This window comes from Anguilla anguilla, chromosome 8 (assembly GCF_013347855.1).
Source record: "Anguilla anguilla isolate fAngAng1 chromosome 8, fAngAng1.pri, whole genome shotgun sequence".
Taxonomy (NCBI): Eukaryota; Metazoa; Chordata; class Actinopteri; order Anguilliformes; family Anguillidae; genus Anguilla; species Anguilla anguilla.
In genome coordinates this window covers 30,265,699-30,409,877 of record NC_049208.1, presented here as the reverse complement: position 1 = coordinate 30,409,877, position 144,179 = coordinate 30,265,699, and the positions used below count along the sequence as shown (strand labels likewise).

The following is a 144,179-nucleotide window of genomic DNA, read 5'->3' as shown; positions in this document are numbered from 1 at the left end:
TTACTCAATTTTACTGCCATTTTTCAATTCCACGAAAAGACCAGGAAGACTATGGACTCATTTATGGTGCATGGTTCGCATCTGGAGGGCACACTTCGCTGCTCGGCTAGCAGTAACTTCGAAGGAAAGCAAACGGTGGCTGTACCACTACTAATTTACATTTTCACGCAAGTCCGAGTTTTCGTTTTATTCTTGTCATTTTGCGATTAGCCTATATGGAATTGACGACGAGAAAGTAATAAAACAGCAAATTGTTTACAAAGTGTGCATGTTTTCTGCTGTTAATGAATGTGTTTGAGAGGATATATGAAAATCAATAAATACAAAAGTAACCATATATAGTCATTGTTGGTAACCCGTTGTATATAAGTGGAATAAACCCCTTCGGGCTGTCCCGGTTATTAGAAAATAATGTAGGCTACTTCGGTGGTAGTATGGCGTTACAGAAGAAATCATATGACAGATGGACCGACGACAACGTCAGTGGGCTAATTTGCCTAATCTTCGCGGTACTTTAGACCCCGGTGGAAACGCAGACAACCATTGGCTGAAGGAACCTTTTAGTTCCTGGTAAAGTAGTTCCTGGGACTGAAAGTTCCGGGTAATTTTGGTGGAAACGCGGCTATTGCCTCAGTGCTTTCAGGTGAAGATGATGTCACGTTGCTTGAAGGCACAGCCATTCACTGTATTCACATTTGTGTTGGATCATTACTGAATAAAGCAGTGATGTCATACAATCTGTAATACAATCAGTGCCGTGTCAATTGTTGTTTGTCTTCGGCTGCGTTTGTATGTAATTATGTCCGTGATTGCATTCTTATTGAGGTGATCCTTCACAGCTAAAAGACGGTAAGATAAACTTTTCCTCAATCACTCAATTTGTAACCAGACTTATCAGCAGCAGGGATAAGGATACAGCCACGCTGGAGCAGACCTCCTCTTATATCGCCTCTCTGGTAGCTCTGGAGAACTGAGGTTAGGACAGAAACCACTGCAAACAGGACCAAGCACACACAACCCCATTCAGCCCACACATAGCAGGAACTTAGCACTCATGTGGAGAGAGTGGGGATGACAGGAAGCCTCGGTGTTTTACGGGTGTACATGATGCCCAGCCCCAGCAAAGCCACTGACACAAAATGGCGACCACACAACAGAACTGTGCAGAAGTGTCTATTCTCCATTCACTTGTTAACAAAATGTCATGTACAGTATGTATGCATGTATGTATGTATGTCTGTGTGTGTGTGTGCGTGCGTGCGTGCGCACACTACAATTGGTATTTGCCAATTCATGCGAACGGGACATTTGTTCCACCATATTCTTGTGGTGACACTGTATATCGCACCTCCAGCCCTGTACCAGACCATGGCACTGAAATGTTACGGTCTTCACTACTGTTAAAATGGCCGCTTGCCCTCCTGTGAGCTGAACATCAGACTCCTGCCTCCAGTGTGGAAGCGAATTCCAGGAATTCCAACTTTAAAGGCCGGCCTTCTTAAAGAGTGGTTCGGCAGGCTGGGCCGTAGTGATTAGGGGCCAATAAGACATTGCTTAGTGAGGGGAAGGACACCGGAAATAATAAAAGCCCATTAAAGTCTACAATGAAGCAGGACCCGGTGTAGGATTTGCAAACTAATTCTCTGGCTGCATTGCAATTTCACCCGCCGTTTCTGGACTAAATGTCATTGTAATAGAGGAAATGAATTCTCCAGGGTTTGATTGCTTTTTTTTTTTTTTTTTTTTTTGAGGGAGAAAATGTCAAGTGAGAGTGTTGGGGGAGATTGCCTGAGAGATGATGGGGCTAAGGGGCCCGGGGAGGTCAGAGCGAGAAATCGCGTAATGACGTATTGACCGGTCGAGCCACGCTATATTTACATCGCGTTCGCCAGATGAATTCCATATTATGGCTCCTCTCCCCACAAGGCAGTTGCCCGCCAATATTAATCACACCTCCTTGCACTTGAGCACTGAGCAATTAAGGCCCCATTTTGAGAGTGGTTGCTGGGGGAAAAAAAGAAAAAAAGTATTACTTCTGTTGCTCAAGATTAATGCAGTTTCACCTGCAACTGCATGGTGATTTCGCCTGTTTATGAGATACAGTCATGAAGGTTTGTAGGTGTTTTGCTCGCCCACAGCTCTTTATTGCTTAATTGAGGTCATTACTGGGACAGGAATCACTGTGTATAAATCAAAACCGAAAGCCAACTTTTATAAACCCCATGCCTCCAGGTGTCACATTGTCCTTCCTTGCTCTAAAGCAATACTGAATTCAGGTCTAATATATGTCACTAATATTCGTCATAGGGTTCCAGTGTTCATTGTTCAAAAAATTGTTGTACTTTCAAACAATAATATCACCTGCATTTACTGTTGTGTCCATCATTGCCACATTTTCTTTCAACGTGTCCTTCACAAACTCGCTTTTGTTCAATGCTTCAAACTTTGCGTCCTTCCTTTTTTCATTTTTTTCTTCCCTTTCTTATTTTTGGCCAGACTCTGGCTTCCATTCAACCCAAATTCTATGCCCTTTGCAAAGTATCTTCTTCTGTTCTTATGTAACATGATTTGTAATGTTCAGAAGCCACAGTGACTCATTTGATGGCATCAGGTTAATGGGCTTTCGTGCTTTTTCCCCATTCTTTTTGTGACTCAGGCTTTTCTTTGTCCTCTGAGGGATTAAATCGAATCTGAAAGGAATGAATGTAGAGGGCAACTGTTTTTTGCTTTTGGTGGAAGATACCATAACAGTCCAGAATAAAACTGCACATTCTTTAGTTTAAAGTATCTGAGGCCTGACCACATGTTTGTAGCTGTAGTGATAGTCTGCAAATACTTCAGGAATGGAGAAAACTCCAAGCCATTCCGACTGCTTTGGGAGCACAAGTTCAACGTTCCTTTGCAGCACATGTAGAGAAGAATTGCAGGGGTTCGAAGAGTTGGACAGACATGGTGAGTAAAGGCTTGGGGACTGTCAGGAGTGTCTGCTCTCTTTAGAAAATAGTCCATTCATCCCCATAATAAATCCAAATTTAATAACTTTAATAGCCAATTGTTTTAATAATTTTGTGAGACGTGCTCACAAGCACTGTAATGTTACAGCATTAAACAGAATTACATTAAGGAACCTGCCATTGATATTTTTTGTGAAAAAAAAAAAAAACAAGTCCAGAAAACCTTTTTCACTTTAAAGGTAGTTTTGCTGCCATTATTATCTGGGTCATCGCTGCTTCAGTTTAACTAGCAGGTTTCTTTCCCCCAGCGAGACTGCAAAGGCACTGATTATTGAGAAATGTACAATAAGAATTTGGACAACAATTTTTGTACTTCAACACATTCTAAATGAAGCAATGAATACAACATTAAAGTGAAGACTGTCAGCTTTAATTTAAGGGTATTTACATCCATATCAGCAGATTCATGTAGAAATTAGAGCCATTTTTATATATAGTTCCCCATTTAAGAGGACCAAAAGTAATATGTAAAAGGTCATACTTAGAACTTTCTTGAAAATCCTTTGCATGCTGTGTATGTTCCCTGGCGATGATCTGCCAGGCCAGTACTGCCCACATTTTCAGTTTCTGTTTGTTTCCGGGGTTTTTTGCCTTCAGTGTTGTCTTCAGCTTGTGAAATGCACGTTCAGTTGGATTCAGATCAGCGATTGACTTGGCCAGTCAAGAACTTTACACTCTTTGGCCATTCTTAAGGCTTGCCAGTGGTTTGCATCTTACAGCAAACCTTATGAAGTTGTGCTGGTGTATTCTTCTCTTTGCTGTTGTCTTTGACACATCTATGCCCACATCCTGGAGAGTGTTCTTGATCTGATCAACAACCTGAAAACAGGTATTTCTTTACAAGTGAAAGTATTCTTCTGTCATCCACTACAGTGGCCTATCATGGTCTACCAGGTTGTTTGCTATTGCTGAGCTCACCAGTGCATTCTTGCTTCTTAATACGTCAAACAGTTGTTTTGGCACACCCGGTGTTTGTCTCTGATCAATTTATTCCGATTTTTCCGCCTCATGGTGGCCTGCTTTACTGGCAGTGACACTTCTTTGGTCCCCATGTTGAGAGACATCAACAGACTCCAAATGCAAATGCCACAGCTAGAATCAACTCTAAATCTTTGTTATCTTTCTTGTGCATGAACTAATGATAAAACAACATACAGCTGGCTAGGAAACAGCTGATCAACCAATTGTCCAATTACATTTGGTCCCCTAAAATGGGGGTACTAGTTATAAAAAGGATTGTCATTCCTACACGAATCACCTGATTTGGATGTAAATACCCTCAAATTATAGCTGTATTCATTGTTTCATTTCAAATCCAATGAACTGGAGTACAGAGCCAAAACGACAATAAATGTGTCACTGCCCAAATATTTACAGATTGCACTGCATGTTAATTTAATCAGCATCTGAGAAATCACTGTTTAACGGAGGGCAAAAGGCCATAAGTGGAGTATATGCAACCTTGTGGTGGCACACCGTCATCGATAAAACCCGGTAAAACCCGCTGTCACCGCTGCCGAGGCCAAATTTTAAAGTGCTTTGATAATTGGCCGTTATCGCAGCCGCTTAATCCGGCTACACGGCAAGGAGCGCTATCAGATCGCCTGACCGGCCAGCCTGGAATACGCGTGAAGAAGAAGAAGAAGAAAAAAAGCGCTTCAGCGAGCTCTTTAGCTTCCGCCCACAGAGCGGCTCCCAGAGCCCCGCTCCTTGCAGGACGCCCACTCCTTAATTGCCGTTCTCCGCCGCGAAACCCCCGGGGGCCGAGAGGGAGCGGTTTCTTCGCTCGTCTTTCACCGCCGCGCTATCTCCGTCTGCGCCAGGACGCTACACAGGGACAAATTACGCTCGGCTTCACTTGGCAGGGCACTGAACACACAACCCTGCTCTATCCTTAGAAACCAAGGGGCCATGCTTAAGTTGAAACAAGTTATATGAAAGTACATGTTGATTTTTTTTTTTTTTTTTTTCCCCATTTCATGATTTTTTTTTCCTCAGTTTTCTCTATAGTTCTTGCTCTGTGGTGCATTTTGTTTCAGAGGGACTATTTTAAATCACTTACGTTATATCAGCTTGCATAATTTTATCTAACAGCACCCTTTCAACTTTTATCTGCCATGAGTAACAAGTGCAAGTACTGTACATTGGAATTCTTACTCCTGTTCTTCCGACCAAATACAGGTATAAAGATCACAACATTGGAATGAAAATCACAATGTAATTCCTGTAACACTAAATGCTTAACAACATATTACTATGCATGCAAATTCCTGAGGCTCAGACTATCAGGGTAATATTTGCAGACACATTGATTCATGTCGAGTAACGGCAGAGGGGTAATGAGAGGAGAAGGACATGAATGAAACGAACAGTTCCGCTCCATTGAAGACAGGCTACACCGCGCTTGACTCACCCTACCCTCCGATGACTCGAGGTGAGTCACGGCTCACTCTCAGTAACTTTATCTCGAGTGAAACTCCCCTCCCCCGTCAGCTCCCCGCCCACACATTCCTGTCCCTCACCGAAGGCCTTGGGCACCTGTGGACTGTAATCTCTCCTTCTGACATGTGTGCTCCTGGTTGCAGTTGTCTGTTGGTTCAAATGACTGTGTTTGTCACTCTAAACCCTGTGTGTGAGTCACATGTGTTTCATACAGGCTTGGTAGCGGGAGCCAGGTCCATGTGTACAGGGGCTCAGGTGACAGTCACACTTGTGTTCCATTGAGATAGCATTGGTTGCAAGACCGTACAAATGCAGTTTGGTGTGGAATGCCCATCCACATACTCAGACAGCCACCGCCGTCTTTTCATTCAAGCATCGACTAGTGTTTATTTTGAATGGTGGTTTACAGAAGTGTGCCCCTTATCACACCCCCAAAGGAAAACACTGTTAACAGTGCATGGACATGGAGTCAGCAGAGTGTGATAAAGAGACAATGTTAAGTTGCAAAGAATCCTGGATCAGTAAACCTTAGGTTCTCCACAATACAGTGTAATCATCTTCAGTATTGTTGGCAAGCCGATGTCATGGGGAGCAAGTTGGTGTCTTTGGGGATGGGGTGCTGACTGAAGATCTTAATACCAATGGCCAGACAGGTACAAAGGTTAAGCTGGTGTGCCATGCTTACACTGCAAGCAGGATCATTGATGTTCAGTTTTGTTATGATTGTGTCTTCATTTGATGACTTGGGGCTTCGCTTGGATTTTTGAGTATATAAGGGGAAAAGTGTAATGGTTCGGGGAGACTCGTCAACATGATCTCCTGAGCATCATACACTCTCATAAATAAAGGTACACAAGGGTACTAATTCTGTACAAGTACAAAACGAAAGGTGCAATTGCTTGTCACTGTGGCAGTACCCCTTGAAGGTACAGAACTGTACCTTTACCAGAAAAAAGGTACCATTCAGTACCTAGAAAGGTACAATTGCTTGTCACTAGTACCTTTAGAGGTACAGTTTTGTACTTGTATGGAATTTGTACCCTTGTGTACCTTTATTTCTGAGTGTGTATGCGTGCAGCAATCGGAATACACACACATTTTTGCACCATTGTATATTACCATTATTGAATACACTGTACAATAAACTATATTCATATTGGCCAGGCATTCCTCTTTGACGCTGCACACCTAGCAGTTTAAGGTCCTATACACACACAACTGCAACCTGTAGTCATTCGCCTATACGCTAGTGTCGTAGCAAGATACACAAATGTATCTATGCAGGCTACACGAGCCAAAGGCAGCCCGTATAGAGCCACACTATTGGTGGAAAGCAGTCTCCTCCTTCTATGTGTAACTGTTGGCACAGAGGAAAGGTTAAAACTCTATTTTGTAGTCAGATAATCAAGATGACATTAAATTAATCATGTACTTCCACTGTTTGGTGCATATGAGAGGTTTCTCACAATTTCTTTAGTCATTTCACCAGTGGACTGCACCAATTACACAGCTTAAGCAGACATCAGATATATTTAAAGCAGTCATGAGGAGGCGGAGCCATGCTGACTTTGAGCCCTCCCTCTTTAGGCAATGTGTTGTTCAACCCCCCCATGGGTCACTCCACACTGGGACAGTCCAGATTTTATTCTGGACCATAAGGTGCATTACTACAAGGACAAGCCCCAGAGGTACACCACTGTCTCGCAAACAAATGTGTTAAAAATGAGCTCCTTTGTCAAATCACACACTTAAGCCAATAAATGATCAGTGCAGGTACATCCATAAATGAGCCTGTTTTAAGTTTCGCTCACCGTGTACTCAACTGATATTCAAATAATCAAGCATTTCATTCTGAATGGTTTTCTACCGCAGTTTCAATAGTTACTCAAATCGGGAACAGGTTCTGCCCTCTGAATTCATGCCAGTTATAATTTCTTCATCAGGGTGCTACAGAACATTCTATTTGACCTGATAAGAAATTTTAGGTTTGAGAATAACTGTGCCACCCATGCCAGAGGGGTGTAATTCTAGTAGAATGGGTGTGTGATTGGCTGCATAGACAAAAAGCTGCCTGAGTCTCACAGGTTATGAACTTGTGTCAGAACCACAGAGAGGTTTGAAACTGATCAGCCAGGCAGTGGAGTCCCCTCACTCTGAAGGAGGGGTTGTGAGGCCTTGAGACTTCAGCCCACGTGACCATCACCATCACCTTGAATATTCAAGCGCACCTCCTCTGGCATTTTCACAGCTCAACAGGGCTGTCTGAAATGATCACATTCAACATGTTATTTGTGATTGGCTTAGACGCTTCCCTTATCTATGGTGACTAACATAGCATTTTCAAAGGTCATCCTTCTTTCACATTAACTATGGCCACTGAAGGAATTCAGGTTGCATACATTACCTTAGCCGGGTTTCAGACCAACGCACAACATGGTTACTACTCTAGCTTCTTAACCTCTAGGCCGCAGTGCAGCCAATAAATGTTCGTTGTGCAGTGCAGAAATACTAGACAAAGAGTGCAGGAAAAGAAAAGTGGAAGAAAAGAGAACTGGCCCCCTAATTTTCGTCTTTGAAAGCACTTGCAGAAATTCTTCTGTTCAGGCAACTGGAAGACAGTGTCATCTTAAAAGATAATTAGCAACTAGCTACCCAGAGTTAGAAAACACAGGGAATCGTTGGGGAAAAAAAAAAAACACAGCAGGAATCTAGCAAAGCCAATCACTGACTTGCCAGAGTTATAATCTCCCCCCCCCAGTCGCCTCCCAGTCGACACAGCAGTACAACTGCAAGTGAGAAGAGCTCAAGGACAGAAAACAAATTTGTCCTGGATACTTGCTCACACTTGCAGACACACACAATCGCACACGCACACACATCTGTGTAATAATTTAAGCATGGTTGTCATGGTAACCCAAGCTCGCTTTACAGATACCATGTGCAAACCCGTACAACTTGTTTTTCTTCATAAAACCAAACCCAGTGTTCCCAGAGGCTATTGGAGTGTGTGTGTGTGTGTGTGTGTGTGTGTGTGTGTGTGCGCGTATGTGTGTCCGTGTGAGTGTGTGTGTGTGTGTGTGTGACTGTTACGGAAATTAAGTTATGCTGAAAAAATGGAGGGAGAAACATTTCTTCACAATTTAGGAACACAATGTGTGCATGTGCATGTTTGCTTATGCCTCACATGTATGCATTCATCAGTCACAATGTACTCTTCTAAGAAAAAAAGAAAAGTTGCAGCTGCATGGGTGTGCATGATCCAATGCCTGTGAGTGTTCTGGCACATCCTGTTTGAGAGGTAAAAGGAGCAAGAGCTTCTGCACACCGGACTGGACCTTTAAATGACAGACACTACAGAGTCAAACACCAGGAGGAGAAATACGCTGTTCGTGAGATGAATCCTGCATATGTTCCCCAACCAATGGAACCTTTTCTATAATTACAACTTCCTTCACACAGGGACATATATCTAAGACTATTTAAAATGACTTTTGATATGTTCCAGAATAGACACATGCAATAATGCCAGATAAGTAAAAGTTAGATTGTTATGCAAAATAAATCCTTAGGTTGGTTATTTGCTTAGCTGTTATACATACGTACTGAACTGTACATATGTGCACACTCATCCCATTTTAATGATGCTCATTTAGTTCCTAAATTGTGAGGAAATGTTTCTACCCTGATTTTTTCAGCATAACTTAATTTCTGTATACCTGGAGACATACCCAGTTTCTCTGGGAAGTACTTTCTGTACTTTTTCATCACTTCTCCCCAGTCAGCGAAATATTTTAAAAGTCTGATAAAAATGTGCTACAGTCGCCTGGAACAGGAATAGAAAAATGTGACTTAATTAATTTCCCAATAAACTGAAATCCAGCTGGAATATCAAATACAGCAGTGGCATGAACCCACAACCCCCATGCTACGGACCTTTCTGAAAAGCACGTCCTCTGTTTGTGGCTCAGGAATATAGGACAGGGATGGCAGCGGGTCGCATGGGAAAGAACACTGGGCACACCACCGCGAGAAATACGAAATCCCTCCCTAAACTCTGATTGCTCTGGGAATGTTTTGCATAAAATTGCCAGTGAATGAAACTTAAATTAATTGCTGGGAGACCAAAGCGATCCCAGAGCTCTGGTGAAGAATGTTTGAAATAATTTAGCAACAAGAAAGTAATCATTACACCCTGGGATTAAATATTTAAACATGTAATAACTTGGGCAGCAGCATCAACAAAATAAAAAAATTAAACAGAAAGCGTTGCTCTACTCTAATCATACAAGACCATCGTGTTTTTTTCGCAGGCTCTGTCGACGCACTCTGCCAGAGAGAGACTGACAGGCTTGTGGGCTGGGTTCAGGACGACGGGTTTCATTTGCATTCTCGCCGGTGCGTTACGCAACGTTTCTCCGCTCTGAGCCCTCAGAGCAGGGGGGCCATTTCCATAATTGATTAAATATGATAATAATGCGATTCGCAGAGCAGGCCCGGGTCACATGTCAGCCTGCCGGCCGAGGCAACGCCAGCGACGGCCCTCGGGGAGCACTGTGACATCACGCTGAAGAGCCAACCTGGTTTGCCGCGAGAGCAGAGTTCTGTTGGGAGGATTAATGGCCCCGAGCAGATGCAGAACAGCATGAGAATTATCGCGGGGGGTTCAGGAGCAGTTCATCTTCCTGTCTGGATGTCACATCAGGCAGAATGAGCCTGATTTCCTTCAGCTCTCCAGCCACACCTCAGCTCTTAAAGGTGGAAAACAAGCTGCTCTGGAAACAGTGAGAGCAGCTGTGCACTGCTGTGTCCCCGCAATAAATGTTTCCACAGGAGCTAAAGAAACTTGGACATCTGCACTAAAAAGTGCTGAAATGAATCTGTTTAAACATGCAGAGTCATAGTGGACTGGGATCATCTCACAATGGACTGCCAGAAAAAAGTGGTTTTTGGCAGGGCGCAAACCACTCACCTAATCAACATCCCAGAAACACTAACAGGGGAGCGCAGTGAATAGTTGCTGACAGTCCGCTCACTTGGTATTCTAGAACATGCCTGAAGCTGAGAGGATTGCATTCCCTGTACTGAATGGCAGCACAAAACATCCAAAATAATCGAAAAAGAAAATTACAAAAATAAATAAAAAATGAAGGCATGACCAAGACAGAAACCGATCTCACGATAAAGAACAATTGACCTTTGAGATGGTCAATGGGTGGATGCCCCTCTCTGTCACCGTCCTGCCCTCTGTTGCTCCAGACATATGTTCCATGTGTCGCTGGCCTCCTGCCACATGCTATGGAGAAGCTCTCTTTCCCATATCCAATCAACCAGCGCTGTATCTCCCAGCCAAAGGCTGGAATGACGACTGGCCCGCAGCCACACGCTGTGACCCAGGAGTCAGCCTTGCAGGCAGTTGACTGCATGCATAATGCTCAGACGCTCACACTGCATATCGCACATACTCAACATGCCAGAGGGAAATGGAGTCGGAGCGAGAGGTTGAGGATAAGTTTAGGCCGGCTCTCTCTGATGAGGCCAGGCCATGCGAGAGGGCCGCTCCTGCGCTCTAAAGCACCCTAAACCCTTTAATCACCTCTGTGACTCCGGCTGGTATTAACTCTATTCATTTGAAATAAAACGCATGCAGTGAGATTGCAGCTCTGTAATCACTAAATGAAATTAGACGTGAAAACTGTAGCTGGGGTCTCTTTTGACAGAAGTAAATAAAGAGATGAGATTTAAAGCCTTTTTGAACAATGCATGGTTTATTTCATACATTTTGCTATAGTTAATTATGATTTACCCATAAACACAATGCTGCCTCTCTGGACTTTTTAAGCTAAACCGATAACCACTAAATATGATATCCACACGTCAAGTTCATATCTTTACTGCCTAACGTCAACTACATTCATAGGGGTCTTAGATACTTACATACACAGTAAGCCCCATGACCATGTGGAGCCACAGGAATTTGGGGAGCCCGTGCAAGTAAAAAAACAAATGTATTTTCATCAAAGATTAAGATACATTCATATTCATTACGTACATTCATAATGTGCACTGTTGCATTCTTTGACCAACATAACATATGAGTTTATCATCAAGCGGTTAAGGGTTGCCCATAGATTTCTTCGGAACGTGTCTAATGTCCGGTAAAAAGCAACATGAAATCTGAAGGGGTAAACTGTGCTTTGAAATCACTGAAAAACCCGGTATGTATGTTGCATTACCATTACTATGGTAATTGCTATATCCATGATAAAGAAAGATTAAACTGAAGACAACAAAGCTGCAGTATACCGTGGTGTGTGTTATCAATTAAACTGAATGATGCAAGCCAACTGACTAGCAAAGTTAAACATGATATTCCATCCATAATATTCAGACAAGCATTTGTCCTCACCTAAGGATGCCCTCATGAATTCTCCCTCATTGATCAGATGGGCGATATTTGTACATTATAAGCTCCCGACACACACCACATCAACAAAATGCTTCAACTGCCACATGTCCACTCAAGAAGCACTTTTTTTTCCCAGAGGGGCCTAAATTCACAAAGTCCACACATGTAATTGGTGTATAATACCATCACTGCAAACCTACACTTCTTGACACACTCAAGTGAAGTGAAATATCTATGTCTAGTTCTTCCCTCCAGTTTTTCTCAGAGTTGAAATAACATTTCATTTATTTAACAAGCAAGTTTCAGTATGGCCTGAAGATATGAGGGGATGGGTTTGAGGGATTGCCTGACGCAACATACATTGAAAAATATTTTGTATTGAGGTCTGTCCAAGAGCCACAATGCAAATAGTCATGTAGATAATAGGCGTGTAACGATACAACTTGATGATGATGCAATAAGATAGTGATACTCTGAACAGCTATATGACACAATATGATTTCTTAATTTTTTTTTAAGATGATATGATTAATAACAATTAAAGTTATTTGTGAATATTTGTGTTATTTGCAATGTGAATATGAGATTTGAGAAATCCTCCCAACTCACTGACACTCAAGAGATCATTGAAATAACAGTATAACCTTCAAAATTAACAAGTGTGTTTATTAACTGAAGTGCCTCAATCTGCCTAAATAAAAGTTTGAAATGTAAATGAACAATTCATTGTGAAACGAATCAAATCATGTCACATCTATGCAGTTATATCATGACGTTTGCATTGCCGTGCATCGATGCATCGGTGCACATTGATATTTCAGAATATCCCTAGTAGCTCATGAACACAAACAAATGGTTTAGCACTGTTTAAATGTCCTTCAAAACAGCCACACCCCAAATATTACAGTGTTTTATCCCATATTAAGTAAACAGTGAAACATTGATGGTTTTGGGTCCACAATAACAGCTTTGTTTTTCTTTTAGTTTTCCTGCAAAAGATTTACCAGAACAAGTCATGCCTAGACTCAGCAGCTGCATGAGAGAGCACTGCAAGACATTAAGGCTGTCGAGCTAATTAGCCAGAACTGTAATTTAACACATACAAAGCACAGGTTAAACTCAATAAACATGGAACTGATTTAAATAAGATGCAGTGATAAAGCAGGATTAACCAGCTGGGTTATATAAGAGTACACTATTTCGGTTTTGGGCAGAAGCCATATTTCTTTTCCAGTCTTCCATTTGTAGTAGGACTCAATATAAAAACCAGAGCCTGACAACGGCTGACAATCAGTGTGAGTGATAGGAGAGGGTTGGGGAAAAGTAAGACCTCCAAACAGTGTAATTTACTTCTCGGCAGCGTGCCGCAGCGAGGGAATTCGGGGCAGAATGAAAGCAGGCGAAGCCATGCAGTTGTCCGGTCTCTTTCAAGCCGAGGTGGAACACACTGCGCCCCGTGGCATCCCTTCCGGTGAGAGACAGTGTGATGGCACACCAACCTTGCTCCGGAGCTACCACGGCTCCAGAGAGGCATTCGGCGCAGGGAACTGCTCTCAGATATTACCAATTAACGCTGGGGAGCAGTTTAGAAGCGGTGTGTGTGTGTGCGTGTGTGTGTGTGCTGTGCTAGTGTTTGTGTCTGCGCGTGCATAGGTGGGGGCGCGCGCTTGTGCGTGTGAGCGTTTTGTGTCGGTGTAAGTGTGTATGTATGGATATGTGCCTGTGTAGGCACGTGCATGTGTGTGTGCGCCGTGTGTGTGTGTGTGTGCATGAATGTGCGTTATTCATGTATGTCTCATTCATCTCTCTGCTCCAGGAATTCCCCCCTTCTCCTCTTCCCTTTCGGCAAAATCCAGAATGTATCCAACCTCATATGATCAAAAATATGTATTTCTCCCCCTAGGAATACCTTTAAGGAACATATTAAATAGGAGGGAAACATAGCTATTCCCAACCCGCCTGTTCTTTCTTTTCAGTCTGGGATAAGTAGGAGTGCAAGAGCATGGTATTGAAGAGATTGGGAATGTATCGTTTGGTGTAACACTTAAAAATATTGTTGGCACTATTCTTGTAGACAGCTTTCCATGGAAGAGTAGAGCACAACATTATTCCTCTGTAGAGCTGCCTGCCTCAGGTTTTTAAGATTATGAGATTATTTGAAAAAAGCAGTCAAGAATAAATTATAAATTGTTGAGACAAAATTTAGTAGAAGCGTTTCTAGGTGTTGCTGCTGGTTGCATTGACTGAATGCATTTGCAGAAAAAGTAAACAATTTAAGCGTAGTTTTTGAACTGAAAAACAATTCCGGTGCTGCACTTAGCTAGCTGGCTGTTGCCTAGAAACCCATGTCGCAGCTCAAAGGGGAAATCAATGTTTACTCTCCCAATGAATCCAAAGTACATGAAGTCCCATCTTCATCTTGCAGTGTCAATCAAATGTAATTGACGGATAATGCTGGTCTCCTCTCGCTCCTTGGAACTGAAGAATACCAATGGCACAGAAATGGCTCCCAGCTAAATGACCGTAATTTTCTACCTCTTTAGATTTGAATGGTCTAGTCACAAATAAATAATGATAATAGACAAAGTAAAACTAACTTAATAAGCATGTAGAATCCATTGCTCAGATCCAGCCATGCCACTGGATCCCAAAACCTTGGGATCGGTCATTAGTATCTTTGATACTGATCTTTGAGACATTCAGGCTATTGAAGGCCACACATCTGCAGTCTCATACAGTATTTTCTTGTACCTGAGATCTGTGTAGCTCCCAATATGGACATGGCTAAACACTGTGCATCATTAATCTTGTTTTCCAGTAGCAACATTTCATTCGCTACTCATTACAAAATGTCTCCTCACCTCTGTGAGGACTCACTTCTGTTTAGAGACTTCTCAGCTCCGCTAACTTTGCTAACAGTTTATTCACCTCCATCTTAATTAAATAACTTCCTTCCTTCCTCATCTCTCTTCTTTAACTAACCCTCACCTCATACCCGTCTTCCTTTACTAAGCCTCTCCGCACACTTCTGTCTTTTTTATTTATTTTTTTACAAACTGTCTCCTCTGAGACCTGAGATCCCTCCCTTCTGTCTCGTTGTCTCATTCTCATCCTCGTTTCTGCAGCAGACAGCCGAGATCAGTCACAGGGGAAGGCGGGGCTCCGACCCCCGTTCACTATTGAGTCTGTTTGGGAGGACTGACAGGCGTGACCGCGTGACCATCGGGTGGGTCGGCAGGTGGTCTGACCTTCTGTGAGCCCGGCGAAGCCAGCTCAATCCGTCAGCCCTGTCTCCCGTCCTCCCCGTCAATACCAAAGTCATCTGTGGCCCAGCCCGCCGCAGCCATGCCCGCTGGGTAAATCAACTCTAAAAGCGGCTGGCTTGTTTGTTTGTTTTTCTTTTTAATTGCTTGTTGGACTCACTGTCAATCGCGCACACATCAATCTCACCGGACCCTTCACATAACCACTGTGTCAAATTAAGAAATATATAATGCGTTTCTTGGATTTCTGTTTTGAAAGGGCATTGCTAGCTGAACTTGTGGAGTGGAAAGTAACATTCAGCACACGCATACAAAGACACACATATATCCATTAATAACACCGCAGGTCGCTTCAGCCTTTAAATCTCAGTTGTCGGACTAACTGGCTCATGTGTACCTCGCCTGCCCCCTATTGGCAGTTGATTTTAAAAATAACGACAACAATGAATTTTTTGGTGGAATTAGTGGTGGGTCTAAGAGTGTTTTCACACTTGGATCGTTTCAGCCTCTCAAGTGGGCTCAGACTGATGACTCTGCATTTTTTTGTCTGTAAGTGAACACCCCAAACAAACTCAGATCCCTCTCAGGTGGTGGTCACAGCACGGTGCATTTGTGTGTCTTTTCAAGGTCCACTTAATTTGTGCATTGTGAGCACAAATCGGCCCCAGTTCGCTTTCCGTTTTGCTGAACACTTTAATACCTGGAGACTTGCCATACATTGATTCTACGCAGCTGCAGTGACTTCTGAGCGTGCCCAGCTAAAATGAAATTGCAGAACGGTGGTGTTCGGGGGACTGTATGGTCAAAAGAAAGTGCTCTACTTCCATGTAGCACAAAATCTAGCACAACCATATGACAAACACATCTGCAGAGTCAATCCTGATGAAAATTACCCATAATCAGGGGTTGACATAATACATACTTGTGTAGTACACATGTATGCATTAACAGAAAAAAGATTTTAAGTGCACAGCAATTTTACATCATAATGGTTCAAATAGCAACCTACTTTTAGGTATGCACACCATTAGGACATCAAATTTCCATGCATTTTTTTTTTTTTTGCCACAAATGCATGCTTGTGTACCACTTATGTCAACCCCTGCCCACATTTGAATGTTACAGCAGTGGGGTCTGAGATCTAAAGGAGCTGTAGTGTGACCAACAAGTGGTCTGAGATCTCATCAATGCTTAAGTCAACCAAGAAAGAGTTGAGTCCTCTTTCAAGGACATTTCATTTGCAGCTGGTTCACTTTTTGGTTCACATTAAAAGAACTGAGTTTGGTTCGTTTTAAAAGAAATGCAGCTTCATCATCGCCTGTGCAACCTTTATGGTGGGATTATCTTGGTTTCTTCAACAGCATGAACCAATATTTAGTGGCATTCGAACAGTAAAACTAATACTGTATGCATTTACTTGTGTATATCAGCATTGGCATTGACATTTAATGGAATATGTTTTCTCAAAAAGCTGCACATGCCAAAACGTCTCACTTAAAACCTATTCCATTGCAGTAGGGGACTCAAATTTACCAGGCTCATGTCCCAGTTTTCACCGTAATAACAAAAAATACCCATTCATAAAATTAAAATGATTTATACCACACTGTATACAAGATCTTGGTAAAGATATACATGTAAACATATCATTGTTCGAGCTAGGTTTAGCTGTCTAACGCCAGAAAACATTTTACAGGGCCTCTTTCCCGACATAACTTGAATTGAACAATCAGGATGATATCAAGACAGGGTTCGGCTACAATTTGAATAACAATTAATTTCACCAATACAAAATTATGGACTACAAATTTGTTTTTGAACAGGGCTACTCTTTTGCATAATTCCCAAGTATTCCGCTTTTGCACAATAATGCATATCCTTGTGTGCTTTTGCCAGACCAATGTGTTATTTAGCAAGGCCTCCAGCCTTTTATTTTGTACCAAAGAAGTAAAGCTACTGCCAACTTTGCACTCCAAATAATGGCATGTGAAATAAGAGATTGAAGTGTAACACTATTCACTTGCTAGTGAACATGCTAATGACAAACCTACACCTAGGATGCTACTTATACGAACAATTGATAAAATATGAGAACACATTTTTATCACATTTCAGAATTTTAGCTAGGTTACTGGCAAAACATTGAAAATTCTTGTGTAATAATTCTCACCTGAAGATCATCATATCTTAAAATAATCAAATATAAACCTTATAGCTACCTCCACTCCCAGCAGATTGCTCTGCTGTTTCTGTCAGGCTATCGGAAATAGGCATTGAACTGTATAAGAACTAGAAGGGAAACGTGGTCATGTGGTTCCATTCAGTCCTATTCAATTCGATATTTCCGCATGTGGCACCACCGATGGTTGGCACAGCCCCGAAATAGAATTATATGACGAGGCCGCCATGTATTTCCTATGAGAGTTGTAGAAATTCAGCGAACTCACTCCTGTACAAATTAGATGACAAATATTATATGACCAAATATCACTATTCCGGGTGCGTTGACTAGGCGGACAGATCTCTAAATGGTCGAGAACAAAAACGATTAAATTTGAAACAGGGTCTTGAGAAAACCACAGCTTCATCACATGACGGGGCCTATCTTCACTTTCTTCTCTTTCAGAACTGTGGGACTGTAGAGCTCTATCTGTGGCTCTGGGTAGGCCAAGTATAGCTAAATAGAGTGATAACTACTTGTTAGCTAACAGTTATGAAATTTGCTACCTTAGCTGGCTAGCAACTGTTGCCTAGGTGTTTTTACCCTGAGCTTAATCATAAAAGTTTCAAATGCTTTGAAGTGATTAATATTTCTGAAGAGAGAACATCTCAAGTTACGTGTAGTCACTGTTTACTGAGGGAGACAGCATCTATAACCTGTTGACTATAAGGTAGTTTGCAAATAGCCTAGTCTGACTAGCTCTATGGCTAATGATAGCTAACGGTTATAAAGGGTATTTCTATGATATCTTGTACATAACATTATTATGGTAAGTGTTGTTTGACTATAACATATGACAATGAAAAGTATATAACTGAGCTATTTAATTTTGTGAGTAGCCTACAGCAAGTTTGTTTGCTAAATCGGTTACACCATTGCTCAAACAGCACTTCTTCCAACTAAATAGTTAGTGTAAAAAGCTAAACTGTTTCAGTAAACAATAATTAGCATATTTTCCAAACGTATGCTTTTTAACATTTTAATTTAGCATGTGTATTTATACTTAACATTGACATGTATATATAACATTCAAATTGAATACATTATTTTTCAATCCTGCTTTGATGCTGAACATTACTCTTGGCAAAGCAATTACAATGTTTTAGACATATTGTTCACTAAATGTTTTGGAAAAAGTGACATTTGAAAATTTAAGTGAATTATTTAACACTTGGCAATGCTAAACGTGCAAAAATTACATTACATTATTACATTACAGGCATTTAGCAGACGCTCTTATCCAGAGCGACTTACACAACTTTTTTTACATAGCATTTTTACATTGTATCCATTTATACAGCTGGATGTATACTGAAGCAATTTCGGTTAAGTACCTTGCTCAAGGGTACAACAGCAGTGTCCTACCCGGGAATCGAACCTACGACCTTTTGGTTACAAGTCTAGTTCCTTACCCACTGTGCTACACTCTGTCCTATGGAACAGAATCACAGATTTTACAAATGGCACCCCATATGTGCTTTAGTCAGACTTGCTAAAATGTATGTGAAAGCCTTATCGGTTTAGACTGACACAATCAATAATTGGAAAGAAGAGAGATTGTTTTGCTATTGTGTTTTTCTAAAGAAAGTTAAATCAAGTTGGGGCATATTTTGGTAATCATGAACTTCAAGGAAATCTTTCGCAAAAACAGTCACAGTTTCATGAGAAATAGTTAATCAGTTTCTCAAATGGAAATAAATAGTGTATATCTTTTGGTAGTTCTTTTTTTCAGTACTTTACAGTGGACAGTGCACCTTGTAGTAAGCAATACTGAACAAATATACCTGTTAGAATTCTACAAATTTTGGTTACTACAAATTGGAGCATTAATGTGTGGCATTTAACAGGAAGTGCTTCATTTTAAGGTTGCTGAAAATGTGACAGTAAAATTTAAAGTAATTTTAAAGTAATTCTAACTTTCAAATGTCCAGTCTTTCTAATTAACTATGATCATGTGTGTCAGACAATCCTACCAGATGGCATGATGGCAAATGATTCTGTAACAATAGCAGTAGAATGGGATGGGGCATTGAACCCTATTAGTGAAACATCTTTCATCTTAGGGTTAAAACCAGTTGGAATCTAGAATGATCAGCACCAGTCATTTGAATGCCTGGGAAGAGAGCACACTTTATTGTTATTTGAGACAAAATGTAGTTGAGAATGCATTTTTCGTTGTTGATACAGAAAGTCAACAGGTTGTAGTTTTTAATTTAAAAATAAGTGTGCTGCTGCACTTAGCTAGCTGACAGTTGCCTAGAAACCCATGTCACTGCTCAGAGGGGAAATCAATGTTTACTCTCCCAATGAATCCTAAGTACATAAGGTCCCATCTTCATCTTGCCGTGTCAATCAAATGTAATGGACTGATAATTCTGGTCTCCTCTCTCTCCTTGGAACTAAAGGATACCAAAAGTGGCCCCCAGCTAAATGACAGTAATTTTCTACCTTTTTTGATTTGAATAGTTTACTCATGAATAAATAATGGAAATAGACAAAGTCAAACCTAGCCTAATAAGTATAGCGTGTTGAACCCATTTCCCAGATCTAGCCATGCCACTGAATCCCAAAACCTTGGGATCGGTCATTAGTATCTTTGATGAGACGTTGGGGCTATTGAAGGCCACACATATACAGTCTCATACAGTATTCTCTTGTACCTGAGCACTGTGTAGCTCCCAATATGGACATGACTAAACACTGTGCATCATTTATCTTGTTTTCCAGTAGCAACATTTCACTCGCAATTCATTACAAAATGTCTCCTCACATTTACATTACATTTATTTGGCAGTCACTTTTATCCAAAGCGACATACAATAAGTGCACTTCACCACTGTGAAGAGACTCCTCACCTCTGTTAACTAACAGTTTTTCCACCTTCGTCTCATTTAAATAACTTTCTCCTCATCTCTCTTCTTTTACTTACTCTCTTCTCACACCTCAGTCTTCTTTTACAAACGGTCTCCTCTGAGAGCTGAGATCCCTCCCTTCTGTCTCGTTGTCTCATTCTCATCCTCGTTTCTGCAGCAGACAGCCGAGATCAGTCACAGGGGAAGGCGGGGCTCCGACCCCCGTTCACTATTGAGTCTGTTTGGGAGGACTGACAGGCGTGACCGCGTGACCATCGGGTGGGTCGGCAGGTGGTCTGACCTTCTGTGAGCCCGGCGAAGCCAGCTCAATCCGTCAGCCCTGTCTCCCGTCCTCCCCGTCAATACCAAAGTCATCTGTGGCCCAGCCCGCCGCAGCCATGCCCGCTGGGTAAATCAACTCTAAAAGCGGCTGGCTTGTTTGTTTGTTTTTCTTTTTAATTGCTTGTTGGACCAACTCACAAGAACATGGGTAAATTTCACCAGATCCTTCATATAACCATTGTGTCAAATTAACAAATATATACCATGTTTCACTTTTGGAAGGACAGAGTTAGCTGGACTTTGAGTGGTGTTGCGACCTGGTCGTAACAGTGGAAACTAACAATGAGCATAAATACACGCAAACAAACACATACAAGGACACACAAAACAACACAGCCGGTCACTTCAGCTTTTAAATCTCGTGCGTCAAACTGGCTGCTTCATTTGTACCTCTGCTGCCCCCTATTGGTAGCTGGTTTTAAAAATAATATCAACAATGAATTTTTTGAGGGTAATCAGTGGTGAGTCTAAAATGTAGATGTTCTGAACCCACAGTGCTATCATGAGTTTCAACATGAGCCATCCCTATATATGAAAGACAAAATAGAGTGACCTGTGGACTACAGTTCAAATATTTAAATTCTTACACACAACATAATAATCCATTCAGACACCATGATATTTGCTGGAAGTATCTGGTTAAGTACCTTTGAAGAGAACAATTGCAGTACCCCATCCAAGATTTAAACCTGTACGCTTCTGAATGCATGTCTAGTTCTGTGACTACTGTTCCACGCAACAGCAAAGTCAGTAAACTGAAGAAAACAGTTTTCATTCAGGGTTCACTCTATTCCATGTGTCTCTACTGACATCTGCTGGCAAGCATGACATATTGGCAGCAGTATAATATTATAGATGTCTGGTTTTTTGTTTTTTTGAAGTCTGTGTATGTTAGTTGACTGATTACTAGACACAGACACACACAGAATATTTAATTTGCACCAATTAAATAATCACAATAATGTCATGTAGCTCAACACTATTCCTGTAGTCCCTTTATTTATATATATAAATATCTCCCAAAATATTTATTGCACTCTCCCGCCATTAGTTGGAGACAATGAGATTTGTTCCTTTCTTTCAGCTCTAAGTAAGTTAAACTGGGAACTTGCCATTTGTTGAAGCTGCAGCTACTCCCTCCCATTTAACCATTTTCACCATTGGGCCCTGTTGTCTATTAGCCATTAGCCAATGGCAGCATTGATCTGCTTGAGTGGGGCATGCTTTACTCTCTGAGCCCCTCCCATCAGTGTGACCGAAGCAACAACAGTTCAGTTCCTGAACTTAAAGCGGTGGGGACCGAATCCGTGAAGGAACTGGACATTCTAATTCCTTGAGTCCGGGTCTCAAACCGGAACGAGTTTAAGACTAGTTGTTGCGACTCTACGTGTCTTCTTCCTGTACTAATGCCTTCGTACTTTTACCAGCAGTCTAACGATAGGGGTTATATGCACAACACTGCAGTTAATTTAGCTTTAAACACTATTTTGAGTGACTGGCCGCCCTTGTGTTCTCCTGCCGTCCAGGTACTGTCGTCCAAAGACTATGTTCACGTTCACAATCTCTGGGGTTTAGTTTCTGTACAAATGCTGCCACCAATTTATCCTCTCTTTTATTTTGTTCTTTTCATCTCTCCTTTCTTCTACCTGCTTCTCGGCCGTCATTCTTTTTCTCTGAGACCTCTTTTTTGCTGAACCCCAAAAACTCCATCTCTTTCTCTGATCTATCTTGCCCTTCTTATCCGATTCTGTTCCATCCTCTTTCACACTTCCTCCGTCGCTCTCCTTTCTTTTGTTTGTCTTTACCTTGCTTTTCCTCCCTGCCACTCATCCCTTCCCCATCTTCTTTCTGCTCCTCCCCATCGCCTTTCCCCTCATCCCTCATTCTTTCTTGCTCCTCTTCAGCCTTGTTGGTCTTTTTTTTCGGCCACCTCTTTTTGCTGACTTCCAAATGGTCCATGTCTTTCGCTGACCTTTCACTTTATCCTTCTCAGTTGCAGTTCTATCCCCTGCGCTTTTTCGTTCCTCCCCTCCTTTCTCTTTCTCGCCAATTTCCGCTCCTTTCTGTTCATCCCGCTTATTCTCTGGGTCTTGCTAACACTGGGTCTCTCTTCTGCCCGAGCTCTTTCCAGCACACATGACTTTGATCTTTCTCATTTCAGTCAGGATTGCCTTATGCTGTTCATAAAGAACTTTCTCCAGTCCATCCATCCTCCTCTTTTCCATCATTTCCATTCTCAACAGGACCTGCTCAACCATTTTATGAGTGAACGGAGTGAACGGTCAGATCTGTGTACCAAATACGACAACAGATGACGTTTTGCATTCAAGCCTGGCCTATCTCCGACGTACCAAAACAATCACGCCAATTGAGTTTCTTCCCATCGGTTGCAGGCTGTCTCCGATAGGCTACCGATGTTAACTTGGGAAATTGTGAGTGCAATTTCTAAATCAGGTTTTTAAATTGTGCGGGAAGGGATGACTGATCACAACAGACACCCCTACCGGTGGCATAAGCCGTCCAAATGTGGTAATTTTGACGTAATTAAAAGGGGAGCATTATTGGAGAAAGAGTTTTAGATCTCTGTGCTATCTAAAAACCCAGAACGAGGCGTTAATTACCTCGTATTCAGCAAGTAGCAATATATTTAAACCCTGAAAAACATAGCTTTAACGCCTAGCTAATATTTAGCTATAGCTGATGGGAACCACCGGGCACCAGCAACAACTCAAGCAGGACAGTATCAGTTCTGCCTAGTACACAGCCAACCACTGGCAAAATACTGTATTATACTGACAACTGAAAACCATGTTAGCTGATCAAATACCATTTCTAACAGTTTACTGTATAGTTTGTTAGGCTTCTGTAGCTACTGAGGGTAGGCAGGTCACCGGATGACATAATGATGTCATGAACAATAGTTTGCAGATAGGCACTTTCCAAACAGGCAGACCACAGTATATAAAGGCATGGTGGGATGCTGCTATTTTCAGTGGGCAAGATTGGAAGTATCACTCCTTGATTGCAGTGTTGCCAAAAAAATCTCACCAGAAGTCGCTATTGGCTGTCTGAAATGTCGCTAGATTGCATGATGACGTCTAGTGGCATCACTAGGGTTGGTGTCACCCAGTGTTTGGGGGGGGGGGGGGTGCTATCGGGTTAGCGGAGGCGGGGGCGGGGGGGCGGGGGTGGGGTGGTGCTACGGTAGCAGGGTAGCCGTCCCGCTACCACATTGTCACAAATCGGTGAAAGGTGGTTTTTGCTGTTGCTCGATAACGATAATGGAGGTTGCCAAAGTTGCGAGATGTCGCCAAAATTGTCACTAGTCGCTAGAAAAGATTTTTAGTCGCAAGGGAAGACAAAAAGTCGCTAAACCGACCAACAAAGTCGCTAAATTGGCAACGCTGCGTGATTGGCCACTCATGCTTAGGATACTGGGAATGCACAAGATTGTGCAGGTGCCAAATCTACGGTTGGTGACGAAATATGTACTCCCTGTAGTAGCTGTGCTATAGAATTAGTTAGATTACAGCATTGAGGATAGAACGCAAAATCATTATGATTCCCAAATCATCCTAGACATTTTGATGTATGAAATGATTCCTTATTCTCAAAATAACTTGCTATAATATGTAGTGTGGATGATAGTTCTTCAAGGTTGCAGGTTTATGACTTTATTTATTTGTGCTGAGAAGCCCAAACATCGTTACTTCAGCTGGCACGTGCTAGGAGAGAAATCCTAGCCCCCCGAGGCAGACTGGGAGCCATTAAGCTTTGGGTCCTCACAACTCGACTTGGTTAAAGTGTTGTGAGTGGAGAGTTTGCTTGCTGCTTTTGGATGCCTATTGCAGCGTAATTTTGAAGTGTGGGATTCACTTGTATTCCCTTCTCTAAATCTGCAGCAAACAGGAATAAAAGGTACAATTCAGCTGGGTAGAGTCTGTGGTCCAGAGAGGGACTGGTCAATCTTTGTGTAAATTTGTTATTGCTCCCAAAACATTTTATGAATTGTGCAAAATAAAAATGAAAAACTATTTGCTGTTCTTTCTTATAGCATTTTTAAAAATTCCGTACCAATAAAAAGAAAAACCTTTTCTGTGTCAAGACTCCTGTCTCTTATTGCACAGAACTTACATTTGGCATAATCGGCTACTATTGGTACACGTCAATGAGTGGTATTTGAGAACAATAGAATGTAGGAGATGGTTTTCATGTTTTTCGTTTTAGTAACTCTTGTAAAGGGGATGGAACAGCAGTAGATGTATAGGACACCTTGAGGACAAGCCCTGCTTGCTGCTTCCCTGTTACCGCTGTACTCACAGCAGTCATGTCCCAAGAACAGGAACTGTAAAAATTGAGAGGCGAACTGCAGCAGCGTCGATTGGAAAACCATAGACATATAGCCTAGAATGAACCGGTGTAGGCAATGCAGCTTGCAGGGATGGTAGCAGCCAGTGTTGGTAGGTGGTCTATATCCCTCACGAGTGAAAGGGCTACAATTTATCTGGTAAAGCAAAACCTGGTTCTTTGCGTATTGAGGACTGGTTGGAGGAGGTAAACAGCAAATGTTCGATATGGACAAAGCGTTGTCTGTATGTATGTATGTATGATAATTGGGGGGGATGCCCAATCAGAAATTAAATTTAGGGCAAATGAAGTGCGGGAAAACCATAGAAAAGAAATTACTGATGTACTGACTGAATAATATTCTTCTTCCCTTTCCTATGTCATTTTACAACAGCAATTCTTTGACAGAAAGACAGTGAGTCATTACAAGTAGTTTCATTGAGACTCGTATTTTGTCATTAATGGACAAAGCACAAACGTTCAAACTTACTGCAGTGTCTGACTGATGAGATGTTACGGGATCATTTTTGTGAAGGGGTACTTGGACCGTATGCTTGAGAGAGAGCTAAAAAGGCTGGTTCGTCAAACCCCCCCTCCCTGTCACTCCTTGACCTGCGGAAGGAGGCCATTTGCTGGGTTGTGGAGGGACAGGTATGCATGCTCCACACTTCAGTCTCATGAAACGCAAGCCATTGTATCTTGTGAGGGGGCTACTGCTAAAATATCTGAGATATCAGAACTCAAGGATATGGTAATGAAGCAGCAGGCACAATTGGACATGATTGTCAGAACTCTAGGGACACAAATTGGGCACACTAGTGGATTTCAGAGGCATAGGCAAGCTAACAGGTACAGGCATTCTCCAGATGGGCAGCCCATTTGTTTCTGGTGTAACCAGCTGGGACATACAGCTCACTATATTAAAACAAATAGCCAAGTTAGCAAGGCTACATCAGACACTGATACTGGGCCCACACAAAGTCAGGAGCAGATCGCACTACAAAAAAAACTAGAACCCCCCCAGCACACAGAGCCACATGTTGGAGGAGGGAGCATTAGGATCTAAGGTAGATGTACCAGAACATTCTGCAGTATTTAATCAGCTGGTTGGTTCATTTAGAATGGTGATTGCACTTTTGCAGGCACGACTTCATAACTGGGTGTACATGGAAAAATAATGCACACATCCTGGCCAATTAGAATTGTGTATTCAGCCAAGCCATTACATATTTGCTTAGTGGGCGTGCAACATTTGTAAACTGAGAATAAAATTATTTGCATCATATCTCGCACTGACTGTGTTTATTGACACAATAGGCTAAGCATTATGTATTATGATTGAAAAGTGTGGACACTGATGTGCCTTGTTATTCATGCATGCATTTTCTGTACAAAGAGTGGTGCCACCTGGCCAAGTGCGCTCTATAAATAGATTCTTCCCAATGCTAGGAATCGATTTGGAATCGAGCACATCGTGCAATCACTCCATCTGTGAAATAATTGAAAACCACCATCCCGACTCCCTTCCAAGTACAAGCTAACCTAACCCCACTGCGGTTTTAATTGTCTGACATATGGTGGCTACAGGATGGTAGAGCAGAGGCAATTGAGCAACCACAAAAGTGGCAAAAAAAAAAAAAAATCATAGGACAGATGTACTTTTGCAGAGAAAATAATAAGCTCTGATATTTTATGCCATTCCAGATCATCTCGCAATGTTTTCACTTTGCCCATGTCAATAATACACAGAATGTATTATTTATATTAATCAAATAGTCAATGCCTTATTGGATTTTTATGACACTATGTCAGGAGGACAAATGAATAAGCATTTTTTGGAAATAGTCCCAATTTTATGGTTTGATATGTTTTTGCACGTAGTGTACACAGAACAATCTTTATTTATTTTAGAGAAATGTGTCTGAAGACATGAACTTGAACCATGGCTGTTGATTTCAGCCCATGTAAACTAGGGATACATAATACTATTGAGGTTGGCGGTATCAGCCGATAATTGCTTAAAACAAACATATTGGTATAAATCAATAAACTAAGATTATTGTGATATGATGGCACAACATACGTACGTGTGCCAAGGAGGCACCCCTAATATGCACCTTTACTAATTTTACATTTGTACATCTGAGACCACCTTACTAAGTAGCACATTGTACATGCCTGAATGAGTAGCTATGATGAAAGTAATGCATTGACCATTAACTGCAGTCTACTTCCATCAGGTGTCATTACTGACACTTAAGTGTGTGTTTCAGAATATACAATGATATAGCATCAGTGCACACTCTCAAGCTCATAGTCAGTATTCATCAACAGAATTTTTTTAAATTGAGTGATTACACTGGAAGATATACAGAAGGGTGACAAATTAAAGGATAAACCAACATAAAGTGTCTTAATAAGGTATTGGGCTGCCAGAACAGCTTCTGTGTGCCTTGGCATAGATTATACAAGTCTCTGGAACTCTACTGGAGGAATGGAACACCATTCTTCCAAAAGATATTTCCTCATTTGATGCTGGTGGTGGAGAGTGCTGTCTAACACGTCAGTACAAAATATTCCATAGGTGTTCAATTAGGTTGAGATCTGGTGACTGCGAAGGCCATAGTGACTAACAACATTTTCATACTCATCAAACCATTCAGTGACCACTCGTGCCCTGTGGATTGGGGGCATTGTCATCCTGGATGAGTCTACTCCTATTAGGATAGAAATTTTTCATCATAGGATAAAGGTAATCACACATAATAACTTTGTATTGATTTGCAGTGACCCTTCCCTCTAGGGGGACAAGTAGACCTCAACCATGCCAGGAAAATGCCCCCCACAGAGTCATCGGACCCCCTCACCGTAGGGGTCAAGCGTTCAGGCCTGTACCATTCTCTTGGTGTACGCCACACATGCACTTGCCCACTTGTCGAGAATATAGTGAAGGATGACTCATCCGACCATATAACTTTTTTCCACATCTCTGTACACCAGTGCCAATGGTTTTTGCACCACTGAACTCTCAAACATGCATTTGTTTTGTAATGAGGGGTTTATGCACTGCAACCATACTACAATATCCCTTTCTGTGTAGTTGTCGACGGACTGTTCTTGCTGACAGTCTGATCACGTTCTGCATTGACATTGTCAGTCACTTGCGGAAGAGTTGCTCTTCTGTTTTTCCTTACATAGTGCACTAATGCACGGTCATTGTCATCCAATGTACGCGTTCGACCACAAATTCCGACCCTATTCACTGATGTATTTCCCATAGATCTAAATTCAGATGTCACTTTAGTCACTGTTCCTACTGAAACACATTAAGCAATCTTTGTAACTGAAGCTCCTGCCATCCGTGCCCCAATAATGAACACTCTTTCAAAACCACTTAGATCTTTTCCTCTTGCCATCTTGATCCAAAATCGAGGTCAACCGAGCCTGCTCAGCATTTTTATTTATGCCATAGAGCATGAAAGGATGTTGAATTGGGTAATTGTATCATGTAGTACACATATATTGAAGCATCTGAATTAGTTATGTTTTAATCAAGCATCTAGATCTTGTAGCCTAACACAGCTTTTACATAAAAGCCTTGTGTGACTGTGAAACAAAGTTATGCATTGAACAGAGTGCCTAAAGCACTACACAGAACTGGTCACTTGGTAGAGGGTGCTCCTTAACACTACTCTATCTGAATGTGCATGTGTACTGTATGTGCTACAGGGGATGAGTCATTTGAGGTAAGAAAATTGCAACTCTTGCATTATTTGAGAAAGGGGGGTGAAGCACAACAGCAGAATGCTTTATGTATTTTGTATTTTGAGTTATGTGAATATTATTTTGACATTAGCACCACTGTTTTGGGCTATGAATAATTTAATGCTGTCTTTTTTTTACAGTTCACTTCAACAAAGGACAGATCCTAATAACTGATGTTATGTAGCCAGCTTACCTGTACATCACCAAAAAAAGAGTGAAAAGAAAAGAAGAACATGAAAGGATGCGTTTTTTTCAGATAACACAGCATCATATATACAGATACCATTTGTCCAGAATTTAATTCGTGACTACACCAAAAAAAAAAAAGCTTAAAAATCAGCAGCATAAAGACAAGACGTCCCGCTTTGAATTTCAGATTTCTTTTTGTCAAAAGTGTTCATACAAGCATCTTAGCCACTTTGCACAAAGAAAAGGCAAAAAAATGTACATAGAATTACGGTTGTGTGCCGATTTTCTTTCTTGAAGCGCAGTGCACATCATGCAGGCAATGCAGTACGCGTATGAGCGCATGCTTGAATTCTTGTATGTTTGTGCAGGTGCAGCTTTGCTGACCGCAGAAATTCCGGGGGTATGTTGGAAACATGAAAACGTAATTTCTACAAGCAATTAACTGCAGTAAATCGGTCGTCCTAAATTGTATCCGATATATTTCTCTTGCTCTCATTTAGCTAACAATTGCGTGACCAAACATGCACCAGGAACAACTGACAGCGTTTCCTGCCCGATAGCCCTTCCCCCAGCCGGTCCCACGCCCTTTCTGTCTCGCTGTTGCCGTATGCGTTTTGGGAGACAAAATAACTATCCCAGTCATTATTTTAAAGGGGTTTATTTTTTATTTTTAAAGGAAAAACGATGTCTCACACTATTGGAACGCCAGCCACTTCGCCGACATCTGACGGGAGCATTATGAATTTTGCTTTTACTCAATCTCTACAAGGGATGCTGAGGATTGCTCAAGTGGTGAGTGTGCCTTTTTCGTCGGGCATAGGTACGGTACTGCGCTCACTAAGGGCATGCAACGGACACTGGCATCGGCATTCGCAACGTTAATAGGTTTTCCGTATTTCTTCTTGGTAGGCAGTGTTTGCGCATAGTGTAGGCTATCCTGCAGACTCCTACTGATGTTTTCGTTTTGGGTTACTGTCCCATTCTCGTTTGCGACATTGGTGAAATGGGAGCTGCTAAGTTTATTCATATTAAAATTAATGTAAAAAATAAATAAAACGCCTGCATAGCTTTAGCTAACCTATAATATCGCCAATACGGTATGCTACTTTGGGATTTATTCCGTGGGTTAGAATATATTGCTAATAGCAGAATTGATTTTCAGGATATAATAAGGCCATCATGTTTTACTCCTTTTGGCTTATCCCGCAATGTGACATGTCGGTGTCATCCTGCAGCCATGCTGCTTTAATAGGTTGCGTAGCAGACGTGTTCCGCATCAGTTTGTTCCTGAAAAAACATGGCACCAATGAACATTAATTTCTTAATAAATGTTGACTATAGCTGTAGACTATAGTTTACAAATGTAAGCTATAAGGCACTTAGATTATAATGAATGTCAGCAATAAGCCATCCTCAATACGGATATCTAAAGGGCACATTCATGATAGCAAGTAACCAAATCATATACCAAATTATACGCCGCGCTTTTGCCTTCATTTTAAAGTGTGTAACTACAGTATAGTCCACGGCTGAGTAAAATGGTTTTCTACACACTCACTCACACACATCTCTGCATTTTATGTGCACTTATGAGCTCAGTCCATTATATTTAAGTTATGCCAAGCTGTAGTGGCAAGAGGATGGTTTTCAGGGCCCTGCCCATGAGTATGAGAGATCTGCTTACACCCACCAGACTATCCCCTGAGATACTGTGGAAAGAGGATACAAGGGAGGAGCAGCTGGCTGCATGCATGTTGTGGTGCTGCTTTTTCAAAAGATTAATAAGCCACAGACTCAGTGGCTCAATGGAGGGTTCAATAGCTAGGTTTTCAACAAACATCACTTGATGCTGAAGACCTTCCTCTTGAATCATGCCATAGAAACCACTCCTAACCAACAAAAAAATACAATTGGTCTGATTTAACCAATCTCACCTGCTCTAGATGTAGGGGAGTTGATGTTGTTGATGTGGGTCCACTCTAGCTGCCTGTAGGGAGCAAGGCTTTACTTAAAGGTTAACTGCATGGGTCAATCTCAGATGCTTTTTATGAGTTATTGTGAGATCTGTAAATATTTAAAGTCAGGATTTAAACAGACCCTTCATCCCAAGTTCTTGATTGAGAAATAAGAGTACATTTTACAGGTATCTGGGTACAATATTCTCACATTCAGGGCTTCTACAGGTTATGTGCTACTTGCCCAGTAAATTAATCTTGTTATTAATGCATGTAATTAATGTATGTTAATATGAAAATTATCATCTCAAAGCAAGAATACACTTAAAAAAGCTCTCACCTGTGGTCTTGCTGAAGCAAAATGTTACTACAAAGATAGAAGATTTGAGATTTGAGTTTGGTCCCTCAAAATGAGGTTCCCCAAACATTAGTACTTCCAGTTAAGTATTCCCTTCCTTTTATTTTCTTGTCATTTCTTTCCAAACCACTGAGACATTTCCCACATGATGTCAGAATAAACATGGTTTTAACTGCATTTACTAAATCTGAATTTATTTTGTGCTGTTTCATCTTCTGAATTAACTCTACACTCTCCCATAGTCCTATAGTTTGACCTAATTCCAAAATGCTGTTTTTTGTGGTGTGTGGGGTTTTGCCTCATTCCTCGATGCTGCATATTCAGCCTCAGTCTCCTTCCTTTTATCCTCTCTGAGTCACTTATATTTAGGCTCTTCCTCGCTTCTGTGTAAGACTATACTGCCAACACTCTTGTCCTTTCCTGTTTACTTTGTATAGAGAGTTTGTTCTCTTCTTCTCTCTCCAACCTTTCCTACAAACAGTTACCTCTGTATGGCCCTGGTTCAGGTTTAGGATGATAATGTACACTGTAAAATGTTCAGTGTTAAATAAACTCTGATAGTGTTCATCTCATCAACACTGGATTTATACAGAGCATTAAAAACTGTACTCTGCAGGGCTCCAGGGTGGCCATCCAAGGTGAGAGCAAGGGTCAGGATGCACTCTCATGGTCAGAGTCAGCTATTAATAACCAGGAGACATCAAATGTTGGGAGGGAACAAGAAACTTCTTGTTTGGATTCATTCACCAAGTGGGCAACCCTAGTACAGCGGTAGTAATACAGTGCCCTCCATAATGTTTAGGGCAAAGACATTTTTTTCTTGATTTGGCTGTGTAATCTACTATTTTGATTTAAAAATCAAACATTTCATGTGGTTAAACAGCAGATTCTCAGCCTAGAATCAAGACTAGATACTGAAAACTGTTTTATTCCTAAACTAAGGAAGCAATTGAACACACCTGATTAATAAGAAACACACGTGAAGTCATTTGTCCCAGACATTATGGTGCCCTGAAATGGGGGGGGGGGGGTTATTTATAAAAAGTGCTGTAATTTCTACATGGTGAAACCAAAATGTATTTAAAATATCCTTTAATAAAAGCTGAGAATCTATAGTTTAACCACACATTAATTGTTTGTTTAAAAATCTAAAAATTGTGGAGTGAAAAGCAAAATCTGTCTTTGTCCCAAACATTATGGAGAGCACTGTAGCTCAACCTGCTTGCACTATACTGCCTGGAAATTCTCCTCTGCAGATGGTGCTTCTGATCGCCTTCTTGCTTGTGTGCTGTGCTCCGGACTGGCCTGAGCATTACGCCTTCCGTTTCTTCGAGGTGGTCACCCTATGGTTCTTCTTCGTCTTGCTCATCTTCCTCCTCATGCACATCTTCAGACTTCATGGCAAAGTGCCCTACATTAACTGGGTGTTAACGGTAGGTGGTTCTGACTCAAGTTAGACTGAAATGATTTGTTGTTATTTGTGAATTTCAAACTCTTTCTGCAACGTATTCACATAGCTGTGTTGTCTATACTGAAACATCTTGCGACATTGTCTTGCCCAGAATGCCAACCCATAGTCCAGAGCTTTGACCTCTACATCTCACACTGCTTTAGGAAATAATGTGGTGTTTTGTTGTTCATTTTTGGCTATACTTGTATTGTATAACCCAATAAATAAAAGACCAAAATCTTTTCTTTCTTTATAGATAAAATTACTGTCAGTGTCACAGTATGGATTTGTAAGCATGCATTTGATGAAAAAGTAGGAATTGAGACTTGTGAGGTTGTGATTTCCTGTGCACTGTATCAGGAGTTCCTGCACTATGCTGTGGGGGCACTCCTCATCTTCATTGCTTCCATAGTGGCAGCCGCAAGCAGTTGGGGGCTCATGTCACTTGTCTTGGGATCAGTGAGTAGTCTGTTTTTTTTGCCCTTCTGTTAAAACGGATATAACATGTAGATTTTTAAACTTAAGGAAACATCTCTCTGTTAATCTTTCTTATGGAACAAATTCTGTAGTTACCAGCCACTGTTTTTCGCAATAAGTTCAGTTTGGTTTGAGTTTGGTTGTAGCCGTCCCCTTTAAATTCCAATTTTTAACAGGCATAGTATGATCATTACATGTTCAGCGTATGGCTGTTTTCATAAATTGAAAAGCTTTTTTTTGTGCAACTGGTATCACAGCAAGGTATTACATTAATGTTTCAAGTGATTTGGCATTAGTCATAGCTTCTTAAAAATATTAATTTGTTCAGTGTAAACACATAGCTCATAACTTTTCTTACACTAATATGGTAGCATTGTAACATTATATTCTAAAAAGGAGGTCAGAGAGATGCAGGAGAGGGAAATGTATGCAGAATTTTACCATTCAGCCTGACTTTCATCTAATGATAGGTATTTACTGACTTTTGTGATGGTAATGACCAATAACATTTGTCATTTTGTTTGCTAGTTTTCGGAAGGTGTTGTCATTATTTGAGTGGGACCATGGTAATTTTATTGTGGAAATGTGAGCTGAACATTGAATACAAGCCTCACAACCCTTGATTTATTTTACAGATTTTCGGGTTTATAGGCGCGATTCTGATGGCCATAAGCATACGGAAGTTACACAAGGTCATTACTGGTTCCAAGCAATCAAGTGAGTCCTTTCACGATGTGTTTCATCTGCTCATCAACAGTCATGTTGTCAGGCAACTTTGTGTTCCTGTGAGATAAATGACCAGTTAACATTAGTGTAAAACAATTCAGTAATCCAGTGGGAATAGAAATTGATAATCGTTTTTCATTAGAGCCAGATGGGAATCTGTTTTCTGTATAATACACAGTAACTTACTCTGCATTTCATTTGAGTATTTGAGTGATTTCATATTTAATTGTTTTACATATTGAAAAGGACATGTTAATTTACATATGCATATGTGATATACACATATTTATTTGCAAATAGTTTTTGTCATTTCAAAACTTTAGTTTACCATTCTTCAGAATGGATTGTGGCAGTGTGGTGCAAATTTTGGCGGAATGCCTTATATATAAACAACGTGAGACAGGTTAACACAATAATTTAATATCTCATGTTAAAACTAAACTGACAAGATTACAATAACAATAGCATACAATAAAATAGCAATTGCATTTTGAATGTGTCTCACAAATAGAACTGTCTGATACTAAATGTGGACCAAAAACATATTTTTTCCTTGAATTTACACTATATGATGGAGAAACCCCAGGCTTGACCAACTTTCTACATCAATTTGTAAATTCACAATAAGTAAATGAAAGAACAGGTGGAACTGTTTGCTTGAAAACAAAAACTAACTAGTTTCTGTTCTCTTTTAGGTTCAGCAGTTTAGAAGTGAGGCAGTAGATTTATTTTCTCCAAAGATCATCACTCTGTCTTCAAATTTCAGACTGAACTGCTTCACTTCAAGTGCCTCATCAAACACGTGGATCCACATTAACCGGGAACAATGCAATACCAAACCTGCCCACCAAGCACAGCCCACTGGTTATCGTGGGTAGTTTTGCTCATGGCAAAACTAACATCAGGCAAAATCAGTAGCTGTTATATGGCCTCAAAGCAATGTCAAAAATATTCAGATTCATAAATCAGTGTCTGTACGCTTGTAAAAATGTTTTGTACTTGTTAAAATTGTTTATACTTCTGAGGCTGTATTTGTGTTTGTAACATTCAGTCCACTCTCATGAAATACAAATTATGTCTCCAAACTTCCGTTTGTACCTGTAGCAACTACAGATTGAAATTTGCAACATTCCAAACCTGGGGACTGTTTTCAACGGAACCTCTTTTATAAAACTTGATTTACAGTGCTTTTTTGCACATGGTCTTGAACCACCTAACTGATTGCCAGCCGAGTAAAGGATATAACTAACCAATCAGAAATCAAAGATCTAACCAGCGGGTTCTTACTTCATCGGATTTCAATCGCCATAGCTATCCACCAACAGCAAAATAGGAAATAGCTATGCACAATGGCAAATGGAAATGGACCATGGACATTGCACCATCAAAGCTTTCATTTCAACAGTATATTTTCCAAATGTTACTATCAAGATTTGTGGTTCTACTGTACTTGAAACTAGCTAATTTATATATTTTTAAGAGTGCAAAACATTTTACAAGTGTATGGAGGATTATACACCAGTATGAATATTTCTGGCTGGTTTTGAAGCCATATTCTTGCTTGGTTTGGAATTTTATTCCTGATTTTTTGGTGGGCTAATGTTTGATTTGGTTGCACTGTTGTATAAAAAAGTATTTAAAAAACAAATAATATAAATAAAACAGAATTATCACAATATTAGATGTATCTGTCAGTGTGACACATTGTTCACACAAGTTATTTAGAAAGAAATATTCACTTACAATTTGGAATGTATTACTGCGGTGCTCTCTGTCCTATTCTAAAGTGAATTCAAAGCCTATGGTTTTTCAGACAAGCAATGGTACAATATATATTTGCTGCACGATACAGTATCACATCGCTTATAAAAATTGGTGCCTTTCACTTTGTTTTAAAATGCATTTATATGAGCTTGGATTGCTATCATCTCATCAAAGTGATTTTATTTTTTATCCAGTAGTGTGCCTTTGCTGTCTGAAGTAAAAGGAGTTCACTCTTAACACATTGTGAGACTATTTTATTCATATGTGAATTGGTTCAAACCTCTACAGAGGTTTACACTCTAAGTGGGTAAACTGCAGTGTACTATCAGTCATATTTCCATAGGAGATTGTTTTTTTAAGGATACCAACAAGTAATTATTTGCCCAAAGATTAGAATTCCAGTGTGCTCCTAGTGCAACTAGTGTGGACCAGTGACCAGTGGACTGGCCTTGGACTGCTTGACTACATGGGTTATCAAGACCGTAGGTTACCACTGATTACCAGCGATTATCCGATGTGAAGAGGCATGCAATTTTGTGGTTAGTGTAGTATTTTGGATGTTTGTAGCATCACAAGGTTTTCTTGACATAGATGACAAGAAGCAGAGAAAAACAAAAGGCAATGCTAGCCCCCGGTGAAATGTCTAGTAATTGCATCAGTGGAATGAGAGCTCTAGGGTTGATTTGGAAGATGGAGGCTGCTGAAAAATGTTTGATATTTACAGTGATGGATTCCACACTGTACTATAAGGTGGGAGGAGAAAGAGAGATGGATTGAAAAAATGTTTTTATTTATGGCACTTAAGTCATATGAAATCTTCCACTGCTATAATTCATTATAGGATTGCTTGGCCAGAACCAGACTTAGGCTCTACTGGATGTACAGCATTAACTGTGGAGAATGCAGATACATTCCAGAATGGATTCAAAAGCATTTCAACTGAGAAAATCTTCAGCATAGAAACTCAGCACTTGCAGTGCAGTTAAAACGTAGCTCCTGAATTCACCACGGAATTGCTTTACACCCAGTGTTCGAATTACGGCAGGGATTGGGGGGGTCTGACCCTGATCAGGAAGTGGGTGTGAACTGCGACTTTTATTAGTTTAAACCAGGGCACTAACTGATAGAGCAACTGGGAATTTCTTAAATCAGAGTAATTTCTTAAATTTATTAAAAGAAGCACAATTTTGTAAAGCAAAAATATACAGTACTGTGCAAAAGTCATAGGCCACCCATTATTTTATTTGTGACAAAGCTGGCCACTACTTTGTCATACAGAATAATTTAAAACCATCTGCTATATGGAGTATAACAAAAAGACATTTTAAAAAATACAACAGGGAATCTGCATGTTTTCCATAGAAACCACCTCAACCCTATTTCTTACAAAATGGCCTCCCTCCTGCTCCTCACACACCTGCTTTAAGAACAAATTGTAATCACCAGTAGGTGTGAAACAAGCCTTAATCAGTCACACATTTAGACCTTAGATGGTCAAAACATTTTTGTTCACAGTTAACAGTTTTGTTAATTGTTATATTAATTAAATATTAAATAATTATGGGACCCGCAGCATGTCTACTGACGGCCCGCTCCCGCCCGCAGTAGGCTAAATATGATAGTAAGTTTTGTCGGATCCGCCAGAATCGCACCCCAATGCAGACCTCTAGTGGAGACTTTTCTGTTAAATACATTTCCGATTATTGTCTGACACTGAAAAAAGGCTAGGCATACTGTACATGAGTGAAGTGGTAAAAAGGTGTAATTTGAGCTTTGTAATATGCTTTTAAATATATATTTGAGGGCATGTGTATATTTATCAACAGTGATGCTTTTACAAACAGATTCCTAAGGTATTAAGCAACAGACTAAAGCTCACTGTCAATTAAGCCCACAAGTTTTGTGTCTGTGCTGCTCTCCCTCCATCAACCAAGTGATGACAAGCTAGTGAGGCTATATTTGTAAAGGGAGCAGGGGACAAGGAAGCAGAAGACACCTCATTTCTCCTCTGAAGAAAGCAAGTGTTATGTTTTCAACAACCAGACGTATTTGAGGGAATCTTCCCAGAATGCAGCATGGCATGACAACCTCAACCATAGCTGCTGCCCGGGCAGGACAAAATGTTCTGATCTCACCAGAACTGGTACAGTACCTAATAAAATTAGGGTATACTCCAGCCGCAAAACCTGAACATATTCAGCAGGTCTGCATGGGATTAGACTCTTCATGAGCAGAGTATGCAACACAAGAGGACTGTTTAGAGCAGCATGCAGGATGACTGTGCAAATAACACTACAAAATAACCATTGACCTTGGAAAAAATAGCAATGTACAATACATCCTCTAGAAACCTTGCAAGAGTGGGCTCAGACTATATAAGGTAGAGTACAGATATGTTCCGGCATAAGCACATATATCCTGTGTGTTGTAGACCCGTTTTTTCTATAGAACTTGAGATCAGCTGTCTGAGTCACCACAAACTGGTACAGGAAATCTGCTGGCCTAAACAAACAAACCATAAGACAGCACTTTATTGCCTCAGGAAAACTAGTTTACTGATGATAAAATCCCTCCTTTTCTGGATGTGGTTGCTAGTCTTTTTGCACTTCTTGGTACCACAACAGCTTTAGCACTGAGCAAACAGTGTGGCTGTGTTTTCTTTTGACTAAGTCTTAATTTAAAAAAAGTTTTTTTGCATAGTTATACAACAGTAAGTTTCTCTTACCGATGAAAGGTACAGCCCACAAACTGTTAGTATTACAATTAAATACAATTTATGAGTCTTAGAGATGCCAATTATGAACTGGGAAGGTAAAAAAAAAGGTAAAAATGTAAGTGTACTGTTGTTGACAGCAGTTCAAATTAGAGCATTTAAATCCACCAGGAAAGGATTTGATCCACGTTTAAGTTTACCCCATGTTTATTTGTGTACCTTGTTCTAAATAAACAAGTAGAAAAACACTTTCACAATATTCACTGGTATTCAAATCACATTCAATATTTCACAGAATAAATAAAATTATATACATGAATGACAGAATTTAAAGGAATAACCGAATAAACTTTAGCATTTTTAAGTCAATAATATTAACCAACACACTGAACGCTGAAACGGGAGACCGGAACGTGCGTATTCCAACAAATAATAACTTATTCATTCAATATCAAAGCGAATAAACAACCAAATGCTAAATAACATGTAAATAAAATGTCAATATTCAATTTAAATAATTCAAGCCTTATTTTATGTTTAACAGAACTATAAGTTTTCAATCAGTCATTCTCAAATCAAAGATTCAGCCAACACGCAATAGTAAATTAAATGGCCTTTGCCGCCGTATCAGTTTGTCTTACAACTTTAAAAAAGCAAGTAAGTTCTAGCATTGTTATCGCAAACCAATAACAAGGACTATAAATCACATGAAATACACATGTGAAATAACTAAGTTGTGGTAGTTCATTTATAAATTCGAAAGGGTTGACATAGGCTAAAGGAAATTAAATGCCACAAAGAAAGTAAACGCTGCTAGCCTGAACACAATAGCCTACCTTTGATAACATGAATGCATTTATCAATTCCCGCACCTGTAAATAACAAAACGTATCCTCTTCAAGAAACAAATGAACTTGTACTTACATTCAAAGAAGCAAGGCAAACAAATAGGAGCGTGTATGTAACAACCTGTGCCTACACAATGATTAATAGGAGTGCCATTTTTAATTCCGACCCATGTGCACCTATTTCCCGGCCTCCGCTTTGGTGTTCCGTTGCTGTCCAAGATCCCGGAAAAGTGCGCTCCCAGAGGTGAAAGGACGGTGAACTTGCATGTAGTTACATTTACATATCTTACGCAAATATTTCTAGACCGGTTGATAAGCACGCAGTCAATTGTGGTTTCAACTCACAGAAATAATATCTTGTATGCTACCTTCAAACTAATTCAAGCATTCTTGACTTGTGTATTTTGTAGTTCTCAAAAACAGAACTACAATAATGGCAGCAGGCTGTCACTGTGTTTGTGGCTTCCCTAATGACCCACATTATTATGACAAGATACTAGAAAAGCAATAACAAAATTATGTAATTTTATACAACTAAAAAAGACAAATAACTATGGTATTAAAAATTCATATTTGTCAGATTCTGGCTGGAACCACACATTTCACAGGAGAGCATGTGCTTGGTTGGACGCTCTGAAATTGGCTAAGGTAGTGGCAGTGATGACACTAGCCTAGAATTACAATCATACATTACACATTGTGAGAATACCTGGGGCTAAAAGTTTAGCTACAGTCCACTCTGTAAGGAACTCATTGTAGGCACCCTTATTTCTGAGAAGGTGGTCAGGCTTACAGTAAGATTTGTGGCTTTCAACACTGCAATCAAGCTTCTCATTCTCTGAGGCAGTGCTGTGGACAGTGTTCTACAGATCCTGGCTCCTCTTGCCACTGTATCCATCACAATTGCAACCCTGGAAAACAACATCTATTCTTCCATATGAAACAGTAAGACACAAGTATACATTCAATAATGATAACTCCAATACTGAAAACATTTATATTTATACTAATTAGTTTATCAGGAGCATATTACACTCGGTTGAATGGTGACAGAACATTCTGCGAAGTGATGTCAAGAGTTTATGTTCAGCTACCAGAAAATGAAACCCAGGCAGAAATGACAGCACAAGTTTGACTCTGGGGAACTGTGGCTGCCTTGCACTCACTCAGACTTACGAGGTCTGCGTGCGCATCCCGTTCTAGAGGAAACGAGCGGGACAAGCTGCGCGTGCTCAAACGGAATCTTTTAGTTTTAGTTTATTTATTTGACGATTCACTTTCAAAGGACAATTACACGGTTGCAAACACCAATGTACATGCACAATTAAAAGAGCATCAAGGATAACACAAAAAAGTCACAAGAGTTATTCCCATTGTGGTCCTTGCTGTAGCTAGATGTCATGGAGGTGTGTGTGCGTGCGTGTACGAGATGGTGGAGTACGGCATTAGCGGCATATAAAAGCACAAAGACATCAATATACAGTGAACATTTACATTGGGCATTAACAGGCCTTGTTTTGACAAAAGGTTAAAATACACACTTCCTATTATACAAAAAAAAAAACTACTTTACAGGGGTACATTATCTAAAAGCCAGTGTTTCAGTTTAGCCTTAAACATGACTGGGTTTGTAGTCTGTTTGATGATATTAGGAACCTTATTCCAATCCTAGGCACTCGAGTATCTGAAAGAACTTTTACCCATCTGGCTACTAATCCTTACCAGCGTCAGATTTTCTACACTAGACCTGGTGTTCTGCCTGTGAGCCCCTCTGACCTGCGGGAAGAAGTTTAATAAGTAATTTGGGGCTACACCACTTACGATTTTGTAAACCTTTTGTTTTAACTGTGTCGCTCTGGACTCCACAGGGAGCCAGTTTAGCTGCATGAACTGGTTCCTCCCTATGTGTTCTCGTGGACCGAGACCTAAGACCACTCTAATCAGTTTATTTTGGGAGACCTGAAGTTTTATCTTCCATAGCTTGGGCAGATTACAACCAAATGTCTGACTGCAGGATCTGTACAAATGGCGTAGTACCTCTGGATTATGCCTGAAACTTCCCCAAAGGTATCTGCCTTGAAGAACAGTGCATGACATGCAAGTGTAAAGCCAATGTAAAGCAAACCCTTCTTAATTCTGCAAATATGTGAGCAGATTGTTAACTTTTTTAAGATTGTTAAAGGGTGTTTGTAAAACTTATCTTTGGACTTTGGGATTAGCAAGCCTTTTTGGTGCATGACCATTACCTACCAGCCAACAGTATGATGAGACTGAGCGTGATGGGAGCCAAAAGAGTAGGTAAATTTTAAATCATGTTAATACCTGGACAGATGTAAGGTATTACCTCAGGTCATAAAATACACAGGCACATGACTCGGATAATCAGCACCAATCTTCACCAGTTTTTCTCCTGTATCTCATTGTTTTTCCAATTGCCAATTTAGACAAACTGGAGCTACTGCAATGTGTTCAAATCTGTTTTACAAGGCTAACAAGGACATGAATTAAGGGGACCCAGACTGGTCAGTTTCACAAAACAGGAAATAAAAATGCAGAACAAACTGAAGTCCAAATAAATACAAGTTTATTGAATGATTACAGACCTGATCCATTGAAACATCACTACAATATTTGAGATAATAGACCAATCATTTTCAAGTTTAATGATGACTGTACATTCTGACGAGGCTGAGCCCTGCCCCCCTCCTGCTGTTGCTGAGCAACCGCTAATTGACTATGAATAATGCTATATATTGTTTTACTTCAGTGCAACTACAGGTGATAAGACCCCTGAAACAAACTGACCTCAGAATGGAAACTAATACTTATGTGGTCACTTGTAGTGCATCGTTCAATATGTCTCCAAGTAGTACAGTGCCCCAGATGAGAACTGAGCTTAAATTAGCTGCAGACACATTTCAATAGATACACTGTTAAATGCTCATTAAAAGGCACCTAGATTTGTTCCATGAAAACAAGCCAGGGAAAGCTTTTTTGTTGGACACTGGACAGGACAAGTACCAACAACTCTACTTTAAAAGACCCATGTCAACAAGCAGTGTTCCTTTTCATCCAAATTAATGCATTCCCTGATGTTCTGTTTTTTGTTTTCTTTTTCTCCGCAAAATGCATTAATGTTCCAATAAGATTCACAATAAATGTTGATAGCAAAGTTAACCAAATATAATTTTTCAGTGAACAACCCTGGGTGCCCTTTTTACACTTTCCAGTGAGTAACTTTTTAAATTCAGAATTACCTTCTTAATTACATAGTAGTTGGTGAGTCATATACTTTCAGGCTTGTCTGCAGTCAAATTAGAGGGAAAAGTTCAATTTGAGCAGTAGGTCATGTGTACTCTACAACTTGGCTGTAGACAAATATAACTGGTTCAATGCAAACCCAACATGTTAATAGGATATTATTTCATTATTTCTTTCAGAAAAATGTAAAACTGCTCATCAATAAATTGCCCATATTACAGATTCCCTTTATAAGATTTTTTTTTTTTTGCAAGTTATGTCGTACTCCTTTGGTTAATATAACATGCATTTCCAAGTGAAGCCAATTTAAGCAACAACACAACACTGGCCTGCTGGGGGGTTCAGACAAACCTCCACCTTAAACTGGCTGCTGCCCATCACTCCAGCCTGAGATCATCTGAGAACCACAGAGGCCATTGACAAAAGCGTGTCTTACTGATGCCTAAACACCACCTTCATTCTGACAAAAACAAATGACTGCGTCTACAGGACTCTGTGGCCGCATTCAGCGGGGACTTGAGGTCACAGGCCTTCCGTATGCCCTTCAGTGTGAGCTAGCACTCCTGCTAGCTCTCCTGCTAGCACTCATCGCTCTCATTTCTTTCCAGGTTTTCCTTTCCGCACAGAACATTAAAAAGAGAGGCCAGCGAGCGGGAGAGGTCCTGCTGGCCCGTCAACATAAAGTCTGAATTTACTGTTCTGCTCTGCAACGGGCTAGTGCACTTGCAGAAAAAGAAGACAAAGATGAAGTACAATATGAAGGATAAGGGAGAGGCAGACTTGGGTGGGACGATGCAGAGTTTGGGGGTGGGGGTGGAGGAGGGGTTGTTCTTTTCCCGCCCGGTCTTCAGGACTCGTCGTTTTCGGCAGGCGGTGACGAGGACGTTGGGGACGACGTGTCCATTTCGGATTTGCTGGAGATGCGGTCTAGCTCGGCCTGCACGTCCGTCAAGCCCAGCTTCGAACCTTGGGGAAGGGGAATGAGGAGCATGCTTTAGGACAGAGCACATAGCCATAAAATGGCACCATAGAGAAGCTTGAGTTTACAAGGTGGCATCTAAATCTGGAATTAAATTAGGATTGAGAGAGACTCCATTTCATAAGAGAATGTGTATGCAAGGCTCTGGAAATGACTGAGCTCACTTAGGTAATTGCACCATGTAGAATTCATGCAGCCTAAACACTATTTATCACTGTACCAAAAACTGAATTCAGGTCAACACGGAAGAATACATACTGGACTGAAACAAAAAGCACTGCATCATGGTGTCTTTGCGTGAGGTTGAGTCTGAGCATGGTGTCTTTGCGTGAGGTTGAGTCTGAGCTTGGTGTCTTTGCGTGAGGTTGAGTCTGAGCATGGTGTCTTTGCGTGAGGTTGAGTCTGAGCATGGTGTCTTTGCGTGAGGTGGAGTCTGAGCATGGTGTCTTTGCGTGAGGTTGAGTCTGAGCATGGTGTCTTTGCGTGAGGTTGAGTCTGAGCATGGTGTCTTTGCGTGAGGTTGAGTCTGAGCATGGTGTCTTTGCGTGAGGTTGAGTCTGAGCATGGTGTCTTTGCGTGAGGTTGAGTCTGAGCATGGTGTCTTTGCGTGAGGTTGAGTCTGAGCATGGTGTCTTTGCGTGAGGTTGAGTCTGAGCATGACTGCACATTGGCACATTCACACACAGACACAGCACTGCCGACACACAAATGGTTTCAGAAGGGAGGGGACCGAACGGGAGCATTCGGCTACATTCAGCATTCGGGGTTCTGGACGACTAACCACACAAGAGACAAGATAAGAGGGTACACTGAACAGAAAGATGGATAATGGAGGACAAATGAAGATTTAAAGATGGAGGAAAAATCCAAAGGAACTTAGAAAATGCAAGATGCAGTGGATCAAGTGGCACATGATCAAACTGGCATTCAGAAATGGAAAAATGAGAAGGGGGGGGGGCTGAAATGATGCAGGGATAGAAATTAAGGGCCCATAGCTGGGGCCGCCCATTTGAAAAACGCTAAAGAAAGAAAACGTGACATCAACACAGACCTTAGCGGGGCCAGCATCCTGTAACTGACACACAGGAGGTGGAGAGTAACATTAACACCTAATGAGAGTCATCTGGGAAGATTAATGCATGTGAAATGGTGCTTAGTAATGCTGGACTCTGGACATTAGGGATGCAGGTAAGATGATAGACGGACATTGCTATTCTGCCTTTGACTAAAGCTAGTTATCTCAATAGCGGCTCATAAAATCCAACATACATAACACAATGTGCAAAAATGTCACAGATTGAAGCAAAATGAAGGTGTCAACTAAACATGCAAGTATCGTATTGTGTTAAATCCTAAATGGCTTTAACACTGCTTGTGTAGCTTAGTAGCTGATAGTTCTATCTAAGTGTTTTTACATTTAAATATACATTTGATTAGCCACACCATTCTTGCTATTTCCATCTCTGGATTCAAGAGTTCTGATACAATGTCGCTGATACGACATGGAGAAGACACTTTGTAAGGAAATTTAAGCAAGACGCTAGCAAAAAAAATAAATTATTCATAAGAATAATGCACCTGGTGAATGTCAAAATCAATGTGAACCCCTCCATACTGGAACAGTAGAGACAGTAAAGTAAAAAATGTTTTGTGTTTGAGGGACTCATTTTCATCATGACAACATATTCTTTCAATGTCCTTCGACGATTATGGACAGAAAAAAGAAAGCTGACAGTTAACAATAAATCATCATATGACAGAGAAGGTAGATTTAGGAAAGCATGCTATGAGCTAGCCATGTGCTAGCAGCCTGATAAACATTGTAAATTACTCAATAGGTTATGGTTATTCTGTTAAATGCTTCAGTAACAACATATTTCGGACTGGTTTCCCACTGCGTGTTGTACCTGACTTCCTGACGGTCCCAGGCGTGTTCCCTCCTCCCCCTGATGGACTACCGCCTGGCCCTGGAGACCCCGCTTTCTTGGTCAGCAGGCTGTTGAAGAAGTTGGCCAGGACCCCCTCACTTGTCTGTCCACCTGTCAGCCACCAGGGGGAGACAAAACTATCAGAAAGGTACCGTAAAGTCCAAAAACGCAGGCTTGGTTTAAAATTGAATGAGGAAGAGAGAGTAAAGGAGAAAAAGCGGCTTGCAAGAAAAAAGCCAGAGGAATAGAAGGCCGCAATCCCAGAAGTGCTTCACTGAGCTCCTGTTCTTTCCCCTGTTTGGAATGTACAGATGCAGGCACAGAAGGAAGAGCAGGAGAGGGACTGGGAATCATAAATCCATAAATGCACGCTCATATACACACCTTTCATACTGGGATCAATCTTCTTGGTACCTGATTGCATGGGCATGACGTTAGCCACGTTCGATGCTGCAGAGCGATTCGTCGTTCTAGGGGATCCACCAGGGGCTCTGCTGGCGGTGTCCTGCTCGGAATGGGAAAGGGCGTGGTCAAAGGGGGTTAAAAAACAAACACATGCCCAACGGCATGTAACAGACACTCATAAATATGTGCATATCTAATGTATCTAAATAAGAATTATTTTGTAACATTGTGTACCTCTGCATTCATTATGTACATTATGTACACTTTCACAAAGGTATGACTATAAAACAGTTGAACTGTGTCTGTTTGACAAAGGAAGAATGAAGGCAATTCATACTAACCACTGGCCGTCCTGCAGAGGCGGGAGGCTGTTTTGCTAACAAGGACTGAAAGCAGAGCAGAAACAGCGCCATTTCAGTGGAAGGACACTACATCAATATTAAGAGGCACGGGACTTCACTAATCAAAATAACCAAAAATAATCATAGTAATGACCAGCTTGAGGTTAAAGCACTGGCTCTAAACATTACCCTCGGCTTGCCAAAAAGTCAAATGACATTCAAAGCATGTTTGACACAATTAACCATACTTTTGAGTTTCTTCAATAAACAGACATTTGCTTGTGCCATTTTTATAGAGCATACAATATCAAAACCCAAAATAATCATAAATAGTCTCAATTACCTGGAGCTTTGATAGAAACACTTGGTCATCTTCTGCATTTATTTCCTTTTCATGTACAAACTGCAATAAATATAATACATAAAACGGGCTGAGAAGACTGCCAGATGCGTTACTGACATTGACATAATTCAAAATAACAATATTAGAAATGCCCATTTTGAGTATGACATGATATATTGTTCTTTTGGCATTTAAAATGCATTACATGTTGCTGTTGTGTTGGACATCAGAAAAAAAGCCAGATAGTGGACATTTTTGGATATTTAGTGTTTTCATAAAAATTCCCAATCAATGTACCAGAGTATCTGACTTCCCTAAGCACAAAACATTTTAATGGCTAAAAATAACCATTGACGAAAAAAGGGAGGAAATCCAGTATTTCTAGAATTTGGTCGGTTCTTGATTACCATGCTTTATCGGGAATAACCACACATTGATTAGACTGGCCTTCCCAACTTTCCTTCTCCCTCATCTCTAAAGCCGGACTGCAGGGAGATTCAGTAAACCTCGATTCACAGGGAGCCTTTTCACTTCAAATCAGACTAAGGGACACCAGCTGGCTTTCCACCCTCTCTATCGGGGACAGTGAATTTATGGCACAGACCAGACCAGTGGAAATGGAGTAGCGAAGGGTAAATAACACAGGATGTGAGCGGAGAGAGTAAAGATCAGGATGGGGGCCAAGGGAAATATTCCAGCACATCTCAAATGAGCGCACACATTACCTTCCTGACAGATGGCTTTACTATCACATCTTCGAACGCGTCCTCCGCTTTTATTGTCTGAAAGTTTTCGTGCAGGATCGCAATTTTTTTTTCGTTGTCCCACCCTGCAGGACTGAAAGGAAGAAAGCATGACCATACCACCGCCAGGGAAGCATGACCATACCGCCGCCAGGAAAGCATGACCATACCACCGCCAGGAAAGCATGACCATACCACCGCCAGGGAAGCATGACCATACCACCGCCAGGAAAGCATGACCATACCACCGCCAGGAAAGCATGACCATACCACCGCCAGGAAAGCATTACACAAATGTATAGAAGCACCACTGTGAAAACCATCCATAGACTGTTTTTTTTTTTTTTTTTTAATATATATTTTTTTAATTAAACCTACAATTCGACCTGAAAACCAAAAATGTATAAAACCTGGGTACTTACATGAAAACTGCATCTTTCTCCACAATTTGAGCAGGCAAGTTGAAAGGAAACCCGTATAACCTATGGACGAGATATTTATACAATAAATCTAAATTTTTACTCTCCTTTACTGAAGTGTAAAGTAGTGTTGCCCCATCTGCACAGCCACAGTCAAGTAAAATATAGTTAGTCTTATTTGCACGGAAAAAAACAACTTAACAGTTCACGCTAACAACCTCCAAAAATTCCCACAGCTGCAGCTACATTGGCTTAGTTACACGATAACTCCCAGGCCAAGTCACGCACTTCTGACAGCTGTGGCACACACCTGTGCCCTGTTCAGTAGGCAAAGCACTACAGAGCTCAAATTCAAATTCATTTGAATGAATGTCCTGTTCCATCAGTCAGGCGAACGCAGTTGTATTCACTAACATCAGTTTCATCAATCTCAATACACAGACAGCCAGCTTTTTTTCAAAACCCATAAATACACATGGCGGGTTTTCTTATGATATATTATGTTTGTAGTTTAGCAAAAGTCTGTGAAGTTAGTCTTTAAAATACTGTATATTAATGCAGTATTCTTCCTATGTTTTCAATTTCAAATTTTTGCTAACAGTTAATAAAAATGCAAATAACCAGTGAAGATATGATCAAAGTTTTAGGTTATTTCCGTGGCACTCAGTGAAGCACAGAATTCTGATTTCATGTTGAGCAACACTTAGAGTATGCAGACTCCACAACCTGATTATGACCTTCAGTACTTTCACTACTCGGTACATTCATTTCTTGGGAAACCTCCAGACTAATAGTGAGTGTTGTCGTGCTTCCAAATGCCATGGAAGTGCACCATGGCACTCCTGGACTAACGGCCATTCTGGCTCTGAGCCCAGCATTCCACCATTCATTTTTAAAGGATACACTTCAGGCAGAAGCGGCGGATGTGAGACTGGATGAAGTCGAAGTGCTCGTCTCTGTAGTCGTGCTCCTTCTCCAGCCCGCTAATCGCATCGCACTGTAGAGAGGGTGATAAAGAGCAACCTGCAACACGCATTCACACAGCAGGTAGAAAGAGGAATAATGCTTAACTTTGTCCAAAATGCTCAAACAGCAAAGCATCTAACAGGCCATGCTTAAAAAGCTATATGCCATTCAAACATACTAGCAATAAAATATACAATGGACAATCCCAGCGAGTTCTCTCTAGGCTGCGGAAAGGAACGACATTACCAACTATTTAAAGACATGAGGAAGAGAGCCTTTGTCTTTTGAAGGGGGGGGGGGGGTGCTGGGTCACAGCCCAAGTGATCGCTCTTGGTCCCCACCTTTGTGCACACGACCACCATCGGCACGCCCAGGTTGTGCGTGAGGGTGTTGTCCCCCAGGGGGAGCACAACGCTCTCCTCGCCCCCGTCTGCCATGTTAGGGTTTCTCCGCTGGGGGGAGACATTGAGGTTGCTCCCTGGTTCTGTGTACTCCTGGAACTGCCTCACCACTGTAACAGCACACAAGGAGTTGGGGGTGATGGTTTATGGAAGCTGGAGTGATTACACCGAATAAAGCTTTGTTTAGGATTGACAAATATAAAGTAACCTCACTAAGATGCAGAAAAAGCACAGGACGATGTCCCACACACCTGACTATGGTATTACACATTTCCCCCTTACTGCTGCTTGCTGTGAGAATTCATATATTTTGAGCTGCGTGGAGAGCTAGCAATTCCCCATTTACAACAGCACACCTCAAAGCTGATTTTTTATTTTGATTTTTTAATAGTGTCTCTTCTGAGAGAAAAGTCCCCCTTTCACACACGTTTTTGTTCCATTTCCCTCAGATCCTCTGGGGGGACCCTCAGCTTGTCGATGTACTCTCGGATGACGCTGGCCCACTTCTGCAGGGAGTCCAGGGCGAACCAGGGCCTGGACATGTCAACCACCAGCAGAGCGATGGTATCAGCCAGGTTCTCCAAGGAAACGGCAAACTTCTGCAGGCCCTTGTGAAAGAGGTCACCGTCCAATATCCAGGCATTACACATGGCGTGGTCTGAGGAAAACGACAAGATACGTACAAATAAACAAGACAACAGTTGTGTACAAATACCTCCTTGCACTTCAAATTGACAACAAATAAAAATCAAGGATGCTAAAAAATAAACTGAAGGAAAAGGGAAATTACTGTTTTAAAAAGCTGTTTCCATGGGAAATAAATTATCTTATAAGATTAAAAAATAACAATAAAATGTGGACAAACAAGGAGCAGGTTGGTCACGAGCGCACCAAAATGCATCTTTTTTTATTTTTTTATTTTTTTAAAGGATTTGGATTTTCCATCACAAACTCTAATGCTCACACTTGTACATATTACACAATAAAATGTGTATTGTCTGAAGAACACAGTACATTACTGATGCATATATATTACGTTCCTCCCCATTGTGGAACACAATGTAAGGACTGGCCTGTAAGCAGCATCAATAATAGAATGCGCATGCTTACCATCAATGTCATCATCGTGAACATTAAAATAAAGGTACTCCAGCCCCCTCCCTTTCATGTAATCTTCTATGCCCTGGAGTTTAGCAACCAAAGTGGTTTTGCCTGCCCCATCTTCACCTGAAAACGTGAAAGGGGAGAGTGGGAATATATTTTGTGTAAGCCCACCTTTAAAACAGTGTTAACAACAAACCAGTAAAGGCAAAAACGTCAGAGTGGTACAATATAGCATTTGTCAAAATCACTGAATTTACACTGAAGATAGTTTATTCTTGGACAGTATATATTCTAGAAGGAAGAGTGCCCCCTGTTGGCCTACCAAAAGCACTTCTAGCGGCAGACTGATTTTCCCAGATCTCCCAACCAAACCCAGCCCCACTTTAGCCTCGGGCATGAGAACAACGATATGGTATGGTTGCAGGCTAACAGCGTTTACAACATTGCACGCAATAAAGGATGTACTGCAATACACCTACATATTTTGCAAGCTATGCACTATATAGAAATAAATAGTATTTCAATTTTCTTTTCTGATAGTCTTGGTTGCCATCGGCTACATTTTAAGTCAAAAAATATTTGGAAACATTTTACAATCAATATTGTTAAAAATCTCAATTTAGCATACTAGCTAAATAGCTACGTACAGAGACACAAAACTACAAGGCCGAACGTCCCTGTTAACATTACCTTAGCTCTATTGTACATTTGTAGCTACTCAATTGGTTTTGCAGTAGATTGTGCAGGGACCAGTGTAGCCTACTGCAGTGGGACATCTACATCCTACACTGATTAACATCTAATTGGGGATTATCTAGCTAGCACGCTGCTTGAAAGATCTGTCTCAAGTGTCTGTGATCCAGTCTGAAAAAGAACATGGGAACACCCTATCAGTGCAAACCATGCAATGATTCACCAAGCAGCTTATCAAGACGCACCGCATAAAGCGCGTTTTATTTCCGAGCAGACAAAGGAATGATTTACAGCTATAGTTCTCCATATTAGCAGCAGACACCATGGCAAACGTACGTTTGTTGTATTACACATAAGACAATGCATTAGCTAGATGGCTAACAACAGCCGACTGTGGCTAGTCAAATAGTCAAATGCTCTGGGCCAGCCTAGTAATACATTACGCCTACTTTAGTGGAGAAAAATAGCACACTCACCCAAAACAAGGACATTTTTTCCAGATGGTAGCTTTGATCGAGAATGTGTTGATACCTCACTCAAAATTGATGACCTGTGCGTGAAATAATAATAGCAATAAATCCTGACATAATCACGGTCATTTATACAACGTGATTTGATGTCACCATTCATGGGATGGATCAGCCCTTCGTTAAATTGTCATAAGCTTGCAAGCTAGCTAGCTAAAAGACACACACGTTTAATAGTAGGACGCGCATTCCTTTAAGCGTAGCTATGGCTTTTCTTTGCGTGCAAAATACTTGCTCACCATAAATTCTGTCCATCATCTTCCTCCCCGTTTTGTATTTCCAGATTGCTGTTATTTACATTAGAGTTGGTGGATGTTGATGCACCTCTCCCTATAGCGGCCATCTTCACAGGCTAGTGACACCCGCCAAGATTCCCGGATGTGAAGCGCAGACCGAGTACGTTAGACAGGGGTGGAGTAGCTGTATGTCAACATTTGTTTGTTAATTGCAGCTGGGTAGAGCGAGGTGTGACTCAACAAAAACAAACCAGACAGTTATTTTACCCACATATGATTAACCATGCTGAGGTTAATCTTCTCATTAAAGAGCGAATCCTCTGTTTTTAAAAGTTGGCTTCGAATATTGTAAAATAAATGTAAGCCAATCTGTGACATGTCAGTCTGACGGCTTGACGGCGGAGATTTAAGCGTATTCTTTGTTGAAGTGGATGCTGTGAATTTTTATGATTCGTAGTATCTCGTTCCGGATGCATGTGCACGTAGCCTACGGTCAATGCTTATTACAATTAAATAGACTGTAATTATATAATAAAGTATATCTACTTTTTATTTCACTTCAAGTGTTCCTTTATTTTAGGCTATACTCTACAAAATGATTGCATACACTCACAATGTTTAAGCATGATAAACTGATCAATATCAAAATAAGAAACGACCTTGGAAACGACCATTAAAGGCGAAACACAACCATTCTGATAGTTTATGTTGTAGTTTACGTTATGTAGTACAGTTGTGATTAAATTAAAATTTTGCAATGAAAGTCGCTTATTGTTTCTACAGCTGTTTCTGAGATGTACCCACTGCAATTAAACAAACTATCCACACGAGGGCACTGGTGTTATATGTAAGCCATTGGACAATATTTCCTCTTCGATATGAAGAGCATTAAAAACTCCAGTGAGCCGGTGAGACGTTCCCCTTTCCTATCTTTCATTGAGAGGAGAGGTTGGCGAGAGGAGTTTGTGGCAAACTCACTTCCAGACGGCTAGTTCTATATTACTGATACAAGCGCTGTGGATTGAGGATGGGTTCAGTCCCACTGCATGGAGTGTTCTCTCTTTAAAAACGAGTTTGCTCAAATCACATTTATAAATTAAGCCAATTTCTTTGCACTACTGCTTGGGAATATTTTTATGTTCACAGAAGGTGAGTTGATTTTGATGCATACATCACTCGCTGTGTAGAGTCGCTTTCAATTTTTTGGCATTGATGGATTGTCTTCATGACCTGTATTTCTGTGTGTTTTGTGGAATGTTTTAATCCGTTAATTTTTCTGAGATACAATTAAGTAGCGTCCTTATCAGCTGGGATTTTGTTTAGTGCATAACTAATTTTCCTTCTAAAAGTTTTAACCATTTTAGGAGGAGCAAGGAAAATAATTCTGGCATTATAACGCAGGGTTATCATGGAGTTAGTTGTTAATGCATAGCACATTGTAATTGTAGGGTTATGGGGTCAAAGACTTTTAGATGCGTGGCGTCATTTGATGAATCACAGAGTCAACGGAAATAATATATGTGTTGCCTAATGCTTATAGTATTACATTAATTCCTTCACGGTATGTTTCCTTCCGAGTGTGTGTGTGTGTGTGTGTGTGTGTGCGTGCGTGCGCGTTTTACATTTGGCACACGAAAATAAGCCTTGAATATCTTTTTAAAATCTTGACAGTGGTAGTTCTTATCTTAAACCATATTGCCTGCTTAAGCTCTAAAGTTAATCTTTCTTATGTATGTATGTGGGTTCTGTTCTATATTATACACCGATGACAAGATGACAGATCACATTATTGTCGATGACCGAGTGTAACTTCATATTCAGCCATTGTAACAGTGGTAAGTTGTGTGGGGAGAGTGAGGGATAGGGACAGAGGAAATTTGCAGGGCTTTGGGGAGACATGAAAGCTTTGAGATTAGAAGGGGACAAACCACCTCCAGTTCTGAACCAATACTTTCTTTTAAAAACAATACATCCAGGCAACACTTGGACTGACAGCTATAAAATATTTTTTAATTGAAATCCCAGATGACTGTTTCCAGCAGCACAGTGGTCCTGTATTCAGGCTACTGTACTGTAATACTGTGCACTGCTACCCCTTCAAAGCCTATATGGGGTCAGCGGGAAAACAGTTTCCTTTCATTGAATGGTAAAGGACAATCAAACATATGCACAAGCAATGTAACGTAATGTTTGATTATGAGGAAGTATTTTACCAGTAAGTCATTACAAGATATTCAGAGGTGTTAATGTTTACATTAAAATTGTTCACGCAATTCTTACTGCATTAACTTACATCCTCATCTGCTGTGCCACCTCTGGTGGTTTAAGTATGCTCATGTGATGCAAATTATATGAGTAAATTAAAAGTTTTCCACCCTTCGCTTTGTGCGACTGGAGCAGCCAATAAAATCAGAGTTAATGGGTAATGAACTCTCTATCCCATCATAATTGTATTTACCCACAATGCATAAACACATAATGTAATAACAGATTAGATAATGTGATAACGGATATGCCTTTTCAGCTTATTGTGTGATAATTGGTTTGAAGGTGCACCTGTTCTGGCCAGCTGCTATTTTTCATACATTTAAATCACAACATCTTGGCATTGCTGTTCACTCTAACCCTTCTCTCTCATCCCAGTATGCATGAAGTCTTACTGATCTTTCTGACCGATGCTGTATTCACTCAAGCATGTTCTTCAGATTTATATAGCACTGTGCCTGACACTCCTCAGGTTATGTTTTTAGAAAAACCTAAGGGAATAGATATTGTTTTAAGTATACACAGTTATTGGTTATTTATGAGGTCAACACTGCACAGTAAAATGTTCAGTGTTTCACCATGCCTCACAGAGTTTATATGAGTCCACTAAGTGCAGAGTGGACCCAAATAAACTCTGCTGGAGTTGAATTAGCACTGGACTTTTTACTGTGCAGTCTGGCAGGGATTGCATGGTTTCAGGCTAGATATACAATTTGTTCATGGCGCTCAATATACGTGCAGAGTCCTTTAGCCTGTGCTCCAGAGACGCTGAAGGTCTAGATTAATGGTGCAGCGAAACAGCACCATGTGCAGTGTGACAACTGTTGGCCTGTTGCTGGCCGGTGTGCCTCTCAGCCACTGTCACTCATTCTAAATGATCTCACAGACACAAAGTTGAGGGGTCAAGGATGCCCGGCAAACATTTATGTTGCTTTCATAGAGTACTGGGGGATGCAGCGCTGAATTTGTGGCCTCCCTGTGACAGGATTATTATTTTTTTTTTAATCAATGAGTGACGGGTATTGTGACTGTTTGGGGTGTAGTGTTTGTCAAGACATCGGGCTTGCCGTCTGGCACGCTGGGTGTCTTGCAGGTTCTCTGAGTCCTGCGCTTGAGAAAGTCAATGTTTGAGGGCCAGGTGCCAAAGGCTGTAGGGTGACTCCAGCGGAGGTCTGAGCTCTGCCTGGTAACTGCAGCCAGGGGAGGGCCTCTCGATTACGGTGGGGCCGGGGGATGTGGGGCCACTTGCAGTCAGATGGTAGGGGAAGGATTGAGCTTCCGTCGAAAGTTCTGTCCTTGTCTGAGAATGTACAGAAAGTCTCGCTCCTTTTCACATCATGCATAAAATGAAAATACAAAAAAAAAACTAAAATACTAAAGCATGCTAAAACGTTCTAAAAAAAAAAAACTTACTACTACTAAAACTTTGAAGAATGATGTGATGTGGTCTGTTTATTCAAGGTTTAACATTGAGAGAAGCAGCCTGCGCTGTGGTGACTCTTCCTCACGTTTGGCCCTGAGATGCACTGTGCACGAGCGAGTCTGCATTCATCTTCATTTTTGCAGCCCGGTTCAAAAATAGCTGTGCTCGTGTGAGAGCACTGCAGAGAGAAAACAGAACCTGAGACAATGCTCTGTCACACCTTCAGCAGATGGCGTGATGACCTCAGCCTGATGAAAATTGCACTTTTTTTGACGGGGAAAAAAAAAATACAGAATTACAGAAAGTCAAAGCACAGGACTGGCTCATGACTCTGTGCTGCAAGCCCCTCTTTTCCACACTCCTCATGAAGTGCTGTAAGGTCTCATCCTTCTGTTTTAGCAGATAGAAGCAGTGTGCAGTGAGGGTGGGAATATGTGTGTGATTTTTTTCCCCACCCAGAGCAGCAGAGCTGGGCATTCCATACCTTTTCAGACCTTTGTTTAGTTGCCATCAGGCTTGAACATCTTGGTCACGGGAAGTAATTCATTGGACAAAATCATTTTGGGTGACCAAAAATCGCTACAAAACCAGGTTTCTCCTTGTATTCCTCAGGCAAACATTTCTCTCTGCAGACAGATTAGTTTCATTCAGCTATCAAATATAAGTGAGCTTCGAGCCATGTCATGACACCGAAATGGAACACTTGCGGTATTATTTTGTCATCTCGGACTGCTGAATGAAATATTCTCAGCTATACTTGCCTTCCTTAATCTAGAAGCCTTATACACACAAAGAAGTCCCATACCCACTCAAAACAATTACATTTTGAGTGAGAGAGGGGGGGGGGGGGGGGGTGGGGGGGGGAGGGAGAGAGAGAGAGAGAGAGAAAGAGAGAGAGAGAGAATGAGCAGCTCTTACATGTTTAAAGATGGATGTTTAAGACTTGTCCTTGAACAAATAAAGTGTGAATAATTCCCTGTGTTTGAGAACTATTAGAGATCGGTAAATTTCCCTTGTGGATATCCTCTGGCTTTGTTTATATTAAAAAAATTTGAAACCAGTTAGAATAATTAATGGAGGAAGACATAAATTCCCTAGTTACAAATACAACTTGCAGAAGTATACCATTGTTTATGAAGATTGATAGGGTACCCAGATAAGATGAATTGAAGGGAATCATTTTCTTAGTTTACTTGAATAATGTTTTGCATTGGAGCTGAGAGCAATTAAGTAACATTCATTTAAATTAATCTTTTATTTTTCTGAGAGATTTTAGAAGGAATACTAAATAATAATAAAAAAAATACAATAAATTATAACTTTTTTAAAATCTTGTAACATTTAGATGCTTTTGGTCTTTGACAAAATTATTGGAGTTTGACAGGTATAAAGTATCTCTACTTTGTAAAGTTGTATTATCAAAGTATATTTTAGATTATTATGTCCTTCTACTTACCAATAGGGTGCTTTGATCCAAATGCAATCACATGGTACATTTATCAGAAATCACAGGACATGCTGGACTTAACAGGCTGAAAGGGAGAACTGCCATTGTTCGCAAAATGAAACAGCTGTAGATGTAAAAAATAAAATGGATGGCATAGCTCTATTTTGAGAGAGTACAGCTGTGTTACCTGTTATATGTTCGTATATCATCCAGGACTGGTCACAGAGTTAACAGCGTGTGACAAGCCAGGAAAGCGTGAAGGATATGAGAGGACACCACAAGGCGTATACTATGTACTTATTTACTGTAACAGGAAACGTAGGCCTCTATTTCATTAAATCCACAATACTTTTTTTGATAATTTTTTATTTTATGGAATTAGTCTGGTACATACATTACGGATAATAAATGCACAATGAAACCCTTTCTTCACACAAATGTTCTTACGCCTGTCCTCAAAATCATACTAGGTATCACTCAATCTCCTATATTGCGGTTTTCCCTGAAATTTCTCAAATTCACAAATTACCAACAGAATAGTGTTGGTGTTTTGTGAGACGTTACAACTCTGCAGTTCGTTCCATAGCAGGACAGGTTGATAGGCCCGCTACTGAATCATTTTTGCCTGTCACCGTGGTCAATGCACCTTTTGCCTTTTTTTATCTCTGTAACTTGATTTAAGACATAGTGCGGTGACCTCCTGCCTTCAGGTTCCGCGGACGTCATCCATTATTCACTACCGCCTGATGCGGCGGCCTGCTCTCTCTGACCCACTCGAATCAACCCCAAGCGGCGTATTGCGCAGCCTGCTCTCTGAGGGGAGAGGCGGGCTCGGCTCGGCTCGCTGAAAATGCTGAAATAACCGGACTGCGAGCGGGCGCAACTATGCGCGTATCGATTCAGCATTTAGCGTTCGTGTATTTGAGCCTCCGCGGCTCGTTTAATTGCTCGTAATTTCAGAAGCCGATGAGTGTGCAGATCGCAGAGCTCTGTAACCTGCTGTACAGAACTGGGGCGCACTTGGCTTTTAGCGACGCGGGCACGCTTTGCATCTGTCCGTGTATCAAGATGGAGTTAAGGCATGAAATTGCTTGCAAACCATTCGAAATGCCAGGAGCAACATAGACGTATGCCCTTTTCTTCTATGGCTGAGATGATACAATTTGTTTGCCATTTTTGACAAGCAAACTTAGTCCAGTGTACACCTGACAGAGTGGGCAAGCTTTGTTTTGGTTCTATAATTGCAGTCTCTTTGACGATGCAATCATGTGGTTGTTTTGTGTGGTGGAACCGAGAGGCCAGATTGACAGATGAAAAGATCAAGAACATTTTGACATTTCTATTTTCTAAAGTTACGCTTTATTTATTCCACTTCTATTATGTCTCCTGACCTATCCCACACCCCATTCAGACACATCTGTATTATGCTACCGATCATGGCTCGGTGTGGATCAGAAGTATCTCTGAAAACAGCCAGCAACATCTGACTGTTTGAGCTGTCTGAGGAAACCTGTCTCTCGTCAGCAACATCCGCCCCCCCTGCTGTTGGCTCTGCTTGGTCTTTCCTGGAAATGTCAGCCAATCAGAGATTGGCTCCAAGCAGGTTATCTCACACCCAGCTGGGTGACAAATATGTCTGAAGAAAATTGTGGAAAACACCATTTACACCCATCCAACATTTTGTTTTGCCCTCATCAAATCTGGTATTTAACACCCTGCCCAGAAAAATAGGAGTTTTCTGTTAAAATTCTGTCCTCTGATCTTCTACGATGTTTGACTTTGTCTTTTATGTTTTCCTCCAGCACAAGCATCTCATAGAAAATGAGCAACATTTACGAGTCAGCGGCCAATACCCTGGGCCTTTTCAACAGCCCCTGCCTGACCAAAGTGGAGTTGCGTGTCGCCTGCAAGGGGATATCGGACCGGGATGCCCTGTCCAAGCCCGACCCCTGCGTCATCCTCAAAATGCAGTCTCACGGCCAATGGTTCGAGGTGCGTGCTCTCATTGGTTCCCCTAATCTCCCCAGGAGATCGTAGCCTCTGTTTACACTGTTTACAGGTGCCTTCTGACGGTTGAGTTGAGTGGATGGTACCCTTTTCATCGACCGTAGTTTTCGATAAACGTGTAAAATGGTTTGTTTTCCATTCAAATAGTTCATCAAAGTCTTGTTTAGTTGAGTGACATGTTGTTGGGAATGGTTTGTTTTCGAAGTCGTTGTGCAAGCAGTGTGTGTGGGTGGGTGGCCGCTAAGCAAAGGTGAAGTGCCTTCTACAGTAATGGCTATTTCATGGGAAAGTGGGCACTAAATCACACGCCAGGTGAGTACTGAAATGCTGTGAAGGTTGGATTCCTCAGCATCTGAGATCAGCTAGTGGGAAAGTAGTTTGTGGGAAGAGCAGTGAGCTTATGGTGTGGCCAGTTGGTTGTTTCTTTTGAAAAAAAAAAAACATTATTTGATTTTTAAACCTGAATAAACATGCTAATGAAGGTCAGCCAATAAATTTGTGTTTTTGTTCCCTTTACATATTAAAAATCTTAATATTTTCTTTTTTACGCATCACACATGAATCATTTCATGTGAGTGGTGTTTGTTCTACTGAAAGGTAAACCCTTTCGAATGACCCAACCAATCTGCTTTGTTTCAAATTAATTCATGCACCTTAAATTTTTAATTGATATATTGTCACACAATGTCACAATTTACCATACAATGTTCTAAACTCAGAATTGAATGTGACGTTCATTCATTTCATAGAATTGTACAGCTTCCTCAATAATTTCATTTTTTGCAAAACTGAAACTAATCTAGAAGTTGTTTCATAGAAATAAATGTAACATTATGATAATTAAATGGATCCAGCAGCTCCTTTGACATTCTTTGTTAATTTTCTGGCTACTGAAGCACTGCTGCTTATCTCTACTTAAAATTTCAGTCAGATGTCTGGCTAACATTTAAAGGCATTTCAAGTAGTTTTTTTATTTATTGTGAGAACTTCTGAAATTCAAATTTGGAGAAGGTGCTCAACAAAAAGGGGTCTGATAAATTTATCATTTTGATGACTGAATGTGTCTAAAAGTCCAGCAAGTCAAAGGTCAGGAAAAGGAAGTAGTAGAGGCGAATAAGAGTAAAGGCAGGTGTTTCTGAGTGATATACCAGCTGCTATCAGGCATTAAACGGGCCTATAGGCCCATTCTGAAGAGGTTCTGCCTGGGATAATCGCGGGTTCTCACAAAGGTTAATGTATTCCATTGAGCCTTTATCGCTGGGAGAGGTCTTCATCGGTGGCGGGTGGGCAGACGGGTGGCAGGCGGGGCACGGAGAAGGAACGGAACTAATGAGCTGTCATCCCTGCATTTCGGAGACTGGACCGGGGTCACTGGGCCTGGTGCACCACAGAGCGTAAGCCTCATTGTCTCTGCCCCACTCTCCTCAAAGCCCCCTAATGTGTGTCCCTCTGGGTGCCTGACGCACTGGCGCGGGCTCTGATGTGCCACAAGTTACAATAGCAAGGTAGACTCATACAGGAGAGGGTTAGCATTTAAACATTCCAGATGGGGGGCACATAGTGGAAGATTCCTCTTTTGTATTGGAATATTCTTTTTCTCAAACAGTTTTTTCAGTTCAATACATTTTATTTGTATAGTGCTTTTTACAGGTTCACTGTCACAAAGATGCTTTACAGAAAAACAGGAAACAGGAAGATTTGGAAAGCCTGATTCTGAATCCCCAAAAACCAGATAGTTAAGTAAAAAAAAAAAAAACTCCCCTGTGGGACAAAATCTTTGGGGGATGCTGGCTGTAGAAGGGTAGAAGGGGATCACGTCTTGCACAGGCCATCCTGGTCAATAGTTAAAGACAGACTAAATGGTAATAGGGGAGTAATGGGGAATTTTTCAGAGCACATAATCATAGTGGTTGTGCACATTAGAGTTTGAGGTATTAAACTATCTGATAGAATAGACCACAAAAATAAGCTGGAAAGTGTACGTGAATATGTAGGCCAGGAATGCGAGGCCTGTAGTCAGGGTCATGGCATAGGCTTGAACCAGGACGGGGTCAGAACTGGGCTTGTGGGTCAGGGAAAGGGCCAGAAGCCCCAGGGAAGAAAGCAGGGATATAGATGGGCTAGGGACTGGATAGCTGCAGTGTTATGTACTGCACATGCAGAGGTCTGAGTATAACATGGAAGAGGCCCAGGGGGCTATTCAACGGGAGCATGTCTACGAGAAGAAAAGGCAGGTTTCAGTTAGAGGTGAACAGGTTTCTTGAAGCTGAGTGTCGCTGGAATTCCAGATCTCAGTACTGTGAGTTGGCGGTTTCTGTCTCTTCTGTCTCATGGCCAGCGTGACACTAATTCATGTTAACAATGGGAAGCAGCTGCGGGCGCACATGATGGCCATTGAGAGTTAGTTGCCATCTTGCTAATGTCATTTTGAGCCATCTCAGCTGTCTGTCACAGCATTGAGACTGAAGGGCCCTAAGCTTTGATGATAGTATTGTCTGGTAGTTCTTTTGCTTCTGTTCCACGTTTAAAAGTTTCTAAAACCAGACCGTGTATTCACTTAATTTATCGCTGCTGCCTGAAAGGCAGCATATCTCCCAGAGAGGCTGGTTTGCTGCTTCCTTAGGAAAGTCATTATTTAGGCTTTCGTAAAGTTGAAGTGTTTGGGAATCTGTGATTGGGATGACCTTTCCAGTGGTCATATATGGGCTCTCCGTCATGCTCATTGATGGTTGACAAAATTATTGAGTGGGCACTGAAACACCTAATTGAAAGAATTGAGGTCATGATTGAAGACCATGATTAGCTGAGGAGCTGATTCAGATGTTTTGCCTGGCTCAAACAAATGCTTGCTCCCCCACCTGCCCTTTTTCAATAAGTGCCCCCGCCCTTCCGGTATAGACAAGACTCTACAATTAAAAAGAGAAAGATCGTATTCCAAGTGACCTGGCTAAATGCTGGTTCACTAAATTACTTCATGTTGCATTTGATTAATCCAACATAGGTTCTTTATTTGCATATGATTAATACTGTGGCAAAATATTGCAAATAGGGCCAACCAGAACGCTGTACTCTTGGTATGCTTATTTCAGGTAGTCATTGGGTTACTGATGTGTAGGGAATGATACTACTAATTTGTTTACGTGGTTTTTATTATTATTATTATTATTATTATTATTATTATTATCTATTTATTTATTTTTTGTAATGCTACTTTGAACCTTTAAAATATGTATTTTATATGTGTAGGTCTCAATATCAGTGGCTCAACCAAAATCTGCCATTCAATGATTATGTCAAATCGTCAACATGAAACTTGGTCAACATTTCCTACAATGACAGCTTTCTCATTGAAACATTAATCTTACTATTTCATAAGTATTTCATAATGCTATACAATAATTATGCTGGTCTATGTAGTTCCTAAATCAAATGAAAGCTGTTTAGCTGAGTATTCTGGACATCACATAAACAAGGAGAAATGATAAACTGTACAATGAATTTTGACATTCAACCAGCTTTACTGGATTCTACACAAAGTGCAGTATCCAGGAGTTAGGCCAAATAATTAAAAAGTATCAGAATGATTTTGGACGAAGATGAGGAGATGCCACTCAGATAACTGGAACGATACTGATATTTCAGCAGTTCCTACCACTTCCCCAGAGAAGTGGCCTGAGGCATTTCACCCCTGTTGGAGACATTACTATGCTAATTAGTCTGGAAGCTTTCTGTTCTTGCTTTGCCTTGCTAATAAGGACGTGCCGAAATATGAAGTATTCTCTAATGAAATGAATTAAACAATTAAACTGGCCAAAGCACTTCTGACATCTATAAAATGTCAAACATTAGGACCCTATATAACAGAGTCTCTTTTTCATTTCCTCATGTCACAATGTCTGACTTAACAGGAACACCAAGTCCCACACACACACACACACATACAACCAAATTTATCGAGATAGATTTGACCTACAAAGAATAATATGCTTTAAAATAACTAAGTTTGCATATAGAACCATTTACGCCCAGACGTTGCTGTAGCAAGATTGTTGTAACTGCAGGGTGATTTAGAGGAGAATTTAGAGAGTAGCAGATGGTTTTTATATAATACGGAGAGTATTATTTACCACTGCTCAGGAAAGAAGGGCATGGTTTTTTAGATTTTGCCTGCTTCAGCATACACTGCATGTCTACAATTTTATACCAGATAATGTTTCAGAGACTAAGGCACTGAGGTAGCAAGTGATTATTTTTAGATAATTTGTGAATACTTCACTTTAGAGCTATCGTGTAATAGGACTATATAATCACAGCTTGAGAGTTTTTATTCATTTGGAAATGAACACAAGACAAACTGGTTGATTAGCCATGTCAGGCTAACATAAAATCATTGGCTCTTTCTAGACAAATTCTTAAATGCTTGATTGAACCAATAATTCCCTCTGTTTAATTTTGCAATGACCACTGAACTGGAGTATATCTAACGTGCCACAATGTTCTATGGAACCAGTCTTATACCGACTTATAAACTTATATACTTCTCTCTAGGGTTTTTCGACACACTTGTTCCTGGTTATGGTTATACACTTTGTTGTACGTCGCTCTGGATAAGAGCGTCTGCCAAATGTCTGTAATGTAATGTAATAAAAATGTCTGCTTTTGGCATGTCTTTGCCCGAATTCTGACTTGCTCTCCCGTACTCTTCCAAAGCAGCACATAGACAGGAACTAAGAGGTGTGGGACCTGTCACTGAGGGCATCTGCCTCTGGGTCTCACAGGTAGCTTAGCATGCAGTGGAATCATGCTTTACTGTCCTGGCAAAAACCATATTGTTCTTTGGACACAGAGTTTGGAATACACACAAAATCTTATAACAATACAGAATAAAAGAAAAACTTCACTTGTGTTTTGACCAAGAAATTCACGGGCCATATAAAGCTGTTCCATTCCATCCTAATTCTGAATTAGTAGACTCATTTTTGGCAGAAAGGCATGTGAACTCTTCTGTGTATGTTCTCTGCTGCACAATGCTGTCTGACTCACTTTACCAGCTGTAGTGTTCAGCACTGAGACAAACTAGGCTTAGCTCCACACTGGAAGGGCAGAGATCCCCTTTTGATTGCATCGGCATCCGTGAAAAGCTTTGCGGCTTTCTGTGACCATTCCTTGCGCGGACGTAATGAGAAAGGCGAGCCGTCGCCTGGAAATTTAAGCCACTTGAATCGAAATAAACGCTTACCTACAAAAGACAGATTAGAACGCGGAGGCCGAACTTTAGCAGGCCACTTCATGGATCATTGCCCCGGTGGAGCTTCCTTTGTCCTGTAATTTTTGGCTAATAGTCGGAAGATCACACACCTCCCTTCGCTGATGTTGAACCCTTCGATTGTTTTTGTCATCATCTAAGCAGGGAGATGGTTCAGGACGAGGTCCCCTCAAGTAATTGTTATCAGTCACTTCAGGACACACACACACACACACACACACACACGCACACATTTTATGATGACACTGTCTCAGGGAATTCAGTATGATGAAGGGCTTTGTAATATGAAAAAGGCCATAGTTTGATAATGTCTCTAGTTCACTGTGATGGCATGGATCTAAAGAGGTGTAGTGTATTTTTCTTTTTCCAATCCACTGCAGCCCTTTGAAATTGCAAGATTCGAGTGCATACCCTTTCCAAGGGGTGAGGGTCAGCTTATTTGGTTTAATAAGGAAACGCTTGAATGCATTACATTTTAGATTACAGTAATTAAAAACACTTTCATCTCCCCTGCACAAATGTGATGCTGTAGACTTAGCTTTATAAGGTAGCCAGGTGTAAATTATTGGTCTATATATACAACCATTTATGCTCATAACAACTCTGAGGATGTTTTTTTTGCTCATAAAAGTTGTTTAACTGTATTGAGAGTTATGGATATAAAATCTCTCAGTTATGGGTATGAACATGGTTTAAAATTGATGTTAAAACAATTTTGCTTATGGAAACATTGCATTTGTTCACTATGAGGCTTCAACCCCTTGTAATATTGGGCTAGGAGTTCCCAAACATTTTCTTCTCAGGGCTCCCTAGAACTATCACCATGCAATAGAGGACCATAACCTCAACAAAACAGGAACACCTTCATTCAACACACATTACAGGATGCAATGCAGTGTATATATTGCACATTAATTAATGGATAAATTATACATGTATATACAAGTACATAAATACGCTAGCTGGATTTAACTGGCACCTGACAGTTTGAGCTGATGCAGGACCCTGGGGAATCTCTGTAGTGAACGTTCATCTTGACTGTGATTTTGCTTGGGGGGGAATTGCCTTCGTTAGAGAGGGAATTTACCCTCCCTTTTTTGCTCACCCTCCAGGTTGACAGGACGGAGGTGATCCGCAGCAGTATAAACCCTGTCTTCTCCAAAGTGTTTACTGTGGACTTCTACTTTGAGGAAGTTCAGCGGCTACGCTACGAGCTGCATGACATCAGCAGCAACCATAACGGGCTGAAGGAGGCTGACTTCCTTGGGGCCATGGAGTGCACACTTGGCCAGGTGCTCTTTATAGCTGGGAGCTAGTTCATTTTGTCACTGTGTTCTGGTACTCTCCAGTTTGTGGCAGTACCAATACTTTTAAATAAGGTTTAACCACTGTGGGTTTAATGTCATATAAATTGCTTTAACAGCCTTTGAAATTAAGTTAAGTTATCTGTATAGTACATTTAAATAAATCAATTTAGATTTCTACCGCTTGCAAATGCACAAATTTGGTAATGGACCTGGTGTTGTAATGTGTTAGTTCAGTGCCATAGGAATATAAGATTACACTTTCAGGTCAAATTAATGGAAAATATAGTTGTGTAAGTATGCTGCATAACACTCGGTATATGTTTTGTTGGATTTGCTATTCTCTCTCTCTCTCTCTCTCTCTCTCTCTCTCTCTCTCTCTCTCTCTCTCTCTCTCTCTCTCTCTCTCTCTCTCTCTCTCTCTCTCTCTCTCTCTCTCTCTCTCTCTCTCTCTCTCTCTCTACCTCTCTCTACCTCTCTCTACCTCTCTCTACCTCTCTCTTTTCTCTCTCAAACAGATTGTTTCCCAGAGAAAACTTTCAAAAGCTTTACTCAAACAGGGGAACACTGCTGGAAAATCATCCATCACGGTAAGAGCCTATCAGTACAGGGATTTGGGTTTTAGAAGTGTTTGAATAACTATTTAGGCTTTATCCATTATGATGAATATGTGAATTCCCATTCAGTGCTGGAAAGGTGTGTCATCTCATTTAAAATGGGCACTGAAGTAGGACACCTAGCAAGGGATTACTTTATTTAAAATGATGCAATTTACTATGAGCCTCTAGTATCTGATTTGTGCATACAATATATTATTAACTATGTTGCCACTCAGGTTACAGCAGAAGAGCTTTCTGGAAATGATGACTATGTGGAGCTCTCCTTCAGTGCAAGGAAATTGGATGACAAGGTGAGACAATGCACAGTGCAGTAATGTTTTAAAAGTAACTTTTAACAGTCCTAGGCTGGGCAAAAGCTTGAGAACTTTAAAGACTTTTTTTCCCCATTCTGCATTTATTAATGGACATTGCATTAGCTATGCCCTGAAAACAATGTGTACCCAAGCATGTGAGAGCTTTGTAATAAGCATGTGGCAAAATTAGGGGGATTGACCGAAGTGGGAGATGACCGCTGCTGGGAGATGCTGTTGGTTTGAGTTGGAAAGATTTCCCATCTAATCCTTATCCTTCATTAGTAAGGTTGCACTGTGACACCCTGCTGGGATAATTAGCCAGCCATTAATTAAGAGACGAGATGCTGATTAAAACAGGGATCGATGAGACGGCTGAGCGAGCTGGCGAGATCACGTGGGAACGCCAGGTATCGTGAAACAAGGACAAGCGGGTTTTCCCGGAGAGCCGTGTGTGAGGGAGGGAGAAAGGAGTGCTCTCATTAACGAGGTTTCCTAACAAAGCTTCAGGAAGGGTCCTAGGGCCCTTCTGCCAGTTCCAGGAAGCGTGCAAATGTTCAGCAGGATGGACAGGAAAGATGCATCATCGTCAGGTGCCTGCTGAAATACTGATACAGTGCACTCATTGGCCAGCAGATGATTCAATCAGATCTGTCCACACTATACAGCCACTCCTCTATTCATGAAAGGATTATGCTGTTTAGAATAAAAAAAGAGACGAATTTAAAGGCATGCCATGCATGATCTTTACCTTGAAAATATTATATAATAGCCATGCTAAGGCATATCTACGATGCATTGGCAATCTCTGTCTTTACGTACTTTCACCAAATTTGTGCATCTTTGCCTGTGTTTGTTATTCCAAAATGTGTTTGGGACGTTTCTGGGTGTGGCGTACTTTCTATGTTGGGAGGGGTGGGTGTGGCTACAGAGCCTGTGGTTTGGGATCAGATATCAGTGGAGTGTTTGTTGCTAGCTGGCTAGCTGCTGCAATGGCGGAAGAAGCCAAGATGCAACGAAGCGAAGACTAGCCTACAGTGCTCAAGAATTACAGTTAGCCTTATAATTGCTTTTCCTCGGTGGCACCAGCTGAAGTTTGCCATGGGGATGAAAAGCGAACCTGTGAATAACGGTACCTCCAGCTATCCCGCTGGCTATGTTGAGTCAAGAATGCTGACCGATGTTTATTCCCTCTGCAGGACTTCTTCAGCAAATCAGATCCATTTTTGGAAATATTCAGAATGAACAACGACGGTACCGGTTCGCTCGTTCACCGAACTGAGGTGAGAAAGCGGCTGGGACGTTGGAAGTGAGGAGTGTGCTTCCTCCACAATTATCCTGCATGCACTGCAACTCTCTACAGCAGTAGCCTGCTGTGACATTTAAAGAAATCTGCCTGAATTAGCTGAAGAAATTATAAACACAGTTGTCTTTTTGTTGTAGTAACACTTCTAAAGTAAGTGTTGCTTTGCTGCATCTTTTATTTATTTCAGTGGTTGTGAGAATCATGCAGCTGTCTAAGAAATAAAATAATGCAAGGTTTTACTTTGCGCTTTAGCTTTAGTATGTTGGTTGTGTTGGCATACACAGAAATACACATGCACACAGAAACTTGGAAGGTTCGAAAAGTAAAAGCCCTTCCCAGTATTTTGTTCTAATCACCTGGATTTGCTCATTATTCTGCCAGGAGGTAGAAATAATTAGTACAATCAGCTGGATAGACTTTTACTTTCTGACCCCTGGACTTTCCACCTCTGTTTATCAGTACACTCACATACTACCAAATTTACAGAAACTGCTCCAGTATTTTATTGTGCTTGCATTTGATATTTGTGTCCCTCATGCAATTAGTCATGAGCTCTAACACTTTTCCCCCTGTAATTTACAGACTGTTATGAACAATCTTAATCCGGTCTGGAAAACGTTCAAAGTCTCATTGAACACTTTGTGCAGTGGAGATCATGACCGTGAACTAAAGGTAGGAACAGCTTTGTCATAACATTTCCTGGAACACATTTCTAATTCAACCGATGGCTTTTTTTCAAAATGTCATGTGGAACTGTCAGTTGTACCATGTCACTCACACCCGCACAAAGTGCACTGCAGTCCTCTCATTCACTTGTCTCTAAGACAGTTACTATTTTCCATGTTAGAAGTGCACTGAAGGAGAGCTAGCGAGGGGTGTCACTTCAAACGGCGTACAGGAGAACTGGCACTGATGAAAACTGTTAACACGTGGGTCCCTATTAAGTAGGAAGGTGGTGATCATGCTGTGGGTATTACACAGCCAACCAAAGAAACCGATGATGTCTGAATTATAGGGCTTAGCCCATGTAGGCACAAAGCCTGTATAGGAAACATGAACACGCGAGTGACCCCAGAAGGAAAAGCTAGTGGCACACACCCAGCAGTCAGGGAAAGTGTATGCTGTAAGTACGTTGCCTTGATCCACATGACATCATCATGTGGTGTAATCATTGTGAAACCGGTCTTCTAACCAGACACTTGCATTGGTGGTCCGCAGCCATTGTTTTGCTCTAGCTCTCTGAAAGGACAATGCATGCATACTGAATAGAAACTACACAACCTTTGCTCTAGTACATATGACAACAGCATTGCATAAGTAGTACATTAATAATAAATGAAGCAGATCTATGTTGTAGTCACCGACTATTCTCAATATTGAATATTATCAATGGGGGTTAATGGGCAAATTCTGAGCTGTTTTTGGTTTATCTCTATGCCATACTTTATGCTGCAGAGGAAGAAATGAAATACATTTTATCTGTGATACTATGAAGAAACCTTGGCTTAGAATCAGTTGGCCTAGTGATGTGTCTTTTGCATTGAGGTGTAATTTTTACTGGGTACTTCACCGCACAAATTATTTAAGTCCCCTGGCTGCTTTATGGCGCCATGGCGATTTCAGTCATGTGATGTAGTAAAAGCCTTTCAGAATCTAGCTCAACATGCTTGGGTATAATTTTTGCTGGGAGCATTGTACATTTTGTTTTGTGAGCTACTCCTAGTTCCCAAATATGGATGTAGTTGTTGTACCATTGATTACCTGATGAACACAGGTATATAAGTCCATTTGTTCGCTGTGACGTGTCTTTACATTAAATTTATATTTTTGTAGCAGATGTCCTAATCCATTATCAATGCATACGGCTGGGTTAACAGTGAAGCAACCCAGGCTAAATACCTTCCTTATGGGTGCAACAGCAGTGACACACTTTGGGTTTGAAATGGAAATCTAGCATTTAAAGTTAGAAGTTCGGAAAGTTAGAAGTTCAGATCTTTTTTTTAATTTGAAGTCATCGTCTGCACTGGTACAATGCTGGTGGATATTACATCCAGTTGACATTCAGCTATAAAGAACAAACAATCAGAACTGATGGAAACGATTTCTGCGTATAAAATATACTTTGTTCAGTGCACAGGGCATGCAAAGGCGATTTCGCTGAAGATAAGGCTAATGATAATGTGAAGCTGAAGCGAAACGTTACATAATGCCGAACACCTGACTGTGTGATCTGACCTGACATGTTTCAGCGCGGGCTGACGGGTATCTCAAACGCAGTGTAATTACCCTGGATCAGCTGCACCACCATGCAATTTAATCCTGACAGGCGGAGAGCAGGAGAGATGACTGGAACTAAAAGAAATCAATGACTTTGGAATAGATGCCGAAGTATATTAAAAAAAGAAACAGTTTGGCCCCTTTTGGTAGAAATGCACCATTATAACCTCGTATAATTTGATTTCAAAACACACTTTGCAGCTAGTATTGGTGACATTTATCAATTTTCCCTCATTTCCAGGCCAAGCATTGGCACATTGATAGTCTGACATTTTTCCTGTTCTTGTCTGTGTGTGTGTGTGTGTGTGCATGGCAGTTGATGGCTAATATATCATAGCTCACTAAATACGAGCGCAATTAGCTTAAATCATCCAGGCATTTTACCCAATTCATCAAATCAGACCTTTTTGTATTTGCCTCACATTGCCTCTGTAGATGCAGTGCAGCGGCTCGTTTGCAGTCTGCTCATTTGCAAATTCATCTTCAGCTTTGTAATGCACAAAACATCTACCGTGCTGGGGAAAAACTATGAAGAGATCGGCTGTTTACCTGTAGAATGTGGTTAACCTGCTACTTCTACCCTTTGTCTCATTGACGCCAGCAGAATTCCAGCTGTAAAATCAGAAATGTGGGACATACAGTATTACTAGAATAATGGACATTTGTGCAGATAATGGAAATTTGAACACTAATTTTATTTGTGTAATATAGAGCTTGGTGTAAAAAAAAGTGTACAGGATGTTTTTTTTTTTTTTACAGAGTGAGAGTTCATGGAGAGATTTGGTAACAGTTTTGTCATTGAAAAGAAAGCTCCTAGCTCTTAGTTCTGTGTAAAATCCTATTACATCATGTATCACATCAGAGCTGCCTGAAAAATGAGGCTCTGACTGACATGGCACTCTATTGCATTTCAGAAAACTGATGTGTGCTATCATCTAAACAAATAAATGAAGTGAAAGGATTTTTAAATTTCAAATCTAATAATTATGTGGATAAAAATACTTTATTTAATTTATATTTCTTGTCTCTGTGTTTGAAGTACCTGGAATCAATGTGCTTAGAGATTAGATGATGCTGAAATAGAGTACGCTGAAGCTATGGATTCAGCTGTTCATAATTTTACACCATCTGAATGGCAGCTTAATGCACTATACCACCGCAGCCGTTTGACTGGTGGGGACGCTTCAGTTTGCGTGACTGCTCGCCTGCCCTTTGGAGGTACGTTCAGCGTGCACCCAAAACAAACACAGCGATTTACTTTTCGGGTTAAACTGAGGGGCGTCTGCCGCTTCGCAGTTCATTTGTGAAGCACCGGGGGGCGCCGCTCGAGTGTGGCAGGCCTGGATGAGCCGGCCTCTTGATCTGCTGCCTCTCATCTTCAGAGAGCTCGTTCCCAATTCCCCCGCCGCACCCCTCTCTTCATCAGCGAGGTCGAATCTGTCCTCGTCCGCGGAGAGGACGGACAGGCCAGGAGGCGGGATTAGACGCCGGTTTCCTCGTGCGCCCCTGTGTTTGGCTGATGAAGCCAATCAGCCGATCGCTGCTCAGTGCCTCAGGGGGCCAACCTGCAGAAATTAACCTCAACCTTTTTTTAACCTATTCAGTGCCAGAACAGTGCTGGTCTTGATCTCTTTAGTCTGACCAGTGAAAGTGGTTGACTTTATTTATACTAGCCTTTGGGAAGTTATCAGATGGAATGCCCAGGCTCTTATCAGCTTTGTGGACTGATACTAAAGTAACTGAAGGCAGCCGTGATACTGGTGATATTCCTGAGAATCATCGTTTGTTCCCTTGCCATGACCTACATTTATAAAGCACCATTTCATAGCCCTGTGGGGGATCTTCTGGCTGCAGCTAAAAGAGTGACAAAGGCAGAATTGAATATGGCAGCATTACTTGATGGTATGGTGATATTATAACAGACCAACATCTTGGAATATGCTGCATCCTGTTAATCCAAGAACTTGCTGTCACAAGGAGTGAGAAGAGGAGAGATCCAGAAGGAAATAAAAAATAATATGTTGGCAACACTGAATCGCTTGAAGATTGCCTGCAGTCACAAAAGTGCTATGGGTTAACTGTATGTGTGAAAAGAATTGCTCAGTTATTAAAAATATTCAGCAGACCATTCCTAATTCGTGCATTTAAGCAAACTAGTCAAAGCTGACCCTTCTTACTGTCTAAAGGGAAGATATATTAGTGGAAAACAATTAAATATTAGCTCTTGAGAGTGAAGGTGAATGTTTAATAATTGTATTTATTAAGCATTTGGGCTTAAGCTTTGGAGCCATTCTTCTCTGTTCACGGTGCTTTTTGCCTGGGAATCTCTGATTCTGTCACTGAATATACTGCTGAGAGGACACACAGTGTTTTAATCACCTGCTTTCAATTATGAAGGGTCATGCCTTTCAGTAAGACTGTGGGAGGAAGCGCAGCCGCAGCCAGCTGCTACCAGAACTCTTGTGCCGTTAACTGCTTGATTAATGCGCTATAAATATATAATCTGATTGATATGCAGATGGCCCTGTGATTGTGAGGAAACGGCGATGGCAAATACAGTGCACCCTGAAGTAGTTGGTAGCTGGTCAACACGGTTGATTGTATTCGGCGAAATCATGGTTCTGCAGCGGGTCTACATTCAGGCCAATTGTGTGCATCCTTAAGCCTCTGCAGAGAAGTGCTGTGTGCTGCTCGGCTTCCTCTCATTAATACCGTGGTGCATATTAATGCGCCATAATTCAACACAGACTCTAACATATTAAAATAACAATAATAGTCCATTTGCATTATTCATTATTTATAGAAGAAAAAAAAACTTGGGCGCATTTAAATATATGAAACATTAAAGGAATATTTTTACACTGTGCTGTAAAAAGGATTGTTAAGTTTGTTTCAGTAAACATTTTGTTGATGTTAAACAATGTCAGTTTCATAAGCATAGTAAATAAATATCAATAAGAAGCACCAAAGAAAGTAAAAGCAAAGGAATTCAGGAGTTCAGTAGTAATTTCTGTTTGTTCTGATTACATTTCAGTTATATATTATTGAAAAATATGTAATAGAATATTTGTAATAGAATATCTAACATGAAGGGCCATTCATAAACATCCATTCCTCTTCCTAATTACCATGAACATAAGGCATTAACTAATGCACAGTGGCAAGAGCAAATGGATCGCTTGGGTCAGCTACAACACTGCCCTGTGGAACTGTGGGAAATGAGGCCAAAAAAAGCTGCTGGCTCAGTTCAGCGCAGTGCTTCCTAGTTCTAGCTCTCTTTGTTGTCCATGGGGATGACTCTACTCTTGTGATGCCTTAAAACAATCAGCCTTGCTATTTCAAGAAATGAACAGCATTGAATTTGAATAAGAATCACTTGGTGGATGTCATTCACTCTAAATCACCGCATTGATTGATTCATCTAGCCTTAATTTCCCTTTGTTTAAAGTTTCTTTGTCCTTACCCTCTGCTAGTCATTAGTTCACTGCCCTCCAAAGTAATGATATCTTTTAATTAACCTTAGTTTATCTAATGAAGCTGTTGATTGAACCAATAAACTGCAGGAACTACAATGAGACCTTATAGATGAGATGATCTTTATTCAGTAATTTAAACAGGTCTCAGACGTTTGGAATTGGCAGGGGTGCCTCTTCATTGACAGCTTTTCTGCCCGAAAGAGCACGATGAGAATTGCTGAAGCACATACTATGTGCTCCTCCGATGCACCACGGGCCTCGCAATGTTGCAGGAGAGCCAGCGCTGGTTGGAGAAAAAGTGAGAACGTTTAGCTCCAGTAATTGTGTAGCTCCTATTCCGGTCTGCTGCCCAGCTGTTGGGAAGAACAAATGCAGAGGCAACCAGAGAAACACTGGCTGGTTTTCCCTGACGGAATGACACCAATTATTAAACAATTGTGGAATTCAGATTTTAGTTGGCTATTAACATAGACAGGCTTGAATCTACGACTGCAGGGTTCTGTCTGTCCACGTGACAATTACCTTTAACATATGAGCCACTTGGGGGTCAACATAATTACCTTTATTATGTTTCCATAAAAGAGAGACAGCTGTGGCACTGATGCCATCTCACTCAAATGTAATATCTCTCTTCCATTGGCCATCTGGCTGTTCAGCCCCCCTGGCAGTGGTCCTGGTAGTACATAATGTGTCTCTTGAACTCCCTTTATCTGTGTATCATTTCCAGTGCGGCTTGAGTGGGCCTTCCCCCAGTCAGATACTGGTGATTCTGCTCACTACCCACATGCAGTGACCTACCTGGCCCTGTTGCTGAAACTGTGAAACCGATGACCTCTGACCCTTATCTCCTATCCACCAATGAAAGAATGTTTGACATGACAGAAGAATAAACATGGCAGAACATGCATGGTTTTTAAGGGATAGTTCACACTGAAATTTTTTTATTTTATCAAAAAAATATTTCTTTTAGTGTGTGTTTTTTATACACTTCTCTTTCCCCAGAATGTGAACTATCCCTTTAAGGAAACCTAAGGAGAAATGCTGCGCAAAATCACACTTTGATTGACAGAGGACACTGAGGGCGATTTGCGGAATATTATCTTGTCTGGATCATTGACAGTAACCACATAAAGGAGCAAGTTAAGCAAAAACATCCAATCGTAAGGTCAAGTACTGCTTTGAAGCTGTACCAATGCCTGGGGGTTAGGACAGGAAATTAGAGTTATGACTGAAATTAATGCATACAATCTAAACTCATCAAGGTCATTTCTTAAGCACATCAGATAAATGCACTGTGATGCTTTGGCTTGAATTGAAAGCAAGAGGTGAGGTTTGTGAAGCTGACGACGCAGAAGGCAGTGTGCTTGGAGCTGTGGCATCCATCACTTTCCTCGTTACAGGATCTGCAAATCCACTCTTTTGCTCTGAAAGCCATCTGCTTTTCCATGTACGATTTAAATTCAGATTTAACCTCTATTAAATTATTCACTATTTCAAATTACTTTGCGTTTTGGAATACATTTAATTCCACAGACATTATCACAGTACAATGTGACAACTCTGGTATGCTGGTTATGTAAAATGTGCAATATATGACTTAATTATTGGCATATATGCAATGAATAAATTGTATATTTGCGCGGTTGCTAAAAAGAATATACACATTATATACATTCCGCAAAACTGGACAGCTTATTTCATATTTTAGCCTAGTTATGTGTGTAGGTTATAAATGACCTGAATAGGTGACCTATTCAGGTGACCTGAATAAAGCATTACATGTGTTGTGTCTAGCCAGACCTAAGCAACACAGATAGACACACACACACACAGAAATACCAGTTAATTTGTATTATGTCATCTATATTACATCACCTGAAAATTCACCCTTAGCATCTCCCTATTATTTTTCAATATTTCATCTAATTTTAATTCTCCTCCCTCCGCCATCTCCCTTAATGAATGATTCATAATTGAGGGATTTTTTTTGGATGGTGTCTCTCTAATATATTTGCTGTGGAGGTGTAAGAAAACAGGACCATTAGCACACAGCGTTCTTTTCACTTCCTGTGTCATTGTGAAGTCAGACTTTGGATGCTGCGCTCAGTTCCAAGATGTGCCATTGGGAGGTGTAGTCCTGACCTGGCTTGCTACATTCATGCCACAAACTCCCTCTGAAATTAATCCCCTATGTGCGCCATTGTGACATAACAGCTATTCATTTAATGCCTTTTTATTACCTTTATTTCATTTAAAAAGGTCGGATTTCTGATCTTCATGCATCACTGTAATCGAGTCTGTGACATGAGTGCTCTGTTTATTCTCCACAAATGATTTTGGACTTAACCCGTGAGGCCCAGTGGTGTATGACAACATCCTAACTATCTTCAAGTTTTTTGTGTGTTTGCTTGTTTGTTTTTCGTATTTGTTCATGTTATTATCAATAAGTAATACCTGCTGAGCGGTCAGTGGTCTTTCTTCTGCTTATCCTTCCTGATCTAGTGCACTGTGTGGGATTGGGACTCCAATGGGAAGCATGACTTCATCGGAGAATTTCAGACAACGTTTAAGGACATGAAAGGAGCACTGGACGGGAGACAGGTAATGTGTGAGAGCAGTATAATGACATCACCAATTGACCTTAGGCTCTCATTAGGTGGTGCACATCCTTCTATGAAGGTGATGAATTAAACAAAGTTTTTTTTTTCTCTCAGCTTCTCCAGCCTTTCATACAGATACACTGCATATTTATTTTATTTGTGCTTTCAGTTGTGTTTACTCTTGATCAACCCCTGTAGAACTGTATATATATAGTGATTGATTTGAAAAAAGGTCAGTTTTTGTAATATCCTTGAAATCAAGAAGATGGGAATTTTGCTGCACTTAAGAATGAAGTGTTTCTGGCAGCCTTCCTCTGGTTCATTCCTGTATGGCTGTATGTTCCTCAGCATCTGCCAATATGAGGCAGATGAATCTGACACATAATCTATGGATGGGGAGCTGTAGCTGTCAGCAGGGAGGAGAAAATTAAGTACAATAGCAGCCATGGCTGACCGCCACTTTATGTTGTGCAGTCCTTTTGAGGGAATTGTGTTTCGGAATCTGCTCTGACCTCACTGGTGGTGGGGGGGATGACAGGCAATTCTGCAACAGTAGCGTGTTCAGTTAAAATAATATGAATAATCAGAAATTGATTTTGTACAGCTGAGAGTATCACACCTGAAGACTCTGAGTGAGTCTTTTATAACTTAAATTTGCTTGGGAATTAGTTGAATGTCATACTTCATTAATAAGTAATAAAAGAATTTAAAGGCACATTTTAGCCCCAACGGACAATAGCCTTCAGATTTTTTAATCAGTTAGAAAATTCTCTGAGGCATGCTCTCCTGTCACTCTGTGCTACATTAGCTTTGACGTCTATTGTTTGCAAACACATTGAGCACCTTGGCCTCAATTAACAGCAGTGGCAAAGATGTTCCTCTGCCATTTTAATTATTTTAATCATGCTCCCTTTAAAATGCTGAGCGTCCTTAACCACGCATACTTTCTGCTTTCCTGCAGAATAATTGCACTCTTTTTGTTCCGCTGCCTTGTCAGATCCAGTGGGAATGTATAAACCCAAAGTACCAGGTCAAGAAGAAGAATTACAGGAACTCTGGAGTTGTTATTCTGAACCATTGCAAGGTAAGGAAATGTGCTTGTTACAATATCTCTGTGGGCATATGTTGACCCTGCGGAGTTACTGTATTTACACTGACTTCTAAAATCAGATCTTGGGTAAAAAAATAAACACATGAACATTACATGCAGTTTGTTTCTACTCTACCCTAAACAGAGCAGTCACCCCTAATTTCCACTTCATTTGTGTCGAGTCAGACCAATACACATTCATTTATAATGGTGATTTAATTTTTGCAGTTTTATTATGATGGAAAAACTTTGGTAATCATGTGTGTTGTTATGTGTTATGTGTTCATCCTTTTTTTTTTTACCAGTGGTGCCGCCCGGCTGGCGTTCTAAAAATAGATTCTTCCCCATGCTAGGAATCGATTTGAAAGCGAGCACATTATGTGATCCCTTGATCTGTGAAATAACTGAAAATCACCATCCCTAGTCTTTAAATTCTAGTGCGGTAGACATGAACGGTTAGTAAAGGAAACAAACTCTGAATGTGACTCTGAATTATAGAGCTTATACATTGTACATTAGTTCAGGGAATATTTGAAAATGCTGTAAATACTTTCATTTAATTATGTATTGAACTATTATTTTGATTTATGTACAGAAGTATTATTTATTTATGTATGCATGTATTTATGTATTAACAATTTATGAATTGAACCATAAGCTCCTTATGTTTTTCTTCTTTTTTTTTTGCTAAAATGTGTGGGGAATGTTTTAATGAGTGCCTTATTACAGATCATCAAGATGCACTCCTTCCTTGATTACATCATGGGAGGATGTCAAATCCAGTTTACAGTGAGTAGATTCCTTAGAGATTGCATTATGAGTCATCGCATGGAATAGATGAGAGAACGCTGGACTGAGGGATTGATGGCTGGTGTATAGCTATTATATGCAAAAGGAAACTCCACGCGTTCAACCTCAAAGAAATAACAACAGCAGGATTTATGCGATGTGAATCTCCTACAATGCATCTGTTCCTTCCAAATATGATTTCCTGACGGAACATGCATTGCGTGGTTTCCTGCAGCAATGCAACAGTTTAACATGGCTTAACTGTAACAGCAAGCACACAAGAACCTGGCCAGAGCACAAGATAGGCCTTCCCCACGCTGTCCCTGTTTGGCCAGAAGTGTCTGGACAAGGTTGCCACGGGCAGACCTGAGCCCATTTATGTCACTTGTATTTTGATGAAGTCATGAAAAGCAGGCTAGCTTTATTCAGACTCTAAAGCAGGGGTGTGGATAGAGCACCTGCTCATTAGCACTTCAGGGACAGAAATAGGTCATTACCGCAGCGGGAGCTGCAATATACTCCGACACAATCATAATCTAGCTCAGGAGCGCTAATAGGCAGCGCTGAAGCTACAACATAAGTAATGGAAAAAGTTGGTTTTTTTTTTATTTGCCTTGCAGCAATGTTTCAGCGTTGACCTATTTCATAAGAAAACATGAGTTATGTTTAAGTGCTTAAATATTTTCATAGCCTTTGGCTTTAGATGCTGTTTTCCTGTTGGTTTAATACATGATGTTATAGACTGGATTGCCACACTTTTGGGCATGCATAAAAATAATATATCCGAAATCAATTATTATAAGCAAGGCAATTATGCCTTCATATGATTATATGTGTTAGACGATGTATACTCAAATGAACCTGAGATAATTAGCATTTCCTGGTGCCATTGATTGCCACTCTTCTTTCCAGGTAGCTATTGATTTCACAGCATCTAACGGGGACCCAAGAAACAGCTGCTCGTTGCACTATATCCACCCGTACCAACCTAACGAGTATCTGAAGGCCCTGGTCGCGGTGGGCGAAATCTGCCAGGACTATGACAGGTAAGATATCAGCACAGCCAATCAATCATGACCAGGATGGGAAAAGATCTGTCAATTAATCACATTGTAATAGAGTGCCCACTGCAAAGGATTACCTCAGAGAACAATTTTAGGATAAAAAAGCACATTAGTAAAGGCACATTGTTATAACTTTGGGATGAATGTTATAGACAGTGATGGAATTGTTACTTCAGAAGTACAGCCTTTCTGTCTCCAGTGTAGCTGTAGATTAGACAGGAAATGCTGGCAGTTTTGACATTTTGATGTTTGTAAAACCCCATCTTGACTAAATGGGCATACTCCATCATCTCGTAAACTGGTCACCTTAAACCTCCAGCTGCTTTTATTTATGAAATTTCTATGTCTGTCCAGCGACTAAAGTAAATCCATAATTGATAGCAATGGCAATATCTTTTTACTATATTTTAGTCACAATTTTGAAAATGGTGGTAATAGAGCACTTTGAAAGAAATTGTATTACAATTCTATAGGGAAAGAGTGCCTTCCTGAGTATGTGTGTATTGTATATTAAGCCTGTAAATTATTTTCCTTCTGATGATGATGATGATGGTGATTATTATTATTATTATTATTATTATTGTTGTTGTGCGTGGATTTTAAAATATCTGTGGTGCCTTCCTCAGAAAAATAACCCTCCCCCCTCTCAACTCCCCTCCACCCCCACAAAGACAGTCATTGTTAGTGCCAGCACATCATACAGGGAGGTGAGAGGGAGGGTGGAAAAAGCTGTGAATTGTTTTTTGCACTGGCTGTCTCATCTTAATGTTGCCTCTGCTTACATCCCACTGTTCATTTCTAAATCCAGTGACAAAATGTTCCCTGCCTTTGGGTTTGGAGCTCAAATACCCCCTGACTTCAAGGTAAGAGTTCTTATTCTACATGGAAATTAATGTTCAGTTCAGTCTGAATTTGGAATTTTTGGGGTGATCACACTCCCCACCATTTGTCAAGGTCTGTTTTTCTAACAATATCTCATTGTAGGAAGTCTTACTGTCTGGAGAAAAGAGAAAAACAGGACTGATCTACAGTACCTCTGAAAAAAATGCCAGCCATTCTGCCCGTAGATCTCCCAAATCATGTTGAAAACCATTTTGAATTTCATTGTGGTTTCACCATACAGTATATCATTATGCATTAACCACAGACCATAAACTGAGTGTTCATCAGCCATGCTGCATTAACCAACCCTCAGAATAATAAAGCTAGGTAGCATTGATTTTCTGTCCAGCTCCAATCGAAATCTGTCTAATGCAGAAGAATCTGTTGATATTCTAGATAATCTCAGTTGCGTGTATGCTGATCCAGTGTATGCTGTTGTTGCAATCACAGATGGACTTTATTGCTTGCCTTTCAGGTTTCTCATGATTTTGCCGTGAACTTTGATGAAGACAATCCTGAATGTGCTGGTGAGTGTTTCCATGCTTAATTACTGCCAGGAATACACCATATTCCATTGTATTCAATATTATTCCGCCAGTCCCTGTTGCTTTGTCACAGCGAATTTATATCATTGATTGTGTGGAGATTGAGGAAATCTACCTCACCGTGGTGTGATTAAAGATTTTGTGAGTACTCTTGGGAAAGATGACCTGATTGCAACTTTAAGGACTTGTTGTACTGATCAAGTGATTCATTCAACAAATACGGCTCACAAAATAATGTCCAATATCAAGCCTTCTGAGGATAAGGATTAGGATAAGGACATTTGAAGCACATTTCTATTCTTGCCATGTAGTGATTCCTATTTTAGGTTTAATACCTTGACCTTGGTGTACCTGAACTCCTCTATGTGTGGTTTTTGTTTGTTTGGGGTTTTTTTGTCACTTAGAAAGATAGATATAACACTAATCAGTATGTGGCGAGGGAATCATTGTACCACACAGTGCTTCTGTGCCAGGAGTGAGTGGATCAGCATCCTCAGCTAAAACTATTGTTTGTCTGAATCAAAGGCATTTTCCTAAATTCAAATCGCAGAATAACATTATTCTGCATCAATATCTCAACCACCCATTTGGCAGGTTCATTGCAGTTTTTAAAGTGACCTGTTCAGGGGCATAAACGCAGGTGTTAACAGATGGTTAAAGAGCCATTTTATGGCTGTTCTTTTTGTGGACGCTCGAAATGAAATGAGAAGGGGAGGATCTGAAAGTGTTTGATGTGAATAGATTAGGCTGCGCCTCGTCTCTTAGACCCGCTCCAGTTTACCTGCTCCGGCTGCCATTTGGCTGCTCAGCAGCACCATCTGATCCCACTCACAGAAATGAGCTGTTAATTGGGCTGCTGCGTTTCAGAGCAAGCTGTCCATCCATGAGAGGAATATGCAGGGATGTTCAGCACCATGGACAGCTAATTCTGTTATTTTGCCTTGAAAAACTGCTTGCCTTTCAAGTGTGTTTTTTTTCTTTCTCCAACTTATGCATATATACGGATTTAAAACAAAACAATTAAACACAGTATAATGCAATAAGGGGCTGGGCCTCCAGAAGTGAAAATCAGTCAACTCACACTAAGGTGATGGAAGTGTTACACAGTCATAGGCAACATTCAGAATACCACATATGCTTGATTTGGTTTAAAGTTAAAAGTTAAACCCTGCATGCAGGCTTTTGCATTTCAGCTAAAATGCATATATAAAAGAAGATATATTTTAGCATCACTGCATATTTTTAGGTATACTGTAATTAATGTATTACAGTATACATTACAGAGAATGAGGCATGAGTTTCCTATATTTATATTACAGTGTCTGATTTTACTGATGTGATTATTTCTTTTTCATAAATATTGTGCTCTGGAGGACATCCAAAAATGGCTATGGCTGAATATCTCCTTGTTTTAGAGCAACAAGAACGCTTCTAATCATTTTTTATGTGCTGCCCATGGTTCTGAATTTAACTGTTTATATGATACTGAACAACTGGGTTAGTACCATGGACAGCGCTTAGTCCAACCAGCATTACAATAATATTTATTCACAATTATAAGCATAAAAAGCATACTGTGCTGGTACCTCTTTCCTTCTCCGTTCTAAGCATGGTCTTCACGTAGCGATGATATTGGAAGCCTCAGCATAGGTCGCCTGGCCATGGGAAATAGTTACAACCAATATTACTTTAAAGTAGTTTGTAGAATAGTCAGATAATATACACATGTACAACCTCTGGAGGCATAACATCACTGGAGAATGGCTGCGCAGATAACAATTGATAAAAGCCACGTAAGACTCAAGCCAGGATTCATGTAACTCTAGTGGAGCACGTCTTCTTTATTGTGAAACTCCACACCAAGTGAGCATCTGTCATCTCCCCACTGACACATCTGTCATCTCCCTACACACATGCCTGGATGTGTGTAGGGGAAAAACACATAAATTACAAGGAAATTTCATATTAAGTGCGCACATCTCAAGCCAGGAACGGACCCTATTATATATCGGCTACTGACAGATATAAAATATGTTGAAATAAATGAACTCATTTTAAGGTCTTTATACAGAAGGATCAAGAACCACTTTATATTCTGGCGAAATATTAGACATTATCTCATCAATGCATACATACACTCACAAACAATGTGCCAGTCATATGGGTGCATTGTCTGAACATTTGATAGCATTGTGAGTGTACAGCGTTTATGTCATTATTCTGAAGTCTCACAATGTAGAGTGTAGATGCAGCCAAAAGAGATGCAAACATATCTCCCTTTCCACTTCAGCTGATGTGTGGTCAGCGTTTTGGCGCAAAATGGCTGCCATGCATCACCCAGGTGGGTGCGACACATTGGTAGTGGTTGAGGCGAGTTTCCCCCACATCACTGTAAAGCACTTTGAGTGTGAGAATAGAGCTATATAAATGGATGTAATTAATTAGTATTCACTATTAAACATTGTGCAAAATCTGTCAACTGTCATGCTGCTTTGGTACATGCAACATTGGTGAATTTTTAATGTTGCCCTAACTGCAACTACCACCAGGGGGCAGCTGGAAGCACATGGTGCAACACAGTTTGGCACAATGTAATGATAAATGTTTAATTGCGGTTTCATTGACAACAGGCAAAGATAATGTACTGCAGTGTAACAAATGTGCTTAATGCGTTAATTAGAAATTATTAGGAGAATGTATAGCAAACATGGTTTTTTTTTTTTTTACTAGTTTTGTCCATTGTGATACACCAATGGATGGATGTAATAGTTGAGTGCAAGAAATAAATGGACTACATTTATGCTCAAGGTGGATATCCAAAATCATACCAGATGGAGGTTTAAGTCTAAAGTGACCATTCCTCATTTAGTAAAGTGACAGGAAGACAGAAATAATTATTTTATTTTTTGAGAAAACTGGTATGAGATGCAGCATATTGTGTTCTGCAACACAATTTGTGACTATGCATTGGCCTATAGACAGCTCATTGAAAGAAATTATTCATCACATTTAGTGACAGCAAAAGCACTATATTGAAAGAAATACATTCTCTTTTTGATCTGGGATTTCTGTCTTTGCTAACTTTTAATGGAAATCCTAGCCCTCTGCACAATGTAAATTAGATTTTAGTGCTGGTATATTCCCATGTGCTGTCCCCTTTGTCTTCTCACACTGTGAATGACTCACCACTGAAGTCATTTGAGTTTTAGATAAGGATTGGAACTGACACTCAGTACCCACAGAAATCAATATGTAATTTGGTCTCACGTATGCCATATACAAATGCTCAACTGGTAAATTTACAACAGAACTAACAAGATGAACAAGGGAAAGTTTAGTGACTCTTTTTCAGTAGGTATATGGTATATAGCCATTTTTTCTAGCTGGTACAAGACTCATTACTCATCTGGCATCTTGTGGCATTTGTTACAGGTATCCAGGGTGTGGTTGAAGCCTATCAGAACTGCCTTCCGAAAATCCAGCTGTACGGCCCGACCAACATCGCCCCCATCATCCAGAAAGTGGCCAGCTCCGCCTCGGAGGAAATGCACACCAAAGAGGCCATGGTGAGGCTGGAGCCCGGAGACAGGCCTCAATTCTTACCACCCTTGTGTTCCATTACATCAGCTTATTCGCTAACCAGAAGTGCTTACAATTTAATATCCATTTGTCATTCCTTTATTTGCAACAAGAGGATTGTGCTTGAACCCCTCTCTCCGCCCTCTCAATTCAATTCAATGTGCTTTTTCTTGGCAGGAAATACACATAGTAAATATTGCCAAAGCAAACAAGAAACTTACAAAAAACAAGTAGTGTAACAATACCAGTAATGAATGAATGATAATTAATGCAATTGCAACTGCAAATCAAATAAAATAAAAAAACATAAAGTAAAATAGTAATAATGGTAATTTGATGGTGTAAACTATAAAAATAAATGAAATCGTTTTTTTTCATTGTTGATTAGTAGTGGATATTGACCTAATTCACCCATGCATGCATTATTGGGTGTTTTTCTTTGCATATGTAGTATCATTTTACAAAATATTGTTTTGTGAGTGGACCCCAAACTTCACTGCCATATAGTGTCATAGGTTGAATGATTGATTTAAAGATCTTTACCCAAATTTGAATTGGAATGTCAGTGTATTCCCCTTTAAATGGCATAAAAGCCCTTCTGGCTTTCTCTTTCACTTGAAACTTACAGATCAATTAATTGTGAGGACTAAATAAGTATAGCTCATGCAATGTTATATTGAATTTGGCCTAAATTAAATAAGTATTTATTGCAGAGATCTGAGTCTTTTATGAAAAATCATTATTCTTGTCTTTTTTACATTAACTGCCAGGGCCGAGGTCTGACAGTATTTCTCAAGGAGATCCAGGTTCTGTTGTAACCCTAATTCTGGAGGCGACAGCAGAACCAGGTCATCTGAATGGAGCAGGAATTTAATTTCTTTACTGTGTAGAGTGAGGCCAGGGGCTGCAGATTGTTCCAATATTGTGGCCAATTCATTGATGTAAATGTGAAAGACGGTTGTTGCATCCTTGTCTCACTCTGTGCCCCTAAATGAAGAATTCTGTTCTTTTGTTGCCAATTTTAACTCCACATTTATTTTCTGTATACATTGATTTTATTATATCATAGCTTTTACCACCTATATCAATTTCAATAAGTTTTTAAAAACAATCCTTTGTGCCAAACAGAATCAAATGCATTTTGAAAATCTAGAAAGCAAGCAAATATTTTTCTTTTATTTTGATGAACATAATTATCAACTAAGGTTTGTAGGGTTTAAATGTGATTTGTAGTGCAATCTCTTACTTAAGGCATTGTGTTCATTAAGGAAGATTTGTTATTATAATGCTACAGAACACCTACCCCAGATTTCTGTTCACACTAATGCCTCTGTAATTGTTGGGGGCAAATCTGTCTCCACTCTTCAAGATCAGGGTTATTAGTGCTTGACTTCAGATTTCAGGGAAGTAGCCCACACTTAAAATGTGATGGAAAAGTCTTAGCAGTGATTCTTGTAGTTTTTTGCTGCTGTATTTTAACATCTCATTGAGGATCGCACCAGGCTCACATGCTTTTCCTGATTGGAGGGCCTGTAGTCTCTCTTTTAGCTCCTTGTCAGTATTGGGAGAGTCCAAGGGATTGTGGTTGTTTTTTCAGTTATAAACCATTTAGTTTTTCACAGATGGGGGACTGTTCTAATTTAGTAATAGGAATTTGTTTATACAGTTGTTCAAAATGTTCTCTCAATTATTCTCTGGTATAACAAGTTCCTCATGTTTTGATTAATTTATACATTTCTAATTTTCCCAAAACTGATTTGTGTTTATGTCCACTCTGACTATGGATTATTGTCGTTTGTTTTGTGTATGTTGTTCTTTTTTAATTCGGTGCACTTGTAGTGCTTTTGTTCCTCATAGTACATAAGGCATAAGACATGATTTTGTTGGTCTCTATATTTTTGATTAGAAAGTCAATGCATTCTTTATCACACCATTTTTTATCCTTGTTACTTTTCTTATTTAAAATGTTTTGGCCTTTCAAATGTGCAATTTTAGCTGCTTTTTCAAAAATGTGGTTAATATTTTGGACAGCTAGAGTTACTCTTTTTGTACTCTGAGGATATGTAGTGACAGAAAGTTATCTAATAAGTTTTGAATATTTTGGTCTTCAATTGCTCTCTGGTATTATTGTGTACTGTTTGGAGCCCATCTCTTGGATTCATTAATTTTGTACAGTTTACTGGGCTGTGTATGTGTGGTATTAGTATTTGTCTGTTTTAGAACAAAGTAACTTCTGTCTCTCTCTCTTTCTCTCTCTCTCTGTCTTCCCCCCCCCCCCCACCCCACGCTCCACAGGAGTACTTCATCCTGTTGATCCTGACGGACGGCGTCATCACCGACATGGCGGACACCCGGGAGGCCATAGTCCACGCCTCCCACCTGCCCATGTCCGTCATCATCGTGGGCGTGGGCAACGCCGACTTCAGCGACATGCAGATGCTGGACGGGGACGACGGGATTCTGCGCTCGCCCAAGGGGGAGCCCGTCCTCAGGGACATCGTGCAGTTTGTGCCCTTCCGCCAGTTCAAACATGTACGTGTGCACCTTTCGCCTTGCTTTCCTATACAGATAGATTTTCAGGGCCGGAGCTGTTCTTACTCAGTAGTGAATGCGTAATATGGGAACAACTGCTTGTGCCATCTGGATGCACCTGACAGAATTTTTTTTTTTTTTAATTCAACCTCATGCATGATATTCTTTCATTGATCTTTGCGATTCTACAGATGTTCACTACAAGCCTTTTACAGTATACATTCTTGAAGCGCTGTTTTGCTGTGTTCCGTTAATAATTCAGCAAAGCGTCGTGCGTTTGCGGGAACATCCAGGGAAGCGTTCTGAGGATTTCTGGGGGCAGAGCTCAGACGAACCTGTTAAACAGCTGCATCCGCGCTCATTCACACTTCTCACATCCTCAGCTCCTGCTCAGTCGCTCTGCTGCGGAGAATGTGCTCTTTCTGTGCCGCTCCCCACGTCTCTATACCTGACGAGATCTAATAGCTCCCAGTGTGAATACGCAGCTCAGGATCGACCTCCCTCCTCATCTGCTACAATGAAAAATGGATTTTCCTTTTTTTTCTGAACAAGATTACAGAAAAGGAGATGGGACAGCACAGGTCACGAATATGATTTGACCAGCGTCTCTCTCTGAAACCTAAGCCCCCTATAAGTACCCGTCTCAGTTCAGTTAAATTGTATGTCACAGACACTTGAAATTTCAGACTTTATTTTGTATGCGTGGCTTATATTTATTTAATTTAAAGTGTGTTTCGGTAGTTCTTCATAGGTTATTTGAGAGAGATCACAGAACTGCTGTGAGCACTGTCTTGAGGTTAAACTTAAACTAAAATTGAGAAATGTGTTTTTTCTTCTGTCCATTTTTGAGTGCCATTTACTTCAACCAAACACCTCAGCCTTGGGAAATCCATAACCAAACATCAAACAAAATACTTTTTTTTTTTAAAGGACACTGGCATCAATATTACTATCAATAATGAATCCAGTGTAAAATCTAACAGAAACATAAGTATCTCAACATAAGTGGTGGTTGTTTAAAAAAAAAAGAACATATACAAAGCATACTTTTGGTATGCAATTCATTTATGATAGCATGGCTCTGTTAAATATCAGTCCCATTTTCTGTGCAGTCCACCAAGAGTGAAAATAACTTCAAATGCCCAGTGTTATGCACCAGTAACTTTCATGTATCCTGGATTAGGAATGACTATGCTCACCGCTAACACTGTCTAACTACTGTATTATCCTCTTTAAACTGGAGAGCTCAGCCTAACATACATCACAATTCAGCTAGTCGTCACTTCTTTTCACCATGAAATCCTCCAGCCATTGTGGCAGAGAATTACACATCTTACACAGCTGCTATAAACAGATCACAGACGTCCATTTGACCAGAGGATTCATTACTTTGCGTTGAGGTTGGGAATATTCTGCCGACGTGAACCCTCTTCACCCCATGGGACTCCTGACCAGGTTGATTTTGGGCCATGGGAGATGTTAGATCCTGCATTATTAATGAGTGATTTAACTGTTTTTGCTTATGTTTACATTTACATTACATAATTGATATTTCTGTGCTCATGGCCAACTGAGTGAAGCAAATGCAATGTCAGATTAAGGTTGAGAAAACATTGCATTCCATGCTTCAACTGTTTCTCATCTTTCTGCTCTTGAAAAAATTCAGGATGACATTTTTTAAACTTGATGTTATTAAGGGAATCACTGGTGCATAACAGTGTAATTCTGTTTAAGATAACAGAGGGCATATTTGCACCTGTGACACATAATTGTGATAATCTTCCATAACTCTGTTACTCGACATTTTACAAGTATAAACACTGTGGCATTTTGTTTAGCATCTGCTTGTTATGTGCCAAAGTGTAAACACTATTCACAAAGCATGAAGTGTGGTACAATATATGAGGATACTTAATGAGCAATGATTCATAAATCTGAAATGTTGGCAGGGAAACAAAAACTCCAAACACAGCATCTTAAATAATTGCAAATGACAGGGCATTATAGCTTCAGTGATCAAGTCAAATTCATCTCTCAGTGCAATGTAGTGCACAGACAAGAAGATTTGCCACGGCACTTTAATTCTGCGACATTTTTAAATTGAGGTAGATTTTTTTTCTCTCCGCTGACTACGTGCCCACGCAACACTGCCAGTCTCTCAGCCTGAAGTAAATGCTTGTCTCTTGTGTGATTCAGTACAGAATGGATTCATTCAGATTTTGAAACGTAGGCCACAGAAACTGCAAAAGGTGAAAAATATAGAACTAATATTACCACTACCACTCATACTGTTACTGATAGTAGCTACTACTGCTACTGATATTATTACTGTTACCATTATTGTTAGCAATTTTGCTACTACCACTACCACTAATATTACTACTATTTTCACAAATAGTACTACTATCAGTAGTACGTTTATTTAAAATACTTCTACTAGTACTAGAGTTACTGTTAATATTACTAATGTCACTGCTAATAGATGAATATATTAAACTCATTAGCCATCTTTCACAGCGAACTGGAGATGACCAAATGTGTGGGACCCACAGAGTAGTACTGATTGTGGTAAAAGACAGAGATAAAACATAATCCTAATTTTTTGTTGAAGAAGAGAAGTGTGTCTCTTTTATTGCTACTCTAAAGTTGAGGAGGATGTTCTTGGTGTGATACAAATTCCTTTCACAGATTTCCAAGAGCATAACAAAGAATACTGAGCACAGAAGATTGCACCTACCAGGGAGATAAGGTGGAGAAATCCAGTGATGAAATTGTAGGGATGGCTAGGTCATCGACTTTGAACAAAAGTAAGAATTTAGCCAAGACATTGGGGAATACCCCCTATTCTTTACAAAAATGCACTGTTGGAAAAAAAGGTTCTTTGGCTTGTCTCATTAGGCAAACCCTTTTTTAGTTCTTTATGGAACCGTCTTGGTAAGTGTGAAAAGTGTGAAAGCTTCCAGACTGAACCATTTTACCTGACAAAGAAACCTTGAACTAGATAGGATTCCTCTGAGAAAACACAGAGGAACCTTTTCTTCTGAGAGTGTAAGCATCTCAGAGGGGCAATGAAAATCTCTGAGTGGGGGCATCTGAAAGAGAATCCAAAATGGCTGTGTTGGTGTAGCTCAGGAGGGAAGAGTCCCTCCACTACCTTTGCTAACCCATTTTGGAGAAAAGATATTGTGGACCTTTGGATTAACTGCATGCAGCTGTACCCCCTGTATCTTTATCTCAGCGATCTCATGCAATTTGAGACTGTGAAACTTGTGACTGAGTGTCAGTGTCATTGAAGGAATGAAATGCATTTTTAGCCTGAGCCAAAAGAAGCTTCTTTATTGTGATGCAGTTGCACGTATAAATTTGTTTCACTATAAGGTGACTCTTTTTCATATGCCAATTTTCTTTGTTCCAGGCCTCTCCTGCTGCCCTGGCAAAGAGCGTTTTAGCAGAAGTGCCCAACCAAGTGGTCGACTACTACAACGGAAAGGGAATCAAGCCTAAGTGTCTCGCCGATTTCGAGTCTTCCAGGACGTTCAGCCCATGACATCATCACACACAGTTCCACATTGTCCGTGCAGAAATAGCATGTTTTGGTGATTTCTAACTTACAGCTTTGTTGCATGTCTGGGCCCTGAGGCCCGCAGCTGTAACCTAACAGTGTTCTTGAAGAAATTTGTACATAGAAAACAACGCAAGTAACTGACTTCTTTACACAAGAGCATGTTGACTTGGAAAACATATACAAAATAATTGTTTTGGTTTTTCTACAGGTTTGTTGAGATTTTGCTAAATTTCTTAATATTCTTACATTGTAAAGTATTTTGGATCAATGAAAGTCAATAGCAGCTATAACTGTATTAGATTCATCTGCTTCGGACTGAATATTTTTTCCCAGATAAAGCAGATAAACGGACTGTATTTTGCATGTCAATAAAAAAACTGTTTTTTTTTGTTTTTCACTGGGTCTTTTCTGTTTCTTTATAGTAGCCATTTTAATGAAAAATTAAACAAATTGATGCTTTTAATGCTAGATAGACCACACATCCACACTCTGGTGTAACTAGCATGAACCATAGGAATAATTATCCCTCTCTTTCAAGCACTGTTACGCTTCTGATTTAAAAACCACAATCTCGGCCATCTCAAGTTGTAGTCATGTGGATGTGAAAGTACACATAGCTGATGTTGGCTCCAAATCTGCCCAGTGAAGCCTCCTCTGCATCAGTAAAATGGTTGCCATCTTAAGAGAACATTTTGCTAAAATGCTACAGTAGCACTGTGAAAGCACTTGGTTCTCAGGAGCGGACTGAGATGCAGATGCAAGTGAGAAAGGAAGTAGTAGCTTGGGAGAGACACGAATCACAAAGCTGTTTGAAGTTTGGAGCACAGAGGCCTTTCAATTAACTCTGCTATCAGGCATAATTAATCATTAACAGTGTGTATGACCAGGACAGGCCTGCGGGGAGTCTAGCAGAGAAGAAATATATAATAAAACTCTGATACACAGAGGATAATGGAGGGAGAGCATTTTCCAGCTGTGGTCCTTGTTTTCAAGCCAATGGATATTTTTGAGATTTAATGGGACATGTACGACTTCCTGCAATGTTTTTGTCCAGGACTTTGTAACTGTTACATCTGCTGCGTTCAACATGTTAATGTTAATACAATTTCAGCACAGCCATCAAGCCTATAAACAGACTAAATTAAATTGCACAAGAAGGAGGTTCAAAGATTTTAGCTCAAAAATGTCCCACTGGCCCTTGTACCCCCGTAGGCGAGCCAAAATATGAAAAGCACATTTGCTGTACAAAAATATAATGCGCAAATGACAGGGAGAACTCATATCTTTGGTGAATTGTTTTTGTGTTTTCTGATTTGTTGATTTGTCTAGCCCTTTCATGGCCACCGTACATGAAGAGCAGAAGGATCAGAAACATCTGCTCATAGAAAAGAAATATTGCGACAGCATTTGCATCACTTTGCATGCACAACAGAAAGATAATGCATATATCAGCACATAGAACTCAAATATAATAACAATCTGTATAATATGTACATATTTCTTTCTCCATCCCACGCGCATGACTATTTTCCCATTTGTGGTCAAACAAAGCAGCACTGAAGAAAGAGCCTATTTTCTTTTCTCTCTTCCAACTCGTGGCATCACAAGTTATATAACTTTACTGATTCAACCGCTAACCTCTGTCCTCAATAGTCAGATCACTGCTCGACTTCATTACGCATGTTACATTTACATTTCAGGCTTTTAGCAGGTACGCTCTTATGCAGAGCGATTTACACAACATCTTTTTACATAGCATTTACATTGCAATCATTTATATAAGCAGAGGAGAATTCTCTGCAAAATAAGTAACACTGATTTCTTCAGTACCTATCTTGCTTAATTTAGGGATATCAACTATAATAATACCTAAAAATCTAAATTACAAATAAGATAACACAATGTTAGCTAATCCGGGAATTGCAGTAGTATTTGTTCAGCATAGATGAGTAGTGTTTTTACTTACTGCATTACTTTATAAGGCACCCTACATCCTAGATACATACCAAAGCAATGTAGGGGTAAACAGCTGTGTCCTACCTGGGAATCGGAACTGTGACATTTAGGTTACAAGACCAGTATCGGTAACCATCATACTACACTGCAACGCCCATTTGACTGCGGAAGACGGCAATAATATTATTCTGTACATGCACAATTATACCGTTTTATTGTCCTCCATGGGCACAAGACAAGTTTCAGCAAATAGCCTTTTACCGATTGAAGTTCTGGGGCCGGAACTTTAGGCTACAGTCGCGAGGGGAAATATTTTACTGTAGTACCCGGAAGTTCTCAGGGTGACATTTCTCATAACAACATGCACCGGCGTGATAGCTAACATGTGTTGCTAATGTTACATTTAAATTGGAAACGCAGATTTAATCGTATCCATACATAGAATATTAAAGGTTCCTAAATTAGGATGGCAGCTTGGGGCTGCAGGTTTCTGAGGCTGGGAGATCCGCTTTTAAGAGGAACACGTTTTATTGTCAGCCGATCAGCGCCAACAGGAGAAAGGTACGGAAACAGCTTGCTTTTAGTATCGTGCTAACTAGTTAAAACCAAGGCGTTAGAGATTTGCTGTTTTACCATTTATCCTGTAATGTGTAATAGTTGTATAACTAGCTACCTGGCTACGTTGTTGAGATTTTGAAGTGCGATCATAGTAGCTACGTTTAACTGGCTGAACAGTCAGTCTGATACAATGCAGTATTGATTCTGTATAACTAACGCAGCATACCTAGCGCCAACACAAGGGGAAATGCTACAGTAGTTATCGAGCTAGGTAATCGGCTAACTAGCACTACCTATTTCCAATGTTGAAGTCATAAGTAGTGGGACAATTTTCTAAAACGTTGCTGTATTAAATGGAGAAACAGTACTGCATAGCTAATGGCAGGGGATGCGATGACTGCTTGTTTTTAACTGTTGTACATTGAGAGCCGCCTATTTGTCGTTCTCGTTCGCACGTAAGAAATACATACTCACCAGGGCATTCTCAATGTGAAAGACAATACATGTAAATAGAGTTGTCATGATGTTAAAGTCTTGCTACTATCAGGCAAATGCATGTCTTTTATATTACAATTGGAGTAAGTTCATTGAATAAATTTTTATTATACATCTTAATGGCTTTCTGGTTTTAAGCAGTGTGCTTGGTGTCCAGTTTGTGCGGACAATCAAAAGCACGACATGGTGGGACGAACACCTCTCAGAGGAGAATTCCAGCTTTCTGAGAAAAGTGATTCCAGAGGAGTACAGCAGCCAAACCGCCAGCATGCTCAACCCCCTTAAAGATGAGCCCTGGCCGAGGCACAAGTGGGAGGAAGGTGAGTGCAGCGTCTGAAAAGTGTTTCAGGTACAGGACAAGCTACCTGGAATTGGTAAGCTGGTGCTCTTGCCCCCTCAGCAAAATAAGTAACCCTGATTACTTCTGTACCTATCTTGCTGAATGAATGGATATCATCTATAATCATATTTCAAATCTAAGTTGTAGCCTAGATAAGATAACACAATGTTAGCTAATCCAGAAATTGCAGTAGTGTTTGTTCTGCATAGATGTGTAGTGTTTCTTCTTACTGCTTTACTTTATAAGGTGTACAGTGCATTTGAACATACTGTAGTGAATTTGGTAAAGTATATTGCTCAGGGATATACCATCTGTATGCCCAGTCCTGTGCTCTGAACCTTATGCAACTGCTAACTCAACTAGAGATATGATTTTAAACAATACTAATTTATTGGAATAACCATGTGCTGTGGTTCTTCCTTTCCGTTGCATTGAAACACTAACACTTAATTCCAAAGATAAGGATAGATTTTTTTTGAGGTTTAGATATTCAGGTACCTCCCTGTGCCTGGGAGCAGAATTTAACAGTTGGACCTCACTGTTTACAATGTGCTCTGTCTGTCTGTCTGTCTGCCAGGGAGTCGGAGAGTTGGTCTGGTGGCTTTGAAGATGGGCATGATGCCCATCTGGACCAAAACTGGAGATAAACGCGTGGTCACCATGCTCCAGGTGAGGTGGGCAAAGAGGAGAAAGGCTGTGTATCTCAGCCAGCACAAGCACGTGGTTTTTGTTGTTTATATTATAAAATTGTTTGGATTATTAGTTAAGCCAGGTTTGAAAACCCAGTCTCAACTGCTGACTTGTCCATTCAGTACAAAATCTGTTCTGGCTTTTTGTGAAGATATACTTGAAAGCATTTGGCTCTAAAAACACGTGAAGCCTATTTCTGCACCTATGGCACCCTCCCTTAGCAACACTCTGGCCAATTAAGAATCACACCAAGGGACTATTGACCTGTCGGCATGGGAACAAATTCAGTCTAGGCCATAGGAGGACCCACAATAATATGACATGCGTGTTGAGCATGTGAGAAAATGAAAGTGTTCTGCGTGCCAGTGAATTCAAATGGAACAAAAGTTATGTGAGTACAGCAGGTGACTGTTCCTTGCATGAACAAACAAACATGTTCTTTCCTCGACTGATTGAAATGTGTTCTGAGCACAAGCAAATGAAATATGTTTTCCACGAGAGTGACTGAAAATGTATTTCACACAAGCAGAGGGAAATACGTGCTGTGCGAAAATGATGGAAAACGTGCTCTGCGCATTATCAGTTGAATATATGCTCTGAGCTAACCTAACGTGAGCTTGAGCCTGTGTGAGATAATTCCTGTTTCTGCGTTTCTCTGCAGGTGCTGGACTGCCATGTCATTAAGCACTTGTCCAAAGAAGACTTTGATGGGCACACTGCAGCTCTCATTGTGGGCGGCAAAAACGTGTCTCCGTTCTATGTGAGTATCCAGGAAAACAGGCCTGAGGTTTAAATCCCAAAGGATAGCTTTAGCCTTCTGCACACTGACTGAGAGATTTATTCTCTATTCATTTGAAGTTTGGAAGCCATACAAGGTTTTTTTGTGCATGCTTCAAAGTACAATTTTCTGAAATTGCATTGGACATCCGCACCCCCCACCTGCTCACCATAACAGCAAAAGGCTTTTGCCAGCAGCAGCTACTCTGACAGGTAGATGTTTTTTGAGCACTAGAATACAGCTGGAGGGAGACGTTAGACAAAGCATCCCTAAAAGAGGGAGAGATGGGATGTCTTAAGAGTAGGAAATCGGAGTACCAAATCTAAGGCTTCTTTTATTTTCAGAGCGGAGTGGGATATTCTCAGGAAAAAAAAAAAAAACACAATATGAGAGCTCGGTCTAGACAATCCAGCCCCATGTGAGGGGATTCGTTTTGCCTCCAGAGCCCAGTACTTTGTAGAACTCGCATGATCTCAAGCCTGAAATACATTACTGAAATAGCCCGTGTCACTGTGGGAGCTCCATTTCCGCACGGCGCTGCAGGTGCTGCTCCTGCGGTCGGCTCTGCTCGCCTTTCGCGTCCCTTTGAAAGCTCTGTGGCAGGTCAGGCAGAACGGCAGCTGTAGCTTCAGCGGTTAGCGATGCGAATGTCATACCCAGTGCTTCATCACGCTACACCCTCCCATTGGCGGTACAGCTGGGCTCACAGCAGGCTTTTTGCCGATGATTTGCCCAAACCGTTGATTACCGCAGCGAGAGGCGTTGATTTGTCTGGTCTAGAAGTGTTTTGATATGAGTGAACTGCGTTGACCCTTTTCAGAACGTTTGATTAGGTTTGAATGATTTGATAGATGGGGAAAATGTAAGCTTTTTTGTAGCTGACAAAAAAAGGCTGAGATGAACTAAAGCATTAATGTGAGAAGATGCTCAAATATAACAATTCTCTGTGTCACTGGAGAGAGAGATTCTGAGTACATTCCAGCTGTCAGAGCCTAAGACTGTGGGATAACTTTCAAACAGTAGTTACTGTGGCATTTGATGCTGACCAGTTTAGCCTCATTAAAGGACGACTATCTTTTCTGAAAACCATGACCTCCTGTACCTGATCCTCTGAAGAATTCACCTTCGTGAAAAAGAGCACGCTGAATCTCCTGCCTTCGCGCGATTTACGACGGGGTTGCAGTAATTAGCGGTGTGTTCTGCAGCGTGTTCCAAGGAGAGGTCATTAGCTGGGGTATTAGCCTCTCGCCTCTTCTCTGCTTGTCAGAACCGTTTATTGCTGTGCTTTTGAAGAGGGCACACCTGCACATAGCTGTCACGGCAGAGGGCATTCCCTCTGAGGCTGCGTCAGCAACTCTTTCCTCTGTTTTGTACTCTGTGTGTTTTTTTTTTTTTTTAATGGGGGAAGCATCCAGTCCCCGCTGGAGTGGCCCGCTGTAAGTTTTTAATTTGTGCCTTCCTGCATGTCTCGCGTCTCCCCATCGCAGAGGTCGGAGGAGCACATGGAGATGTTCCGGAACGCCGGGGTCCCTCCAAAGCAGAAGCTGACGACGTTCAAGGTGTCCGATAATGCCATCATAAAACCAGGTAAGGCTGCTCTGGCAAGTGAGCGCTTTGGGCATTCAGCTCTTGCCTGTATACTTGCCAGTCGAGCCACCACAGTGTTCAACTGCATTGGCCCTGTCGTGCCAGTTAAAGACGACCCCATCTAGCCTGACAGGATCTCTTATGTAATGGGTCTGACAGACATGATTTAGTTTAAGGTTGCTAATTGTATTTAAAAGTAACTCATTGCATTACATTGCAGGCATTTAGCAGACGCTCTTATCTAGAGGGACTTGCACAACGTTTACATTGCATCCATTGCTCTGTGTTTCCAGGCACTCCGCTCTACGCAGCCCACTTCCGTCCGGGCCACTACATTGATGTCACGGCCAAAACGTGAGCGAGTTTTCTTTGTCATTCTCTTCTTCATCTTTGCCGTTTACGTGTTATTTCCGGTGCAGGTTGCCAAGCATTCAAACCCCATGAGCCCCCTTATTGAGTGGATACATTTTCTATGACCTGGTTCAATGAAAATGAGTATTTGCTTGTTCAAATATGGAAATTAAACAACAAACAAATGTTAAAATGGTTGTTTATACACTCCAACATTGCAGTACATGTAAGTGCAGCGCACAGTCTGACTCCTGGTAATGTGTATGGAATGGGTGCTACACGCCCCTGAATGATTCCTCTTCCATGTGTGATGCTCGGAGCCCGTGCCAGCCCCTCTCTCCTCTGGCAGCGTAAACTACGAGAACCTGCGGTGAAAGGCGAGCGCGGCGCGGACGAAGGGTGAAACGGGATTACACGGAAAAGCTGTTTACCAGCAGGGCATGAATACGTTCACTCTCCTCGTACACGCAGGAAGTGTGTAATTAGGTCGGCGTGTTCCTCCGCTCCCGTCGCACACCGATCGAGCTTGCTGGAGTTGGGTTGGGGGGTGGGGAGGTTGGGGGGGGGGGGGGGTGGGGGTATTGCTACTCCAGCGTCTCAGTGCGTTGTCGGAGTCGTCCCGGGAGGTGCGCGCGCGGCTGAGGCTGCCGTATCCTGCGCTACGGCGTTCCGCCTCCACCGGAGCTCTGGCGGGTAATTATTTCTCGCCTTCAGGCGTACCGCGAGCCTCGTTCCTTTTTCTCGGGGCGGCGATTCGGAGACGGAACTCGTAATTAATTTAGAGCCCTTATCATTTCAAAACGTGCCTGTGACCTGATTGTACTCAATTAGTGCGGGATGAGGCGATCCAGGACGGGATGCGCTGCTTAGCTTTTCGCGGCTTATCGAGTCGTCATCGCTTTTTTTGTTTTGGCTGGAATTCCTTTGTGTCGCTGCGGGTTCCTGCCCGTCTGCTCTGGCATGCTCAGGAAACCGTGCTCTCAGCACTTAAAGGCTGCTGCACTTTTCCATGATCTTACACGATTCGGCTTTTAAACCGTTGAACAGTGCGAGATTCCTGAATTACTGTGTGTGGTCTGGCTTTCACTGGTTTTGGTGTGCGTCTCCAATGCATCTGTCAAAGCCCGTTGCAGAGATTCCGAAGGAAAAGCCAGCATAGTGACTGGGAGGCTTATCTGCTTCTTATCTGCTCATAATCTGATTAACTATTACAGAGTTACCAGGAAATACTGTATGGGTACAACTCGACAGTGAATTGCAGTATTTAACTGGTTATATTGACATTTACCCTGGCACAGCAATAGGTTTCCAAAATCTTTAAAATATAGTCATGGTTGTGGTGTGAGTGATGCTAATTATCACCTTTCTGAAATAAACAATAAAGAGATGTAGCTGCAGTCTGCTGCTAGCATGACCTGAGTACAGATACAATATTCTATATGCAAATGTATTGTTCAGTGCTAAACTCTTAGTTTGTTTTGCCCCAAAGGGAGCTTTTTGAAGTCAAAGCCATATGCCTTTGTAGCTGAGAAACCCAAAGCCTTTGGCATGTGGTTATTGTGTGTGTGGATCCTCTCGGTGTGTTTTGCATGTTTCAAGGCCTCCTTTTTAAATTGGTAACATAAAACAGGCTTATTGTTCACACCTTCATAGCTGTGGGAAAACCTCAGCTGGACCTTCTTTGCTGTTAATACAGAGGTCATGTGACTTCTCACACCTGTGTCACATCCCATCACTTTGAAAAGGGCTCCTAGTGCTGGAGGGAGAATAGCGTACACCTGTCACATCCGTGTTTGAACTCATTTTCTGATGTGAGGTGTACATGTCCAGCAGTGTTAACGGGACAGCTAAATACCACAGCATTACCTCATTTTGTCCAAGTGGGTATTCTGTAAGTTGCCTTTTTGTTCAGAGTAGCTTTGTAACCGCCATCCTGGTCATTTTTTTGTTGCTTCATTTGGCAGCCAGCAGAGATGATTGTATATTGATGTAGTCACCGTTTAGTGTTAGGAGCAGGGTATTTTTTGCGATTGAAGGTTTTTCACGTGTGCATGTGTGTTTGTGTTAACGTAAACTCTGAAAAGAAGACCTCCAGTGAAAAAGCTTTAATGTGTTAATTTTGTGCACAAGCCCTGGGGACAGGAAATTTTAGAAAATTTAATTGAATTCTTCCTGAGTATAAAAAATTGGAACCAAAGCCAAAAGATTTGTGTTCAGATGGCTTTGATGGTATGTCTAAAAGTTAATCAAATCTCAATGTTTATATTCTGGATGTGGGCCATTTTTGTTTGCAGTTTTTGTTTGTTATTAAATACCAGGTTTCCTCCTAGCAACACTGCTTTTTCCTTTATCGTAATTGATTTTAGTCAGCAGAAGTTGCACCAAAGTACAGAAAAAGTGTTGTCTTCTGTTTAAGCCAGTGGTCTCTTTCATTAGCTGAACAGTGTTTTTATCCAAACAAGCGAATCAGACTCATCATCTCCACAGTTCTCTGCAGTGAATCCATGCAGAAAGCCATCAGGGCTAAGGAGACTTAAGACCTTGGCTTTAGTGAGTAATTGTTTTTGGCCGAGGCGGAAAAGACAAGAACAGAACCCTGAACAGACCCAAATCCCCAGAGGCGCTGAAGAAGGGGGTGGGGGGGGAGAGTGTTTCCGACCTGTCCCCCTCACGCTTTGTCAGGCCACACCCTCTCCCTTACATTGTCCCAATCACGGGCCCTCTGAGCGGAAGGTCACCCCGCCGAGCTCCCGCCGCTGGCCTGTTAGGGATGAACGCCGCCTCAGTCCGCTCTCTCATCCAGCCCTCCTGCCTGCAGGGCGTCAGGCAATTAGTTACGCAGAGCATGCTGGGTATTCCACAATGATTAAACTGATGCAGGCAGGGCACAGTAATAAAAATTAAGGAGTGAGATGGTACATAACTTCTTTTTTTAATAAAGGAGTTACTTCGCTTAGGAGTTACACGTAGTGATGACGAATTCACGTTGTGCACAAGTGCACCCAATGGTATTTGTGATGGTAGGCGTTAATTTCATTAGATACGTTCTGGACCTGAGGCTGAATTGCAGGGGAGGTGTGCATGAGTAGACTGAAGATTCTGCTCTCTTGAGTTTGATACTTGCATGTGCGAACGCTGGCTGTTGGGGAGAAACCTTGTGCCTTATCGTAGATTAAGGGTAAAATGATAGTGGTTTAGAAAATTGCCTGTTTCTCAGTAGCTTTGCTGTGACAGGGCCTGTTTCACAGATTTACTGACTGTCACGCTGCTCTGTATGGAAGAGCAGTCCGTTTAAATTCTACACACACATACACAGACCCCATTTCTCACTCGATGTACACACACACACACACACACACGCACGTACCATTATGTGCCATCACACACTATAAAATACACCATCAAAGCCCAGCCATCCAACACTCACACACACATGCACACACATGTACACACACACACACTTTCTCCCTCCATTTCCCCCACAAACCATACTCTCTCCCTCTTTCTTTCTCTTTCTGTTTCCTATCAATGCAGGTTTAAAAATAGGTTTGCGAAAATGTCCGTGGTATGTTCACCTCCTCTTCTCTTATCACTGGAGGGCACAACAAGGAGCCCACCTCATCATCTCTCTCATTAAAAACCCCTTTTGTTATTTCCTGTTGGCGTCTAAATTGTACTTGGGTTGCTTTGTTTCTCCTATATTGTTCCAGGCGTTTTGAGGGCCATTAAAAATGCACTGCCTCGGTCATGTCGTTTACGAGTTACATGATCACTCGCACCGTTTTGAAGTGGTTTTCAATCTCTCGGTGTTCCTTTGGTCGGTTTGAAGGCCTTTCGATGCATATTTCATAAAGATAGCCCAACTCTGCTTTCTGGTAGAGTAAGAGCCTAAGGTAGCTTGTTAGCGGCCGAAATTGACTCATAAAATGGGGCCTGTTTATTTGTGTGCCTAATGGAGATGCAGAGTGAAACGCTGTCACATCCGCAGAGGTGGATTATGTTTTGCAGAAGGTCTTTAAGCACTGGGATTTATCATTTTGTCAACCCGCTGAATGTTAGGAGGCATGAAATGCAACTACTAAACTAGGAGCCTAATGGGGCTGAGATTCTGTGGGCATGTATCTCTGGATTCTCCCAGGGGATCTAGCTGCCCTTTTTTAAAGATAATATTCTCTCAGAAAGCCAGGTTTTAGCAACATGCAACACCTGACTGCCCTATACCAAGGTGTTCCGATGTTCAAGCGGTGATTACCTGAGGCAAAATAACGGGAACATGATTGTTTTGCTTTTGAAAGTTTTACCTTTTCTTTAAAATCCATATTTGTTTGTTGTTTTGTCATTTTTTCCCCCTCAGAATCGGGAAGGGCTTTCAGGGCGTCATGAAGAGGTACGGGTTCAAAGGTCAGCCGGCGTCCCACGGGCAGACCAAGACCCACAGGAGGCCGGGGGCTTCCGGCCCCGGTGGGGTGAGTGCGCGCGCGCGGTCTGTGGAGGTCAGAGGGCGGCGAGCCCCCCGTCCCCCCAATATCACCTCTGACTCGAGAACCGGGCCAGCTGAAAATGTGCTGAAAGCACCTGCTCGTTTATCTCCCTGACAGCGTGTAACCTCGGCAACAGATTTGCTCAGGCGCAACCGCACGCAACCGCAAATGCGCCCTCACTGGCAGCCTTCCCGATCTTTTGGGAAACGTCAATGCCAGGATGCCAAAAACATACAAATTGAGTGATGTATGGAAGGTGCTCTTTGAAAACAGTTTGTTCAATTGATTAGAACAAGAAAAAAAAATATGTTTCTTGTTAACAGCCAAGTTAATCAAGCTACCGAAAACAGCAGCAGCAATTAAAATTCAACATGCAACAGGCGTGGTCACATTGTGTGCAGTAAACCAGATTAATGATGTACACAATTTAACTGCTACAAAATAGAAATAAATGAGTACATTCTCTCTATTGCCTTAGCTGGTCAAATGGCAGAATACACACTCAGCCTATGGTATCTATTACTGAGAACGTTCTTTTGAAGCAATGCCTTTTTAATGTGATTACCAAACCACTTACATGTTTATTGGCGCCATTGTCAGAAATGGTCTTTACAAATAAGGTTTTCTTACAATTATTATGTGTTTAAGATGGATGCTTCCTCTTACGTCCCCAACATGAAAAATGCAAGAGAAAGTTGTGTCTGCCTTTGAGTGATTAATCATTTAAGGCTGATAAATGTCGGAGGTCTGGCTCATTCGCGCTGTGTTTTATGCTTGTGTGGGTGTGTGTGTGTGTTTATGTTTATGTGCGCCCGTGTTTGTGTGCGTGTGCGTGTGTTTGTGTGTGTGTGTGTGTGTGTGTTTATGCGCGCCGTGTGTGTGTGTTTATGCGCGCCGTGTTTGTGTGTGTGTGTGTTTATGCGGGCCCATGTACGGTAACTATTCAGTTATTCAGCAGCGCGGCCCGGGGTGTGTGTGAATAACGCGGGCCTGGCTGTTTCTCGCAGGACCCAGCCAAAGTGTGGAAGGGGAAGAAGATGCCGGGTCGGATGGGGAATGTTTACGACACCGCCTTCGGGCTGAAGGTACGGGAGCATAAACAGCGCGCCGCTGACACGGAGAAACGACATCAGCGCCAGGCCTCCGCGGCGTAGGCAGCAGCGCAGCTCTGTCCTGAAAGGAACAACTCGCCCAAGAGCGTACAAAATGCGTTTTACTGTCCGCGCGATACAAACGCCTGGAACACGATACTACACCCTGATGGACAAGATTAGGCTAACCGACATGGGTGGGAATAAAACATATGTACATCTCAGCCACGTGTCATTATTTGTGATTAATATATACTATATACATCCAGGTTCCTGCTCTCTGTCAGTAGTTTGGCTTGTCAGTAGGATGTTCCTAGCATTTAAACCTTATTGTGACATATGGGGGTCATTTTCATTACCACAAGCTTGTGTAGTGCATTGCAAAGTAATTGACTTTGGTTCCTATAAGATATTAGCAAAGTGTGAAATCCAGAGACTGCTTTTGGGAGAACCACAGTTTTTTTAAAAGCTATGTTTAGTAACTTTCCAAATTGAACTAAGCTATATTTAGTTTGATTACTAACACTATATAAATAAGTAGGAATATGCGGATTCAGCCGAATGTGGTGAGATCCTTCCTTGAAGGAACTGGGCTTGTTACCAGAAGGTTGAACGAGACTCAGCTGTACCATTTAGCACAGTGCTGAACCTGAATATCTTCAGGAAGTGTTCACCAGATAATAATTTAATCATGTAAGCCTGTTTGGCTTTATAAGTGGATAAAAAAGTGACACTGCAAGTCTGTGCAGTCTGTAACATGGCTCAGTGTGTGTGGGTGGCTGGGTTGCAGTGAGTTACTGTGAGTTACAGTGTCTTGTTTTTGAATATTCCCTCCAGGTTTGGAGAATCAACACCAAACACAACGTCATTTACGTGAACGGATCGGTTCCCGGGCACAGGAACTGCTTAGTCAAGGTAAGGCCCCGCCGCACCACACACCCGTGGCTCCAGCACACCACCGCTGTGTGGCAGGACAGCGGGGGCGCTGTGGAGTCATTTACATTACATTACAGGCATTTAGCAGACGCTCTTATCCAGAGCGACTTACACAACTTTTACATAGCATTTTTACATTGTATCCATTTATACAGCTGGATATATACTGAAGCAATTCCGGTTAAGTACCTTGCTCAAGGGTACAACGGCAGTGTCCCACCCGGGAATCGAACCTGCGACCTTTCAGTTACAAGCCCAGTCCCTTACCCACTGTGCTACACTCCGTCCTACACTCCGAGTCATGTGACGTCTGCACAAAGCCCACGTCTCCGGAGCGGGTCACCTTGCCCATCCACATTAATAATCATTCGGCCCGCATTAATCACCTTCCTCAGCACTTTACATTCATAGTTCAAACGCCCCGTGGGTAAATATTGAGCTGGTGACATTATGCAGGGGCACTACGCTGAATTTAAATCTAAATTACATTAAGGCAGAGCCGCTGTCTCTGTTAATCACACCTGATTATTTCCCAGGCAGGCGATTAATATGATACTGTGCGGCACGTCTCCGGCAGTGATTTTTGACTGATTAAAGTTGTATATTTCCCACTACGGATGTGGACAGACCTTCTGGTGTCCCCCTCATGTCCGCCTTCACCCCGAAGGAGCGGCTCAACAGCCTGTGACTGGTGAAAACGTTTCCGGAACCTCAGTGAAGCAGAACATTCTCATTGTCTGGATGGGTTGACTTCATCCCGTCCTTTCCCCTCTCTGATTGGCCACTGTGATTAGAGCTTGTTTCTGTGTGGCCTCGTCTTGACCTCTGACCACTTTCTTTGATCATCTTATGGCAGCAAGTCATGTAACATTTTATTATGTGTCACAGGCCATGCCTCTGGAGAGTGCCTAGCATTGTGTCAAGCCTGGTCTTTAACAAACCTGAGGTCTTCTGCTGAATTGTCTGCCCCCTTGCACTACTTACAGACCTCAATTCCAAGCATCTTTGGCTGTCCACTTTAATTCCTTTTCAGAACAAGACTCCCTCACAGCAAGCTGAGGTGTGGATAAGCCCTTCAGATTTTTGTTTCTAATAGCCATCAAAAGTGAATAGAAAAATGATTGGTTCAGGAGTCGGAGCTAATATATGGGGTCAGCTGTTACCCTCCTGACCTCAGCTCCTCCCTGGCTGACCTGATCTTCTTCCAGGTTATGTATGATGTCATGGGTGAGGCCTTCGCCTCAGAGGGCAAGGCCTGGGCCGCCGCGCTCCTCCAGCGGGTTGTTTGTCGTGTTGCGGACGAGTTGTTTACTTCTGTGGCGCGTCGGTATGAGGCGAGCACGGCTTGCGTTCCGCTCCGCTCAGCTTCCCGATTTAGAGCCGCCCCGGCGCGGCTGCTTTCTCGCTCGCCTCAGCGCTTTTGAAGGACTCTGCCTCGCGCGCCATCGACCGGCGCACCGGCGGGAAACGATCGGGGGGAGTCGCGCCCGCGTGCCGTCACGGCCGAGCGAGCCGGGGTGGGGGGGGGTAGGGGGGGGACGATCGTCGCTGCCGCGCCGTCGGCTCGAAGTCATCCGAGGGCTGAGTCAGGACCCTGCTGAGATGGCAGTGTTTATTTCGGGGCTCGGATTACCGTCTGTTCCTCTCCTCTCCTGAACAGACGAGGTTGGCGAGAGCCAAATCTGCGAAACGGTTTTGCTTTCGCTTCTGCGTGTTCAGCTCCAAACGCTGCGCGACTTTCGGGGAAGCTAACTGGCGTAACCCCGCGACCCGGCACGGGGTTCCAGGCTCCGCAGATGTTCTGCAGATGAGCTGTCGGTGTTGCCTAGCAAGCCGTGAAGCTCCATTCCTCTCATCCTGTGGTCCTTGAACAGTCGATTGAGTGAGTTGAATGTATAATTGTCCCTGAATACCCTCTCTGGATCTTGACAGCACAGGGGTCTTTGATATCTTTGAGTTTGAGGATTGAGCTTGACACCTCCCTCCCTTTGATATGAAAAAAATGGTGCAGCTTTACAACAGAATAGTTTGATATAAACTCTAGTCTTCGAGTCTTTTCCATTGCCCTTCAGGACCACAAAGCTGTTGAAAAGGACAGCCGGTGTTAACCTCTTGTCCCTGATAGGTGTTGCTTTTCCAGGACTAATTAGACAACCCTTTTTTCTGTTTCAGTCTTGTCCTACACTGCCACCGGTGCGGCAGGACGAGCTGATTACGTTATTCCCACACTTCCCTCTTACTGGCTGAGTATCGCTTTTAAAGAACAGAACTTTTTGTGAGGAATTCACTGTACACAACAGTGCCCAAGTGAAACAAGATCAGACGAAACACACCACAACAAGTCATCCCCCATTATTGATCTCCAACCATTAATATTCCTCTCAAACGAAGCAGACCTGAGAGTCAGTGAGCAGCCAAAGGGAACTTCTGTGGTTATTCATTTTGAACTTCAAAGCAGACTTGAAGGCTGACTCTGTATTTGCGAGCTTTTGTGCGACTGATTCAGAAGGGGGAATTAAGCCCAGGTTTCAGTCTGCTAAGCTCCACTCTACGATATTATATATTTGCGGGGACTCGTGCCCAGTCTGGAATGAACCGGTTTTCGGCGAATTCTCTGAATAAGCCCTCCCACTTCTTCCAAAATAATGCCCCTCCTGATAGCTGGTGGGTGTTAGGTGTCATGGTAATACAGTGTACGTTTCTCTGCCTCTGCACCAGCCTCTAATCCCCGCTCGCTTGCGGTTCCCAGCGGACACCCAGATAGCCAGTTGTGGCGCCCCCTACTGGTGACCTCCAGAAACTGCATGTCAGAAGAGTCAGCCCTTCATTCCTCCCGCCACAGGTTTCGATGTGCATAAAAGTCTTATGGCAGACATTGTGCAGATTAGCACTAATGGAATATGTCCATCCCTCCTGCGTGGATTGGGAACAATAACAAGCAGGGATGAAGATGGGAGATTAAAGGACAGCTGCGATGCTGATTTTATCATAGTCATTGGGTGCTAATTTGTGTCTCTGTCCTCTGATTTGAGGCTCATTTTCTTGCCTCCCGTTTCTGAGGTTCAGTGTCGGGATACATGTCTGTCAGGTGCGCTTTGTTCATAAAGGGCTCTAGTCCTCTGAATTTCATTGGGTCCCAGGGAATAGCAGGAATCTCAAGCTCAGGTCCTGGTCTGATGGCCATAGTGTTTTGCAGACTTGTGTATTTCTCGTTCAGCCAGCTGATTTAGGCCTTGGAAACCAGTTTTTGGACTCCAGCCATTAAGTGACTTCAAAGAAGCACACAACTGCAAAAAAAAACAGAGAAACTAGCAGACACTGCAGTTTGTCATTTTTTATGTCCCTTTATGTTTTATGTATACTTGCACCTGGACTTATAATCCCTGGTTTTATTAGAAGTTTCAGTTAATCTTTCAGGCCTATATTCTTGAAGTAGTCAGATTCCTTTAATAAATGCCTGAAGTGATTTGTCTTTTGATGCCTCCAAGAAGCGAATCATGTGGCTACAACTTGATTTATACATAATGTGCTTATGTAAAAAAACAATGTTAAAAAAATGCTTTTATTGTACCTTGATAGTTAATTTGCTTCACTGACTGATTCATGGATACATTTAAAGATACGTTTAGCTGAAACCTTATGATTTTAATATCTTCAGTTTGGTTGTAAAATAATTTTATATTAATCAATTCTGCAGTCATTTTTTTATTTTATTAAATGACATCTTGCTCTACAAACTACGAGACCAACACTGAACTACAGACTACAATAGAAATTCCTTTGTATTCTCCTTTGTATTTATATAAACCTTCATGTTTTTTTGAGAATCAGAAATTTCGATTTCTGGTTTTTCCATCTACTTTTAAATTGAACTTGTCGGGAAATGTGCAGGTTGTCAAGTAATGAAAGGTAGCACCTGATGAAGCAGGGATTGAAAATAGGTTATAAAAATTCAATTTTAAAAATGAAAAATATGTGAAACACAGATGCTGCTCGACACATTTTACAGCCAGTCTGAAGGTTGAGGTTGCTTTGTACTCGCGCACAGCAGTCAGTTGCACCTTGTAGGCTACAATAAAAAGATACTTTGTTATGTAAACATAGCCATTAGACGGGTTCTCACTTTTGCTTAGATAGAAGTCACCTTCTACGATGTGAAAAGCGCTTGAGTTTGTACTGCTTTAAACACATCCCGCAGGTTGTGATATTGCTTCTGTTATTCCTGCTGTGTTTCGGGTAAGAGTGTAGTTCATGCTTTCGTGCCTCCTGTGTTGTTGCGATGCTGTTGGGATGTTGAGGTAACGTTCCTGCGATGTTTCTGTTGCTCGCTCCCAGGTGAGAGACACCATCGTGCCCACGCGTTTGGGGGCCGCACAGAACCCCCCGTTCCCCACCTTCTTCGCTGACGGGGACGAAGAGCTCCCAGAGGACCTCTACGATGAGGACGTGTTCCAGTTTGGGGAGCCCTCGGTCTCCTTGGCCTGAAAACTCGGCTGGCGTCTGGGAAATGCGGACCATGTGACACCCATGTGTCCTCTACTTGTCTTTGGGCTCTCGTCGCTATGGTGACCCACTTTCTTTAATACAAAGGCAGGGCAGCGAGCACAGGGCCAGAGAAGACGCGGAGTACAGGATTTCTAAAGAAGAACGGCTCCCTGCTCTTTGCAGTTACTGAAAAACAATTCTGGCCTCATCTGGCAGTTATTCACAAAACAGTTGGCCCACCCTGTGTATTTATGTTTAAAACAGAATAGCCGTTAAAGTTGACATATTTTGTCTTCTAGGCTGATAGTACATCACAGTTATAATATGGTTCTGAGGCCTGTAGGTGTTAATGAAGCCCAATTCACTCAGCTCCTGAAACCTGTCATGTTTATAAAAAATATATAAAATAAAATAAAATCAATAAAATAACATGAAATAAATAAGTGAATTTTTGCGGTCTTTTCTTGAAGATGCTTCTGATCTCTGAAATAAACCCTTGCCTATGAATGAACTTCCTCCATTACATTCTGGAGGGTATTGTTGAACATTACTGATATTAAGAATTTTTGTGTGTTGAATAAAAATCACGGAGTATAGAAAGCCGGTCCAGGATGCTTAAATGCAAGTTAGAAGTGTGAAGCAGTCGAAACAAGGGCGTTCGATTCTCAAACCTGACTGTTGTGGGTTCCAGGCCCGAGAGAGGCACTGATGCTCTCCCCTTGAGAGAAAGAGAGAAAGAGAGACATGTTTTCTAAAATCTGCTGCTCCCGGCAGGGAGTTCCGTTACCCTTCCCCAAAATCAAACCCAATTGTATAATTCATTGGGCGTGAGCCTCCTTAATGAGGGAGTGATCTGGAGCAGCGCAGCTGTGGCGCTGACAGGAAGAGCCTCATATTGACTGGGAACAGTTTGACAGAGAAGAAACCCCCCTCCCGAAGGTCCCCCCCGAACCGCCTGCCCGCCTGCCTAATGATGAGCCAGTCGCTCCGCACAGACAGCGGAGGCGGGGTAACGATACTCACCTCCCGCTGGCAACAGCACCAAGATGAAAGTCTGGGGTGGGGGTGGGAAGGGGTGCGTGTTTGTTTCTTTACTGTTTAGGAAACACTGTCTATTATGTCTGAGGACATGAACTGTGCATTATGTTTTGTCAACCGTGATGGTCTGCGGTTTTCTTTCCAATTAGTGTTAATGGTATACCCTTTGCAATTTAATATATTTTAAAAAATGTTTTAATTGTACCAAGTGTTCACATAAAAAGGGTATGTAATATTAAGGCTAATTTATATGGATAGATGCTATTAAACATTATGACTACACAGAAGATGAATAATAAATCACATTCATCTTACAAGGGTTATTGATGCATGTAATATAGTACTATATGTCTCTTCCTCTCTGTGTGGGTTCCTCTGTTTTTAAGAGCATGAACAAAGGCACAAAGGTAGTCTTGGTCCAGTAAGAATCTTTTATGCCCTCTTCAGTTCATCTCTGAAGGTCATGAACCTTCCGTATGAGCGTTTAAAATGTCCTCTTTACAAATATTTTGGCTTTGTTATGCTTTCTCCCCATAGAGGACCTGAGCTGACCCCATAGGATAGCAGAGGTTCTGCCAGCGAGCTTGAGAATAGGTGACCTTTATCTTCATAAACCGAATAAATCGTGCCATCAATTTTGTATGAGAAATGGCTCAGAGATTAAGGAGAATGGTACGCCATCCAATCAGAATGCAGGGACCCCTCCCCTTCCCCCCCCCCCCCCCAAAAGGTCATGCGCATCAAGAGGCTCTGTGCTTCCTTATCTGCCGTGCAGTTCCGGAGTGTTCCAGCGGAGATAGGTTCTGTGCTGGAGTTCCCTCATCCCCCCGTGAATGGGAGGAGGCTTCCTGGTGCTCCTTGAAGTTGGTGGCATGACATGAGGGCCACATTTCCCAGTCCCCTGTTGGTGTTTTCACCCTCCTCCGCACCCCACCACCTCCCCTCCCCTAGTCCCCAGGATCTGTGTCCTTGCTAAAATCACACATCTGCTTCAGTGTAATCAATTTGTTTGGTGGTAAGTCCCTGACTAAATTAGTCCCTTAGTACAAAAAAAATTTCACATTTATTTTAAAGCGGTTACTGCTTTCTTTATTCCAATCAAGAAGCTGGAGCAATCTGCTGATGCACAACGCCGAGAGGACCTGTGGAGCTGCAAAAAATAAAATTGATTGGTGTTTTCAGACTGTTTATTTTTGGTTCACCATTAAGTCATTTGAACAGAATATAATAATAAGAAACTACAAATGAACTCCCGAGAAGGAGTTTTGCATATTGTTTGACTAAAATGTACGCATGTAACTAATTGGTTGCACCACTTTAAAAATGAGTGTCTACATGTGAAATTGTAATTGGTTCAAACCGAGGGGTCTCACTGACCACTCTGCGTTTAATGGGACGCCTGAGCTCTGTCGAATTTTAAGACTAAGATTTCCCCAGCGCTTCTTAACATTTAAGAGAGGTGCAATTCAAACCTGTCTCCAATAATGCTAAAAAGTTTCTTGCATCATTTAGCAATATTAAAGTACTTTGATCAAAGATCATGGACATTTGCAGAAATTCCACAGAGGGAAAATTAAATTAGTAGTATGGGGGACACTACCTCTTCTTCACCACTGGTGTCAATTCTGAAGTCTGCCAGAAGTATACATCATGTTACAACCCATGGCATCTGCCATTTTAATTAACATCATGAGCTAAATTGACAGACTGCGCATCTGGTGAAAACATTTTTGCGGTGGTCTGATATAGGACTGGATTTGCAATGGTGTCTTCAGCGTTTAAAAAAACATAATTCCGAATATTTGGTTGGAACAAAAGCCAGCACACACATCGATGCAAATTCACCATGGAGAAAACATTTTCATGGCAGTTGGGTATAGGACTGAATCTGCATTGTTTTGTTCCATTGTATAGAAAATGAAGCCAGAATAATTGTTTGGAAGAAAAACCAGCATATACACTGTCTCCCAGGACTGCAGCTGTGTACCCCTGGTGTGGATTATCTCCCATATGATCTGCAACTTCACTCCCTTTATTTAGCATCATAATAGAAAGTGCTTAGACTTGCTTCTAAGAAAATCCCATGGAATTGTTTTTGAAGAGACCTACGGTTAGAGACCATTTGTTCTCTAAATTTCCCTTGAAATCTTCTTTCCTCCAGGATGAAGCCACCCCAATCAGCAATAGATGGTAATATATCATGGAAAGCTATTTGTTTTACCAATCTGAGGGCATTGTCTTTGAGATGCTTTGTGATACCTCACTTCAAGGAACACAATGTTCGGTATTCGCTTAGAAACATGCTGATATCAAGAAGCTAAAAGTGCAGCTTCAGTCCCTGCCTCTCGAAATGGATGGTCTAGGCCTCCCAGGCTCACAGCTGTTAGGACCTCTGGTAAGACTCACCATTATCCCAGCGCTTGTAGGTTCCTCACCATTGTTTGTTGTCCAAGAGAAGAGAGCCCATGAGGAAAATGAACCACATTAACTGGCACTTTCCCACAGAGCCTCATTTTCCGAGTTCCTGTTATGTAACATTGTTTTACATTCTGTCGAGCATCGTGAAGCTCCAAGGTGCTTATTAATGTATCCCATAATCACCAGGATTATAACCTTTTGTGCTAGATGTTGCCTTTCCTCGGTTTTCTGACTAGTAAAATGCTGGGGTGGTGATTAATTGTACGGTGTGTGCAGTGTGGCCTGTTTTCAAAAGGAATGATGTCGAAACACGCTACTGTAATTAAGGTAAACAAGTCCAGCGCTTTTACAATTACTAACCTTCACATTGCTTGTCTGTTTCTGTTGTTAATAAGAGCAGTTATGTGTGTGGGGGGGAGAGAATGGTATACAAGGCCTAACTGAATCAAATGACTATGTACAATATGAAAGGAGAGAGAAAATTGTGAAGCTGATTCCACAAATGAAAATGTTGACCTGTGAACAAATAAGAAAGAAGATGGAGAAATGACTGTGCAGGTGTACTTTTTTCCATGCATGGTGAAGATAGCGAACTCTTCATTATCTATAAACAGAAAACCCTCAGGATGTTGAATTCAAATTGAATTCAAATTTCAAATTTAATGCGAAGTCAAAGATGCTGCCTGCCCGGCTAACCTCTTCTATGGAGAGCTTGAGCTCAAGAGCATGACTGCATGCACCCAGGTTAATTATGTACAAGTAGAGCACACACAACAACAGAAAATATTATTAAAGCTTTCAATCCAGCTGCCTATAGGGAAGAACACAGCCTTCCTTTCTACGCTTGAAGTAGGCAACACACTCTGCTGAAACCAATAAAGCCATTTGCAACTACAGGTGGTAGTAGTTACTGTGCTAATGCCGTCTTGTGTTTTCAGTGCGTACAATGCAGACGATAGTTACTCATCGCATAATCTGTTGATGTCACATGCACTTTTCTGAGGTAGCAAAGCAAGCGAGACCAGGCTAATTGTTAATGTTGGTGGTAGTAATCTTTTTTTTTTCAGTTTCACAGTAATCACCATTCTTATTTTCTATCAACATTATCACCATCATTGCAATTCATATAATCATTGTATTATTAAATGAAATGGAGGCAGACTGTGCTTTATTTCCTTAGATTCTGAATGAACGCAGGTGACCCCTATTAATATACATTTCTGCATGTTAATTGGTGTCTGACAAGAAGCTGCCTTGATGTGCCCTGAAGCACAAACCAAATTGCACATTCATAACTTGTACTGGGACTGAGGTCGTGACAGGGTCAAAATCATTGAAGGGTTCATACTTCACAAGATTATCTTTATTCTAAATATCACTCTCCTCATAGATAATTCATTTCAGTTTGCTAGTGTTCTCTCAGTGCACCCAGAATACGTGTGGTTGCAGGCCCGAGAAGAGAGCCACATAAGATAAAAATGTCAGGCCCGTAGAAACCACTCACAGCTGCTTCCACACTCCTGGATGAGGGGTCAAAGTTCAAGATTTCACATGCTCATCTTTCTGTGTTTGAAGTGTGCATTATAGGCTGTGGATCACTTGGAAAAACCACAAATTAATACGGTGGAATTACTTCAGTAATTAGATTAGTTGTATTTCTCAGGATAATCGGCACTCAAATATAAACTCTAATCAAGTTTTGTGTTGTTATGTTGTAATGACTTTTCTACCAATTTTTTTTTTCCCCATTTTTTAATTATGACCGTTTTTGAATGCACGCGTTATGCAGCTGGTGCTTGCAGACAAGGAACAGTCAACACAGTCGATAAGAGGAGTCAATATTGGGCGGATTCTGCTGTCTAGAACCATCCCTCCTGGGGTGATGGTGTCCCAGCCACATTTGGCACAGGAAGGGTCAGAATTAGAAACCAACCAGTGGGTCACATCACTGAACTGAGAATTGTCCCTGGTTATTCCACCTAAGACCCCTCAATATAGTCAGGGTGAGAAGCCTAGTTATTACTTAGAGGCAGCATTGAAACAGTTTGATAGGAATTTTCTTTTTCCATGGAAAATCCAAACGCTTTTACAAAAAATGGGAAACTCTCCTCATCCCACGTGCAACACTGACCTTTGCAATGCATGAAAAATACAACTGCAGCCGCTCACGCATCAAATGATCCGTCAGGGACAGCAAGTTAAAAGTGTAAATAGCATATTTACTCTACTCTTGGTTTATAGCAGAGGTTACAGAGGCAGGACAGGAGAGCGCCTCAGCAAGCTCCATTGATTTGCGGCTGGTTATGTTTCCCATCTCTGCATCTCTTCCTCAGCTCCGTCTGCTCCCACCGTGCACAGCGTTTCCAGGGTGGGAAGGGAAGCTTTGGCGGGCAGTAAACACGAGGCCACTGCAACTGCATTAGACAAAGATATTTAGGGTTCCAAGCACGTAGTGCCTGAACCTGATTGTTTTTTTTCTGAAATTCTTACTTACATTCATTCTTTTTCTCTGATCAAAGTAACTGAAGCTCAGAAATCATACATATTTGCCAGATGGTAGCGCTATTACACATATATTTACGTTTTGGTCCATAATTTCCATACCACAAACCAAACTGATGCCAAACTTCATACTCACATTTGGGCATTCCACATTGAGACTACCCATGCTCACAAATTCTGATTCACCACCATCTTATTTAAATGCAAAAGTGTTTTTTCCATTGGGCTTTTTTATTATCAGTACTATTTGTGTCACTGTTCATGTACAGCTTCAGGAGACTCATAAACATACTATAAACCATCCCAATCTCTTGAACTGTTTTGTCACTATTAACAAATGAATGTGCATATTCTGCATAATTGGCCAGAATTGTTTGGCAGCCAGTTTGATCTTTGTGAAAGGTGGTGGATATGTTAACCTAAGTGGTTTAACTTATATGATTAATTTAAAACAGTCAGTGTGAGGGTGCTACAGGTGTTTTTTTTCCGCAAATGTCCATTAACTTGATGAAGCTCGTGTGAGACTGAGGGATGGCGCTGTTGATGTTCTAATTTGTCAATTCAAGTCCCGGTGAAACAATCTCTATGTTATGAGTTGCCTGTGGAATCAGAATGATGTTTATGTAAGTAAAACCATTTAGTGTTCGAGTAATGGAGAGATGAGCCACACTTCATTGGTCCCACGCATAGAAATTGAATTGTCAGATTTGATCCAATGGCACTGTCCTCTTACATTGCTGATTTTTAAAAATTTCTGACGGCCTTCTGTCAACAGTTACATGATATGTCAAACAGTTCATAAAAATGTACGGATTGATCTGATGAAATGGCAATGTGTAAATTTCAATAGAGTTTGATCAAAATTCTTCAAACTGCTTACTTATACTGTAATGTATAGACAAAGATAATACCTTTGAAGCCATGTTTAAATTGACTGATGGAGATTAATATATAGTTATGAGGCTTTCAACATAGTTAGGACTGTCACAACACTTACAAACCCCCTCTTTCCATCGCACAATGTAATTCAAGTCCCAAAGCTGCCATGTCCGAGACCTGAACAATCAGCAAACAAGAAACTACTAGTGCAATCAGGATGATTTTTATAACCCCAAACATGGAAATTCACATGATGTGACAGGTAATTTGATAAAACATGGATTATACAACTGACAGGACTTCACACTGCTTCATATCTTGCCCATATCCATCTCAAACATTTGCACCCTCTGAGGGAAGGGACATTCACACACACATTTAAGTTTCCATATAGGGTCCATGCACAGTGCTCCACACAATGGACTTCTTCTCCCACTCTGAGAGAGTGAGAGTGAACGGAAGCGTTCATGCACACTGAAACTATGAAAGTGTATTGATCGGTTTCTGTGAGGCTTGTCTTTGTGAGCACACTGGTGTATTAACCAAGCTCATTCTCATTCTGAACTCACCTCATCCCTGCCAATCGCTGGATCATCTCGATTGCCAAATGTAATGGAAGTCAAACGTTCACTAATTCCCATGGCAAGCCCAGCCATGCCTCCTCCTTTCACTTGCATTAACAATTGCCCCCTATAATTTCGTAAGTTATGCATTTTTACATAATAACTGAGAGTCCAGCTAATCCAGAAGGTTCGTAAGCTCCCCTCACCTTTTTTCGACCTGTGGGTAGTAGTCTTTCCAAGCTCCACCACTAATGAGCAAAAGTAGGAGTAAGGAATTTAAGGTTATTGCTGCATTCCATTTCCAGTTTCTCATTAAATTAAAGTTTTTGTTTTTCTACACATTCCAGACTGCCTGCAACCTGTCTTACCACTCTTAACAGCTGAAACCAGGAGCTACAAAGCGCTGGTCCTCAGAGGCCTCTTCGGCCGCATACCACTGCACCCTCTTCGTTATTTTGAATTGCTTGTCCGCAGGTGCTTGTATTGAACAGGCGCAGCGCAAATGCAGCCCCTTTGCCACGGTTATGAGAACACTGTTTCCTGTTTATGGTCTTTATTTTCCTCACTGCCTGCCGAGTGGGAGAGGGAGCGTATTACAGCCCTGCTGGGGGCGGTGGGCGAGGATCCTGAGCCGAGGGTGTTCATGGGGAGCCTGTTTCCAGCCTTGTGGGCAGCGCCGCTGCACTCGCTCAGTCCCTCATGGGGATGGCAGAGGTGGGAAAATCTTCAGAATTTGCCTCCCATCATAAGGTCACCCTCAGGAGCACTGTGCGGACTGAAGACATTTCTGATTTTTGTTTTTGACACAGCCAGCAGACTGCAGCTGCGTTGGTGCCATTAATATTTACAGGCTACAGCTGCCACTGTAGCTGCTGCTGAAGATTATTTTTGGTGTTCTTGGACGCATCATAGATTTCTTTGCCTCATAGCATCTCTGGGGCCTCACCCTCCAAAGTGTAAAAACGCACAATGAGGTCAGGTGATCATGACATAATTTACCAGCGACTTAGTCATTAATTGACCAATTTAATACTGGTGTAAATCAATATTTTCTAATATTTTCATTAATCTATTCAAAATACAATATCCTTCAGAATCCATGAAAGAGTAGAATAAAATTGAATGGTTTCACACATTCATACAGCACATGTGGAATTATTATTGAGAACATTGACAGTAAAGCCATTGAAACATGCATATTGACAGCATAGTATGTATCTGAAAAGAATTTAATGTAAACGCTTTAACATTTTTTTAAGAAATGTACTTGCTTTCACAAAGCATTTAAATGCTAGAAAATTTTACACAGCATTGAAATGCAGTATTCAGTTACATCAAAATGTAATTTCAAATGTAATTATTGCTGTCTGAAATCATATTTGACCCAGGCCTGTCTGGTGCAGTCTAATTTAGTTAAAAAAAAACAGTTGGACTAATTTCTTGCCCTCTATGTAAATCAGGGCTGCCTACCCCTGTTCCTGAAGATTCGTAGGTAATGACTGTCTTACTCTTTATGTCGGTATGAGATTGAAATGGAATGAAAAAACATGGGTTAACAGCTGGAGTGAATCACTCTTTAAAAGGCACTTGGCAAATGTAAATATTCCCTTTCATGATAATGTCACTGTGATATCCACTTCACCCTTTGACCTGAATAAATGCGTCCTCATAGGTATCAGGAGATAAATTAAAAGTGAAATCACAACAGAAGAGATTAATGTAAGGAACTAAGGATTCAAATGACCCAATGCATTCAGGCATAATGTGACTGGAAGCATGTTGTTGACATGGGAATAAATTACTTCTATTCAATCTAAGCTGTGTGGCTTTTTATTTAATTTTCTCTTCATGTTACTGAGGAAGCAATGCTTTGCATCTATATTCCAGAAAACACTTATTCCATAATTCAAATGGAATTATTTTAAAATCAGTGTCAGTTTTAAAAAAAATGTTTACTATACTTTTTGTAGTGTACTGTACATTAGCTTGAAACTAATGTCAGGTTCAGAGAGGTGCATGGTAAATTATCAGGTACTTATAACATAAAAGTTATTTGGATGAGAAATAAAGTGTTTCTCATTTTCCCTGCACCTCAAAAACCTTCCTAGTGGAAATGTCCCTGTCACCACCGCATATGGTCTCAGCTGGGGATGCACATCCTGTTCTGTAGAATGTTAGTCTCATAAGCATCTTGGTGTAGATTAGCCCCAGTAGGTGTTGTGTGTCACTCAGCTACATGACCTTCCACAGCAGGAAGAATCAAAGTGATTTGGTACATGAATCATCAATTCACTTCCTCCTCCAGCCATACGTATGTAGTGCGTAATGCCGTTCTATATTTATTACCACCTCAAATGATAACAAATCCAGTACTGAAAGTTTAAGTGTTCGGCAAAGTGATTCACTTGGAATTACTGGCAGGAACAAAGGCAAATCAGTGACCCGGTACAATGTTAGAATTCTCAGCACCACAAAATCCTGATTTAGTAAGCAATGGAGGAGGGAAAACACAGAATGAATTTTGTTAGTTAGCCTTTGTGCATAAGTATTTTTATTATATCTTTTAATGCATACATGAAACCATGGAAATTGGGAGAACAGAGTTTTAAATAATAATAATAATAAGAAGAAGAATAATAATAATAATTATTATTATTATTATTATTAGTATAATTATAATAATAATGAAGAAGAATGGAATGCTCTTATAGAGTACATTTTTTCAGTCTCCAAGCTCTTTACCATGAAACTCAACTACTACCAATATGTAATACGCACCTATACGATACCTCAGCCATTTTGTGTCCAAAGGCCCACTACACACCAAATGAGGTGGAGAGGGAGGAAATAATGAAGTCATATACAGTATGCTGAAGAATTTTTAGGTGGCCAGACTGAGGCAGTCGGTTTGGAAATTCAGCAAAGACACAAGGGAAACCCCTGCTTTTTTTAATGATCACAGTGAGTAAAAACCTCAGTGTGACATTTCAACTGAAATATGGCTTCTTCAGCTTTACAGTGTCCCTGTGACTTCATAGCAGCATTGGTTCTCTGCTTAGAGCAGAAGGAAACTGCCCCCTGCTGGCCAACCAACACCACTTCCAGAAGAAAATTCTTTTTTTTTTTTTTCCCCAAGTCTCCACGGGTGATATATACATATGAACTACCTTGTGCAATTTAGCAAGGCTGTCTGCAATTTCTGGGAGGATAATTAAATTTTTTATCCACAATTTGCTTTATTGCCGGTTTTAACTTTGACACAGCTGCTATGAAAACCGGGATAAAACGGAAACATAACGTGAGCGTCAGAGATTATAAATTCAAATTGCGCTTGAACATCATTCTCATTTCTCTGAATTTTCAGGTGTGCCGTGTCTTGTTCTGAAATCAATAACCTATAATTGCCATGCTAATTGGGATAGAATGAGCTTTAAATAGCAACAGCGTAATTAAACTTTTTTTTCGACACAACACCTGTCTCCATTTCACAAGTAGCACAAAATAATGAATCTACTTTCACAGAGTTTCACAGAGTCACTCTAATGGAAACAGCTGCTGAGATATATCACTTACCTGCTCCAGCGAGAGGAGCTTTTTTCATATTCATTGAGCTTTTCTCTGAGCGGGAGACCGTCCATCACGGTGATGGATAACCAACATTTCATTAATAAATATTTTAGGCTGTGCTACTCAGGTAAGCTTGGCTTGACACTCTCATAGCCAGAGCAGACCAACAGTAAGCTGCAGCGTCAGCACACCCAAATTAACATAAAGCGACTACATGTTGACTGCCCTGATGGCATCAAGAAGAACAGTTTTCATGCTGCTGCATGCTGCTCCCCCCCCCCCCACTGATTATTCCTTACAAGAATATTTCTGTCAGCAGGTACAGTCTGACCTGCAACCCTATGTGTACAGCTCTCTCACATTACTTGTGATTAGCAAATGAGCAGTGAATTGGATAGGATTTGTTATATTTCATTGACTAACATTGATAAGATTATATTGCGACTACTATCTTTACAGACTGTCAAAATTCAATGGAATCCATCAACAGTAACACAATCTGTCCAGAAATTCAGCCAGTCGGGGAGTCAGAGTTCAGAGATCACGTTGCTTTCTGCCCTTTCCTTCTAGCAGTGTGTCCTGGTCTCTACAGATAGACAGGGGCCTCAAGGGGCCTACCCACCTGGCTTTGTCAGGATCTCCCAGGCCCCCAGAGCCAGTTCACAGGCATCTCAGCATGCCTGCTCCTCCAGTCTGTCAGCAGCATTCAAGGACACGTCACACACCCTTCACCTTCACGAGCAGAGCAAAATTTAAATTCAGTAAACACGAGAGCAGAAACACAGGATGACCTTGTGGCCCCAGCCAGCTCTACTGTACTCGTGATGACTCCATCAATCAATGTGAAGTGAAGAATGTTAATATTCCCACAGAAGGGATTTATCAAGCATTCAGACATCTGTCAAAATCTTGTTGAGGGGTCACATTTTTCAATTTATCACTGAAATGATTCGTTTCATTGTCCTTGGGTATGAATACGTATTACTAGATGTGATAGGTCTACCTTTCTGGGGTTTTATTTATTTATTTATTTTAAATAATTCTTCCAGGAGACAGTAATGATAGCAAGAGGTTTACTTCTTCCCACAACAAAAACATGTCCAAGAAAATATCAAGAAATATATCTAAATTAGTATTTTGAAATAACTGCCTGTAGGTTTGCTTTGGACAAACTGCACTGTCTCCAGGGCTGTTGGCATACTGGTCTGTCAAGATTTTCTCATCAAATGGCCATGGATTCTGATAAGATAATGATTAATATGTAAGGCTCATTGTTTTCAGTTTGACCCATTTTCATCAAAAAGTACCTGGATTTTTGGAAAGGAGTTGGCTGGTTTAAATTGATTGTCACAGATTCTGTGGTTCCATGCATCAGACCAACTGAAAGAGAATTTCTTTGAATTTCTTACAAAAAATTTCTTTAACTTATGGTTGCGTGATCTTGCCATTCAAGTGTGAGTCTTGTTGTCTGAAGCTGAGGGTATTTCAAGGCTTTTATACCCTGCTTTGTCTCTTTTTGTTGATAAAAATATGCAGTTATAGACTCACTTTTGTTTACATTTATCTGGAAAAATAGAACTGAATACATCAAAAGGAATACAATCATTAAAGGGTGTTCATATGGTTGCTTCAATGCCTTAAATCTTTATATAATTTTTTTAACTAATTGAAAAACATTGTCTTGATTGATTTTTAATAAATATGGTGGACTAAGGTTTTTACTTTCCTGTAATTTTAATTGTAACAATCTCCCTATTAAAATGTCTAACTTTCATAAGCAGACGTTGGACGCATTTAAGTTGGCATTTAAACACAGTTTTTCTCCACGCTCTAGCATCTTGTGGAATAACCAGTATGTACAGTTCAGACACAGAACAATGTTTTCACAGGGCTGGCATGATAAGGGAATCATATTTATAGCAGACCTATTAGATGTTCAAGGGGAAATTTTAGTTAAATTTTAGTTAACTTTTTTAGTTAAAAGAAAATTAAAATCAGAGAGTATTTTCTCCTTGTAGGAGAGAGTTGCACAATATGTAAATGTTGACGCTCCCATTCTCCTCTAACATCCTGACTGGGCCTAACCCAGTCTCACACGTTGCGATTATTGCAATAAAATTGAATTACATGGGGTTTCTAAAGGAAATGACTGCATTCACTAGTACTGTTTATATCAGCTTTCTGCTCATTTTGAATACATTTGACTGCATCCTGCCACTAAGTGGATTACAGCGGGACACATTATCTTTTTTTTTTAGAATTCAGATGCAAGGAAAACCACTCAGCCTAATTTTCAGTTTATTAACAGAACAAAGGGGATTACAGAAATATCATTTTCTTGGAGCTGTACTCCAACTCACAATGAATGCTGATAATGTGAATGTAGATTAAAAAGAGGTCCCGCTGTTCGGTAAACATAGCATAGTCGTGCCGGGGGTGAGCGACAATTTGAGAAAATAATGAAACCAACTTGTGTCCACATTATAGCTATTCAAAATGCGGGACTCAGTGTACAGTGATGTGAAAAAGTATTTGCCCCCTTCCTGATTTTCTTTTTATTTGTGTGCTCTTTTGTCCACTGCAGAGGACATGTAAACTGATGAGAACTGACTTGTCTCTGGGCCACAGCCATGCTGCCTAACAGAATAGAACTGAAGGCACGGCATGAACCATTGCCAAAACCCCAACCAGAAAATCAGCTGAGTGCAGCTGCATTCTCTGTGAATGAAACTGATAGCAGCAGAACAGACTGTTGCAGAGTGCATTTAAACCACTCCTCAAGGTTCTTAAACTCCAAATGAAGTGGGAGGCCTGCAGCAGTGGATATTGTCCTTTCAGGTAAACACAACTGCCCTGGCATCCAACCCCACACTGCTGTTGTGCTACTCTGACTCTAAATGAGGAAGAATGAGGCTCAACTCATGTGACCCAGAAAAGTCACAATCAGTCAGCAGGACGGGGGTTCCATTACTGTATCAGCAGATGTCCGTTGGGGCTGTGTGATGGGCCTGGCAGGCTCCGTGGATGGGAAGGGAATGCACTACCGGGTCCAGATGCGTCTCCCATATTTTCTTTGGGGGAGCGATGCAGAGGTCACAGTCTCGTGTGCAGAGAGAATTTAGAAAATCGTCATATCTTTGTGTCAGCATCCCCAGATAAAGTTAAGACCCAGTGATGGAGGAATGTCCCCCATCCCATGGATTACGTTCACACATTTTACAAACAATATGTGGGTGAAGGCTCTCTGAATAGTTAAAAAAATAAAGTCAACAGATCCGGATCTGTACTTTCCAAAGCTGCTCATACCAAAATCATAGGAGATCATAAAATCTTTCCACTAACCTTTCCACTGTTCAAAGCCATCATTGCTAGTGTCTGATAAAATATCTGATAATGTATAGTAATTTACAAAGATGTATTGTGTTTTTTTTTTTTTTCTTTTGCTTGTTTTTTTTAGTTATTTCTTTTTTAAATCTTCAGCCCAGGGCCCATGGGGTTTTAATCTGGTATTGCATAGCAAGCAAATATATTTCAATATATGATGGAGTGGGTGATGGAGTGCTATCCACGTGATTGTCACAGAATGGTTTACACAACAATGAATCTTTGCATTTCAGCTACAGTATTAGAATTTTCTCTTGAGAGTCAATATTTTTTTTTAAAACAGAAAAACGGGGACAAGCTAAATGGAAACAAGGGTTTGTGCATTTATTTCATCCAAAATTATATTCGCCAAGATTGCATTTTTTAAAACAATGGATAAGCGAGCTCTTGCTTTTGCTCTTTTGGTGAGTGAGCGACAACACAAGCTGAAAAACAAAAGAACTTCTGGGAAGTCATATAACTGTGGGTGTTTTGAAATGGCAACAACCCATTTCTCCTCCATCTGCATCTGTGTGTGTTTGTGTTCAGACAGAGAAACAGAAATAGCCAATGGCAGTATAAGGTCAAATACTGTGTGATTTAAGACAATACAAAACACCTGTTTGCCATAGATATCCTTATATTGTCAATGTGCTTTATGGGATTGGGCTACTCATTTGATGGTAAAAACTGCGCAAATTTTCTAATGGTCAGAATTACAATCACAGTAAAGCTGAATAAATCAAGAGAATGTGCTGTTAAAGTTTCAGCCAGCAAACAAGACATGAGAGGCATATTTGCCATTTCAATGATGATCTTTTACACCCCCTTTCAAAGTTCAATTTTAAACATTACAGTCTTCAAATCCCTGACTAGAATTCAAGATTACCCCTTATTTTTCAGAAAGCTCTCCAAAGGGGAAAGTCTCTTTGATAAATCATAAGATGTAAGCAAAACAAATTTGTTTTTTTTCTCTATTGTGTCTATGTAGTTTTACTTTGTTGTTATTTTGAACATTTTATGTAGACTCCTTTGGCCCTTGGGCCAGTGTCTCTAAGGGCTCATGTTTAATTTAAAAAATACACACTAAGAGTTAGTTGTTTCTGCTTCTAAGTTCCCATACAAAAAAATTCCACACCCTACCTATATCATTCTAAAAAACTGACTGAAAACCATGTTTCACTTCTTTCAGAAAATAGACTTCAAATTCATAATATGCTTATTTGGTTTTGAGCAAAAGGTGACATCAGGACTTGTCCCCAAAACAATTGTGTTGTACTTACTATGTTTACTATGAACCTGCAGACCCGAATCATGTAGCATATGGTGCTGCCCTGTATTTTGATCCCACATTAGTTTAGTAACAATAGCTCCTTGCAGTATTTCAAACGAATTTGAACCCAGGGGAAAGACTGCACCAGCACCTCTGCCTGTTGTTGCAGCTTTCCCAATCTGAAACAAAATGGTGTAGCTGTGGGTCTTGTTCAGAGTAATGATTTGGGTGTGGTGCTTGTTTCAGGAAACCGTACTGTATTCTCTGTGAGACCCAGCCAGGTTAAGGTCATTCTCTAAATAGAGATAAAAAGAAGGAAGAGCGTGTTAGGAGTGGTAAGCAGTAAACAAGCCTCACATCAGCACACAGTGTTATTCAGAGAAGGCTCTCGGTCGCCTGAGCACACTTAGTGTACTGTTTCAGGCAAGGCCCTGGCTGTTTTTTAAGTTTCAGGCTGTCACACAGAGCCACTTGGGACGGCGCTGGTAATTGGACTGTGTGCGTCCAATAGGGCTAGAGCTGATAACCTGTCCCCTGCCAAAGCCGAGCTCGACATGCATGAACAGTTCGTATAATTGACTTATATTAAGGATAATTGACACTTTCACGGAGATTGATCGAAAAAGGCCAACAGCATCGATAGCAAACAAACAAAGACGTATAAAAACTTTGTGGAAGAACCAAAGTAACCGGCCATAATTTTTTAACACTTTTCCTGACATTATTTCCATTTAGTAACACTTGAGAATACAGTGCCGGTTATAATGGGTAATTAAGTAGGTTTTAATAGCTACATTACTTTCTTAATAATAATTTCATTGATTTAGTGCTAAATAAATATGAAAGTTGTGTTTCAGGGTTGCTTGTTTAGATTAGGTCAAGATTTTTCAGTCTAGCCACTATTAACAAATCTAATAGCTATAAATAATATTTTTAATCATGCTAAACGTGTTTATCAACAATGTATGAAGCCTTTATAACTAGCATATTCTTAAGAGTACCTTTTGATTAGTTTCTCTTCCAGACTTTCAGTTTTAGATTGTACACTTCTATTCTGTTACCGACTTGTATTTATGAGGAATTCAATGCTCAGCTAAACAGTTTTTAAAAAATCGGGCCAACCAGGCGACAATTCATTACATTCAGAATCACAGCCATTTTTTGATTATGTTCTGAAGCTTATATCTATCTTCCTTCATTATTTCAACCGGACAGAGCCATGAGACGCTGGCTGCCCTGCCTTTTGGCTGGAACCAGATACTAGAGCTTTGTGGTGGCAGCCACACATGCTGCTGCAGTGCCTCGTCCCAGCCTTGCCCTGACCATTTCATTCCTCAGTCCACCATTTTCCTCCGCAGCAAATGTTTGTCTCACTCCCACCACTGCTTTCCCACACTTCCGTAAAAGCTGGGACTAACTGACAGACTGCCGACTGTGACTAATCTACACGCCTGTCATGTGATCAGTCACATCTGTGATCATTACTGAATGTCGGCATCCACAGAGAGCTCTCTTATCAGCTGTACGCTTCAGAGGAAAAGCGGGTCTTTTATGCAGTGCCGATATGCGTAGGCAGCCGGAAGTTTCCATGGCAGCAGAAAACAGAGAGCAGACTGCTTGGCCACTGCTGATAACAGCAGATCAGCACAGGAAACTATTTTTAATGTCACTTTGCTACGCAAGAGCATGAGGCTACAGTGGCCACCGCGTTGTAAATAGTCATGACATAAGCGATTCATAATCCCGCTCGCTTACGTGCATGTAAATGACACTGCAGTATATGCACTGAAGCAATGGATCTCTGCAACTACTCAGCATTATTTCCAATGCAGGGTCATTTAAATGAAGTGAATACACAATGAGACAACCGTTTTCACTGATGAGCCAACTAACCCACCCAATAATTACCCCAGGGCTTTTATAAACAAGTCAGCGCTTTCAGACACGTTCTAGAAAGGGAAATTAATTGATTTTAATTAACAATGTTAATATATTACTGGAATTGCTAATGCAAAAGAGCCAATTTGCATATTGTCTGACAGTACTTTTTTGAAGAACTGGGCCTGTGTACAGCAGTCCCATAGGTGAGACTAGTTGTGCTACTTCATGGGTAAGACCTCGGGACAAAGTAATAAACTTTCCACCGTACCTGTGCATTTGTAAAATACAGGTCATTATGCACGTTGTGTCAGTGTGTGCAGTTACTTAAACATCTATAAATGTCATTTTTACTGTGAGAAAGATGTGTGTCACAATAATTTACGCCCCTGAATTTAATGCTTTGTGCAGCCGCTCTCTGCCAAGATCACAGCACTGAGTCTTCTCTTATAATGCTTGATGAGGTGGGAGAACACGTATAAAGGGATCTGAGATCATTCCTCCATACAAAATCTCTCCACAGATCCTTAATAGGTTTCTGCTTGTCAGCATGTCTCTTCAGCTCATCCTACAGGTTTTCAATGGGGATTATGTCAAGGGACTGGGATAGCCATTGCGAAAGCTTAATTCGGTGGTCAGTGAACCATTTTTGTGTGGCTTTGGAAGTACATTTTAGATAATTGTTCTGCTGGAAGATCCAACCCAGTTATAGCCTTGTGGCAGAGGTAGTTTATGTGATGTTTAACTCAAGGCACTTGCATTTGTGGTTTGATGGCAGCAGAGGCTTTCTTCTGGCAACACTTCCAGATAGATTGTTGGCATGGAGGTGGCATCTAACTGCAGTTTTGGAGACTTGGTGACCCCAGGATGCAACCGACTTCTACAAATCCCAAACTGTGATCCTTGGAGGAACCTTTGCCTCTCGAATCATTCTCCACACTGGGGGTAAAACCCACTTCAGTCCTCTTCCAGGTAGGTTCTTCACAGCTCCAGTTGTTCAAAACTTCGTAATTATTGCCCTAATAGTGGATATGGGTATTTTCCGATGCTAATCTATTTTTGTACCCATTGCGTGATTTGTGAAGGTCACAAACCTTTTGTCTCAGTTCATCTGTGCATTTATTCTCTGATCTTAACCATGTCGATGGATGACTAAGGCTGCAATCACACCGGATGCCTTTGTAGACTTGAAAATGCTTGGTGCACAACCTGCCTTGATTTTATGAAGCCTCCCCTGTAAAAAAGCTGGAGGAGTCTTTTCTGCTGTTGCTAGGCAACCGCACTACGCTCCTGTCAATCGCTTGGCTGACATTGTTAATGTCGTTAACGGCATTAGTAAAATTATTTCACCAGAAAGTCTGCTCTTTTTGTGAAAAACAAAACAACTTCTGGGAAGTCATAACTGTGGGTGTGTTGAAATGGCAACAACCCATTTCTCCTCCATTTTCTTTTTTTTACAACAGAACCTAACAACAAAAATAAAGTGTTCGCCATTGTTTTATAAAATGAATTTTCTGCGGTCAAATTTCATGTGATTGGACTGAAGAAAAAAGAATAGCCCAATTCTAAATTGAGCCCACTGGACTCACAAAATAGACTTTATTGGCGTATTTCCGGGGACAGATGAGTGCACGAGTGGACGAGGGTTTGAGGGTTATACAAAATGGTGAAATAGTGCCTCCTAGTTTGACTTAGCATAGGTTAGGTCAGAGGAAAATGTGTACTGTGTGAACTGGACTTAATGTGTCCGTGCCTATGAATAACTGTTACATAATGAGTATTGTATATTATCGGACCTGTGTTTTGTGGTTGTTCCAATGACCTTCGGTATACGTTATAGTATGTCGCTTTGTCAATGCCAGATAAATGTAATGTAAATAAGAAAGACTTTTGACATCTCCCAATATGTGACGTGTCGCTGTGAGTCAGAGATGGAGCCTTACTCAGATATATATTACAAGAGAGGAAGAAGAAAATCATCCACTATGGAGGACCAAAAAAGCCAAAATGTAAAAAAAAAAAAAAAAAAGATAAATAATGAATTAATGAAAATAAATATTGCCATTTTTGTTCCCTACATCCACCACCTGAACCAAAGGACCGTATAAGAACTTATGAAAGTTCTTATACAGTTCTGTGATCTGAACCAAGCACATAGGAACAGTAAATTGCCAGAGGCTGTGCTGACGAGTGTTGCCGATAATTCTCTTTTTACAGAACAGATTAACATAAATTAGTTTTATTGACTTTTGAAAAGAAAATTACATAAGGGGGGGCATGTGAGAAGAAAGAAACTATGACGTTTTTTTATCGCGGGTTCATGCTGTGTCATAAAATTACAGTATGAATAAGGCTGGGCATAATTGTCAGGGAAAATATTGGCTAATGGAGCAATCATAGCAAAGCTTTTCAAAATCATAGAAAACTGAAAAAAGGCAAAAAATCTCAGATCACGTGTTTTATTTAAAAAAATCTATTAAGTTAACCAATATATCATGTGCAGCAGTGGAAATGATAACATGTGCAATTGTTTTAACAGTAGCCTAATAAGTAGCCTAAAAATACATATAACCGAGCTCACAATTTATATAATAATAATAATAATAATAATATTATAGACAACCATAACAGTACTACTACTACTAATAATAATAATAATAATAATAATAATAATAATAATAATACATATTTTGGATCAGTATACTTGCTGCCCCTCCGGCTACGGCATGCCATGACAAATTGGGCAGCAAGAGGTGTTGCAGTAAATTGTATTTTAATTAAGAACTATTTATCACAATATGAGATAAAGTTCACCTCTGTAGTATTATGACTACATGTTTGTTGTTCTTTTGGTAACCAGGTTTTTTGGGTCTCCCACCTTGCAGTGACTGGACTGTGGTCCCTGAGCGTGTACTTTTGTTGCTTTATATCTCTAGCAGTGAAGAGATACTCAGCCCATCAATAATCTATTTTTAGGGAATTCTATTTTGTGTTGTGTTTTGGATTATACGTTCCAATGTTTCAGAAGTTTTTGCTTTGTTTTTATAATTTGATTTCCTCTAATGAGTGGTCGCTTTGCAGTGCTGATATGAAGCTGGTTTTTAATAGTTGTTGACGGAGGAGGCTTTTTTTGTGCTGAGCTCTTGGGTTTGCCTTAAATTGCAAAGTATCATGGGGATTTTCTCTCTCATACACTTTTCTGTCAGTGAAGCTAGCCTTGGAGCATAAATGGATGCTGTAATTGCAGAGTTCCGCCTCCTCAGGTCTCCAAGTCCCACTAAACAGCCGAACAATGTCATTACGGCTGTCACCGAAGCAACACAGAATAATGCAAACACCACTCCTGAGAACAGTAATCCAAACATTTGTTGTGAGCTAGCTTTGGCAACGGTCGAACAAAAGCTTTGCACTTGAAGGTTGTGGGTTCAAACTTAACCGGCATTTCAGATTTATCGCTTAATGAATGTATGGATTTGTTTTTTTTTTACTATTTATTCTACAATTATTTATTTATTTATTTAGCTTTTCACCTATAGATCTTAGCAAATAGGACATTACTTGCTGAAAAAAGTAACCTCCATAACTGTGCCATTATCTGGGACAAATTCAAGTGCTTACAGTTGTTCTCACACATTGAGCCAAAGTGTTGGATTTTTACGGAAGTAACTTCATAACTTCAGCAATATTCCACTATTCACCTTCAGTGCCAGACTGAGGGAAGTCCAAATCACACATATTGAACTAGTAGTTGTAAAGAGTATGTGAGATCTTTAGATTTGCAATTGGTACCACACCTTTCAAGCTGGCTGCTGAATTAGTAATTGATGGACAGTTGTTTTTAGTTCACTATAGGAGTCTAGACCTGGCCTGCCTCTATAACCTCTGTACATAATCCCACCACAGCCATGCAAAATAATGTCACCTGTCATGTATGTATAATCCTGTGACCATGCTTATGCATTTATGGTACCTAACGAACATGAATAATTGAACATGTTTTTCTGAAGCCAAGCGCATGAGTGACTTGGCAAGTTTGTCTCATTTGCTCTCTGAGGATGCCATTTAAACATAACATTTCCAGTCTGAAATATAGGTCAGCATTAATGTGCAGCAAAAACAGCTTCTGCAGGGGAGCTGAATACAAATACAGGAAATGTAAAGGATGATTTTTTTCATTTTGTGTTTGAAATTCTGCTGCTGTATCCTCTGTCCGACTGCCTGCATTTGATACACCGCTCTACTGGCCAACAAATTAGTGGCCCCTACTCCTCTCACTATATCCTTAACAGCCCTCTACCTTGTGACCCTGAAGTTTCCCATCTTCCACCTGGTAGTGGCTTTTGTGGAGGACTTTATCATTGGCTTAATTTAATGGGCACATTCTGCTGGATGTAAACACACACGTTCCCTCCGAGTGCACGCAAACACACACAACCCCCCACCCCTGCCCCCATCCCCACCACCAAGACATGTACACTCTCACACACACCAAGCCACAGGGCTCCTCGGTCACATCCCTGCCCAGATGTCACTCCGTGAGTGGGTTTCTGCTTCTCTGCTGGAGCTTGACTCCACAGTCCCATGGTGCCCGGTAAACCCTCCAAACCCTCATCCTGGGCACATCTGTTCCCCTGTGGGAAAGCACAAAAAAGCTCCAAGCTCAGCCAATAGTGGTTGGAGTCATTCCCCTCAAATCTGTTCCATACCACCCAAGAGTTCCTGATCCCCAGGGGTGGGGATGGGGGGGTGTGGGGGGAGGGGGTGCGGGTGCGTTGCTCTACCCCCTGCCTTTCTGCTAGGGGGCCCAAGCTCAAACACCCACTAGATGGAGGCATTGCAAGCAGGACTCATCCTCTGAGAGCCCAAGATTTATCAACAGGGGAAATGTTCTTTATAGATTTGAATAACAAATCTCCCCCAAAACACCTTTAGCTCAACACAGAATTCAAGATGGCTACCATATGCAGTAAATCAACAAGATTAGTGACCTGTTCAGATAGCAGCAGCATATTTTGTGGAGGGTGGTTGTCAGGTGTTAGTGCTGGTAAAAATAAATAAATAAATAAAATACTATACTGTAATTAAGATTTTTACTTCAATTTGTTACCCATAGTTTTTGTTTTCTCAATACAAGATTGACAATTGAGAAAACTGAACCTAAAATCTTTCAGTTGAGACAACCTAAACATATAGGTGGAACAAAGGTGGAATGAAGCATTTTTTTTTCCTGTGTGGGCTATTTTCTTTTGCACTTACAGGAATCATGCCCACATTGTTGGTTGCTCTGAATGACATCATCTACCAAATGAATAACTGAAAAATTATTTTTACTTCACAAAAAAAGCAACCTGCAGTTCATCTACTGTATCTGTCTCTATTGAATATAGTCACAGATTTTTTTTAAACTGCTGGAAAAAATTGCAATTCACATAGACCAAAATAACAACAAACACAACTACTTGAATGGTTTCGCCTCTGGTAAAGATAGGGTGGCTGGAATGGGCAAACGTTTCTTGTGCAGTCTGTGTTGTTGTGATAAGAGCATGGCCCTTGAGACTCTTAGATTCTAGATGAAAATGTAATTTGTCTCCTGGAACCTGCATTCCTACAATAGGCTAAAAGAGTAACAAATTAAATCCAGTCTTGATAGGGGAGGTGTTGTTGGTGCTGTTTTCCTTGATTTTAAAAAGGCTTTTCATACGGTCAATCATAATGTTCTTTTATCCATACTGTCAAAGTTCAATTTCTCTACTAATGCATTAACATGGATAGAGTCATACCTAAACTCAAGAAAACAGTGCACAAGAATTAATAACACATGCTCATCTTTTTCTGATTATACCATTGGAGTTCCACAGGGATCGATCCTTGGACCAATTCTATTTAGCTTATACATTAATGATCTGCCCTTGACTTTCCCAGAGGTCCACATCCAAATGTACGCAGACAGCACAGTTATTTACACCCATGCTAAAACAAGAGAACAAGCTGCTTCCAAACTCACTGCAATATTGAACAAAGTATCAGACTGGTTAACTCACTGTTGTCTTATCCTTAATGTGAGCAAAACTGTGGGAATGTATTTTTCTATCAAGAGAAATGACACATCAACCTAACATCCTAGTTAAAGGAGAGGTAATAAATATTGTTGAGCACTTCAAGTACCTGGGCATAATCGTTGATTCTAACTTAAATTTTAAGAAACATATAAAAAAGGTCTCCAGAAGTGTCAGAGCTAGCCTAACGAATTTTATACATATTAGGCATCAACTGCCTCTAGCTACTGCTAAGCTCTTTATGCACTCAATGATTTTCTCACACTTATCTTACTGTGCTACAAGCTGGTCCCAGGCAAGAGAATGCACAAGCTTCAGTATTTTTAAAACAATACTTAAAACATGGCTCAAGATTAACCAATCATGTGATCACTGATCTAAACCTTTGTATGAAACCAACTGTTTCCAACATGGAGAGTATATAATGTATATTTTGTATGATGTTGTTTTATATGTGATGTACTGTTTGTAAATTTTGCTAACTGTATTGGTTTTAATTGTTTGTATTGTATTGTTTGTATTGTACTGTGTTGTTTTTAATATCTTCCTGCCCAGGGACCGCAGATGTAAAATAGCTATATAGCTAACTCTGGCCCAACAGTTGTGTTGTGCATGGCCCCTGTTAAATAAACAAATAAATACAAATAAATAAATAAGTATTATTTATTTTTCAGTTATAAAAAGAGCCATTGCCAAGACAGTTATTGCCTGCATATTCAAGTTATGATTGAATCTTGTTTATATAGTGGCTTTCATTCCTTTCAAGGATCTCAAATAATAATAATAATAATAATAATTGCACAGCAAGGGCCGTACAACTCAACACCAACCTGCGGACATTTTGCATTGGAATGTTTGCTTACAACACAACTAGATTGGAGAAGGAGAAATTAATGTAGCAGTTAATTAGGGCACCATGAGCTCAAATAGATTTTTCCGGGAGCTCTCCCATCCAAGTACTTATGGTCCTGCATACCTTGTTGCTTGACTGGAGCTGTTTGTAAGAGGTAGACTCATTTCCACCCATTTGAACTGCTGTAGTGAAGTGACATTTACCTTTTAGATGCCACATCACCAGCTGGCAGCAGCAGATTAGATAATGGGTATTTTTCAGCAGGTGCTGCATGTGTCCTGTTTGTATTGTAATACAGGTATGTGTACAGTTCTCAGAAATACTGAGAACTAAGTCTGATAAATGTCTGCATGCAATCTGGTCTCATGGATGAAGCAGTGTAGGACCAGATTCACTAAGCTCTTTAGCACTTACAAAACCTTTTAGTATGCACAACTAACAATACAACCGATGATTGGTGCAAAACAAGTACCATGACCAATCATTGGTCATGTCATTGATTTTGCATGTGCTAAAAGTTTTGCACATGCTAACAGTCTTAATAAATCAGAGCCTTATGCTCTAATTGTGGTAAGCTATGGATGGAGCTGGGTAGTGACATTTGTACTCCTCGGACAATCTTGTGGTTATAAGCAAAAAAAAAAAAAAAAAAAAAAAAAAGTTCAATTTTAATGCTTTCATTTTGTTGTAAATGCCCTGAAATCAATCTGGTCCACAGTGATATTATCAGTATCTGAGGACATCCACTCCACAAGAGAAGGTAATCCCTCTCTGTAATGATTCTCCAGAACCACTTCTGCTGTTGATACAACTAGCAAGCCCTCACTGTTCAACTGGGCAGAGGCGAGAATATCAGGCACTTAAGAAAGTTTTACTAATCGCCTCTCATTCTTACCCTGTCATCCAGACAGGCTCTGTCTGTTCCACACATTTTATATTTCAGCAGGCATTCTCCCAGTATCACTACATGTACCCCTCATATTTCTCTCTCATCTTCAATCACTTGGATTTGTTATTCCATTGTTATGTATACTGTACCTGTGACACTCAAGGTCCTCTCTTTCTACCCCTCAGGATCACAGGTAGCTCTTGCTTTGGGAGAAAGGGGGCACAGGTTAATACTGTTTATACTGTCCTGAGATTGTATTTCCTTTATCTACATGTTATAAAATAGTAATGTGGTTATTGACAAAGACCAGCTTGTTGTGGTGCCCTTTGTTACAGTGACACAGTCACTGTGACTGAGAGGTCCTGTGAGGATAGAATGATTGCTGCACTTTCACAGTGGAAGTTTTTTCACACTGTGACATTTATCAAATCTGTTACTCTTTGTTATGGTTTTATTCTAGCATTTTTTAAATTGATGTGTCAGTTACTCACTGTCTTGTTTTTCTGTAGTTTTAATTTTGTTACAATGTCAATTTTGTCAGTTTCCACCTCCGCAACTGTATCTCCACCTACCAGGACTTTCATTCTATTTTGACAGATGAAACAGAGCAGAAAATGAACAAGCTTTCTCTGACTTCTCTTTCTCTCACTATGAGCCACAATGGGCATATGCCCCCTGAATTATTTCAGAGAAAAAGGGGAATTCAGACTGTAGAAGTCTCTAAGATTATTACTTTCTGGGGCTTTGTAAAAATCTGTGTAGTGCACAACGCGGTGACAAAAACCAAAGCATCCTGAAGAATACCAAGTACAGATAATCTTATCCTGTAATCAGACAATAGCCTCAGTTGTAATTATCATGTTTTTTCATGGAATGCAAGGTAATGACTGCTTGTGGAGTGAAGTTTATAAAGATTACCTTACTTGAACCATGCCCATGCAACATTTGCAAATGAGCACTGTCCCAAACCTGTGAAAAATTGAAATGAATTCATAATTAAATTGTACCCTGCAGCTAGACAGCATATCCATTATTCCACAAACCAGTGGTATTATGGGAAATTATATACAACATAACTTACAATGTACTTACCGATGATTCAGGGAAATGCAAATGGGTTTGTTGTGAAAGAAAAGACAGCATGTGATATGAATGCTAAATGGAAATTCTACCGTAGCGGTTCATGGAGAATTAAACTGAGATGATATACTGGGCAACTGTATTTTTTATGATCTAAAGTCTTTCTGCGAATGTGAAGCTGTAGGTGTAAGCTGTAAATGTTAAAAATAGCACAGAAAAGCTGAAATCTTTCTTTTTTATTATTTGCTTATTGTCAGAGACAACCAAGGAAGCTGACCTTTAAGTGTCCCCTCAGGAAATAACCCACAGCAGGCCGCAACGACCCGTGTGACTGTTCACTATTGAATCACACTGCAGGCTACCTGCTGGACCATGAACCAGATTCAGGTGTTTCCGTCAATCAGCAGCACAGACAGAAAACCTCCTCTTCTCCAACTGAAAAAAGATGGCAGCAGATTGGATAAATGAACAGCCACACAGTGTAATACAGGTATACATTGAGTAATGGATGTGTTGCAGTTGAAGAGACCATAAAGCAAATGAACAGATAACAGGATCAGTTTCAAACTGATTTAATTAGTTTTTCTAACAGTCTCATTACTTTCCCATTTATGATACATGATCGAGAAATATAGGTGAAGAGTGCATTTTTAAAACATAATTACTCATAAAATAGAAAGATAATTCCACACAGTATAAATAAAATAATATTGTGCAAAACCTTCAGAAAAAACAAACCTACAAAATTGCTTTAAAATTGCCTCACAAAGAACAAAAAAAGGCCTGAATGAGATCCAAGAGATCCTCACAGTCAGCAAGAACTTTAAACTCCCCGGAACATTCTCTTGATCATTCATGTTCTCTAGTCTTCAGACTGCAGTTCATCATTGTAATGTCTGCTAAGACATGCTTCTGACTGTCAAGCCCCTATCCTCAGATCATCAATTTGCTTCATTGTAAAATGCATCTATTTTAATCAGCAGAAATATAAATGTTTTATGCAGTACCTGTGCTTGCCCTGGCTTTACTGAGAGCTGATGACACTTCGTATGTAAGATATCTACTGCCATTACCACCAATCCATTACATCACAATAATTGGTTTGCTCACAAATTGGATGTGGCACACAAATATATAATAGCACATTATCAACCAAGAAATTAAGCGACAAATCACAGAAAGAGGAAAAACACTTTAATGCACATCATTACAGTTGTTGGTGGCACAAATATAAAAACGTGTTGTGCTATAGTGCGCTATTTGATGTTAAATAATGAGATAACAAAAATGTGCATAGACTTGTGAGAATGAGGCAGTGTAAAAATATATTTGAAGCACGGTGGTGAGGTATGCAATGTGTCTTGCTTCTGCATTTGATAGTAAAGCATACAAATCCATGAATATGTAACATCTAGAAGATTGTTAGAACATGATGACAAGTAGGAGAATGACTGGAATGGAAAAATCTATAACTGTGGGAAGAACATCACCTCGGTCACTGTGCACAGCTCTCAACTGTACAAGTTTCTATGACAACAACTAGTCCATCAGAAGAGTCTGATATCATCTCCAAAATGTGTTGTTTGTTGTGCCATTATATTGCACAAATTCATAGTGACCTTTGCACTTTGAACTACATGTAAGCATTCAGTTTCAGCAACAGGAACACAATGCAGGTAACCTGAAGTTGATTATGTTTGTTTGTTGCTGTAGCTGAAAAATGGGCTATTTGTCTTGTTCAGGTCATAGCTACTGGTTCTCAGCCACTCAGCAAAGGCATACTCAAAGAACAAAACTATAAAACTGCCACATTCTCTTTGGATAATGTTATGTTTATGTGTGCAAGTTATATATGTTAAGGAAATGTGAAAATGCATATTCAATCAAATGAATGTATACTGTACTGCATTGCATAGCTTACTAACTATATTTTATAGTTACCCTACAGTTACCATATGTTTATATATTGCAATTCCAAGTGCTTCTAAAAACTATATTATGTGGGCCATACGCATGTTGGCCTGGGTCAGTTTTGAGGTTGAGTTAAAATCACAGCTTCCCTGTGACCCCCATGAGCTCTGTTCACCAGGGATCTCCAACAGTTTGCATTTCATCACTTGCAGCTTTACTCAATCTGAAACATGGCGTTTCTCGGGAGGGCTTAGCAGCTGGCCTTTAATCCGTAAAATGTTGGAGGTGACTCCATGCACTCAGAGGTGAAATCAGAACCCATCTTTCTCCTCCTCTTCAGTTTGAGCTCCCCCACCGGAATACAGAACATGCTCACATACCCAGTTCTGAGTCTGGAATGAAGAACAGAATTAGATCAGTGACATATGAGGTTATGAAGATGTTAGCATCCACTAAAGATGTTAGCATGCATTAAGTATGTCTGCTGTCTGTTCTAACAGCATCTAAATGGACAAATTTAGATTTAATCTGTGTCTGTATCTGTCTCTTTTAAGGGAAATGTGTTTGGAACTTGAAACTTTGAAATGCACACCAGAAAAAATCTGTTCATAATACAAAATATTAATTCTCTAAACACCATGCCACATGCACTCTAAATGCTATCATTCTACAGCCCATACCCTTCCATTGGTGTTCAAACTTTCAAGAAATTGTTGAAATCTTTTGAAACAGGTGTGCCAGCTTTCATCAGATCAGGTGCGTCTTGTAGATGTGGTATCATACTCGTTTTTGTTTTGTGTTTGTTTATTTGTAACTATGGTTACAATGTATATTTAAGTGACCAAATTGAATTGGCCAGCATAGATTTTCTAGTGTCAATGGCAAAGTGAGAGGCAATCCGGTTGGCCTAAGTAGTCATATCTTCACTTCCTTATTGAGTAATTACAAGTCCTCTTTCCACTTGTGTTCTCTCCTCAGCAATGACCGCTCACAGTCATGTAACCGAGAAGAATTTAGGGAGGACATTCACATGTGAGTGTTGACCTATGATTTTGAGGGTGAGTTGAAAATTGTCACGTTGATTCAGTTTGGTTCTCATACTCTGAGCTGTAAAATTTGACATCTCTTATTAACATAACTCATAACTAACATTACAAGTACTAACTGAGATTCTAGCCTAGATCCTGAACTCACGCTGCTCCTTTTACGAAACAGTGCATACAATCATTCAAAATACTAGTGCATAAACTGTCTGCGATGCAGCCATCAAAGCAACATTAAAAACCAAAACCTTACATCGACCCCTGTTTAATAGGTTGGTTTTATAACCAATTAAATTCAGTGTAAATCTCAGGTGAGGGCATGTTTCTCAGCTTTGTGACTCAAATTGAATGAAAGGGATACTACAGCAGTAGATTTTAGGTTAACTCTTCAACTAAAGCAGTTGGGGAAATGTGTTCGCCTCACATTTGAGTATTTCACACCTAGTGGTGTTCTCCGTGCTTCCTGTTGTTTTTGAGAATGGAACACCCTGCCTATTGCGAAGCTGTACTACCCGTGCAGTAATAGGCTGTCATGTTTCTGTGACAGAGTGCTATTTTCAGTGTCTGAGGCAATGGAATTGGCTGTGTTACTCTGTGTGAGGTGCTTCAGCTGCAGTATACTCTTTATACTGTTAGTACAACAATGTCTTCTGCTTCAAATTACCATGAAAGTCTAAAAAGAGAGTTGATTAAAATTAAGGCAATAACCATAAATTAAAGGTGTTTAAACCAAGGTTGAGCTATAGATGTGGGTTGTGGGCTATGGGATATCAAGACAATATAACCTAGTACAGAGCACCTTGAGTCTATTAATCTTAATCCATAACCATTACTGTGTGAGAGCATGCATCCATACTCATGCCCTGGGGCTGGGCTGAAGATGTATTATGGCTTCACTTCTGCTTCCTGAAAGAATATTCCGGAAAGCTGACTCAGTCTTGTCATTAGCAGTACAGTCGCACTGTACAGTCAGCTTTCCCAGCACATGAATTGTTTCTGCTGTGAAGCTGCAGGAACATCATAACATTAGCAATATTTCAAGGTGACATTTATGGCAAAGTGTTCAGGGTGTAGTGGTGTTGAGGGTGTTCTATAATGTTTCATCTCCACTTCATACTCACTCTTCAAATACTTCTTAAGTCAAACATGTAAACATAATGTCAGAGAGACACAGATTTTTTTTTACATTAAACACAGATATAGTGTTTGGCCCACCCGGGTATAGTTTTAGATGAAGAGACATACATCAACACTTATGACCAGTCCTCTGAAAGGGATATTTAGACTGTGATAGCTCATGGAACCTTGAAGTGCGAGCTTGCCTAAAATACAAATGTGATGATCAATAAATAACATGATAAATATCATAATTTTGTGTTGGAATGTTGATGATGATGTGACCACCACTGCTGCTGCTGTCGATGATAATGATGACTATGATGATGGTGATGATGAGAATGTTGCTTGTTGAATAGCATTCCTCATCTGTTGGATCTCCACTATCACCTGTCTCTTCTCTGACAGGGCCTCTCGAAAAACTCATACCCCAGTAGGCTTCACTCCAACTGTGCTTTTCATACCTCACACCTTCAGGACTCTGGAAGTACAGAACCATGGCAACATGACAGACACATCTGATACATCACCAGTGCATTAAGTGAGCTCATTTCACATCGCATGTGGAAACTGAAGGCACAGCACCAGGGTGTCACTCCTCTCAGTGCTGGACAGTAATAGCAGAGATGCCACCTGCTGTGTCAGCCTGATCTCTCCTACACCTGTGAACCAATCATTCCAATTCCCATCTATGACTGTGGCTATAGGGTCACATGAAATGCACAATGACACACACACTTTAAAGCAAAGCAGGATTCAAATGTCACATTACTGTGCTGAGGCACCATTGTCAATTGCACCAATTTTGCAGACACTGTGTTAATAGGGTGATTTTCTGAGGGTTATAATAATAATAAATATTTAAAGTTTTGCTCTGACAGAGTCAGATTCAAAACAGCTCTTTGTCCCCTGTAATGTTGTTAAATGAGATTTGGTTCAGCAGCTTGTTCCTCCCTGGAAAAGTTCCACTCTTTGCACTGTTTGTGTGAAGCCACTGAATCCTTTTGATGTCCAATCCAAAATATTACCGCTTATCTTATCAAGGTGCCAAAGCTATTAAAGCAATAAAAAGTCATCAATAATTGAAAATCCTGTCATGAATAATTGAGTGTGTGCGCTCCGTTTCTCGGTGGCACAGCATACTGGCCTAATCCGGGAATAACTGCGGGGAGAACTGGCATCACAAGCCAGAGAGGAGCCCTGTGGGTCCCGCCCGCTGACTCCCAGCATGCACCACCCTCCACAAGAGCATATTAGCATCCATAAATATTTATGGTGGAGAAATTCCCACTGTTTCTGTTCCTGCTGAGTAGTCCTCTACTCCTGTTTCCACTGCTCATATCAGGGTCTTCTTTTCTTCCAGGCTAGAGACCCCTCTTAGGGACAGGCACAGACAGACAGACGGACAAAGAGACACAGATACACACACACACACACACACACACACACAGGTGCGCACGCACACATGCACGTACACACACAATACTCATTATTAGGGTGACAACCTTTGAAAAGCCCAAATGCAGGACAAGAAGATTTTACAACATATAATTATGAGATTATCTGCCTTGTTGGAATGTTAGAACACATTTGAAACAGTTTGAATGTTTGTGAATGTTCTGAGCACACTGTACGATTCGAGACGACTCTTCAGAACATACATGCACAGCCGTACTCCTCGAAGAATGAGCATCTGTGGATTTTTACATGATGGTTTCTAAATGCGTGTTATTGCATTTTTTAGCAAAATGAGGGACATTATCTGGAGTTGTGAGACACTGGAGAAATTATTATAATGTGGGACTGTCCAGCATAATCCGGGACAGATGGTCACTCATCATTATTGTTTACATACATAATGTACCGCCTTCCTCCTAAGCAAACACTCAGAATCTTTTCATACCCCTTCCTTTCTGCCACTTCCAGGCTGTCTCCTTCACTGTCTGCCTCTCCTCCAGAACCTCCAGAGAATTCAAGTTTTCCTTCATGAAATGGATGGCTAATTACTTCTTTCAGCTTCTTTTTAACTAATTCATTTTTTTTTTTTCATTTGGGGATTACTGTTGAATTCTTGTTTGATTATTCTAATGAAGTAATCTTCCCCCAGTGCACCCCTCCCCACACTCGCTCCACAAGGATAAAGTAGAGCCAAACTTTCTCCTGGCTCTTGTTCATATTTAATTTCTAAAACGCAACCCGCCCTCCAGTTACATGCAGTTCAGTACAAACTCTGGTGAAAATTTCAAACAAGATACATTACATGGCCAACCATATGTGTTCATCTCTAATTATTCTACTTATTGGGTTTGGCTACTAACAGGTGCATAAAAACAAGCATATAGCCATGCAATTTCCATGGATAAACATTGGTAGTAGAATGGGTCATACTGAAGTGACTTTCAACTCAGTGACTTTTAACATGGCACTGTCAAAGGATGCCACACTTCCAACAAGTCAGTATGACGAATTTCTGCCCTCCAAGAGCTGCCCCAGTCATCTGTAAGTGCTGTTATTGTGTAGTGGAAAGGTCTAAGAGCAACAGCTGCTCAGCTGCAAAATGGCAGGCCAGACAAGTTTACAGAATGGAACCGCTGAGTTCTAAAGGGCGTAACACGTAAAAATCATCTTCTCTCGGTTGTAACAAAATACATTTTTGTATATCGCGATTGGACTGTAAAGTGGTGGAGAATGAATAACGGTCTGGGGCTATATTTCATGATTTGGGCTAGGCCCCTTTGTTCCAGTGAATGGAAGGCTAGGAAAGAGATCTTAATGCCACAGCATACAATGACACTTTAGAGCAGTGGTCTCCAACCCTGGTCCTGGAGAGCTACAGGGTCTGCTGGTTTTCATAGTGACTCTGCACTTCATGAATCAATTAGAGCAGTTGATTACACAGTTAACTCAACTCACCTGGTGTCTAGGGTCTCAACTGGGTTCTGATTTTAAGGTGAAAACAAAAACCAGCAGACCCTGTAGCTCTCCAGGACCAGGGTTGGAGACCACTGTTCTAGAGAACTGTGTGCTTCCAACTTTGTGGCAACAGTTTGGGGAAGGCCCTTTCCTGTTTCAGCATGACAATGTCCCCAAATCGACGTCCATAAAGAAATGGTTTGGCGAGTTTATTGAGGAAGAATTTGACTAGCTTCCACAGAGCCCTGACCTCAACCCCATCCAACACCTTTGGGATGAATTGGAATGCTGACTCTGAGCCTCATCGCTCAATATCAGTGTCCAACCTCACTAATGCTGTTGTGCTGAATGGAATCTCTGCAGCCATGTTCCAAAATCTAGTGAGAAGCCTCAGAATAGTGGAGGCTGTTAAGGCAGCAAAGGGGGGACAAACTCCACATCAATGCTTTGTAATGAGATGTTCAACAAGCGCATATGGGTGTAATGTTTTTGTGACCACATACAGTACTTTAGGCCATGTAGTGTATGTTTATGATATTAATGAAGCACTCAAAGTACACAGGTAAGCTCCCCAAACCAAATCCGTTAGACACCAGCCTAAGGCTCTTCATTTTGTGGACAAGGTCAGTTGTTATTATAGGGTAACCAGTAAGATTTTCATAGAAGTGAATGAGGTTCAAATGGCTGTTCAGCTGAATTTCGGCAAATTGCATTTGTTCTCACCTAGCTATCGAAGCTATCATTACATTGGAGATTAGCCATTGAGGAGATGCTCTTATCCTGAGCAACATGCATTATTTTACAAAAAATCCATTTATACAGCTGGATATTTCCCGGGCCTCACCTGGGAGTCAAGACTTTGGAGTTATAAGGACAGGTTTTGATACACTGTTACATATACAGCAGTGAGACCATTTTCTTTAACTGGACTGTTCAAAGCGAGATGCATTATTTACACTTCGCTGCTCTTCCACAGGGCTGGCACAACTACTTAAGCTTCACTCCTTTGTAAATGTCACATCAGCCAGGTGCAGTGTCTTTATTCCTCCTTATGGTCAATGTAGGACCTTGACAGAAAGCAGCGACAGTGGGATGGTGCAGAGTCAGGGTGAGCTGTAAGCACCTTGAGAGAGAAGTCAGCAGTTTCTGCAGTGACTCCAAAGCCCTTCAGTATAAGCTGACATAATATGTGCTAAGGGTGCATTAATGTTGAAATTAAGCCATATATAATGGGTACTCTGGTTTAAGAATTTAATATTAGCAATGCTGAGGCTAGCTAATGCATTGTGGTAATTTGGTTCCACAGTGGTATATAGTTAGAAGGCATTATGAGAAATGTTTTAAAACTCGACAGCTGTGTCTCACCAGTAATTACAGATTTTGGAGTCAAACTGGTCTGAACTAGGGATAATACTGTATTTCTCAGGGACAGACTGCAACCTCAGACTTGAAGTACCAGGGTAATTCTTCACAGCCTGGAGGATTTTGCTGCCGAAACGTGTGGAGAGCAGGGGAAAGACATACGCCAAACACTGAGTCAGCCTGCAAAATTTTTCAAAACACTCTTATGTGCACCCAGCAGGATAACATGTTCCAGCTCCCCTCAGGGCTGACTTCATAAAAATGGCAGATGGCAGCAACATACATGCACACACCCACATACGCACATGTACACATACATATACATTTATTTGTTCTTTTCTTTATTTATTTATTTGCTCAAAGTAATACTGCATTCTCCAGTCTGCTAGTGTCCAGCATTTTATCCAACTGTACAGGTAATTTCTCTCATTATTGTGAAGCTAGGCACCTGACTACAAGCTCATGGGTTGAAAACATTTATGGGAACCCTACCATTCTATTCCTTCAGCCAGGGGTTCTCAATACTGGTCCAGAAGTGCCCTAAACGTGGCTTTTTCTTTCATTCTTAATTACACTGCATTTTACATTTTTGCCATTTAGAAGAAGCTCTTATGCAGAGCAATTTGCACAAATTATTATTTTATTTATTTATTTTTTACATGCTAATCAATTTATTCAGCTGGATAATTTGCTAAAGCAATTCAAGTTAAGTACCTCACTCAAGGCTCCAGCGACAACACCCTAGTCAGCAAGAAAATACACCTTAGGTAACTCTAAAGCAGCTTCCACAGTAATGTTCTGCCTCCAGAGGTTGTGTGTGTGTTATTACCCAATTACTCTTCAAACAATTAGGTTTAATTTTATTTGTAGTTTGATCAATTTCCTATGGTGCATGCAACCCGAGACTTCTGGACTCAAGTAAAGAAGTACCAGCACATTATCAAAACTGATATCACTGCGTATGATTGTGAATTAATGCTTTAAAATCGGTTTATATGCAAGACCTCTGGAAACATAATGTCTCTGTACAAGCTGCCATGGAGTTATTTGGAGTGTATTTCCTAGCTTAAGAAAATACACTTCAAGTACACTTCAAGCTTTACAATGGCTGCCCCTACATCAGCAATTTTAAAGCTGGAATTCCTTCAGAATCCTAAGATCTAAAATATCCATCACCACACAAAAACTGTTGGCCAATAAAAAACAAACTGAAACTTTTTTAAAATGGCAGGAAGTGAACTCTCCCTTTAAAATTTAGAGTGATCCATAAAAAGTGTAGGGTGATAAATAAAAGTGACCGGTCAGGCTCTCTCACCAATGTTAACACGTTCCACTGAGACAGTGCTCCTGGGCTCCAAAGCAGGTGTGTGACCTTCCATTAATAATGAGGTTGATCACGCCAGCACTGCAGCTGACTACCTGGTGTCCTCTTTTAATTCTTGCTGTCTGGGATGTTCAGCCAGCCAAAAGGTCACAGTATGTAAACGGAATTGCCATCTGGAGTCCGAAAATGGAAAGAAAAAAATGACTTGTCAGGAGCGGTACCAACACAATTCAACTGGATATTTTTTTAAATGCTGTCATGTCTGTGTAGGAACATGAAAGAAAATACATTTCTGAATATGAAAGAACAAACTGAAAATTCATCAAAAGAGCTGTGTATGTTATTGTATTATCTTTTCTGTTTGAATTTGTTGGGGTCATTTTGACCTGTCCTCTCCAAATATCGTGTGATGGAGTGGGGCTTTTGGAAGACCAAACGCAACTGAACAGGGATTCTTTAAGCTATTCACCTGAGGCAGAATAACCACTAATTCTCAAGAGACAAAAGGACAGGGGAAAAAGAATGAAAAGAAAGACAAATGGGCCTTGTTCATCGACTGTTCTTAAGAATTTTCTTCTCAAAACCCACTTACGTAGTT

The 144,179-nt window shown here is 40.9% G+C and overlaps 4 protein-coding genes across 7 annotated transcripts; 3 read left to right on the top strand and 1 right to left on the bottom strand.

Moving 5' to 3' along the window:
• The first annotated feature begins 28,524 nt into the window (after nucleotides 1-28,524).
• On the top strand, nucleotides 28,525-35,488 carry LOC118233665 (CKLF-like MARVEL transmembrane domain-containing protein 7). Of its 2 annotated transcripts, none has more exons than XM_035429481.1 (6): nucleotides 28,525-28,633; nucleotides 29,518-29,633; nucleotides 32,411-32,587; nucleotides 32,965-33,063; nucleotides 33,717-33,798; nucleotides 34,503-35,488. In XM_035429481.1, the coding sequence occupies exons 2-6, from the start codon at nucleotides 29,526-29,528 to the stop codon at nucleotides 34,514-34,516; spliced, it is 480 nt and encodes a 159-aa protein (XP_035285372.1). In that variant the 5' UTR covers nucleotides 28,525-28,633; nucleotides 29,518-29,525; the 3' UTR covers nucleotides 34,517-35,488. The 2 variants fall into 2 exon arrangements, with proteins under 2 accessions (XP_035285372.1, XP_035285373.1); XM_035429482.1 differs by lacking the exon at nucleotides 28,525-28,633 and adding an exon at nucleotides 29,151-29,241.
• Nucleotides 35,489-41,699: 6,211 nt separating this feature from the next.
• Nucleotides 41,700-51,640, bottom strand: dync1li1 (dynein, cytoplasmic 1, light intermediate chain 1). Of its 2 annotated transcripts, none has more exons than XM_035430957.1 (13): nucleotides 51,482-51,640; nucleotides 51,192-51,265; nucleotides 50,029-50,145; nucleotides 49,346-49,576; nucleotides 48,859-49,028; nucleotides 48,455-48,548; nucleotides 47,555-47,690; nucleotides 47,115-47,226; nucleotides 46,390-46,449; nucleotides 46,047-46,091; nucleotides 45,685-45,805; nucleotides 45,280-45,411; nucleotides 41,700-43,359 (listed from the first exon to the last, which is right to left on the bottom strand). In XM_035430957.1, the coding sequence occupies exons 1-13, from the start codon at nucleotides 51,583-51,585 to the stop codon at nucleotides 43,241-43,243; spliced, it is 1,515 nt and encodes a 504-aa protein (XP_035286848.1). In that variant the 5' UTR covers nucleotides 51,586-51,640; the 3' UTR covers nucleotides 41,700-43,240. The 2 variants fall into 2 exon arrangements, with proteins under 2 accessions (XP_035286848.1, XP_035286849.1); XM_035430958.1 differs by having other exon boundaries at nucleotides 45,715-45,805; nucleotides 51,482-51,638.
• Nucleotides 51,641-52,399: 759 nt separating this feature from the next.
• Nucleotides 52,400-90,202, top strand: cpne4b (copine IVb). Its single transcript, XM_035428029.1, has 16 exons — nucleotides 52,400-52,627; nucleotides 58,416-58,605; nucleotides 64,999-65,178; nucleotides 65,709-65,780; nucleotides 66,026-66,100; nucleotides 67,300-67,383; nucleotides 67,989-68,078; nucleotides 75,662-75,760; nucleotides 76,757-76,843; nucleotides 77,579-77,638; nucleotides 78,551-78,684; nucleotides 79,511-79,565; nucleotides 80,060-80,111; nucleotides 83,562-83,695; nucleotides 86,004-86,240; nucleotides 89,656-90,202. Exons 2-16 carry the CDS (start codon nucleotides 58,435-58,437, stop codon nucleotides 89,785-89,787), a joined length of 1,662 nt encoding a protein of 553 aa, XP_035283920.1. The 5' UTR covers nucleotides 52,400-52,627; nucleotides 58,416-58,434; the 3' UTR covers nucleotides 89,788-90,202.
• A 1,861-nt stretch (nucleotides 90,203-92,063) lies between these two features.
• Nucleotides 92,064-108,001, top strand: mrpl3 (mitochondrial ribosomal protein L3). Of its 2 annotated transcripts, none has more exons than XM_035431535.1 (10): nucleotides 92,064-92,322; nucleotides 92,956-93,134; nucleotides 93,732-93,823; nucleotides 94,506-94,604; nucleotides 96,110-96,209; nucleotides 96,503-96,563; nucleotides 100,915-101,026; nucleotides 102,049-102,126; nucleotides 102,970-103,047; nucleotides 107,404-108,001. In XM_035431535.1, the coding sequence occupies exons 1-10, from the start codon at nucleotides 92,228-92,230 to the stop codon at nucleotides 107,551-107,553; spliced, it is 1,044 nt and encodes a 347-aa protein (XP_035287426.1). In that variant the 5' UTR covers nucleotides 92,064-92,227; the 3' UTR covers nucleotides 107,554-108,001. The 2 variants fall into 2 exon arrangements, with proteins under 2 accessions (XP_035287426.1, XP_035287425.1); XM_035431534.1 differs by having other exon boundaries at nucleotides 92,073-92,322; nucleotides 92,953-93,134.
• Nucleotides 108,002-144,179: the final 36,178 nt, after the last annotated feature.

Excerpts from the sequence above, each read along its gene's own strand:
- LOC118233665 (XM_035429481.1), top strand. The coding sequence starts at position 29,526 with ATGTCTCACACTATTGGAACGCCAGCCACTTCGCCGACATCTGACGGG. Across the intron at positions 32,588-32,964 it reads ACATTAACTGGGTGTTAACG|GAGTTCCTGCACTATGCTGT; the intron begins GTAGGTGGTTCT and ends GCACTGTATCAG. Across the intron at positions 33,064-33,716 it reads TGTCACTTGTCTTGGGATCA|ATTTTCGGGTTTATAGGCGC; the intron begins GTGAGTAGTCTG and ends TTTATTTTACAG.
- dync1li1 (XM_035430957.1), bottom strand. The coding sequence starts at position 51,585 with ATGGCCGCTATAGGGAGAGGTGCATCAACATCCACCAACTCTAATGTA. Across the intron at positions 51,266-51,481 it reads GATGATGGACAGAATTTATG|GTCATCAATTTTGAGTGAGG; the intron begins GTGAGCAAGTAT and ends TTTCACGCACAG. Across the intron at positions 45,806-46,046 it reads CCTCTGCAGGACGGCCAGTG|GACACCGCCAGCAGAGCCCC; the intron begins GTTAGTATGAAT and ends CATTCCGAGCAG.
- cpne4b (XM_035428029.1), top strand. The coding sequence starts at position 58,435 with ATGAGCAACATTTACGAGTCAGCGGCCAATACCCTGGGCCTTTTCAAC. Across the intron at positions 79,566-80,059 it reads AAATACCCCCTGACTTCAAG|GTTTCTCATGATTTTGCCGT; the intron begins GTAAGAGTTCTT and ends CTTGCCTTTCAG. Across the intron at positions 80,112-83,561 it reads AGACAATCCTGAATGTGCTG|GTATCCAGGGTGTGGTTGAA; the intron begins GTGAGTGTTTCC and ends CATTTGTTACAG.
- mrpl3 (XM_035431534.1), top strand. The coding sequence starts at position 92,228 with ATGGCAGCTTGGGGCTGCAGGTTTCTGAGGCTGGGAGATCCGCTTTTA. Across the intron at positions 93,824-94,505 it reads GCGTGGTCACCATGCTCCAG|GTGCTGGACTGCCATGTCAT; the intron begins GTGAGGTGGGCA and ends GTTTCTCTGCAG. Across the intron at positions 96,210-96,502 it reads TAATGCCATCATAAAACCAG|GCACTCCGCTCTACGCAGCC; the intron begins GTAAGGCTGCTC and ends CTGTGTTTCCAG.